This window comes from Clarias gariepinus, chromosome 4 (genome assembly GCF_024256425.1).
Source record: "Clarias gariepinus isolate MV-2021 ecotype Netherlands chromosome 4, CGAR_prim_01v2, whole genome shotgun sequence".
Classification (NCBI taxonomy): domain Eukaryota; kingdom Metazoa; phylum Chordata; class Actinopteri; order Siluriformes; family Clariidae; genus Clarias; species Clarias gariepinus.
Genome location: NC_071103.1, coordinates 17,796,161 through 17,940,339, shown reverse-complemented (window position 1 = coordinate 17,940,339; position 144,179 = coordinate 17,796,161). Strand labels below are relative to the sequence as shown.

Sequence of the window (144,179 nt, the reverse complement as noted above, 5' to 3'; positions counted from 1 at the left end):
CAGAGGTCATTTGGGATCTGACAGTGAACACATTCACAAACAATCTTGGTACGGTTGTTTTACATTTGGGCATTTGGCAGATGTTCTTATCCAGAGCAACTTACAAAAGTACTTTGAAGTTACCGTTATTGGGTAGATCCTTACATTGGTTTTGGTCCACAACTGAGTGCAATTGCTGTGTTTAGACCTGATCAAAGAACCACATGTAGTGTAAAATCTCTCAGTATTAAAGAAAGGTGACCCTATCCTACTGTTCTGAGAACAAATTAGCATATGCCTGTAGGTGGTCTTCATGGTCTTGATGTGTAAACCATAACAGGATACCAAAAAAAAATATATGGCATGAGGTAGGTGTATTTTATTAACTTAATAATGGCATCAGCCTGCTTCATATTGGCAGTAGGAGCGAATGTTGGTCATTGTCAGCAGTCATTCATACAGTATATGCTAAATCAATTTTGGACACCAACATTGAGAAATAGAGGGTGCTTGAAGAGTATCAGCAAATTAATGTAGCAACATTATGGTCAACAATTGACATTCTCTCAAGAGAGCCAACATTTAATGTGTGACATTTTTCAACTCATGCTCAACATTTATCATCATACGCACATTTGCTTTAGCTAGCTGAGTTTTTGCAATGAAACAGCTAAGCAAACTGAAAAGGCCATTTAACCTGGTTAATAGTGGATAGGCATATGAAAATGGTAGCTAGGGCTGTGTAACAATTTCGTTAATATGACACTCAAAGAACAAATGGTGCACATGAGCTTTTTATTTACCCTTATGTCTTTGGCAAAGAAGTCAGTCATTAACATAAAACTTTTTAAAGCAGGAAACTTGGCAGCTTCCCAGCTTGCTCACAGCTTTTTACTTTACTTACTCTTGGCTATAAACATACTTTCAGCTTAGTGTTCATGGGGAGAGAAATACGAATTATAGAGAGATATATACAGAAATAGAGAGAAATACGAATACTAATATAGATAACAATAGAGTGTTGAGGTGGGCCACTATAATAATCATAAACGCCCTCTGGCATGTATTTACTAGAGCTGTGTGAATCATAGTCATACTGTTGGTTCGATTCAATTCTATTTTTGGGAATTGCTATTTACGATTTTATTTGATTCAATGGTGCTAATGTTTATTGTTTAGTTTGTCTCAGCTATATTTTTTACAGGCTTTAAATTATTAAAAATTACTAAAACTGTTGAAATACTATAATACAGTAAAACTTGTGGTGGTGATTTTGTAAATATCATGTCTTATACAAAGCAATTATCTTTGTTCCTGCCATTTGAAACTTTCCCTTAATAGTTCAAAAACACACATACACACACTACGGTCAATTTGGGAACACCAGTTAGCCTAGCCTGCATATCATTGGACTGTGGGAGGAAACCAGAGAGCCCAGAGGAAACCCACCAAGCAACGGGAGACTCCATGCACACAGAGACGGGAATCGAGTGATAATTGATTTATAATACAATATAAAAGGATCCATAATTTTATTATTGTTGCCTTAAATAAAATTAATGTTATAATCCAAATTCAATGAAATAATATTTATTTACTGTGTAGCCTGAAAAGCTAGATTTACTATCCATGAGATACAATATTCTGGGTAGAATGATTTATTGCTTAGAACCTTGAGGAATACACAGCTGTTTATTGTCTTGAGTCTAGTGTGCCTCTCTTACTATCAAGCTGCAAATATCACTGCAGAGATTTCCTCAGAAACCTCACAGTAAACTTTGACAAGAATCAAAATAATATATTTGGAGGTACAACTGACCAACAGTGTGAACAAAGGCAGCACATCAGGCTCACAGTTTAGCACCTTCTTTGAATAAGAAGTGGCAACTTTACCTATAATTCCATGTACTGCTCTTATCTACACCTCTCATTTCTGCTCCAGCATCAACCAGTCAACAATATATTGATAAACCAAGTGCACAGGTGAAATCTCCATGAAGTCACCTTGCTGTGATTGCACAATGACTGCAGGGTTCTTGATCAGTGGAGCTCAAGCTAATTATTGGAATTTTAGGCAAAGCAACGCATTACTGCACCTCCTCATGGAGCGGACAGCATTACCCATACTAATGCAATCACCCTATGGCCGCTGAGCAGTGATGGTGATGAGGTTGCAGCCTGAAGATTTTGCCTGATTATGCAAAGCTTTGTGAGGTGATATGGATTAAGAATAGATGACTTATTACTGAGTTGCCAAGACGGCGGCATTAACAGGACAAGTCGCAGATCCAATTTGACTGTGAATCACAAGGCAAGGTTGTAATATTCTCTCTTTTCAAAATGAACAGAATAAAAGCAACAACAGGTCACATTGTGATGGTTTTATACAAAGAATGAATCATGGAATCAAAGTAAAGATATACGTTGAGCAAAACAGGTGTAAGCATTGTTTTGGTAATCTCTCTAAAGAAAACAGAGATGTGAGGAGCTTTATGTGCTCAAATTACCTGTTGCATTGTAATACATTTTGTCAGGTAATAAAAATAATAATAAGAATAAAAAAGAAGAATTCATTCTATTGGCTTAATGGTTTACACGGTCATCTTGGACCTCCAGGGTTGGGAGTTTGGAGGAAGCTGTGAGGTAAATAAGCTAGCTAATTCTTGGGGCTGTCCTTCAAAACCTGAAATCTATCAAGCACAAATGCGTCACTGATTATGTTCAGATTACCTTTATGTCCAAATGCAACACTGACGGGTCTAGTGAAAAAACAGAAGTATGGTTTGTGCATACAAGTAACTCTTACAGTATGTGGAGTTTGCATGTTCTTCCTGGGCTTTGCATGTTCTCCCCTCCCACAGTCCACAGACATGCAGTGTAGGCTGACTGATGTTACTAACTTGCAGTAGTGTAGATTAGGTGTGTGTTTGTGGCCTGCTATACTGTAGGTTGGAACACCATTCAGGGTGTACCCCACATTGTGCACTACAGTACTGTAAGTTGCTAAGATTGGGTCCAGGCCACCCATGACCTTAGCCCAGTCATTCCCAAACTTAACAAAGCTGCGACTCAGTTTGAATTGTGAAAAATTTCTGCGGCCAACCCAAACCTATACTTAGACATGAAAGACTACCCTGTAAATGAAAATACTCTATAAGAAATATTTTACAGGAATTTTACACTCCTACAGTAATTATAAAATTGAAAACTTTTCATTTTTGTTAAAAATGATGACTCGCAGCCTACCAGGAGCACCCTTAAAATTGCATTTTGGGAAATAATGGTCTGGATGGATAGAGAGATAATTAATTGCCCATTATTTATGTCACACGTTACTTACCGACAATTAGGATAATGCATTGATAAATTTTGATAAATTCATATTAACTAAATTTCTTTATAAATTATAAGTGAAATTAAATATAACTAAATTATATATATAACTTATATATTATATAAGTATAATACATAACACAAGTATAAGCCTAAGCCTATGAAATGTTGCCATCAATCTCTGTAAGTGTTACTTGTATGCACAAACCATACTTCTGTTTTTTCACTAGACCCGTCAGTGTTGGATTTGGACATAAAGGTAAACTGAACATAATCAGCGACGCATTTGTGGTTGGTAGACTTCATTTTTAAAGCACAGCCACAAGAATTAGCTAAACAGTGCAACTCTGAAACTGTCATCACTTGGATCTTATTTACCTCACAGCTTCCTCCAAAGGTTTGCAGACTTCTGTAAGTTAACAACCATCTGTATCTTTTGTCTTGAAAACTCTTTGGTTTCCTGTGGTGAGAGATGACAAAGCACTGCTTCTGAATTCCCTTTCTATCACGAGCTAAATATAGCAAATCCAGAAGTTAAAATGTTTTTGGACATCAGAGCAGCGAGCCTGATTTCAGAACAGCTTGTAACTTCCCCAAATAGACCGTATATGGTAAAGTATTGTCTCCAAGTCATGGTTTAAATCTATTACATTTTGTAATTAGCTGTTTTTGCTAAAGAGCAGATCTCGTTGTAGAACCCCACCCTTGGCCTTGTGCCTCCAGGATCGAAGTTTTGATTCCTACCTCTGTGTGCATGGAGTTTGCATGTTCTTCCCTTGCTTGGTGGGTTTCCTGTGTTTGATTGCATGACCTGCAATACTGTATGGCACCCCATATATTCATGCCCCGAGCCCCCTGGGATAGGCTCCAGACCTCCTGTAACCCTGTACAGGATAAGCAGTTTAGAGAATGAGTGAGAATGAAAGTGTGTATAATGATTATTTTGCTCATCTAGAACTCCATAAAAACTCCAAAATTGTCTGCTTCTATTGCAGATGTTAAAACAAGTATTTATTGGCTGGTGAGTGATTTCTTCAGCAACTGATAAAAGAAGAAATGTGATTTCACACAATGATGACCATCAGTCCTCACTTCACCGTTAACACCTTTTACAGCAGCTTTATGGCCCAGCTCTTTATCTGCCGGCTGTTATTTCCTTGCTCATTTTGCATCTTTCCCCCTTTTCTTCCCCCCTTTTCTTCCCCCTCCCCAATATCTCCCCCCCCTCTCCTTCCATCTCTTTCAAGATGGTGTGACAAGCTGCCAGGATGAAAGAGAAGTGGAATGGGAAGAGAAAAAGGCCAGAATTGAGCAGAGAGCTGAATCTCATTCACATCTCCCCAGACTCGATTGTTCATCCCAAGTTGGTGAATACCATCATCCTGCTGTGGATTTGGGATTGATTTTAGCCAACAGACAGAAGCCTAGGGGCATGAGCAAAACTCAGGGAGAGAGCAGTTCCGTGTGATGTAATAAACTGGGATACAAAGCCATTAAACTGGCAAAAGACTGTATTGCCTTCAGCACAACCTATCGATTATAGCCCCATGATGTCATTTTGGCTAAGGTGCTTCAAAATGTAGACATCACAGTAAACAACACTGAGCCTATTGCGCAAAGATTCCTAATGGGACTCTGTCACTGAAAAAGAACTAAGATTCTCCAAGGATTTCAATTTGTTTATGGCCGAAGATTTAGATCCTGATGGACTCGTTACAGATCCACATTTATTTTATGCCAACTTTCTATTTAAAAACTGGGAATTACGCACTGCCTGGCTGGGCTGTGAGCTGTAATAGAACACAAAATATGGACTGCCTGGAGTAAGGCTCAACGAGCGGACAACAACAAGGCATTTCTAAAAAATTTTCCTTTGTGTCGTCTCAGTGAGCGTCCTGAGGGTGAATGTCCCAGCTGGTTACTCAGACAGAGGTAGCAGACAGTAGCCTGTGTGCATGCATGTGTGTGTGTGTGTGTGTGGAGGGAAAGCTGCCCGGTGTGCCTGATCTAATCCACCTGCCTGTGTTGGACTGCGCTCTCCCAGCTTATCTCAGGCTTATAGGAGCTCTCACTTCTGTTATAGCATGCAAACAGCAAATGCCTAATTTTCGACTATTTGTATATACAAAATCCCTTTTAAATGGTTGATTATTTAAATGTTCATATGTCTAGGACTATATTGTGACAAGGTCCGCTAAAGCCCTAAGGCATTATTGGTTATGCTGATGGACAAACCATCTGGTAAAGCTGAATCTGCATAATTTGAAATGAGGGTTTGGGGTGGGGTTGGGGCACATCATAAAAATGCACAGTTTTTCTTTTTGTGTGTGTGTGTGTGTGTGTGTGTGTGTGTGTGTGTGTGTGTGTGTGTTTGAAAAATATTGGTTAAAAAAAACAGCTATTACAGTTGATAGACGTATATGCGACCTATTATGTATGTGTATGCTGCTTTTAATAACCCCACCTCACCCCTGCCAGACACCAAAGAAAGGTGCATAGGGCAAAATTGACTGTTTAGGCAGAATTTATCACAGGGTAGGACATGTGGAGGAATACACTGTCAACCCTCTGCCACATACTGTACATGCTCACAGACACCCATGATTGGCTAGTTCTTCAATAGATGGGAGCCAAACAAGCAAAAATTGAATTTTTCTGTTGCACCACTCAATAGCCCACAAATTTTAAAATGTAACAAAAAAAGACATTTTTTATTTGTCTGATGACTTGGTAAAATAAAGTTTACTTCATTTATTAGTTTTTGTGTAAGCACATTGATCTTGGATTTATTTATTTATCTATTTTTTTGCTTTGCAATAATAATATAGCAATAATATTTGCAATAATTTCCTCATTTAGTGTACCCTATGAGAAGAGAACATGTTCATTAACCTGTTCCCTTCGCTCTTTATGCCCTCCTTGAGAGCTCTTAGCCCAAATTGCACTGAAGTGCCAGTTCAACATCTTAATATCGAGATAGACCTACAAAGGAGAGAAGAACAAAGAGAGAGCAGAAGCCTCTTCTGCATGCTTAATGACAAAGAGGCCACCACTTCAGACACCGATTACTCAGGCATACAGGACAAACACACAAGGGGAAATTTGGAGGTGGGCAGTGGGGAGGCTATGAGATCATCTTCCTGTAGGATAAGGTGCTGTAAAATCATTGGGCATTAAGTTGAGCAATTATTGGCACCATGAAGCGAATATTTGTTGGGGGATCTAGATTTAATTTAGTCACTATATCAATCCCAAACAAACTTGCAGCCCTAGAGGCCTGACTTTCCCTGATAAGACTTGTGCTCCCAGCTAATCCTGATTACAGAACCCCCTCATGTACAAACGCATATGCACATACACAAACACACACACACAAACACATACACGCACAGTCTAGCGACCAGGATTGGCAATGAAAGATGAATTCATAAATCATGGACAGACAACAAGAAAACTTAAAAAGAGTATGGTTATGTGTTTCTATGTATGTATTATTGTTAAAGGGTAAAATAAGACCCAATTCTTACTTCTAAGGGTACCAGATGAAAGCCATTCTCTGTGTCATTGCCTGACTAGACGGTTTGTGTGTGCGTCTGCGTCTGTTGTGCTGATGGGGAAGAGTGACAGGGAAGCATCAGGCATCCAGTGCTCATTATCTGAGATTTGTGTGTGTGTGTATATGTGAGTGCCTTAATGTATTCATCCAGCCATTTGGATGACTGTGTGCGTGTGTTCACCCTGCATCCAAACGCAGGGGTGTGTGTGTGCGTGTCTGTGTGTGCTTTTTGGCCACTGATGTATTCCAGCAGCCATGTGGAAGGCTGGGCCGCTTAGCATGCGCTACAGGTCTCTTTTGTCCCCAGAGACAGTGATGAACGAGCACTTCCCTTACATAAAGACCCGAGTGTCACACACACTCATACACACACTCAAACACACATATGCACACACTACCTATCTATCCTCAAATTCAAAAGAGGCCCTAATTAAAATGGTTTTTACACATTTAGAAGAAGTGCAAGCAGAGTGCTGGTCTACCTATAGAGATACATCATGTGTGTGTGTGTGTGTGTGTGTGTGTGCCCTTATTCTATACGGTCTCTGACTATATGAAGATAAGCTATACGATTTAGTGAATACACAAACGTCTGTCAGAGATTATTATAATTATAAGTAGTTTGTTTTCAATGCAGAATGTACAGTACAGGAATGACGATACATTATTACACTTGTGTGCTTCAAAGGAAAGGTCACGGTTCCAGATCATCCAAGCCCTGAATCATCGCTTAATGTTTTTCAGGAGCCACAACTAGCATTCAAATCATCATGTGAGCTGACAACAATATGTTAAATCTTAAACAAAGCGCAATAGAACAAGTCTAGAACCTGGATTTAGGATCATGAACTCTCTACGAGAGACTGCAAGATTGTTATTAGAAACAAGGCAAAAAATTACTTACAGTCAGCTGTTTTATTTACCTTTCCCTTTTTCTGAACGCTCCCTGGTTAGAGGTCTCGGCTGAATCCAGAAAGCAGCAAAAGGCTGTGTGTGTCTGTGGCGTTTTTTTTTTTTTTCCTCTTCCCATTTTGTAATTAGTGTCTGTTGTGGGTATTATTACCAAGCTCGGGGATGTTTTAATACCTGCAGTGAAACTAACACACTTAGCTCTGCTAATAAGCTTTCCTTTGGCACAACATCTGGACTCGTCACATTTATTTTTATCTACAGCAGGAGTCTCAGTCTCCTCTCGCCATTATGATGTCTCTCTTTAGTGAAAGTGAGTGAGCACACAATGAGCTATTGTTTAGTTTTGTTTTGAATTTAATTTAAGTTTCCTGCTTCTAGGAAGTGCACTGGTATCTTAGGATGCTGCACCCTTTCTAGACTGTAATGACATTCATACAAAAAAGATACTATAACAGCATGCGCGCACACCTACACAAAGTTCCATCTGAGAACAAGAGCCTGAAGAAGATGACAGTGCAAGAAAGGGAGTGCTGCAACTCTCAGCATTTCTGCATGTTTGAAAAGGGACATCTTTTTACAATTATTCGCACCGACACGCGGGAATTGACTTAAACAACCATCTACATGTTCGATTCTAACAGTACGTCATTCGATAAACAAACCTTTACTAACCACTTTAGAATCAGGAGGACAGGCACTCCCGGTGATGTAGGCTTTCAGATATTTGATGGAAGAGTGGTCAGGATAATTGCTGGCTTCACCCAGGCCCTTATCAAATAGTTCTAGATTAAACAGAGATCATTTTTTGTTCCTGAATTGTTTAAAGCCAGCAATGAAGATCGTTATCATTAATCTCAAGTCAAATTGCCTACCATGTCGTTTGCTGTACCAGAGACAATTAAATGATGTGCGGTGGCAGCCTATCCTCCTGATTCCTCTCTCCCCAGGATATCCTGCGCTCTCGTTCTCATGGAAGATTCCGGGTAATTATTCCAATTAGTGCCAGTGTGAAGTGATTAAACATATGCAGCTATCACTGAGGGAAGATTTCACCAGGTGTTCCTCTCACGGTATTTCTCCCTCTCTTTCACTTCCAATCCAATTGTCTTGAAAAAGAAACATGATTTGGAGTGTCCAGGCTGCCTGTCTCAGCCGCTCAGGGAAAGCAGATGCTCCTTCTATAATTATTCCCTGTTCTCCGGCCGAGGACTGACAAGGCTGATATGCATCAGTATAAATTGGTGTGGAGTGACCTCTGGCCATGGCATTGTGCTGAGGGCCAACAGAGAGGAGCAGAGGAAAGGTCCAGGTCTTAGGATACTAACAAGCAGGCAGCGTGATACATGCAAAGCTGATGGTACCAGTAAAAGCAGGACAGAATTCATTCACTTTTGTTGTTTTTTCTTTGTCTTGCATTTTCTAACAGAAAGCTGGGCTGGAAGGAGCGATCAGCCAGTACGTACAGTATAGTGCTAGGCATTTCATTACATTCTCTGCGTCTCACATGGTCATGTATTAAGTGTGAGTATATTTCAGATAGTTAAACAACTCAACCATCAGGCAGTCCGCATTTGTTTACTCTTTGTCCTCTCTATCTGATTATGTTACACTTCTTTCTTCAGTTGCTCCAATTCTCTTTGTCCTGTTCAAAGTGTGGAGTTATCTATCCACACGGCAACAATTAAATTAAAACTAAAATATTGAGAAAATGACACTTCATTCTACTCATTAGGGCAATTACACAGATCGTAATTTCTATCACATCTGATGTCAGGGATACATTTATGACCGATCATCGTCAGATCTCGCCATCATTAGTATTAATGACGGACCGGGAGACAAGACTTCTGAACCATGATGAGTTTGGCCATCCGAGGGCCAATTCATTATATGGCAGTTATTAACAAGCAACGACATGTCCTCTACTGCAATGACACTTTAAATTGATTCTGAGTGGATCAAGCAGACATTTAATTTGAAGAAGCGCACTAATACTGAGAATGTCCTCCTGACAAAATAATTCCCTGCATTCCCCGAGGGATAGCGCTTCTCTCCATCCACTAAAACACTTTTAGAGGCATTCGAATTAAGTAGTTCAAGTGGCATTTAATTAGTTTAAAGAACTGGGTGATTGGTTGTTAATTAAGAGAGCATTAATGATTGGTTATTTCTCATTAAAGGTAGGACATTATTAACTAGCTAACATAAAACACTGTTAAACCTGACTTACTATTTAAATAGAGTTTCTCCAATGCACATGTATAGACATAATACAGTACATTTACTGCATGTACAGTATATAAATCATTAATTATTTAAAATTAACAAAAACAATACCAAGAGTTGAATATGTATTGTACAGTAGATGCTAGAAAACAAACAGCACAGATTTACTTTGAGATTAAACAAGATGAAAGAAAATGTGATGTAAAATGAAAGTCGATAATCCTTAGACGGTACTGTAGAGAAGGCAACTAGTTTACCTAAAACCGAGTTAAACTGTTCTCCAGGACTCGGCTTGATTTCCCATTCTTGAGAAGCAGACAATTAATTCTGTTCAGTTCCAACATATAATTTCGCCCGAACTGTGAGAGAATATTCCCCCATTCTATTCCAGGCTATGAACTGATGGGCACTATCACATGTGAGCCAAAGCAATTGAGCTCTAGATTAGACCCATATGTCCTCACACAGCCGGGTCAACTCTGCACACACACAAGCTCTGTCACACTCTCCTCCTCTGACAGAGAGGAATAAATGAGTGTAATCTCAGCAGAGATATAAAAAACGAGGGACTAAGCCTCATCTTAACATTACCTACTTATATGTAGATGTAGATCCTCATCAGCAACATGTATTGATTAGAGCATAACTAGAGCCTGTTCGTACAGTAACTAGCAATACGACCTAAAATACAAGCAATACCTTGAAGTCTACTGCCACATAAGCTACAAATGCTCAAACATATGAATTACGATAAAACAGTGTGCTGGAATGTAATGGAAGATCATTATAAGTTGCTAGTTTACTAACTTAAATGAAGCATTCATGATTGATGAAGTTGTTTTTTCTGACAGCAGCAGTGGTGCATTGATGTAATGTTGGTGAGCCGTAGGCCTATTTATGACTGAATAATTCAATGCAAAGTTTCTAGGCAGCCAGGTTGGCAAATAGGAGTGAATATGCAGCACCGTTCCTCATCACAGAAACATATGGAAGCAATAACATTAAAAACATTCACATTTTAAACACCTTGCTTTTAAGGTCTATTTTTGTCATCTTTTTTGCTTGATCAAATCGGGATCTGTGGGGCCACAGCAACTCCACTGCCCACAGCATTCAAAGGATCTGCTGCCAATGTCCCAGTGCCAGACATCACAGCACACCCCCAGATGCCCCGTGGAACCACGCCCTGAGGGGCCAGAGCTATCCTGTTGGCAAATGGAGAATACAAAACTTTGTTGTTATGGCTTCCATATGTTTCTGTGATCGGGAATATCTGGTGCGCTTATACATTTTTAGCAATTTTAACTGCATTGGCCTTTCTGTAGCAGCAGAATGGATGGGCTAGCCTTTGCCCCCTATTGGCATGAGTGAGTCTTGTTTGCCAATGACAACAAATTGGCACACAAAGTCAAAGTCAACCGGATTCCACAGAAAAGTCAATGCTGGTCATGATAGAAAAGCACCAGAACACCCAGTGCACCATAACTCACCACGCACAGATCCCAGCAGGCAAAGAAACTAAGAATACTGACCCAGTATATAACCTATATATATAGCAGTTTTAACTGCATTGGCCTTTCTGTGGCAGCATATATATATATATATATATATATATATATATATATATATATATATATATATATATATATGAAGTGGACAATATGCCTGCTCGCATATATTTATAGAAATTTGCCCAGAAAGCATATGTATATTTGTAAAACAGTAACAGAAGAACACATTCAGCCTTGCATGGACACAAAAAAAGTGCATTATCAGTGCTTTCAAATATAGTTAGTTTATTAGATCTCTGCAAGGACACAACTGAGCAAATCTTTTTGCAGCACACTGGGTACTCCATGTATTTGTTATTCCACCAGCGCTAGACATTAAACACTACTGTATCTAGCCAACACAGGTGTGCTAGTGTTTGATGTATTGGATAACAATTAATTATACTGTGTTTCTAAGAAAGACTTGATAGAAAAAATACTGATACTTGATTATTATTAATAGATGTAATTAATAATTAACAAATTGGCAGCAAGCAAAAAGCCGTAATTTAAGGGGGAAAAAGTAGTGTTCAAACTGTAAAAAAAAAAATTAAGAAACATGAGAAACTGCTTGCATCTTAAAGGTGATTTCTTTAAAATACATTTCCTTAAGAGAAAGAATCCAGTTAAATGCTTGCTCAGCACCTGGCACAGCATTGAATATGGTGCTTTCTTATAGGAAATGGCCTTGTAGGACATGTTGCAGATAAAACGTTCCTTATTGTTAAAAAAAAAAAAAAAAAAAAAAAAAAATTTATTAAGTCAAAGACCAACTCAAATGTGCTTTAAGCACAATACCAATCATTTAAGTAGACTGCAAATTAACATCTACTAAAGACACAATAAAAGTCCATTGGGACATTTACAGTACAGTATGAATTCAAGTGCCTCAGGGCTCTGAGCTGAACATAATGAAAGCTGTGCTGGATGGGGAATGCTGACTTGTCCATTACAAGACTTTTCATATTTTACTACCATGCTACTTCATGTGTAAACTCATGTGAAGTGGTGTGAGGTATTAATATAGATGGGTCCATAAGTATGTGGACAGCAACACAATTTTTTATCCACTTTAGTTGTCCTCTGTAGTCTTCCAGGCTATCTGTTTTTGCTGAGATCACCATTGCGTTCTTTTTTTTTTTTTTAACAAAATGTGCAACTCCTACATTTTCTGCTAGCTTTCTGAGGCTAATGATAGCCACAGGCTAATGATAGCCTGCTTCAATTTAAATCACAAATTTTCGCACTGCTACCGACTGCAAACTCAACAATTGGAATCAACTCTTGACCTTGTTATCTCTTCAATTTGAAACCGACAATGAATCTGTTCATCTGGCTGCCGTTCAATTACTTTTGAGCCTGTTAACATAGATGGAAAATGTAATAAATAAATGTTATTTCTAAATGCTTATTCCAATATTTTTAGTTCAATTAGGTATAGATTTGATCATATCAGATCATTATGATGATGTACAGAGGGGAAACATAGCAAAAAGAACTTTTAAACATAATTTAGATGCTTTTTATTTTTACTGGAAATGAAGAAGAAATGCACAGTACGTGGTTAATCAAGTATTTTAATGATAAATCACACAATTATATTTGCCATCATACATTATCCTAAACAATTGTGCTTAATAAACCTCATTAAGGTTTAAATGAGCCCTAATCTCCATGCTAGAGAAGTCAATATGATGCCTATAGGGAAGATCCTCTTGATTACATTAAAGGACAGTCAGACTGTCCAAAAGAAAATAGCACACACGCACACACATCATACCCTATTCCCTGTTCAATTGCTAACCTTTAGAAACTCAACATTTAGCATTAAAGGAACTTATTTGCCTGCAGAATAAACTGGAATATTCATGAATTGTTTAACTTTTCAGTCCATTGAGTTAAAACTGATGCAAATTCAGGCATTTCATGACAGCATTTTTTTGTAGCTGGAGTTTAATGTTGAGGATTTTTTTTATGTGTGCTCTAGGTCCATCTAGTGGTCTTACTGGTGTAGCCCAACTTACATTAAAAAAATAAAAATACATATATCCACTTATATGTAATACTTACATATATGAAAGTTACACTTATAAAAAAGGTTTTTTTATATAATTAATATTACATTATGGCTACTATTATTTTATCAGGTGACAACACAATATGTTTCATGCATACTCGGGCTTTGCATTATACACTCATCTGCATGTTCCCCACGATAAATTAACTCTACAGAAAATTTGCAAAAATATTTTTAATTCTAAAATGATCTTCAGTGTCATTATGTAAAACAGGGGAAGTGAGAAAATTTTTAAAATAAAGCATGTATGCAACTCAAAGACACAGATAAACTATCCTCAAGGTGCTAGGACTTAAAATGTTTGCTAAGATGTATGCTTTATCTTTGGCAGTTGAACAGTTCAGCTGAACATTTATCTGATCTAAACAGCGCCAAAGTTTGAGGCTTGGGCATATCAATAAATGCTCTCCAATTTACAAAGTTAGGTGATACTACCTTGGCCATGAATTCCCGTCTTAACTACAAGGTCAATTCAATAATAACTGGACAATAAACCCATAAAAGGTTAAGGTAGCACCAATAAATATGATATCCAGATATCACTAGCTAAAAGGCAATTATCAGAGTTTCTTAGGAACTAAGCAATGCATCAAAATCCAAGGGGAAAAAGCCATGACATTTGCAGTACTAGGGGGTTCCTTGTGTTTAGGGGTGCTTGCTGGACAGTTAGGTCAGCGTCCTCAGTTCTAGATTCAATAAAAGAGGCCCACTGTGGTTCTCCTTGCAGAAAAGATCCATCTGCTCCTTGCCAAACCTTTCCCAGATGTGCCTTAGCATTTCAGAGTACACGCCCCTGATGTCTTGCAGCCTTCACTGCACCATCATACAGGCCCACCAGATGAGCTGCTGTCAGTGATTTATGGATAGGGCCATGGAAAAGTCAGTGCAAGATGGAGAGTGCTGCTTAACCTTATGCTTCTCTGATGATTGATACACCTGATGGTCACATCTTTGTGCAAATCACCCATAAAAAAACACTCCCAGTGAAAAGAACTTGGGAGCCTGGGGATTGCTTTCAATTTAGACATTCGATTAACATGCTCACCCTCTTCCAGGCCCCTATGGCAGTGCTCCCAAACCCTAAAGGCACCCATGCAGCAACAGCAGCCATAAGGCCTAGCTTGCTAATCATCCACACTGCCCAGGCCGATGCACAATGTGATGGTCAATTCATGTGTGAAAGTGATTCCTCATGCTTTCCAAACCACTATTTCACTATTTAAGTCCTGAAATATACCCATGACATCAAGGAAGAAAAAAAAAAAAATCATGGGATAATCTGGTTAATCAATACATTCATTTATTGCCACACAACATTGCTGAGCCTAGAATTCAGGCATCTCCAGACCACCCAGTACCCAATAGGGTAATCCTGAACTTATTAGATAGATGACTTTTCCATAGCTCCAAAGTCCAATATTAATGCACCCTAGAAAACTGAACCTTTTTATCTGATTTGCCTAACTAATAAGTGATTTTTTTTTATGGCCACACAGCTGTTTAGTCCCAATCCTGTGAGTTCTCATTGTATGGTGTGTGTAAATGCACCCCTCTAATAATAAATATAGCTGTAATTTCTACTGTCAATTTTTGTTACACTGAAAATTCAAGTGTTTAAGTGATTCCCGATTACAGGTTAGAATGAAAATTTCCTGCTTTCTTGCTTGATGCTGGACAACAATTTGACTCTCGCCTTTTAGGCAGAGAGTACTGTATATTAGCCACAACAAACCAAGGACTATTTAAAATTCTCCATTAACGCAATCAATACAATTTTGTAGCATCACATACTGATATCTGGTACTGCAAAAAAAATTGTGCATTCAGTGCTGTGGGCTGCATATCACCATTTAACACTATTCGCACCACCACTATCATTTCCAAATGTTAGATGGGGACATTTGTGACTAGCAAAAAAAAAACAAGACATGTTTCATAGCAAATCATGGCCACTGATTTGTGCTATGCTGGCATTGCTGTGCAGTTAATGATTGTTAAAGATTAACTGAGTTAAAGATTTTTTGCTGTGTGAAAAGAAAAGTGTCACAGACAACAAAGTTCCATATTAATAGAAATCCTGCTAATTTCACAGATTTGACAATAATAGGTCCACAGTATGTTGAAAGAAAACACTCAGTCTTCCTAGAAGCATACGAGTTACAGGCCTGTGAAATATGGATGTGGAATATTTAGAGTGAACACCAGAGGAAGAAAATGACCCAACAGAGAGAAATGAAAAACTAGTGCTGCTCACTGAATAGAAGGTCAATAACTACAAAGTAAACTTGTGAAGACAGCAAACACAGTGAATGATGGGTAATTACGTAAGGCTAGGGATGCTAAAAAGGGAATACTGATCAGTAGCTAGCAGAGAATCCAGAGCTCTGTACTGTTTAAAAAAATGCAAACTAGGGTCCAAATTGACCTAGAGTGACTACACTGCAAAAAAAATAAAAATAATAATTATATATATATATATATATATATATATATATATATACACACACACACTGTATTCTTTTCTCTTTTTTTCCAGTTTAAGGTTTGTGGCTTAAATGTAAGCTGATTTTAGGTAGATAAGCATTTTAAGAATGTTAAATATACATATTGATAAATATGTAATGAAAAATATAATGTCCAGGAAATAAAATATTATCTAAGAATGAATACATCAGTATTTGGTGTGCTTTAACAACTTTAATAAATCAGCCCACATTCCATGATCATCCATAAAAAAGGTTTTTGAAAAAAAAAAAAAGGGACGAATGTCACAATCACCAAAGCAACAATTACCAAATCTAGAATCAGGTCGACACGATTGTATTGTCTGTGAGCGGCAGTCTAAGTTTAAAGTTCTTTGCTAGATGGCGTGAATTTTATAATAAACTACATATCTTTCCATTTTAATCAGTTTTAACAAGACCCTGGATCAATAAGGACCACATATCTAAAAAAGAATCATAATGATTCTAACATTCACACAGAAATCACAAAACCTGCTTCACTGCACAAGATTGTATTAATTAAGCATCTCATTGTCCAGTATGAAAATACCACTGAGCTTTAATCAGCATCAGCTAAACTGCATTTTTAAAAATGGATATGAAAAGTTTGCTGTTGCCTCAGTTCATAACACTGTATGTTACAAAGTCATAGGATTTTGGCACCGTTATGGCATGACTTTGTCAAATGTAAGTTTGTCTACATGTTCTGCCTAGGGTCTAAAGGAAGCACAACATGAGTATGTTTATTTCAGTACATAAAAGTCTAGCGTCTTGCTACCTCAATTGCTTTATTAGGAGTCGTGTGCAAGCTCACACTACTCCTACTGTAACTGCCACTGTGAAGAAGGGCAGTCTGCCAGACAATTTCTATAACTTATTGCTGTGTTTTAGTGAGCACACATCATCAGCCTAACAAAATAATCATTTACCTTACCAAAAAAGGAATTAAAAACAATGGGTGTTCCGCTAGCTCAGTCAACATCAATTGTACATCAATCGCAACGTCGATGATATTCAAAATTTAATCCTTAGAGGTCCAATATTTAAAGGGATTCTGGGAGCTTTACAGTATTTGCTGGCAACTATACAACACAAATTATTACAGATGAATATGGACACAATTTAGAATTACTGTTATTTCTGTCAAAATTCTCTAGGACTTATTTATCTTTACTTTCTACAAGTAGTGCACAGTCTTTGGTCACTAAAATAAAGAATTCAAGTACAACATATAGGCTTTCCAACCAACAACGATGGGCGAAAGTTCAGGTGAGTAATTTAAAAAAAATAATAAATTAGTGAAAGTGCCCCATGGCTTCTGCTGCCTTTGCACGAACTAGAGGATCTGGATCCTGTAGCAGCGTGACTAGAGCTAGGAGAGAAAAGTGAATAAAGTTATTTTAAAAGCCTCAATGATCAAAAGATTAACATACAGCATATATCAATGTTTTTGCTCCAGAAAATGAATTAAGACTTTAAAAGAAACTTAAATGCCTTCACACTATTACTGCATGTGCATTTGTTTTATACCATAGTTTGTCATCATTAGGTACTTTTTTTTTTTTATAAAATTTGGACATTTCTGATGGTATGGTCATAAATGGTGATAAATGGTGATACATATCACTAATAAGCAACTAATGTGTGTCAAACCAGGATTGTGAATCGGGGAAAATTGATTTAAAAAAAAGGTTTGACTTGAACGTAAAAGAAATTCTGATTTTCTTAAAAACAAGTCTTAAGTGTGCTATAGTAAGCTAATAATTATGAGGGACATCATAGTGAACAAAACTAGAGCATGCCGCAGAGGTGATGTAGTTCATAACTTATTAGTTACCCTTAGTCACAGCTCCCATGTTCATGTGGTAGAAGTGCTCCTCAGGTAAATTTCCCAGTAGAAATCCTAAGATTAAGGAACGCGCGTGTGCACACAGACATACACAGACTTTCACTTTAAACAGTAAAACGCTAATATATGTACAAACCTTGACAAGCATGCACAAGAGCATGTTTCATTCTGCTACATTAAACATCAATTTGACATTAAAACAGGGATGATATTACCTATGAACATGGCAGCACTTGCTCGAATCTCTGCCCAGTTGCTCTTGAAGAACTGAATGACTGTGACATGGTAGAAATTAAGCATTCCTGGGAAGTCTTGAATCTTCAGGGGGCGGGGGAACAGTGCATTTTAAATAAGACTTTGATAAATAGTATAGGAAAATGAGAGACAAACACAAACTGCAAGTTCATTGGGTCAGACTGATTAAAGTAGGAATATTCATTATTTCTATAATCTGGCATCTTTCCTGAGATCCTGCTATGACATGAAAACAGCACAGGCAATCAATTTAAAACTACATTAAATTATAATCAGTTTCTGCAAACACCCATTTACATTTTACGAATTACGTTTAAAATCATAATTTACCAATATATAGAGTTAAGAAAAAAGTGAACTTGTCTCCTGAACAAAGTGTTCTCTGACGTTTTTGGTTAGAGTGACTTCTCTGAGTTGGTAACACATTCTTATAGGCATCTCTTATACAATTTCTGTTATCCATTATCACCCAAATGAGAATGGGTTCACAGTTGAGTGGTTTCTCTTAAGGTTTCTTCCTATTGCCACCGTCGTCCTTGGCTTGCTCATCAGGGACAATCTCACAATCTCCTTATTATCAAAACACTTTTTTTTTTCTTACTCATACACACTTTTTTCTTTGAGACAATGACTATTGTTAATTAAATTAAAAAGTTAATTAAATTGAATATGTGTCTGACAAAACAGCTTACTAGATATTTGACAAGGTCGTTGATGAATTCGCCATAGTGAAGACTCTTCTCTTCATGGAGATGGTTCTGAAACATGTTGCTGATATGTTCGGACCCCAAGACAGGAGCACACACACGCATGGCGTATTTACATGCCTGAAAGATAGAAAGACTGTTGAGAAAATGAAGTCCAAAATGCAGAGCTGTAGACTTAGGCCTGTCCTTAAGCATGAACTCTGAGACAAACTGACCTTGACAACCTGTGCACTTGGGTCACTGAGGTGCATGAGAAGACTGACTAGCACATTATGAATCTGGTCCTTAAAGACAGGTTCCCCCAAGCCAAATTTTGACAGGTTCCCCAACAGCATGATGGAAGCAGAGCGAATCTCATCATTTTCCTGCAAGATATATGACTGCATATTAAGGAAACTGTGAATGACTAATACATTTTATTGTTTGTAATATCAGAATAAATTAATTTTAAGATGCCAAACCATAAAAAAAGACCATAAAATAACCCACAATGCTGAGTCATCGTCAAAAAATTATCACGTAACCATGGAACCCAGTTACCTTCAGCTTTACAAAGCTGCCAATTATAAACAGATTTGTAAACTGTTTGTAAAATTAATATGGAAATAAATGGCAGTGTTTTAAATACAAGCTGCTCAAATTGAGAATTCTGCATTCTTCTTAAATACTGTTATTGTCCAAAATCTGATTCTGTGCAGTGATTGTCCAAAGTATTAAAACAATATAATGTCATCCATTTAAGTCCTTCCTGTGCACACATCAGCTGATGTAACTAATTAGCTTTAGCTTATCCAGCTGAAGAATTGTGCTAATTAGAATCAGCTGGTTTAGTTAATGGATGGAACAAATATGTGGCAGGACTTTAACTTTCTGATGCCAGTGTGCACAAAAATGACTAAAACTAGTAAATTCTCAGACACACCAAAAAGGGTCTACTTACTGAAGAAGTCTTTTTGTCTCTTAGCCCAGCCGGATCCAGCAGAGTTTTGAAGAATAAAGAACTCTATACTAAATACTGTTTGTTCTATAGCAATTTTAGTGCATAAAATAACAAATTACTCTTATTAGCTTGATTGTCATTAATTTAAAGATTTGAAAATGTCATTTAAACATTGATTATTTTTTTTGTCTCAATACTTTTAGCCACCAATTTATTATTTTAAATAATCTTATAAACAAATACTCTTAAGTTGCAAGGCGGACAAAATGAGCTTAACTACCTACTACTGTAATATACTTGAATATCCTGTTAAAAAGAAGCTAACAGAACTTTAAATCCCAATAAAGCAGTTGTGTTATTTACTCACATTCTCCAGGAAGGGTTTAATCTTCATGAAGATGTAAACTACCAGCATGTGGACATTCCTCTCGTCTAGGTAGAGCAACACCTTGGACATGCCAGACATGGCCTCGAGAGTGATGAGTTTCCCTGGGTCATCCTTCTCCTCCATTCCTGAACTCATGGCTGCCAACAGCTCTTTAGCGTATTTATTCACCTAGACAAGGTAAAATTAATATATGGTGAATTCTCAGGAATTCTCTTATCTATTTTACACTTGCAATACATTAATAAAAATGCTGGTACAAATAAAATCCTGACTCTTAGAATACCTGTTAAAGAATGTAACCAACTGGCTACATGTTTACATACTGTAAGCATATGTCTCCTAGGGGAGCTGTTACACAATTCAATAGTTAGCAGTTTTTAACATGAATATTTGCAGGGTTTATCCGCAGAGACGTAGACCAGAGCCCAATACCTTCTCTGGTGAGCCACTGGCGATGTTCCCCAGGCCTCTGATGGCCAGCATACGGACAGTACAACATGGGTCTGAAATCCTCTCCATCATGTTATTCATCAGCACATCAATCATCATCAACTCCGTCACAACATGGTGGTTAAGCAGCTTGAAAGAAAGGTTATAGAGAGTCATTCAGCTTTGAAGCCAAAATTAGTTCTAAGAAATTTTCACGCAGAAATATTGGTTTATTTTTAAACCCTTTAAAACAGCTTTCTCATCAGTTAGGCTTAACCTGGGCCCAAGTTCAGATAGAACAAATAGTGCCTAGTCTGATTATTTAAAACGGTTTCGAATTTCTTCCTCACTCACATTCTTATTTAACCTGAAGAGAATGTTTCAGAGTAATAACTAATGAGCATTATTGTAGAGGCAGTTTGGACTATTAAAATCACAATCAAAAGTCCCAGTTTGACCTGAATACCCCTTGTAGATGAATTCAATGGTGCATAAAAACAATATCATGATTAACAAATCTGACATAAAATTAAAAAAGAATTTTTTAATCAGCAGCCTATTTTTTTTTTTATAATTGCAGTTAAATGTGATTTTTTTTTCATTTTCAAATTCAAATTTTATTTGTCACATACACAGTCATACACAGTACGAAATGTAGTGAAATGCTTACACGACCGCCAGTGACCTTAAAAAGAGAATTAAAACTTTTTCTGCATTATATTTTCTGCATTATATTCCTTATTAGTTATTGTGTATGGAAATTATTATAAAAATAGTATGATTTAAAAAGGCCCTTTCTGATATACATCATATACATGAAACATACATTTTGACCTCACAAACAATACATCAATTGACCTCAGTAAAATATATACATTATATAATATGCCAAATTTTAATCTAAAACAAAAATACCTTTTAGATTTCACTTGGGCCTATTTTTAATTCATATTCGTTATAAATTACTGTACATATGCTCAGAACGTTGAGCCAAAAATCACTAAAAATCGTAGGAAGTATTAAGCTACAATCTTTGCAAACACAAAAGGCTCTTACCTCGGAGAAGAATGCTGTGACTGTAATTCTCTGGCACTCATAGATGTTGCTAAGAGATGGGCACAGGCTCTCCACTATAGCCGGGATTCGTGGACCTGCATGCTTACCCATTGCTCTGAAAGAGGAAAAAAAATATTCAGGGAACGTGTCATTACTGTACTTTCTACCACCACCAGCTGGCATTTAAAATTCTTATTATAACTATTTGTTGTTTGTTTACCATAATATTTGGTCTGTTCAAATGAATTTAAATTCATTGATAAAGGCTTTAGGTTGCATACCTGGAGAGAAGAGTGACTCCTGTTGTATGCTGTTGAGGGTCCTTCATTTTGTCCCATATTGCATCCTGGTCTAGCACCTTTACTACAGCATCCAGATGTGCTCGAGCCAGCAGAATTCGCAAGGCGTCAACTGCTGTACTGTAGGGGACACACAAAACATGTCTTTACTTTACTGTTCTTACTTTTTACACTGTCTCACTTACATTTTTTTCATTTCAGGGAAAAGAATTAAAGGCAAAATATGCATGCTTAAGCTAATAATTCTGATGTCCAATACAGCTAATACAAATTTCCTCGTCAGCATACATTAGCTGACAATCGCCCACGTTTGTCTAGTGTTGCTATGAATGACAGGGGAGGACGGATCATTCCATTCCTGCTTCTCAAGGCAAGGCAGCATGGCTAATATTGCTCACCTGGTCTGGTCAACCAAAAGATTCAAACTTACAATTTCCAGGTAATATTATTAATGGCAATGGATGTTTTTCTATCCCTCCTGCTGTTGGCTGGCTGAACATATGAAATCATTGTCAAGTGTTAATTATTTAGTATAATTACTACATTACTTAAGCATCTTTACAAATTAGTGAACTAATCTGAACAAGCTACAGAAACTAAAAGATGTGAACTCATTATTCGTCTACAAGACTGGATAAAAATGGGAGGTTTGTATCAGAAGGAGCACATAGTATAAACCTTGTGCCAAGTCAAATGAGCAGAACAGATAGTCTAGTGTAGCAACATCTTAACAGGAGCAGCTGAAATGACAACAACAACAACACTGGTTTGACTCACCCACAGACATCAAAGTTGGTGTTGGTGCTTTTGCTCTGGCTTTTGCTTTCTGTTCTGATACTGTTGCTGTTTATGTCTTTGGGCAGCTGAACTCCTACACTAGAGCCCATGCGCACCAGCAGGGCACTGAACAGCTGTGGGAACAGACTGACCACAGCCTCCTCAGTGTGTCCATTCAGCATCATCTCACGCAGAGCACATGTCATCTACACACACACACAATTATACATGTCATCTACAGTACACACACAATGAAATAGATGCAGTCATGCAACCAAATATAAGTAGCCGCAATAAGAAAAGTACACATTTGCATACAAGTATGAGTAAGACAGAAATATGACTACTTCTGTATACTTATAGCATGAAGCAATGTTTTAGACATTTTTTGGCATTATTATTTTATACTACATTTAGCACTACTTTATTAAACTAACTACTTTATTATTTAGCTTAACACAAATGGAAATATAAATATAAATTAAATAAATTATTTGCAGAAAAACAACACTTTGATCTAAAACAATCACTTGTTAAAGTAATGTGCAATACAGAGCATAATTATTCTTTTTTTTTTTTGGACACAGGCTATTTTCATTTAGTATTGTTCAACGGAAGAAGGTATGGACTGTCCAGTAATAATAACTTTGCTACTTTTTTATTATCTTGGGCTGGAAAAATGTTTTGGGGTCAGGGGGGTTTGTCAGGGCGAGTTGGCAAGAGAGAGGTTGAGCGAGTGAAAATATAATTTATGCGTGCACACAAAAACAGTTTTGCACGCAGGATTGAAGCCAAAATATATATCACCATACAGCTGCAGTAAAACTGTATTTCACACTATGATGGTCAAAATTGTTGTTATAGTTTCATACAGGTCAACTACGGTGCATTACGTGACTACTCTTCTGTGTGAAATTTTCTGAAATACTTAAACCAGCCCATCTCTTATCAACAACTTGCTGCAGTTAAAGTAAAATTAAACCCTTATTAACAAATATTTTTTTACCATTCAATTATTATATCTGAAAATGATTTTATGGCCCCCCGAGACGTGCAGTGGTAAAGCGCTCGCCCAATCACCGAGATATTCCTGGCATGATTCCCGGGTGATGCTGATTGGCCGAGCTCTCTCAGCAAGGTGGGTTGGAAGGCACAAAGTGCTCTCACATTATTCACGGCTCTACAACGAGCTCACGCAAGCAAAAGAAGCGGATAGCACTGTCCTCCGAGTGTGTTACGCTGCTTCCAACGGTGTGTGAGCAAGCGGTTCGAAAAGATTAGGTCGGCTGGTGTCACATGGTCCAGGGGAAGCACGTGATAGTCTTCAGCCTTCCCTGAATGACTTTTAGTAGAAGCCCTAAGGTGGGAGCCCCCTAGTAGCGGGGAGGAATTGGATACGACTAAATTCGGGAGAAAATCTGTAAAAAAAAGGTTTTAAAGAACAAAAAGATAATGATTTCATGCATTGTGCTGTCGCCTCAAAGTTCCATTTGTATTTTGTAAATGTTTTGTTAATTCTGTCCTAATTACTAAAACTCCACTACAGCTGATTCTAAATTATTTCAGTAGACAAGCTGAGTTAATCCCCAATGGATGCAAAGACAAAAAAAAAAAGAGTCACTCACCGCTAGCGGTTGATTAGTAGCAACCTTGGTCATGCCTGATTTCAGTATGGACTCTTTCTTGTCTACGTAGGGCACAATGACATTCAACTTCTCCATGATTATTTCCATGATCTGCCGGGCTATTGTGCTGTCTGCTCCCAAAGCAAGCCACATCTCACTGCTCCAACTGAGGAAAGAAACACACACATACACGCAGACTCAGAACATTCTTGCCTTGCATGTCTACACACCCAATGGGAAAACAGACTAAATATTCTGTACCTGTCAAAAGGAAGAGGATATGAAATGAGTGTGTTGATGACAGTCTGCAGGTGCTGTGTGGCGAGGATTAGGATGGATTGTGCAACTGCAACCTTCACCTGGTCTTCAGAGATGACCTGCAGCCGAATGTGCAACACATCCAAGATCTCTGGCACCTGAAACATGTACAAAAATGTGGAGTGAACAGAAGAGTAGTACTAAAATACTATACTTGTTCTGCATGTGACTTTTGACCTTTTTGACTAACACGACCTACAGAGCGAAAACATTTAAGACTTTTAATTATTTATTTATTTATGTAAAGGCAAAATGTCAATCGTGTAGGTATCATTACCAGATCTTGCAGCATTGCCCCTCTGTTCTTAAGCAGTGTGTTTAAAATGACACTTGAGGCTCTGGAGCAATTGGACTGGCAGTCCACCAAACCTTCAAACAGCATGAAGAGCAGCGTGTTTAGCTGCTGCTGAGGCAGACGTTTACTGATGATCTGCCACAAGATAGAGAGACAGACACTATCATGATAAATAAGCTATGAGTCATGTAATCTTAACAAGTCTGAAAAGTGATAACATTGGCATAATTGGACACACATTATTGCTGCTCCAAGACTACTGCCCCATTCGTCATGATTATAAGACAGCGTCAGTGAATTTAACAGTAGTACTGAGTTTCACACATTTCGTAATGTGTTATTTTATTAAAAGCAGAGATTAGCTTCTTGTTTTTTACTAGCACTGTTTATCTTAAAGTGGCAAAACAAATTATTAAATAAATAAATAAAAATTGTCACAGAGACCAAACAACCTTTTATCATCATTATTATTTATATATTATTATGTTTGTTCGTTTGTTACCTTAGTGAGTTCAGAGCAGGTTTTATAGAGGACTGAAGGGTCAGGGTCATTTAGTTTCTCCTGCAATGTTAATAAACCTTCAACCGAGTCATCTTTATAGTCCAGTGAGAAGCCTAAAGAGCACAGTATAAAGAAAGGAGAGGCGGTTAAACCCAGTCTCTGACCATGCTATATTTAAGCAACTTGGAGCTTGAAAAGTTTAGTCAATATCCAATGGCACAATGGGTCATATAATTGCATTTTAAATAACATAATGCATTCTTCAGATTAATATTAAGTCCTCTAATTCACGTAACCGTTACACTATGTGCCAAGTAAATGTCAAAAACAAGGCTAATAAATGTACTGATGATGAAATAAGCAAACAGTGAGAAATAAAACCAGAAAGAAGTTGGAAAGATTGTTAAGTTAATTATCAATAAATACAGTCAGTCAATCAGTTTGAAGCATGAATAATACAGAGAGTATTATTAGAAAACAGGGTGTTACCTTCATAGCGTAGCTGAATGTGTAATAGTGAATAAATGCAGTCTATGGCAGCCCTACGCACCGCGGCATTGGGGTCTGTACAGCGAGGGGCCAAACGCCCCAACAAAGCTCCAAGGTTATGGAATGTCACTAAAGTCTGCACAAAAATTCACATGATGTTTGGACACTGGTATGTTTGTCTAATGACTTAATACAGTGTCACAAAGTATGAAGCGACAAAAATACATGCTATGAAGTCATGAATAAATAACAAAACCTGGCTTCTCAAATATTCAACTTCATAATTCATTAGAATTAAATTAATTTCAAAGAAAATCACTACCAGAAGAGTCTGCCGCACCACTCTTAATGCTGTACTTTTGAAGAATGTATTCATAGGATTTTTATCAAAGACATATCACTAATTACTTTTTTGGAAATGGTGACATTAACATCCATATATAAGTTTATTTCTCATGAGCATTTTATTTATGCACTTTTAATTACAACATATTAGTTTCCCCTTTCATCTCTAGCAGTTTAGAGATTAACCAAGCGTGAACTATAAGAAAAAGTCTCCTGGAAAACTCGTTCTTACAAAGCTGATTAGAAAGATGCCAATTGTGTGCACGGCTTTATCAGAAATACAGTTAAAAATCAAAATAAAAAATGCAAACTGTTTTCATTTAACATTTCTCATGGTCACTCCATAATGTGTGATTTCTCATTTTAATCTCTTAATTATTATACTAACATAGTAGACAATATTAAAATTAATTTAAAAAAGATTAAAAAGTAAAACTGTCAACTGGTGTGGATGTACGTCACACCTTAACACTGAGATTGTTCAGGTAAAACTGCAGCATCTCAGCTGTAGTCCTCACTGCTCTCTCACGCTCATGGTCCTGTTTGGAGTTCAACCAGCTCTCTATATGCTGGGGGGAGAACAAATGCACTCAAAAAAGAGGGTTTAATAAATTTAATACTTTATAAGATAATGCTTTTGGAATTCTGCTGACCCTGAATATGGTCTGAATACCATCTGGAGATAAATTTCTGGCCAGAACACTGCTCAGCAGTTCATGAAGGGCACTGAAGGTGGATGCATACAAGGCCTAAGAAACAGAAGAGGTTGTTAGCTCCTGAAACACATCTGTATTCCACTGTATGACCCATCTCTTATAGTAGGAAACCACTGTAACAAAATGAACACTACTGCGGTGCACTGGTGTCAGATGTGTTAAAGTGATGCATGTTGAACTACATAATTAGATTTGGACTTATATGATAGTTTAAGGAAACCAGATCCAGGTTTGTTACTATTATTCTGCTCCAATTGGACAGATTTGCAGATGTCTAAGCCAAATGGTCATTTCTAAACACTTTCTTAAAGTTTTTTTATTGGCCTAGCAGTAGGCATAAAAAAATATATATATTTGTAGGTATAATCATTTTTTGCCTCCCTCCAAAAGAAATAAATAAATCACTCAGCAATGACTCTGTTCTGAAGTTAAACTTTATGAATGAGATGAAAAAACAATCACTGTGGTTCGTCAGACTACTTTGCTTCTGCCCCTCACTCATATTTTACAACTTCGTACTTTTTATTTTATAAAAACAAGAGGGTGGGGGTGGGGGTTCAAAAATGTGCATGTGGCTGTCTGCCAGTTTACATTTTTACCTCTCGTTCCTGGGGGTCAAGAATCTCTTCATCTTTGGCTTTGTCGACCATTTCTAATGTTGGAAGTCCAAATACTCCATTTATACACGTTTTCAGCATTTCAAAATGTTCATTTTCTCCCAGTGGTGGATCCAATGTACTGAAATATTGAGTAAAGTTTTTTTTCCTACTTTTTTGGTTAAATGTTTGATGAAAAATAAAAAAAAAAGTTTTCTCTCCAACCTCAATTTGGTTTTAATGAGGTTCTATTTGACAGCAAATCACAATGCGGGGTGAACAATGGTCATAGTCAATCATAGGTGTTCTACACCGTATTGCCAAAAACTGGACACCTAAGCATTGCACCCATGTTTTCTGAAAAGGCTTTCCACCAGATTTGTAAATTATAGCCATGAAGATTTGCCCATTCAGACAACGTGGACACTGTGTTCAGACACTGATGACAGGTAATAAAGCCTGGGGATCAGTTCATACCAAAAATGCTCAGTAAGGTTGATGGAGGTCACTTACAGTAAGCGCCTATACACCAACCTTGCTATAAAACATTCCCCCATGGAGCTTGCTTTGTGGCCCGGAAAGTTGTAGTGGAATAGGTATGCACTAATTCCCTTAAGGTCCAACAATGGCAAATCAATTTTATAATCATACAAATACTGTAAATTCTATACAACTGTGCGCTTCCAACTATGTGGCAACAGTTTAAAAACACATATAGGTGTAATTGTCAGGTGTCCACAAACTTTTGGCCAAAGATATATTTATACTCTGACAAAAAACAGCATACTTAAACCCTTTGCATGTTCTTTGTATGTGCTGTGTTATCTATAGTTGCTGACACACTGTATATTCTATTTTGCTAAATACAATGGAGATGCAGTACATGCCATAGAGTATTTAGTGTTACAGAATAGTATGTCATTATCTTTGTTAAGAACAACAGCTCGAATTGCCTCAAGTATAGCCTATGTTGATCTGTAAAGAACTTAAGTTAGCTGAATGTCTTTAAAAAATTTCTAAACATTATTTAAGCAGATTACTAAAATTACTGTGGAATGTATCAACAAAACTATTGAATAACCCTGGCTTTGCTGTCCTAAAGGATACATGAGGTTGGCACATGTGGTCATAACAAGGTGGCGCACTGAAGTACGCATGGCATCGACTGGTTCCCCCTTGATGAAATCCTATTAAAACAGAAAACAATATTTTTCTGAGACTCCAAGATCACACTTGAACATTTCACAAACTCATGGACAAAAGACAACTTTAAAAATACTAATAAGAATTAAATAAATAAATAAATAAATAAAAATGATTCATAATTTAGTTTGCCTTGTTACATTAGAGCATTACTTTATTGTGAATAAACTAACTTTCATCTTCTTAAAAGCTCCAGTGTACATGCACGAAATTTGCCACATGATTATACCCAGCTGACACATCTGGGTTTTAAAAGTATGGGAAAGATTCTGTTTATAGATTTTGTCTTCACATTATTATGCCACGTTTACACAATGCTAGCAGAGAGATGGCCATCAGAATGCTTAAACTTAGTGCAATGCAACCAGACATCGCTAGACAGTTTGGAGTTGCCACAAATACCATTTCCAGGCTGGGGAACAGATTCCGAAAAACTGGTTCCACTGCTGATCGCCCTAAGTCTGGTGGGCCAAAAGTGACAATGCCAAGACAAGACAGACTAATTCAATGGAGTCATTTGAGAAATTATACAAAAAATGCTGCCACTACTGCTGTTGGTATTCCAGGATTACACACAATTGTATGGTGGGCAAATGTTGACACAATGTCATTGTCAACATTGTATAAATTTTACATTTCTGTTGCTAATAAGACACAAATTAAAACTTTTTTATAATAGACTTATAGCAATTTTGTAAAAAATGTATACAGTATGTGCAACATTTGTTTTGTTAATGAGTATAGTTTAATGGCTTAATTTTACAGCACAACCACAGTAATTTACTTCCTAAATCTCTAATATATAGCAAGGCATCAGGTTATTAGATAACCATTCACTTTCACCCGGATAATTGTTAAAACATAGCATGCATCATGTGATTGCACTGTGTGGTACAAATCATTTAAATAAGTATTTCTAGCATCAATTACCATTTAACTAAAAGATGAAATGAACATTTACTGTAGGACTAACTGTAAATGTTCTCACATCCTTCTTGCATTGGCTTTTCACTCACAACTGTTTCTAAAGTTTATCAAGTACAGAATGAGAACCTGGAATGCAACCAGTAGGGTAGATGAGAAGGTAATTTTAAGAAGTCAAAGGGAATTTCAGAAGCTTTCCCAGACCTGGACTTCAACCCTATCAGACTTGGGAATGAGATGGAAACAGCTGCGTCCAAGTTGCAGCAACTACGCAACACAATTATTTCCATATGGTGGACAAGTGACTAGCATTCAGCACTTTCACTGTTCTGGCCCTGGTTCGCTTGCTGGTCAGAGAATCAACCCCAGCCTCTGGGGTTTGCACAAACCAGTGAACTCTTAGTTCTGGTTTAAGCTCAGATAAATTGATGAGGGTGGCGTCAGGAAGGACATCCGATGTAAAACCTGTGCCATATCAAATATGTGACCCTGGTAATCTGCCATGGCATCCCTAAATTTCTTATAGTTAAACTATTTTTTTATTTCTTGCTCCTTTTTCTATTTCTTTTCTATTTCTTGTCAATTGTTTTAAAAATGTTAAAGTCACATAATAAATTACATTTCTACACACTGTATTTAAAATCCTATTTTTTATTTTACGAAATGTAAACCCAAATTCAATTAACTTAATAAGGTGGCAAACAAACCTCCAATAACTTAAAGTGTCCTGGATATTAACCCATCTATGGAAAAGCAATTGATAAGTCTATAAAATAATTTCCTATTTCCTGACACAAAACAATGGATCAATTCAATGACTATCAACGGAAATAAATGGCTTCATGTCAAAATGTTTAAACTGATGCCATAGAAGTAACAAACCATCATTATTCCCATGAGTTCCTGCTTGCGGGTGAAAACGTATCCCTGTTTGTGAGCGCAGGTATTAATGGCTTTTGCAATCAGGCCAATACTTTGAATTAGACTCAGCTTCATGGTCAGGTCCTGTAACGATTTCAAACAAAGAGAAAGACAAACAGAGATGATGACTATTATATGACAACCCATACTAAGTATAGGAATTATGAACATATTAGGGTAGCATGCGAGAAAAATTACATTTTCATTCAATAAGTTGCTTTATTGGGTGAAGAAAAGTTTGGAAATAGATATTTTGGATACAAATTGACTTGAGAGCATTTCCATATTTGAGCAAAGCAATTTTTGCCATTTAGTATGAATCTGAAGTACTCATATAATTACCTAAAGATAGAAGCGGAACCCTCAACCTCAATTATGTTAGTGGAAAGACAGATTAAGGAAGTTTTTGTAGGAAAAGTTCGAGCAATGAGAGAAGTCCATAGAAGTCCACAGAACCATCAGTGTGAGGATTCAGTAACAGAAAGTATTCAGTGGGTTAGTTGACATTCTTAAACTTTCTGAACTTCTCAAATCATTATTCTCCATAGAACTTTGTTTACTAGGCACTAAGAGGACATTTACAAATAATTGATTACTCTATCTCTTCAAAATAAACATCTATAGATCTTGAGGTTTAAAAATTCTTCTCTAAAGAGATTCATTGACAAGCAGACAATCAAAATGTTTTTTTGTTTTTCACTTTTTTGAGAAGTTCAGAAGTTCATGTTCCTAGATTTTTATTTTAAGGCCTTAAGAAAAAAGATAAAAAGATTTTAGTTAATTGTGTACAGGTCAGAGAAAGAAAAAGGCTCCTTATGGTACCTTGGTCTCTACTTTAATTCCAAGAACCTGTGCAACATAAAAGTAATGCTGGAGTTTATTTTAAAGCACAGTATATCAAGATAACACATTACATTTCTTTAAGGATATAAGGTATTATATGGGACACATAATTAAAAACTGTTTAGAAATGTCATAAATTGTTAAAATGTGATGATTATCATATTTAATGTGAATTTAATACTACACATAAAAGGACAAATACAAAAATAGTTTATTTTTTTTGTTTATTATTTATTGTTTGAGGCTTGTATTCACTACTCTAAGTTTGGCTAAATCTAAATATGTAAATACTGGCCAAGTTCATACATATATCATTTATTCCAGATAAAACTGATCGGCACAGGCATGAAAAAGAAAATCACTTTCATCATGCACACATCTAAATTTCCACTATATTTAAGTAATATTTAGGCAACAATCTTCACATACAAATGCTAGTATGCACACCATTGGTCTTTGTAACATTCTGAAATGAGCATTTAGAGGACTCTACCTCAGTCAGGATGTCACTGACATTAGGTCATTCAGGGTGAGTGCCAAGCTAAGCATGGCTGCTTCTCCACCAGACACTGGTTTTCAACTACAATATGAAACCACACAATTTTTTTTGTTCCATTTAGGAAAGAATTACGACTCTGAGGTGTACAGTGGTCTGACTAACTTTTTTTAACCTATCGTGTTTTCTTTTAACTGTCTGCTTACAAAATGGAAGTTTTAAATCAAATAAAATGTTGAAATAAAAATATACAGGAAATCATACTGTAATTTTATACCTTGTTTAAGCCATTTCACTAACATAATAAACCTTATTATATAGAGCTTAACTTATAAATAAGGTTTATTTCGCATTCCTTTACCTTATAAAGTGTTGAATTGGGTATGTTTGAGTAAGGGAAGTGCCTGTGATTGCTAAAGGACCGTTTTAACAGAACGTGCACCTCCTGTTAATTCTACCTTGGTGTTAAAGAGCTTGCTGATGTTGCGAAGTATGTCGTTGTCAAGGCGAATGAGAAGCTGGTCCTGTGGAGCATTCAGGGCCACGTAGCCATAACACAAAATCAAAGTGCTCTTCATCTTCTCAATATCCACATCATTCTTATCCTGCTTGACATGACATCCATGAAATACAACATTAGCAGTAATGACAACACTAATAATAATAATAATAATAATAATATTAATAATAATAATAATAATAATAATAATAACCACATATGTCTATGAATGGTTTATTGGTTTGTTCGACACATTTTGGTTTCCTTTCACCAGAGAAGGCAGCAGAACCTACTTTGAGCAAGCTGAATATCCCAGAGGCTTTCTTGAAGGCATCGGATTTCCCAAACTCGTCAAGCTTGGCCAGAGTGCCATCCAAATGACTGCTGGCACAAAGCCCCACAGCCATCGCTACTCCCTGTGAAACCAATCACTCCCAGTTATTCTCATTATTACATATTAGTAGATTTTAAACGGTTGTTTAAGTATCCAATTTCCAAGCACTGGTTGAGCGCAATCATCAGTATGTACCATTCTACAATTAGAAACCGCTGGGCTGCATGGCTCTAATCAAATTTCTGTAATAAAACCAAATTTCTGACCAGCCCTGAGCCTAACCATGACCTCCTTTTGCAAATTAACAACTAGCTTCAAATACATTCTTGTCACAAGACCACATTTCTCAGCACAGTCCTGATAGACTGAAACAAACAATGAAACCATGTGCCTTTAATTGGACAGGAAACTGTACTAAAGGTCACGTCAAACAAGTGAGCAGATGGGCCTTTGACTGAGATTACAGCATCTGGAGTTCTTAAGACAATGAATGAGAGGCCGGACAGATGCTGGCAGATAAAAGAGGTGAAAGCAAACAGAGCAGTGAGTGTAATGTGTTTTCTTTGCTGTACCGCTCTCTCTGTGGCGTCGTTATGGCGGGTGCTGATCAAAATCTCCTGGAGCTGTTTTCTCACCAGCTCCTTATTGGAAGACTGCTGCAGAGCCACACCAATGCACTTATACAGAAAGCTCTAGGGAGAGTATCGAGCATATTAGTTTTAATAAGCCAAGAAACTGCTGGAAATTATTTGTAAATATTTTTCATTGTGACGTTTTTACAATCCATTCATAACACATAATCGTTGAGGTATACAATGATTTTTTAATGCGTTTTACATTACCAATACTGACCTTCTCTTCCAAAGAATGGTTGTACGTTGGGAGATATCGGGTTGCCTCCACCACCAGCTGACAGCTCCACTGGCCATCATCAATGGCTACCAGAGTTTTAGACAGGAACTTTCCCAGGAGAGCAACATGATCATAATATACTACAGATAGGCATTTCAACATGAAGAAAACTATGGCAAACTGACATAATTTATAAACACACTGAGCTACGGCTACTTACCCGAAGGAGGCTGTCTTCCCAGTTTTTTTTGTCAAATGATTCTGGTGTAGATTCTGATCAAGAAAGTACAAATTGTTTTGTGAAAGAGAGCAGTCAGAGATGGAGGAGCAAAAATGTGGTCATTTAGCATTAAAAAAAGAATGATATTAAAATCATAATTTTATGAGAATGTTAGGAAATGTAACATTTTCCTCATTAAAATGACACAGGCTCTCTTGTTGACATGTCTGGCTGTTATATAAGATCACATAAGAATTTGTTTTTGGAAAAGTTTGTGCTTTTAGTTAACCCTTTACTTTCACTGACATTTTGAGAATACCTTTTAAACGTACAAGTTCACAGTCTGGATAAACAACTGTAGCAACAAAAAAAAAGTATGTAAAGCAATATTGAGTGGGTGTTTAACATTAAATTAACCTAAATCGTATAGAATTTCTCATAAATAAAATCTATTATACCGACGGCAGTTCAACTCAAGCTCAAATGTGAAAAGATTTAAATAATTTAATTGTCTCTTACTGACACTCTCAGGCAAAACTTGAACACTGACCTTCCAGATCATTAAGGAGTCTTGGGATCTCACTCTCCCATAGTGCTTCTACTTTATGGTGAATGTTGGGACTGATGGCATTCAGAAGACTCAGAGAGGGAGCACCATGCCCTCGATATGAGAATGGGAAAGCGGCATTCACCTAGGATGTTATATTCACACAATCATATAAAAATTCAATAAAACTATGAGTATAAACTTTTTTTTAATAACCTTCATTAAGACACATTCATGTTTTACATACTGAAATTTTATACAATGCATATAAATATTGCTGAAAAAACTATTATCTTAAAACACTGTAAATAAATGTTTGCTGCCTTTATCTGCTGAATTCAACAAGTCATAATTTAAATACTGACAAAGATTTATTCATCCACAGAAACCGGTCTACAGAGTTTTTGACAAGCTTGATCAGAATCCATAAAAAGGTTATGAAAAGTTGTCTTTGTGGTTAATGAACTCATACAAAAAAATCTTTAATTGAAGCAAGTTAATTTTATGGAAATTCTATCAAGGCATTGGGGTGGCCAGGAGAAAAGCATGAATCTCTGGTAAGAAAACCATTTCTGCACAGAAATTGTATGTTTTGGATTACTGTCCTGCTGAAAGATCCAACAACAACTCAGTAGGAGTCTCTTGGCTGAAGCAGCCAAGTTTTCATGGCTACTTAATGGTACTTCACAAAGTCCATAATATAATTTATCCTAAAACATTCAGTGCCTTTGGAAAAAAGAAGCAGGTTTAAGGTTGACTTTTTGTCTCATTTGTGTATTCTCTAAGGTTCTCCATGCTGATAAATAAATGAAGGGAATTCGGTATGGACCCAGCTTATACAGTATTTATGTTCCAGTCAAATGCAAAGACATGTATGGCCACCACTTAAGAGCTTCTAAACACTCATGTATATATAATTTTTTTTTAAGGTGAGCTTTTTTTAGTAATTAGGGCTTCATGACAGTTACTGAGCATTAACTTTATAAATATTAGTTAGCTCTAATCCCTTTTCTCTCAAAAACAACTGCAATTCTTTATGATACAGATTCCACAAGATGTTGGACCCATTGCTTTGAGTTTGGTCCATATTGACATGATTGCATCACACAATTCCTGTAGATTTTGCAGGTGCACTTTCATGCTGTGAATCTTCTGTTTTACCATATCCCATAGGTATTCTATTGGATTCAGATCCTGTGACTGGGAGTTCAACTGAAGAACAAATCATCATGTTCATGTTCGGGAACATGATAAGTTGTTCATGTTCATGTTTATGTTCATGAAAGACAAATCATGCTTTGTAACATGGTGCATTATCATGCTGGAAGGAACCATTAGAAGAGGGTAAATTGTGGCCAGGAACGATGCACATGGTCAGCAACAATATTTTAATCATACAATTGATGATTGATTGGTATTAACAGGACTGATGTGGGCCAGAAAACATTCCCCACACTATTACAAAACCCTCATCAGCCTGGACTGTGACAAAACACAGACTGGGTCCATAGTGCAATGCTGAAGACTGTTGAAAATCAGCTCTAGAAAGCTTTAAAAATACTCACACCAGTCCATCTGGCACAAACAATTCTTCCGCAGTCAAAATCCCTAAGATCAATGAGATTTTTTCTCCATCCTGATAGTTGATATGAGCATTATGCTAAGTTGCTGGCTCATCTCTGCATGACTTTATGTATTGCACTGTTGCCACATGATGAGCTGATTAAAAAATTGCACAAATGAGTAGGTGTATAGGTGTTCCTAATAAAGCACACACTGGAACAGTGTATAAATGAACAGAAACTTGCTTCAGGTTGTTTGTTCAAAATACTTTTTAATTGTGAAATAGTTTTGTTCGCAATAATTCTTTTGATAAGGGTAAAAGAAAAAGTGCATAAATTTACTTCAATTAAAGACGTTATGTTCACAGATTTTCAGTCTGAGTGTAAGTTTTTTTAATCACAAGGACATTGTTTATAACCGTTATTATAATAGATGCCAATAATTCGATACATTCACTTACCAAAAGCCGTGTTGTTAGTATGTATGGAGAGGGAAGATTAGACCCTATGGGGACAAAATAGAAAGACAAGAATATACAATGAATTGGAAAAATGGCAGATAAGGGTAAGACATGCAGTCACTGAATTTAAAATAATTCCAATAAACAAGTAAATAATCAATAAGATAAGAGCTCAGTTTATCCTTTGCTGCTGTGAGAAACAATTATCCTCCATTCTAAAACCTCAGACCTATATTCGAATGATAAATATGGCTTTTGGTTCAACTAATTAGAACCAGACAGTACTGGCCAGCCAAACAACTGTTAATAAAAACAAAATGTCTGTAAGCTAAATGTTGCTGCCAAAAAGAAGTGGAAAAAAGGCTGCAAAAAAAAGGCACCTGGCCAGGACTATGAGTGTCTGTAGAGTCAGAGTGTGTATTTATGCAATGGCCTGGTTTAACCGGCGCAGGGTAGCTTAGCCAGTGGAAAAGCCCTCTTCTCTTCTGGCACAGTATTCATCGCTGACATCTAAATTGGGTTTATATGTATGTATCTAATGCTGGTTGTGTGTGTGTAAAACATGTAGTGCTTAGTCCCTACTTTGATACATATTACTCACCTGGTGCATTGAAGTTGATAATGAAATTGGGTTCCTGGGCTGATCGCTTCTTACTGGCCAGCAGGATAAGACTTTTGCAGAGAGGTGTAGTGGCATTGAAGTACTGACTCGGGGTCAGGTAGCACAGCAACATCGGCCACAGCACCTACAGCACACAAACTGGCTTGTTCACAAGGGTTAAACACTGCATATGACCTTCTGCAAAAGTAAATTTGGTTTTCTTTAACTTATTAGAAGCTTACGTGTAAACATCGTATATAAATAATGAGTCAAATTACTGCTCAAGACCAAATTCTTAGCAGCTATATGTAGCAAATGTAGTCATAAATTAAGATCCTGAACACAAAGTGACTAAAAATAGCCTCTCTGTCTACACACTTAATAAAACTCTCTGCGTGCCAGCATGATGACATAGCTCTGTCATCACCACCTCTGTTAACGTTGGGAGCTACACAGGAAAAGAGCTGTCATCTTCCAGAACAAATATACACACACACACATACACACACACACACCAGACACTGATATTAGAGGGCTGGTGCTGCTGATTCCGACTGAAAGTACAATTTATGGTTAAACATTCATGAAGTTCCTTCCTGGTGGTGTCATGCAGACAATTTATTTCACCAGGCTAAAACACTGCTCAGTGCTTACTAACCTTTCTCCTATGCTAGTCTGACTTTATAAAAAACTGCAGGTTCACTGTAATCATATGGGCATGTTACTGAACAATAAAACAATAAAAAGTTCCTCTCCGCATTTTAACATTCACCAATGATAATTACAATCGTATTAAGATCCATTCCTAACCTTCTGGCCATATGTCAGTATGTGTATTTTTTGTCTACAACTCTCACATCAGTCAGACGGCCCACAGTCGTGGTGAAGAGATGGAGTGTGTTATCACACATGCTTCTCAGTGCCTCGTTAGTCACCTCCTCCGGATCTAATGGACGTTGTCCCCGCTGCAATCCAATCCCAAAAAAATCATTAGCATTTCTGCTCAAAAGCAACTGATATCAAGCATGTTAGCATTTAAAATGTAGCCTATCTAATAGTTTTATATAGAACAGATGAACCAATTATATTTTATTTTTATTAAATTATCCTTTAATAAATTATCCTCAGCTGGCAGAGATAAACAAAAATAAATCTTAAAATCTAAAAATAACTAAAGAGAATACAAGGACATACAAACATAAAGGCTACATATAAAAGAACTGAAACTGTTCTCTACTATATATAGAACCAAGACATGGAAATTCTTATTATATCTATACTTTGTAAGTTAATAGTACACATAAAAACACATTATTTTTTAACAAGCCTGGTGCTATGCAGGAAAAAAAAATGCTTATGGGATTGTAATAACTTCTTAAATAATTCAGTAATCAGTGTTTTGTTAGATGTCAAAAGACATCCATTTTCTAATTTGTATCATTTACCTAACCCCTCCCATTTACCATAAAGCAACAAGATGAGCATCCCCTTCGAAAGTTAACCTATAGGAGCTACATACATAGTAAGTGTCTGACAGGGCACAGTGCTGAACGATAAAGCGCACAAGCATGTCTCCTCCCTCCAGCTCCAGGTAGCCATGGTGAGCCATTGCACTGATGACTTGCACAACTCTCTTCTTTACCTGCACAGATAACAACCAAGTCAAATCCAAAAACATCCAAGATACATGCTGTATCTACTGTACATGATATAAATTGTGCAGTTTGATTTTATTTTTTGTCCCAAACTTTCATTTTCACATTAGGTTAAGCTTTAATTCATACTCGTAATTACACTTACTCGTAATTACACTTATTGAGAATTTGTAACACCTACACATTTATGTAGCTATCTTATAAGCCAATCATGTGGCAGCAGTGCAGATGCAGGCCAACAGCTACACGTATTGTTAAAAAAAAATCATCAGTACAGGGGAAAATGTGATCTCTGTAATTTCGACCATGACTTGAATGCTAGTGCCAGACAGACAGCTGGTGTGCATACTGAAATGCTGACTTCCTGGAATTATATGGCACAAGAGTCTCTGGGGATTACTCATAATGATGCAATGAATGAAAAAACATGCAGTGTTTTTAATGATAGAGGACAAACCTTTTAAGATGACAAGTAGCTTAGAGAACCACTCTGTACAATTGTGATGAACTAAAAAACATTCCAGACCGCACAACATGTCAAATCTTGGGCTACAACAGCAGGAGGTTCCATGTACATAATTCTACAAAAAAAAGCTAACATTCCAGTGGAGACAGTTGAGATCCACATAACTAGGAACAACCTAGCCTGGCCTGAAGATGGTTGGGTCAGAATTTGGCCCTGTGTCAACAGTGCAGACTGGTGGAGGTGGTGTAATAGTGTGGGGAATGATTTCTTGGTACACTTTTTTTTTTAATATCGATCAATCATTGCTTGAAGCATAATATTTGAGCTTTGTTGCTGATCATGTGCATCCTCTTCATGGAAACAACTTATCATTATCTAATGGCTACTTCCAGCATTGTAATGCATCAAAAGTCTTCTCATACCAGTTTCTTAAACATGAAAATATGTTTAATGTTCATCAGTAGAATTCCCAGTATCTGGACGTAAGAATATGTAGGAATTGTGTGATGCAATCATGTCATCAAATAAATGTTTCCAACATCTTGTGGAATCCGTACGAGGAAGAATTTAGGCTGTTTCGAGAGCAAAAGAAGGCACTTCCCAGGATTAGTATAGTGTTCCTAAAAAGAGGGTTTAGTGGGAAAAAGCCTGAAAAAGTGTCCAATTAATAAAACGCTTACCTTGTTGCTATGGTCTGCTAGAGGCTGTCTTATACTAGTAAGTATAAGATGTTTCTTGTTTTCCATTATAGAAGCTACAAGGAATAGACCAATATAATACAGTACGTCTTAGTAAAACCCATCATAGCATGTTAAAGAAATAATTGTGTTTATGTAACATACATGGTTAAATTTTTTAGATAATTTAAATAATGATAAAATAAGTGTTTTAATTCACTTAAATACACATGATACATCAGACAGCACTGACTTGTTAAATCAGGAGCCCCCTTAAATCTCTTAAAGTTTAATCTGTGATGATGACAGACTCACTTGTTGAGTTGATGAGGTGTCTGAGTACAGCCAGGGAGCCCATTCTGTTTCTCTCATTATTGTTCTCCAGCCTCTGCAGGACAAACGCCATCAGTCGGTCTGGGAATGCATTGGCTGTGTCAAAGAAAGGGAAAGCAGAAAATATTACGCTAGGACTAGGACATATAGTTTTGTATTTTCATTGACTAAACAACAACAAATGCAGATATTTATTAAATATTATTTAATAAATATTATAGATATTAAATTGATTTATCATCTATTTATGTTTGGCTTCTGTGGGAAAACATCTTCGAAAATGAAAGATGTCCGCTGGGTTTAAGATCACATCCATCTTTCAAGGATCACTTTAATGCACAAACTTATTTAGAAATTATAAAACAATGACCAGCAAATGTGTTGCTTGTGCATTCAGAATTCATTTGGCTTACTTAGTATGCATCAAATACAAGTAAAACACCAGGAATTACAGTCACAGAAACATCTACTATAAAAGTTCTAGGAAATACTCGTCAATACAGTAAAATCTACTTGTGAAATGTCATTACAGATGTCAAAGGAGACAAGAGTAACTAAAGAATAACTCAACTCGACCTAATCCTCTCTCCCCAAGCAGTGCATTACAGCAGCAGTCACCTGACTGTGTGTACACACTGCACACTCATTATTCCAAAGCATTAACATTAGGTAAACATGTAAGAAGTTTGAAATTACTCTCTTACAGGGACTAAATGCTGCAGAAGTCAATGCTGCACTTAAATCCACTGAGTGGGAATCAAATTGAAACCAATCATTTAAATCGTAAATATCAACTGATAACCTACCAAGGATGGTAAAGCATCGTAGTACTTCATTGTGGTTTTTCACAGTTGGAGGATTATTATAGTCGACAGGTGAACACACCTGAAAAAGTAGACCAAGATGCAAACTTGATCAAATGTTTGTTGCCTAAAAAAACTAAGATTACAATAACTCTTTCTTTATGTGTTAAATGAGGCCAAATGTCATATACAGTTCAAAGTGCTTGAACCTAAAATGATGTGACCAATATATAACACATTAATAAATACTGATGCACTTTGCTATTAGATGTTAAAAAAGTGTTACAGACAAAGCTCTAATCTTTGTTTGCATTCTCACAGGTTTGCACATGATATGGGAGAGTTTTTAAACATGCCAAACCTGTTTAAAACTTGCTCTGTTGCAGTAAGAAAAATACTTGCACAAGAGTTATAGATGGACACAGCCCATGTGTGTCTTACACAAGAAAGGGAAAAGGAGAGAGAAAAAGAGAGAGAGAAGTGTAGAAAGATATTTTGCAACCTGTAGGTGCAGGACAACTAAAAGGTTATCCATTTGAGTCTCAAGCACCCTGCTGCCCATGTTCACAGATGCCTCCAGGACCTGGCAAAGGCTCTATACCACACACACACACACACACACACACACACACACACACACACACACACACACAGAGTACATATTTAAAATCCCACATACTTGAATAAAAATGATTTTAATATCTGATTATTCACCACTTAGCAGGTGAAAATATCTGAAATGTGGTCTACGATTTCTTTATATAAGATTACAACAAACATGAATATAAAATTATTGAGCTCATTTTTAGACAAACTGTACTCAGTTTCTTGTTTTATTGTAAGATAATTTGCCAGTTTTAAGCATTTATTTTATGAAAGAAATTATTTATGGGTAACACTTAACTTGGTAAAATGTGTATAAAAATAGTCTAAGTTATCTTATACTGTATTATATTATGGTATAGCTTTGTTTTAAGCTTAAATTAAAATATGTAGATAAATTTAAGTAGATTTAAGATATTTTCACTTAGTAAGATATCACTTTTTGTAGTGCATTAAAAGTATAACTTGCTAGGCCTGTAAATAAAGTGCTGAATCAGTGTTAGCAATGGGTTGGATTTAGTAAGTCTGTTGTGAAGAGCTGCACCTTGCTGATGATGTAGTGCTCAGTGTTTTTCTTGTACAAGCCAAGTATTGCGGGGAGAAGTTTAGGGAGCTGCTCTTCCAACTTGTCATGGGCCATCAGGTGAGTCATCAACCCCAAAGCCTCAGCTACAGTCAAGCGCAACTGCAACACACACATCACATCACATCACACATTCTTATGTGAGGACCATCCATTAAGCTAATTAATGCTATGCATGCAACCAATGCCTAGTTTGTATACATGAAAATAAACTTTGTCCACATGAACATGAAAAAAAATCAAGGCATGCCAAACCAACAGGTGGAGATATCACCTTAACTATAAGCCATGTGGGCCAATCAGAAATACGTCACACTCTGATGGCAAACACAAGAGATACAGAGCATGTGGCGCACGCTTTTTTAACATCATTTTAAAACACGAGTTGTTGTTTTTTATACATTTACCCAAGAAGGTGTTTTCTAAAAGGTCTGTTTTTCAGGGACCTTCTGGGTAGAGGCAGAAACAGTTCTTCATGGCAATGAGGCCTAAATGTTGAAAACATTCTTTTGGGATTCTGGTCCATGTTGACATTATTCATGCATTTCCTGCATATTTTTTTCAGAAGGTTGTCATTTGTGGCCATGAATGATTGGACATGGTCAGCAACTTTAATAAAATAGACGATGGCATTCAGGTGATGACTGACTGGTATTATCTTGGGCAAATATGCCAAAATAGTCCTCACACCATTATACCATTTCCACCAGTCTAAACTGTTGACACAAATTCTGACCCTTACCATTCATGTACCTCAACAGAAACTGAATACACATACGGTACAAATACAGTCAGTACAGGAAAAACACATGGTGCTGGGAAAAATTTAGTTTTTTTTTTTTTTTTTTAAGAATCCAACCTAAATGGGAAACGAAAAAATGTAAAAGCTTAAATACTGGCACACTTTCCAGCCTTTCCCTTAAGTCAATAACTTCTTCTCAAACAGTCTCCCTTTGACTGGCTAATTGAGTTAGCACTAATTGGTTTCTCATTCTGTCTAATTTACTGTACCTTGGCATCTCTGCTTTGTAGCCAGCTGTTGAACAAGATGTCATAAGCAGTATACAATTCACTGGAGAATGTGTCCTTGCGTACTGTGGGGTCTGGCGCTTTGTCCAAGTTGGCCAGGTACTCCAGAATGCTCTCGCTGAAGCGTGAAAGAGCTGAGGACAATAAGGACACTCCATAACGTTAAAAGCACAGTAAAGCCTTTAACAGCTAAAAAACACCCAAAATAAATCATATTAAAAACATATAGATTTCTTGCAGGAGATATACACTGATTAGCCACAATAGATAGGTAAAAGAACACCTAATGCATTACAGCCTGTCATGGATGGGGCCAAGCGGACAAAGATTTCAAGGTTGTTGACCCGACCTCCAAATTCCCTAGATTCCAATCCGATGGAGCAACCATGAGATACGCTGGACAAGTATGTCTGATCTATGGATGCTCCAAAAAGAATCCAGTGCTAACGTCCTGGTGCCAGACAGCAAAGCTCAGAGGTCCAATGGAGCCATGCCCTTTTTACGGTATATTCCTGCCTCGCACTTCTTTTTTTTTTCCTGTGTTTACTGAAAAGCCATCACAGCCACCATGATCCAGACCAAGATAAAGCATTTATATAACGGAAGATTAATAAATCAATATTTTATCAACAAAATTACCTCATGCTATCTTGTTTGCATCTATCTACTCTTTATCTTAATGCTGGTGTTGGCCTAATTTTCCTTCATCAAATCAGAATGATATCAAATATAAAATGAATCTACTCTCAGTCAACTTAGGCTTACCAGAAGAGAAGACCCACTTCATGTTGTCTTGCTTGGCGAGTCCTAACATAGGCAACATGGTACCCAGGATAGCGCTGAGAAACGGCACCATGCCATAAACTGCAAGTAGAAACACAATGTTCAGAAAATAGTGAGACTTTGACAGTGAAATAAAAAAAAAAGCAAGTGAATTGAGCCAAGCAAAAGCAAACATACTATTTAATTTTAAACATGATATTAAGATAGAAACTTAAACAATGCCATCAGCTAAGAAGAGATGGTAAACTCTACATTTAACATTCAAGGCCTCCTGGAAAGAATGTGAAAATCTGTCAAATAATCAACTCCATCACAGCAGATGTGTTTGAGTGCTTTGTAGGGAGTTAAAATGCGAACAGATGTGTAGTTTAAACAGGTGCAAACAACCTTGATACTCTTAATGTGTTTAAATATGTACCATTGGAGTCTGAGAGACTGGCTAATGTTTGGACCACAAAGTAATGTGGTAGAACCCCCGGCTGGAACTTGACAAGGATGTCTTCCATGATTTCATTGATATACTTGTTCCCTACTGCAACCAAAATATTACTAGCCGTCTGCTGCCAGTCAGGGACGACTTCCTGCACAGAAGGAAAAAAATGGCCAAAATCATTTCAAAGACTACAGTGGTGTTCAATCCTTGTTTTTTATTTTTATTTTAAAAGATAAACTATTACCTTAGATCTGGTCATTTCGTCTGAGGCCAGTGTAATGGTGGTCTTTATTTTAGGGTAACTGATTTCATCAATCTTGCTTTTTACCACAAGCTCTATGGTCTGCAGAACCAACACCCTGTGCCCAGACACCAGCTAAACAAGAGAGACACAGTTCATGTTAACTAATCTAGAGAAATTAAATACAAAAGGATAAAGATAAATAAAGATATAAATAAAGAAAGAATAAGATAAATAATGTACTTTTTATACCCCTCAATTGTTTGCATAAAACCTTTAGTTGTGAACATGTTTATGGCACAGATCACAACAGAATAAGAGTTGCCCACATAATGCGGCACTAATTACTAATTAATGCATACCATCTGATTTCTGGGTCAGCATTTACCAGAAAATTGCATCTTAAAATCCCTTATCTCCAAGACACTTTGTACGATAGCAAGCATGCATTAAGAATTCTGCTAAATCTCTTTTAAAGAGACAACATGTGGTGGAAAGAAGCCAGTGGAGGCTGCTCTAAAACTACAAGGGAAGCTCCGCTTCCTCTACTATGTCAGAAAATAAATACTCATATATGCACTGTCGTATTTATATTGGTTTTAATAAAAGTGCGCTAGAACGCGTTCAACTTCATGACTAGCTCGTTCAAAATCAGGTATTTATGTAGATTGTTTGACGCGATTTTCTTGTCATACATTTCCGTGCAGCATGTAAAACCCTCCTGCTACACTGGAGCTCTATGGGCAGCACAGAGAAGCTATCTTCACTGCAGAAAAGTTGAAATTGGATAAATGCACAAAAAATCGTCACTTCCAGGAAGGAGCAGCTTCTCTGGGAATGAATGGAGCAGTGGGCGGGCCAGGACGCTGGGCTGCTGCATGATGATTGGAGGAGCTGTTAAAAGGCGGAACCCCTTTTTTGATTGACAGCATGTCTTAAGTATACATCAGCGCTACAGAGATTCGAGTTCAGTCCCTTGCGGATTTGCAGGTGAAAGGGTACAACGAACTGCTGCACTCTGTATTGTTTGCTGGTGATATAAACCATTTTTGTTTGTACAAATCATTCTTTAAATAATAAAAAAAACCATATAGCGTTCTTGACTTTGCTCCTTGTTTCAGCATTGTAAAGTTTGTTCATTCATATAATTTAAGTAGCTTGTGGAAGTGAAAACTAGCCAGCTGTGCATAATGGCAGCATAGAAGGTGCTAATATTGTTGATCTGCTTTTGGCAAAACCATTTAGTAGTCTTTCTTACGACGAGAGACTCAGAATTAAATGGCAGGGCAGATCAATGCCCAAGATTGATCTGGTGCAAAAATCAGGAAAAAAATAACAGATCCTTTCAGCTCTTGGCCATGCCTCTTACTGTTGGCCATGCCTCCTGACGAAACCTTCTCAGGGAATGGGATGTGTTCGGTCAAACGTGGGTTTTGGGGATCCAGGGAAACTTTGACAGGGCATACAAAAGGCATGAAAAGAGCAAAGAACATAATGAGTTTTATAATGAAGCCCCCCACACACACACAAAATTGCATGGAATATTGTAGAATAATGTGACACAGATAATCAGAAAGTTCACATGCTGAGTCACATTACTGTAAGAAGTAAATGACAGATTTAATGTAAAGCCTCACTGCAGGATTGTCAACCTTCAGTAGGAATGTTTTCAACAGTCCTCTCGGACATTTAATCGTTGCACATTTCTTATATCCCATTGCCAGAAATTTCTGAGTAAAAGATTTCTTAATCACAGATCAACTGTGTTTATAAAGTGTTTATTTAAGACTTAAATATCACTGTCTGTTTCCTTTTTAAGGAAATTTCAAAGACTGGAAAGCACATATTACATTAAAATATATCTGCTAGTGCCACTGAAAGATGTTTGAATTTAAGGCCTATTAAACTGTCCTTTTTAAGTATTCTTAGCAAACATACAAAGTTAACATCAGCAGCATTGCCTGACCTTGGAGTGTTTAAGCAGGTAGTCCTGGCACATGGACAACACTTTATCCGGCTTCTGGTTCCCCAGTGTAAGGATGGACTTCCGAACCTGTTCTTGTACACCCACATCCTTATCATTAGCTGCATCCAGCAGAGCCAGGGTCACCTCTGAGCGTGCACACACACACACACACACACACACGTTCTTAAATATCCCAAAATAAAAAAAATAATAGAAAACACTAATAGGATAACCCTTTTTAGGGCCCTCATTGCAATAATATACCAGAAAACAAATACGTGTTTATTATTGCGGTACTGATACTGATGTTTGTCTTTATCTGATTAAATTTAGCCATTGTATTAAAAATTTTCTTAAAATCCCCAAATACTCTAGTCCAGTCACCCTCATGCCCCTATAGCACATGTGCATACACCTTGACTACCACACACATTCTATTTTATTATTATTATTTATTTTTTTTTTTGGCGCTAACATAAAATTTGATTTAAAAAAAAATCTTAAGCAAGCATTCATAAATACATATTCTGTTGCAACATGCATAATGATGCAACATGTCATAAAGACATGCATCTGACTAGGTTTTTAAGGGGAAAAAGATTTGCTGTGTCTTGTCTTGGATCACATTGTTATTGGATAGTTCCTGTTCAAGTTTCACGATGACATGGCATGTAACATCAGACAGTCAGTAACAGGTTTTAGTATTGCAAATACAACGCAACAAGCAATTAGTGCTTCTTCAAAAGCTCTATGTAAAAAAAATAATAATAATAAAATAAAACATTTTCTCTTACTCCTTCTACCAAAAGACAGTGATAATGTGTTAACGCTAGGTAGTCTAAAGTGATTATAGCACAGGCCAAAATGCTCCTAAGAGAAAATGCTCTTTGAATAATGTGGAGGCGTACCACACTAGATCATTTCTAAGATGCAATTAAAATGCATTTAATCTATAATAGTTTACAATATTAATTCCAAACCACAATGAATTCTGATGCAAAATCATAAGACCACTGGACTAATGACAGTTTATTTATGAGATACTTCCAAAATCAATTTACTAAAAAAACTGAGAAGTGGGATAATTTCCATTAAACATGCAGAACAAAATAATTTCTAAAGAAATGTAAAGGGAAATTCAAATCTATACTCTCTTAGACCCAGTGCAAATCTTGTCTGAGCCCAAAGTAGACATAGTCATCAATGGTGAACCAAAACTGGTACAGTAATAGTCCAAAACTACACTTAATTGAACTTGATGGGAAACATCACATTTCTAACCATCAATGTATTTATTTTATATGTAGTAAATAGTAAAAATTTTCTCTTGAAAGATTACAACCACTTTAACAATAGGGTTTTTGTTTGTTTTTTGCTTAAAATGTAAATCTAGACATGAAACTTCTCCTTTGGTGGCTATATTATACAATAGATGGAAATGACCAGGTTGCTTTCATACACACTTTCAGGGTGGCGAAAAGAGCAATTACTTATTCCTCAACTAAATGGGATAAGCTGTAGCATGATCAGATAAGCCTAATTGTATGATGTCTGTTATATACATTAACCTATGTGAGATATATTTTTTTTTTAATGAGCATAAATGTAAGCAAATCTATCAATTATTCCAAAACCCTGAAGTGGACAGATGCAATACTACACAACAGAGTATTTCACAGAATGACAAACAAACCATTAAACACAAGATTTCATGTCAGAATGCTGCATTAATCTGTAAACTGTCATATTGTGATGGTATGCTTATAAAAGATCATACCTATAAAATAACAGGTGTGGCCAATGGGTAAGTTCGATGTTACCCAACTTTGTACCAGCTGCGCTAACGTATGGGTCAATAGAGCCCAGTGTCACTTTAGGTAAATCTTTCGGCTGATCATGGTTTGTCTATATATTTCCAAGTACTGCCTCGCCAACAAAAATCTCAGAATGTTTCAGAATGGTCAAATTATTGGCCTGAATCAGGAAAAGAAAAATAAACAAAAAGATCTGAAATTACTGGAGTTGGATGACCTTGTCCTATACGTTATTAGAACCTGGAACTTAATGGAAAAATTTGGTCAGAAAAAAAAAAATTCATGACCTGAGATCACTTGAATGATTGGTGAAGATGCATATAAAAAAAATGAGAACGCTATCTTTAATAATGAAGGTAAGTGTGATGAAAACTCTCAGGATTTGGACCAAAAAGCTGTGGTCATAAGAAAGCCACTTATTAGTAAAACTAATCAGGAAAAAAAGTCTTTAGTTTGCTAACGAGCATAAAAACTTGACTTTGGATGATTAGTTCTCTGATGAGTTCAGATATTGACCCTACTCCAAAGTGATGGGTGCATCAGTGTAAGAACGGAAGTGCATGAAGAGATGCACAAATCATGCATAATGTGGTATGGCCTGGAGTTGTTTCAGTTGGTCCAGTCTAGACTCAGCAACGTTATGTGGCAATAAAATAAAAATCAGCCAATGACCTGACTGTACTGAAAAGGTTATCATGGTTATCTGTACAGTTTTTCTTACCTGGTGGCACAGGAATAATTTCCAGGACTCAGTTTGAGAAAGAATGGATGTGGGAGCACATAATCGAAATTAAAGGAGTCAAACTAAATCTTAAGAGTGTACATTATTGAGATGAATGTTCACTGGCAGAACAGATTAAAAGGAAGAGCAAATAAATGAGATATGATGGAGTGAAATGAGCTCAGTGTACTTACGCTCCACATCGCTCTCCTCGATGACCCCCATGGCGATGCAGTGGAGATCATCTAGCTGTACATCTGTGATTCCTGCTGGCCTTTAAACCCACAGCACTAATGAAGAAACACACACACACCCATAACATATGCATATGGGGGAGAAATTTAGTCATTAAAAAAAAAAAAAATCATAGACACAACCAGATATGAATGACAACTACACTGTGATACACTTCTCCTCCAGTCTTCTCTCTTTCACCAAAATCTAACATATTGACAGAAATATAAAAGACAACTGAGCAGAGATATACAAAGTCACGGGCTGCTTTGTCGGTTAGCCCGCTAGCTAACCGTTCACTTCCTCCTCAGTCAGATGCAAGTTAACGGCAGCTAGCAAGCGAGCTAACCCACTATAGCTTCTGACAAACTGCAAATTACACCTAACAGCTGTCATGCGGTAGACTTAACTCTACGCTTGCTTTATTTTTCGATACAACTGCCTCTTTCACCTGGAGAAAGCACAGCCAGGCAGATCCTCAGTCCAAAGCAGAAAAAGCAGAGCTGGCTAAATCCTTAAAACCCTGACGCAGGTCCTGTGACTCACAAATACAACGAACCAAACCGTCAAAGTTAAAAACCAGCTGATATTTTGTTAGTCTACATGACACGGCGCTGCTTGTAAACACCTATGATCATGTGATTCATGACTGCAGCGTACTACCGTACTAGTTAGTATGAGTGGCGCTCTGGTGGCCTGCTGCTGTATACTAATCTGCGGAGTGCGCAAGTGTACAGTCTAGCTCCGCCCTGGGCAGGTGGGCGAGTCCGAGCGCGCGGAACAGCAAATCATCACAGAGTACGAAAAAATAAAATCTTTTACCAAAGCATTTTATATATAAATATATTCAAATATAAATATGACTATCAAAAAAAGAAATACTATTATAATATAATAATACTTCATACGATCATCTTCAGCTATGACGTGCACAATGTGAATGTGCAGGCCAGGTCATGTGCTGAAATGATTCCTCATCCTCCCAGAACCACTCTTTCGCAATCTGATTGCTGGAATATGCCTGTGAATTTTTTTCCATTGTTTCAAAGTAAAATTTTTATGCACCATAGCAAATTTGGTTTTTTTAATTTTTTTTTTTAAGAAAAAATTCCAATAGAAACAGTTGTTTCATTTCTCGACACACTGGGCTCTTACTAGTAGTATTATACACAACTTGTCATTTTAGTTTTTATTTAATTTTCTTTTTTCAAGTTTTAGTGATGTTCATTCATAATTTTTCCCCAACCACATTACATTCATGAAGTTGACAGTTCTGCACTATACCTCCAGGTTTTTATAATGTGTTGTACAATTCTTACGCCAAATCTACCCGGTCGTTAGTTACTGTTATATATACTCAGCAAAAAAAGAAACGTCCTCTGACTTTCAACTGTTTTTACTTTCAGTAAACTTAATGTGTAAATAATCGTATGAACACTAAAAGAGTCAAAACCACAAGACATAAACTAAAAATGTTTCACAATGTGTCCCTGAATGAAGGGAGGCTCAAAATCAAAAGTACCAGTCAGTATCCGGTGTGGCCACCAGCTGCTTGAAGTACTGCAGTGCATCTTCTCTCCATGGACTGCCTATTGCGGACAGTCTGAGCACTGATGGAGGGATTGTGTGTTCCTGGTGTGACTCGGGCAGTTGTTGTGGCCATCCTGTACCTGTCACGCAGGTGTGATATTCGGATGTACCGATCCTGTGCAGGTGTTGTTACACGTGGTCTTCCACTGCGAGGATGATCAGCTGTCCTTCCTGTCTTCCTGTAGCGCTGTCTTAGGCGTCTCACAGTGCGGACATGGCAATTTATTGTCCTAGCCACATCAGCAGTCCTCATGCCTCCCTGCAGCATGCCTAATGCAAGTTCACGCAGATGAGCAGGGACCCTGGGCATCTTTCTTTGGGTGTTTTTCACAGTCGGTAGACAAGTCTCTTTAGTGTCCTGCGTTTTTAGAACTCTTAATGCTGCTGTAAGCTGTTAAGGTCTTAACGACCATTCCACAGGCGCATGTTAATTAATTGATTATGGTTAGTTGAACAGGCATGGAAACCATTGTTTAAACCCTTTACAATGAAGATCTGTAAAGTTATTTGGATTTTTACAACATTATTGTTGGAATACACAGTCCTGAAAAAGGGACGTTTCTTTTTTTGTTGAGTATGTATACTGCCATATACTAGTCCTGAACTCGGCCTGACGTACCTGTTTTCGTAGATGACGCTGTTATCCATAGATGACGCTGCCTAGCCTAAAAAGGCGTTGCCTACTGTTTACCTAAGGTGAGAACGCCTGTGACACACTCATAGTATGACATAAAGTTAATGATAAATAAAGTTGATGATACATATACAAGGGGGTATCCAAAAGTTTTAAGATTAGTGCTGTTTACAAGCTCTGTTTTTGCACTGCACGTCTTCCCACAGATGCCTTAAAACCTGGCAGTAGAATTTGCTATTGACGGTCTGGGGATGGTCCAATGCCGTGAATGTCGAAAAAGACAATTAGCATGCATCTCGTTGAGCTGCCTCCCCTAGCAGGAAGAGCCCTGGAGATTATGTGCTCTTCCACTGTGAAGACTACTGCTTCATCTCAGGGTTGTACGCATACACCCCAGTTTTGTCACCGGTAATGATCCTTGACATGAAGGACGGGTCATAAACAGCATGCTGACAGAGTTTTTAGCAGACTTCGATCCATTCAATGTTCCTTCTGCTCCTGGGTCAAAAGCCAGGATGAACCTGGCAGCAACATGGCGCATGTTCAAATCACACACAAGGATTGCCTGGACTGTTCCGTATAACACACTGACAATGGCAGCAGTGTTATGGATTGTTCTTTGATGATTATCATGCACAAGTTCTCTAATGGCTTCAACATTTTCAGGCATTGATCTTGTTGAAGGTCTTTCTCTCTCATCATATTCCAGTGCATGCCGCTCAAAACACCTCGAAAGATTAATTGCAGCATCGCTGAAAAACCTGCCGAATTACATCCCTGTGGCAGAATTGTTCCAGTGTTATGCAGAATTTCACATTCGCTCTTTGTTCTACTCTGGTGTCCATGATTAAATACCATTTTTAAATGGTCAGAATAGCACCACTTGCACAGATCCCAATGAACCCAGATGTCTTTTGGCACACTGACTTATGAGAGTTCGTGGTCCCTGTGATCTTGCATGCAGCTTGGTGCTGCCATCTGTTGCCATCGGTTACAAAACTAGTCTTGAATCTTTTTCATTAAAGCTTTTAATATCAAAAGTTTGGACACAATTTTGGATTTATTTTTTAAATTCTTGAACAATACTGACAATACAATAAAAATCAGGAAGTTTTCAGGCAAGTTAGTTTTTATCATAATCTGCATTTTACCAGCAATGTACAGTTTTTCAACCCGTCCCTTGTTTTTTCTCTCTTGAAGTTAATAAGACACACTAAACACTGCATGTTACGTAGAAAGGGCAAGCTCTCCTGTCCTGGATATTTGTTTTGTTTTTGACTGTAATTGCTGACAAATTGTTGTGGTATAAGAATATATTGCTGACATACAAGCTCAAAAATTGAGCTGAATCATGCTGCTTTCACAGGAGAGAGAGTATACCATTCCTCCCTTCCAGAAAGCATAGCCAAGCTTGTCTCCTTTGCTCCTAGACACAGATGGGTGTCAATCCCATGATCGTCTGATAAAAGGGTAAATCCTACTCAGGAGCAGTAGGAGAAACCCTCTTTAGATAGAAGATTATCAGTTTTGTTTGTTTAGTGATTGTATTTTCTACATTCTAGAACAATACTGGAGTTTTCAAAACTAGGAAATAACATTTACAGCATTAGGTAATTAAGTAACATTAACAACAGTCGGTTGTTATTTTAAGTAGTTTAATGTTTTTTCAAAAACCATATTGCCAAATGCTTTTGCAAAACCCATCAAGCACCACGATGAAACTGGCTCTCATAAAGACCATCCCAGGAAAGCAAGACCAAAACTTGCTTCTGCTGCAGAGAAGTTTTTTTTAGAGTTACCAGCCATAAAAATATCAGATTCACAGCATCTTAGATTAGATCCTAGATGTATGTTTTACAGAGTATGAGTTAAATTCAATAAAATCTTTATAGTGCTTTTACATTTTTTCCTGTAGAGCAAGCTGGGGTGATGGTGGCAAGTAAAAACTTTCTGATGACAGTAGCAAGAAACCATGAGTGGAATGAGAATCAACGAGGAACTCATCCTCATTTAGGTGATACAGATAGTAGGGATTGATTTGTGGTTATACTTTGTGGTTAGGATGCTTGAAGCTAGATGTTTAATTTATACAAATTTCAGGGGTTCAAGAGGCTCAGGTATAATACTGTTTATGGAAATTTCAGTCCTAAACTTTTGAGTGACTGCAGTCACAAGCCATCAGGAAAAAACTGCCTACATCCGTCAAGTCCAAGACCATCTTCATGGTCAAGCAGAATTATCTCTAGTTATCACATGCATCCCAAGCAGACAACTAACGGCAATACTCAGGATCGAGCCAGAGAGAAGCAAGAAACCAAGATGTATCAGGTAGGTCCCGAGGGCAGAAGGGGGTGGGGATCACTGGCAAATCAGAAGTGCCAAGTGTAGCGAGAGAGAGAAAGAGAGAGAGAGAAAGAGAGAGGAAGAGAGAGACGGAAAACAGATAGGTATACTTACAGTCTCATAAGAAAGTAAATGTATATTTAATGCAGAGTGCAAGCAGGACTAACTACTGTATGGCAGCATAACTAAAAGGGAGAGCCAGAAGAAAACACAGACATGAAGGCTCCCTGGGAAGTAAAGAAACCAGTCACTTTACCAACAACAAACCTGAATGATCGATGAAAGTGGGGAAGACAATATCCAGACATAACAGTTCACCATAATACTATATGTACTGTACATGAGTCCCTTAGATCTGCTCTTTTACCTAAGACAATTCTATTCACAATAGGCTTTGCTAAATAAATATATTTTTAGAATTTACTTAAAGTAACTTAAAGTTTTACTTACTTAACTGAGTCCTGGGCCCGGTTTCTCGATAACGCACACTATTCGCGAGCTAAGAAGACTCTTAAGATATATCTTACGTAAAGTGACAACTTTTCTAAGTGTACAGTATTTCTCGAAGTGTCCCTTAGAAGTCTTCTTAAGTCACTGCCTCTTACGTCAGACGTTACAAGGCGGTGTCTACAGTGAAGGTCCTGAAATAGCTGACATCGATTGCTCAGGAATCGATTTTTGACTCGTTTTGCATGACAGCGTTAAGAAAGACGGCACTTTCTGTGCAAATTAAACATGGCACTAAATTCTTTTGGGTTAACTTATCAATAGCATGCCATAATAGACAAATATACAAATAAAATCACCAAACTGTCGCTAATATTTTATGTAACCTATAGTGACAGTGAAACGAACCGGGTATACAATCATAGTTGTAAAGCATGTCAGTGGTTGGGGTTGTATAGCGCACTTATGGAATGAATATGATGAGATGACAGAATAGAAGTTTAATACCCCTACAGTATCTCATCTACACGGTTTCACGCGGTGGCCGTAAGTCCGGTTCCTCCAGATTCAGCGCGAGTTTTGGGGCATTGGTTAAGTTTCCATTTTACCACGCAAAATCTTAAACATGTTTAACATGCGGAAGCTCGCGGACCTGCCATATCTTCGTGAAACGTCGGGTGGGCACTCGAGGCGGCTCACGGTGCCTAATACCCCGATCTCAGCTACAGTATGCGCTTTGACTCACGATGAGTTAGGCACAGTGAGCTGCCGCGATTTCCTGCCGACGTTCCGCTAACGTTCCGCGAAATTCTGCAAGGTCTGCAAGCTTGGACCGCCAAAAAATTTTACGTTAAATTTTTCACGCAGAAGGATGGAAACGTAATCACAGCGCAAAAACTTGCGGTGAATCATGATGAACCCTACTTACGGCCACTGCGTATAATAACTCTATCTCACCTACGCGGTTTCGCGCGGTGGCCATAAGTATGGTTCATCATGATTCACCGCGAGTTTTTGCCGCTGTGAGTACGTTTCCATCTTTCCGTGCGAAAAAATTAAACATGTTAATTGTTTCGCCAGCGAAACATCGGCGGGCAATCGCAGCGACTCACGGTGCCTACAGTAACTCTGTATCTCACCATGAGTCAGTTCATTTTCTCATTTAACTAAATAGAATTTCATAAAATAAAATGTGTCAAAAGAAAAGCCCATCCAGTTATGGATCAAGCGCAGAGTGTTTTCTACACATGGGAGTCAATGAGAGTGTTCACACGGACTTTGGTGACGTGCGTTTGTCCGGCTGCACGTTTATACGGCATTAAAAAAACGTTGCATGCAGCTTTTTCTTGGCGTTCAAAACCCAACAAACGCAAGAAAACCGCTTCTAGTTCGTTTTCTGCGCGTTCATTTTACACTTCGGAGGACCGGATATATCCCATGATCCTCCATGCTATACATAGGGAAAGTGCAGTGCAGCCGGACAAACGCACGTCACCAAAACCCGTGTGAACACTCTCATTGACTCCCATGTGTAGAAAACACTCTGTGCTTGATCCGCGCTTACCGGACGCTACAAACGCAAGAAAAACGTTCGATTTTAACGCCTGTGTGAACAAGGCCTTAAGGTTGGTCCAGACCAACTTTACGAACACGTGACTTACCTAAGAGATACTTAGTGTAAGAACGTTTCAGGAAATGCGCCATAGAGAGCCGCTTCTAAAAATTATTAATTCTCCATTATATTTAGGTCACGTCCCTAAATCTTTTAGGTTAGCAGTTATTAAGCCTCTTCTTAAAAAAATCTAATTTAGACCCGAATAAAATAATAAAATTACACACCTCTACTGTTTATACTGTATATAAATAAAATTGAATACATTTAATTAATATATGGGTAATGTGCTCATATCTTTGGGTCTAGTAAGGGCTCTGGCTGCTGCATTCTGGACTAACTGGAGCTTGTTTATGCACCTAGTGCATCCAGACAGTAAAGCATTACAATAATCCAACCTAGAAGTGAAAAAGGCATGAACTAGCATTATTTACTGAAAATATATTCCTACATGGGCTTCACATAAAAGACTAGATTCTATAATCACATTAAGGTCTTTAACTGCTGCACATGATGAAACAGAAAGGCCATCCAGAGATACTGTGATCAGAAAGCTTACATCTAGTTGCCTGTGGTCCTAGTACTAGTACTTGTAACCCTGTGCCATCAGTATAACAGTGAATGGTAGGTTAGTGTCATTTATCACTTTAACCATTGCAGGTCCTGTGGTATGTTGAGGCCTGTTACTTATGTGTAGGTATGAGCATAGCTTCTTCTCTACTACAACCTTTTCTAGATTTATGGAGATAAAAAAAAAGGATTGACATTGGCTTGATCAGCAGACACATCTCAACATCAACTGTTCAAATAAAATTATTTCAATTATTTTGAATGCCTTCAGCATGAAAGTCGATTGAAAGGCCAATGTGTATCCAGACTTTTGAATGGCATTGTACATTGAATGCCAAATTTGACCTGAAAAATATTGCTATATTTTTCCTATAGGTCCTTTTTTACTGTTTGAGCAGGGTAGCAATCAGAATCTGGCCCTGATCTGCAGGCCAGCACAAAGGAACAAATAAGGAAAAGGTGTAACTCCTTTCCACAAAAAGGACTGAAACACAAATGCAACTTATTGCCAGATATTTAAAGATTCCTCTGGCAGTTTTATTTGCCAATAATTTGTATTTATTTATTATTTTGGAATTTAGTTAGCATTTTTTGTGTTGTTTATTGACTAAGCCAGTTAACCCTCAACCTATGTCCTGAATCCTACCACAGACATTCTGAATTTCTGGCTTTGCTCACAAGTTTCCGCCCCAATAAAGGAACAATTGAAGTTAATTGCACTAGAGGGAGCTAAACTGCTCAAAGCATTTTTTGTCTAAGGAGTAAAACTTTGATAGTACAGCAGTATGGAGTAGACATAGACATGTAACATAATGCATCCTGCCACATTATTTTTTTAGTTTTGTTTTTTTGAAAAAGAAAATTCAGACTGTGCCATTGTGTCAACTAGTTTTTTATGGTTGAGGGCTTAGCAAGGCAACAGGAGTGTTATACTGTGGACATCACAATCCACCAATATTGAATTTGTTATATTTAAGTATTGAGTGCTTATAGTCTTTAGCCTATGAATTAAATATGTTGAAGCCAAACTCAAGTAACTCAAAAACAAGTAGGTCTATAAATAAGTAGGAGCTAATTTGTTCTGCTGCTGGAAAGTTCAGTAATAAAATGCATTATGGCTCCAATAAAGAACCAATACAGTAGTGTACATATGTAAATAATACTCTCGAAATAAATCTGTACTGTTGCGCGTTCGTGGAATTTATTTTATAGTTGCAATTCCTGCCTAAAAATTTAAAGAATTTAAGACCTCTTTGTTTATATGGCTTGAGTTTATTAACATAATCCACAATTATTGACATTTTAAAAGCTCTGACAGAGTAGAGAATAAACAAATATGGAAAGTTTGAAAGCAAGTGGTGTGAGATTTGTGCTGTGCAGATGGTTGTTTGGAATGGAGATTTTGTAAGACTGCATGAAATAACTCTGTAATAACAAGGTGAAGTGAGACAGGGGAGATGTGTGTGTTTTAGCATAATATAGCATTATGCGGTAGAGTAAAAGCAGAAATACTGAGACAAATGAAAACAGGAAACTTTGCTTCAGGGCAAGTTTTTTTTTCTTACTCTGCCACTATCTGTGGACAAGGTGCTTTCTATTCATATTTTCAGACCATATAAAATCTGTTTTTAATTTCTTACTCCATAACTTTGTTAGTTAAAGCTGTATTAAGCAATTTGTTTTATATTAAATGTAAATAGTAGAATTATCTGTACTCTGTTACGATTTATTATTGAACGCCTCAAACATTGTCAGTTTAGTCACTATATTACTCAAGTAGAAACATGTGCTGTGCTGAACTACTGTATATACACTATATACACTGACCAGCCGTAATATTAAAACCACCAGCCTAATATTTTGTGTGCATCCCTCTTGTGCCAGGCCAACAAAAATATCTGACCCATCAAAAATTGATCAGATGAAGGGATCACAGAAAACAGCAATTGTCTGTGTTTCATGCAGACAGACACTCGTTGCTGTCTTAGCCTCTCAGTGCAACGTTTCTGGTTTTGCATTGTCCAGAGACAATGATGAAGAATGGCTCTTAAATTCCAATGCCAATGGCCTCAAAGTCAAAAAAGCAAACCAGAAAGAAATTGTAGAATAAAAATAAAAATCCACCTTTTTTCTTCTCCAGAAGACCTCTGAAGGTATGCTGTTGTGTCTGCCACCACAATATTAGCAACAGATCTTTTAAGTCCTGTATGTTGGGAGGTGGGGCCTCCATGGATCTCACTTGTTTGTCCAGAACATTCCAGATTGAGATCTGGTAAATTTTAAGGTCAAGTTAACATATTGAGCGCTTTGTCATGTTCCTTAAAATATTTTGGAACAATTTTTGCAATGTGGCAGGGCACATTATTTAACTGAAATAGGTCACTGAATACTATTTCCATCAATGGATGTACTTGTTCCAGTATTTCCTAGCAGAGCATTGGCCAAAGCCAAATTGGCCCTGACCCAGCTTGGCATCTTCCCATAATGCATGCTGGTACAATGTCTTTCTCAGGTACATGATGAACACACATCTAGCCATCCATATAATGCAATTCTGTTATTCGCCAGACGAGGTGATGAGTTCTGATTTTGACATTTTAGTGGTGGACAGGCGTCAGCATGGGCGCTTAGATGGTCTGCAGCTAAGCATGCACATCAAGCTGCAATCCATTATGTGTTCTGGTGTCTTTTTATTATAGCCAGCATTAACATTTTCAGCAATTTGATATTCAGTACCTCTCTTCTGTTCATTGATTTTCTTTCCTTTGATTGATGTGCCTGTCGTCTCACCATTACAACTTGACCCTTGTCATAGCCCCTCAGTTCCTTATGCTTGCTCATTTTTCCTATATCCAACACATATATTTGAGAACGGACTGTTCACTTGCTGGTTAATACAGTAGACCCCAAATTTTCCCATTGTAATGACTTGGATGGTAAGATAATGTACCAGATTACACGATGTGTAACATGACAAAGAATGTATACTGTAAATTCAGTCATCAAAAATGTGTCAGATGAAGGGATCACATCATCTTCAGAATATTAAAACCACCAACCTAATATTTTGTGTATGCCTTCCTTGTGCCAACAAAAAAGTTCTGACACATTAAAAATGGATCAGATGACGTGATCACAGAAAGCAGCAATTTTCTGAAAATGTTTGATGCAGACAGATACTAGTTGCTGTCTAAGTGCAAAGTTTCTGGTTTTGCATTGTTCAGAACCTGATGAAGAATAGCTCTGAAATTCCAATGCCACTGACTATAAAGTCATAAAATCTAAAAATATCTGTGACTATTCTGCTGGTGTATGTAAGTTTTGTTTTAATAACAAAGTGATGTAATAATAACACCTGCAGATGATTTCATCCAAAGCCACGAATAACTAAAAAACATTTAGCAAAAAAGTTGTATTGCATGAGATCATTCAGAACCAAAAAACAGCAAGCAGAAAAGATATTTCTAAATATTTCTAAATAATGTTTATATGTAACACAAAATATAAATACAAACTCGATTCCAAAAAAGTTGGGACACTGTACAAATTGTGAATAAAAACAGAATGCAATGAAGTGGAAGTTTCAAATGTTTATATTTTATTCAGAATAGAATATAGATAACATATCAAATGTTGAAAGTGAGACATTTTGAAATGTCATGCCAAATATTGGCTCATTTTGGATTTCATGAGAGCTGCACATTCCAAAAAAGTTGGGACAGCTAGCAATAAGAGGCCGGAAAAGTTAAATGTACATATAAGAATCAACTGGAGGACCAATTTGCAACTTATTAGGTCAATTGGCAACATGATTGGGTATAAAAAGAGCCTTTCAGACTGGCAGTGTCACTCAGAAGTCAAGATGGGCAGGGGATCACCAATTCCCCCAAAGCTGCGGTATCAGAAAGGAGTTTCTCAGAGAAAAATTGCAAAGAGAGAAGTTATCATCATCTACAGTGCACAATATCATCCAAAGATTCAGAGAATCTGGAACAATCTGTGTGCATAAGTGTCAAGGCTGGAAGACCATACTGGAGCTCTTAGACGGCACTGCATCGCCTACAGAAATGCTACTGTAATGGAAATCACAACATGGGCTCAGGAATACTTCCAGAAAACATCGCCGGTGAACACAATGCACCGTGCCATTCGCCGTTGCCGGCTAAAACTCTATAGGTCAAAAAAGAAGCCATATCTAAACATAATCCAAAAGTGCAGGCGTTTTCTCTGGGCCAGTGGAAAACTGTTCTGTGGTCAGACAAATCAAAATTTCATGTAATGTCATCTGGACTAAAGAGGACAAGGACAACCCAATTTGTTATCAGCGCTCGGTTCAGAAGCCTGCATTTCTAAAGGTATAGGTACTGTATATATGGTACTGTATATCCAAGTATAGGTACTGTATAAATGGTACTGTATATCCAAGACCTTGCATATTCCAACATAATGGGACAACATTCCTATTCCTAAACTTGAGCAACTTGTCTTCTCAGTCCCCAGACGTTTGCAGACTGTTATAAAAAGAAGACAGGATTCCACACAGTGGTAAACATGGCCTTGTCCTAAATTTTTTGAGATGTGTTGATGCCGAGAAATTTAAAATCAACTTATTTTTCCCTTAAAATTATACATTTTCTCAGTTTAAACATTTGATATGTAATCTATGTTGTGTTCTGAATAAAATATTGAAATTTGAAACTTCCACACCATTGCATTCTGTTTGTATTCACAATTTGTACAGCGTCCCAACTTTTTTGGAATCGGGTTTGCATATATATATTAGTCCCGGTTTGACTTGAACCATGCATACACATATGAGAGGTGGGACACTGGGACAAAGTGTTCCCTTACTTTTTTTGAGCAATATATATATATATATATATATATACTGTTTGAACAACGGTAGACATAACATAACTGCAAGACAGTAGAAGCTCCACCTTCTATATTGCGTATTTAGTACATCCTGTCATAGAATTAAAGCATAATTGCAAGGGGTGAGACAAATGACATTCCAGCTTAATTAAACAAAGATGAAGTCAGCAGCCTGTGCAGCACATTTAACTTATTATTTTATTACAAAAAATCAACAAAGCTAATATTGTGTCCTGGCTGTATTTTTACATGTTCAAATGTAAAAGATTGTCAACCATAAAAGGCATTCAGTTAGCAATGCTTTCAGCATGAATTTTTTAACTGGAAACTAATTTTTAAAATAGACAGGTCAAACTGAAACTAAATAATTATCCTCCATAAAATATAGTGACTCAGACAGTGAGTCAGTGGAAGCTTCCACTCACTTGTGTCTTTTAAATGGCATGACAAATGGTTCGCTCCAGCACAAACCTTAACCACATTTAACAAAACATGTTTTGAGATGGAGCAATAAAAAGCTACTGCCGAGCTGATGGGAACAAGAAAAAAACAAGCCATGTACAAAATTCATGGTTCTACAGATGGCTTGATTTCAGTCATCGTCACAAAGATTAACACACATGGAGGAAGTATCTAAGTCCAGATCAGGGTCTGACCTGCAAGTAGAGTCTTGTGTCTGTTTGTACAGCTGAATGAGCTGAGACATTCCTCACACTGAGACCCTGTCCCTGTGGACCAGCACACTGTCTGAGGTAGTTCAAGTTCAAGTTCAAGTAGGCTTTATTGTCATTACAACCATATACAGTTAGTACACAGTGAAACGAAACAACGTTCCTCCAGGACCAAGGTACCACTGGTATCTAAGGGGAATTGATCCGTTTATTTTTGTTACAGGCTTCAGTGGGATCTATAAAAGTATCAGGTCACAATAGTTGATTACATTCCTAATGTTTGAAAATAAAGCATGGAGATAGGTATTGATCACTTGAGACAGAGGATTATTTACTACTGTCGCTGGAAACTAGATTACTACTTGTTAATGTTTGAATGGTCACTTTCTCAGTGAGATTAAAATGTCTGGCTTAAAGATTTGATTCTGGCTGACGTATACCCAAGCCATAAAAATAATGGATTTGCCTAAAATGTGTGTGTAGGAGGGTATACAGTACTTAGGCCACAAACAAAGGAAATAGAAATAATAAATAATGAAGGCAGTTATTGTTGTTATTTCATTATTTTGTCAAACAGCTGAAAGTTTATGGTAGTAAAACTTATAACAAGATCTCAGTCCAAGAAATGATAACCTATAACGGCATCCTGAAAAAAATATTACTTAGAGCTGTAGAGCTGCCTGTTATGTCCAGTTGTAAAAGAAACCAGAATGTGATGTTATTCTGAGCAACACATAAGCCCCTATTATTCTCTCTCTTTCTCTCTCTCTCTCTCTCTTCCAATGTGGAAAACAGTGCTTAACCTAGATAGTCAAATAAAAAATAAAAAAGAGTATCACCTAGTATTATAAATCCAAATCATATATAAAGTTTTATATGTTTAATGATGATCTTTAAATTATGTGTCTGGCAGGTGCAAGTAATAAACAGTGTCTGTTATATTTGTTCTTGATTAAGGCACTATTAAGCATTTTTTTAAATATATTTTATTAAAATCAATAAATTGTATCATTTACGGTTAATATTTGAACCAAGTACAGAAATTCCATTCGCATTTCAAAAGGAAAAATGCATGATGAGAAGTACTGTTATAAGACAGTAATCAACAATTATTGTTTTTATTCCTCTTCACATTGTTAACCCGGTGATTTTAGAAAAGACTCATACATTTTATTTATTTGTTTTAGCTACTTTTTGTCTCACATTAGAACAGTTATAAACAGTTGTTTCCTCATCAGCTTCTTTTTCCTCTTCCTTCTGAAAGAAATAAATACATCATGTTACAAAGAAATTGATCACATGTCATTAGGCAGACACCCTTACACAGAGTGACTTACTGTACATGACATTTTTATTTCATTATGCATCTGAGCAATTGAGGGTTAAGGGCCTTGCTTAAGGGTTCACCATTGGTAATTTGGAGGTGCTGGGTTTTGCACCTGGGACCTTCTGCTCAGCAGCCCAACACCTTACTACCCCCCTTTCCTCATCCTTCCAAAAAATGCTAAATAAACAATAAATAAAAGCTCCAGGGTCACGGTTCTGTAAATTCTCTGTGCATTTGTTTACCTATTAAAAAGATTCCAGTTGGTGGATTGACTATGCTAGGTTTGAAAGTGTGTGTGAATATTGGAGTAAAAAAAATCTTTGTATAATTCTGTAATTTTAAGGTATTTAGTCATATAGTTTTACTTAGTGAAGTAAAAACACATAGCCTACATAACTTTTGTAAAGGTTGGTATATGTATATATAAATATATATTTATATAACTATTATTATTTCTTTATTTAAATATATTTTTGTATTTTGGTGGAAAACATTTCATATATACTTATATACACTAATATAAACTAACAGTAACTGATTTTTGCTGCATAAAAGCAGATAGAACATCATCTTTATTTTTTTATCCCATTTTAACTTTAATAGAATTATGACATTTAGAAATCTTACCAGATGTCATAAAAAAGTCCATAGCTGACTTCCACATCCGACATGTGGAAGTGCGTTTGACTGGGCACATTGATTGATTATGTGACAATAGGAAACATGGTTAGAGCTCAAATAAACATTTGTGGAGTTTTTCACCACATTCCTATAAACAAGCCCATTGTACAGTCATTTTTCCTCTTTAGTTTGACAGGAATCATTTCGAATGTAAAGGTATATGCTGGACAAATCACATGATATACAATATGCTACTGTTGTGCAATGGAATATGTAATCACGGATGGATTACAGCTGCTATGGGGAGCCCTGGGGGCTTTTTGGTGCCTGGTGTGTGTCTGCATTTACTAACTGGAGCTATAGTTACCATGTAGCAACCAGAGATGAATACATATAGTCAGTATAGTAAAATAATACTAACTCTATCTGCATCCATTTAGTGCTCCAAACACTCACATCTACACATCTGTATTCTTTAAACTGTATTCAAATTTAAACCAGAGTGAGCATGACCTAATCTGGAAAGTGTGTTTTTAATTTTTGTATTAAAAGGGAAACCCTAGTGAAAAAAACAAAACTGTTAGCATGGTTTGTGAATTGTGCCTCTGACAGTTCAGCCCCAGCTATTTTAATTGAGTTCATAATTTGGCTTAACTAGGGATGTCCATAAATACGCAGTTATTATTTTTATTTGTACCTGGCTGTGATTTTTCTTTTCAATAATTCAAACAAAAATCTTTTCTAATGTAACCCCCCACTACCCAGACCAGACAGTTACTAATGCACACCTTTTTTCTGTCTTGAGCTTCATGCAGTATTTGACCTTTTTAAAAAATAAAAATAAAAATTTTGTTACTCACATGTACTGCATAGTCCAAGACCAGAACTTCACAAGTCCAGGACTCATTGAACAACTTTTGTGTCAACTAGATAAGAAAGTGAAGAAAACAAATTAAGTGAGATCAAACATGATTTAGTAAAATATCTTGTAACTCAGAAATAAATGCTAAATTAAATAAATTCAGGGAGTAACCAAAGTTCAAGATCCTAAGGCTGTAAGGCAGCAGTGCTTTCTACTGTATCACCATGCTGTCCTAAGAAAATCTATATTTCCAATAGTTTTTTGGCTTATCTACATCTCATGCATGGATCTACATGGATGACGTTTGAGCATCAGAATGTTTTCTTGCTCTTTTAAGTATTTGTATAATAATAAAAAGAAATATCTTGCATTTTTAACATATGTTAACCAAATATCATTTTGCTGCACGCACTTACAAATTTATTTTTTTTATTATAAAATGTTTTATGACCATTGTGAGCCTATTCTTATTAACCACGCTAAAATGGTTTATATTTGAACAGCTGTTCCCTACTACTATTAGACCTCTCATGAGGACACTTAGCACTTGCAAAATATGAGCCCACCCCTTCTTACTCAGCTTTTAGCCAAATTTCTCAGTTAGTAAATTTTAAATATATATAATTGTTACAAAATCTAGTCCTGGGCGATCATCCACCTTTTGGACATGTCTGATTTCACACCATTATGAAATTATTTGCATTTTCATAGTTTTTTGTATCAACTTGCATGATATGTATGGGTTCCACATATCAGATTCATCCTTTACTGTGTTCTTAAGTACACAGGTGTACGTATATAAATATCAACACTAATGCACTGCTATAAATTCCTTAAAAGTTTATACAATTCTCACTTTCCCATATAGTAATGAATATGGGAATTGTAACCCAAGTGAACTGTCTGGAATGTGTGGCTTTGGTTCATTGTTTTCTGTAAGATAAATGTTTCCCTCCTGGATTCATAATAATGTGTGCATAGTACAGGAAAAGCAGGAGGGGGATTGACTTCTCTCTGTCATGAAATGGTGTTCACTGATATGTCATTCACAGGATGAGGTAAAAGCTAGTGTAAAGCTACATGTGTTATTGCGAAGTAATCATAAAATATGTGGGTTTACAAAAAAAGATCAAACCAGTAAAGATATTGGGAAACCTTTTCACATGGTCTCCTCTCACATGAAACAAAACACAGGAAAGGGGAGTTGTTTAATGGTCTACACCATGAAAAGCAGTTTACAAGGTCTCCTCCATCATGTGTTTGATGAGCTGTTTTATTGCTTTTGAGAGTGCATTGTTGGTTTATAAAACTGCCATAATTTACAGTGCCACAGAGTTTACAAGAATAAAAGGTTAACAATTGAGAGGGCTTTATGGAAACACTGTATAAGATAAGACTGTGATGACTGTGTACACCATATGATCCATATGACAGCTTTGGAATATTTCATATTTCTTCTTACTTTACTCCAAAACCCAATGTATTGTTCACAATAACCTGGAGCAGTAAACCTTAGGCTTTGGGTTTTGAGGCAATGAACATTTTTTTTTGCTGTCCATGCCTCTAAAAAAGAAATCCATGCATTGTATTCAAAGACCTATTACATATTAATTATTTACGTAGCAGCCGCTGCAGAATAGCTGTAAATATCTCACAAAAATTCAAGTGACAAATGGTCAGCATAATAGGAAGCTTTATTGCCTAATTTTCGGTAGCTTTATGTCCTAATTAGCAAGCGGCAAGCATTAATTTAGTTGTTAAATTGGTAGAATATACATATGTATTTAATGTACTTAAAGATAATTATTGGCTTTAAAAATTGAACATTTAGGGGTAGTAATAAAAGTAAATTAAATATCTTTTTATAAATCACTTGAACCATATGTGGAGTCAGTTACAGTACATTATCACTGGGGAAAGGGGTAGCTCAGTGGTTAAGGCATTGGACTATGGTTCGGAAGATCCCAGGTTCAAACCCCACAACCACCAAGTTACCACTGTTGGGCCCTTGAGCAAGGCCCTTAACCCTCAACTGCTCAGATGTGTAATGAGATAAAAATTTAAGTTGCTCTGGATAAGAGCGTCTGCCAAATGCCTAAATGTAAATACATTAGTTTAAGAGAGGACACTGCATGTAAAATAATCTTAGTTCATGTGAGCAGGGCTCACAGATTTCATGATTTTATTATATTGGCTTTTTTTAAGCTTTGTTCATACATGAGCTACTAAAGTGGATCTCATATTCCATTTACAGTTTTGGCAGGGAGGACAGACTGTATTTTATTTCATTGTTATAGGGCTCTGCTAAACAATGAAGGTCATGGATGACTTGTACAAAAGTCTTTTGGAATCCATGTAAAATATTTTTGAAATGTAGTACTCCATCTGTATAGCCTAAGAACCCTCAAATAATACTTTATCTTTAAAAATCTTTTCTATGAAGACAAATCCTTCCTTGCATGCAAATTTAATAACTCGTAAACAATAGGCAGTAATCCTTTAGATAAGAAGGCATATGGCAGTATACTAGCAGTCAGGAAAAGGACAATAGACAAAGGACAAAGTTTAATAGAATTTTTATATGATGGTGCATTAATAAGAAGTGATTTAAATGTTTTGTGTGCTCATAAATGTGAGTTGTTTCATCTCTCAGTGTCACATTAGTAAGTGAAGCAAAGTAGTTTTTTGTATATTGTATATACTATGTATATGTTCTGTATATAATGTGTATTACACTGTATCCACATAACCAGGCCCATACATTTTGGAACAAAGGTAAGTGTTTATGCAGCAGCTGATGGTCCAAAGTATACCACACCATCCGTCAAACATGGTGGGGGCAAGAGCATGGTGGAGGCATGAAAGCTAGTTCATACAATGAAAGCTAATGCAAAGAAAAGGGATATTCCTCACTGTCAGTCAAGTCAGTCACCCGATCTCAACCCAAGAGAACATGTTTTTGACTTACTGAAGACTGAAGGCAGAAGGCGCCACAAACAAGCAGCAGCTAAAGGCAGCTGCAGTAAAGGCCTGGCAAAACATCTCGCGGGAGAGAACGCAGCACTTGGTCATGTCCATGAGTTCGAGACTTTAGGCAGTAATTGAATGAAGGTTTTTCATCAAAATATCAAAAGAAAAATAAGATTGTAATTTTGTTAGTTTGTCCCATAACTTGTGAAAAATGTGATGTTGGTATGAAAATGGCTGCAACTCATGAATGGTTAATTCCACACTTGCCAAACCCCTTGAAGCCGAAAGTCTTGAGTTCACTCACATTTGAGTGTTTCATTTCAATGTGGTGGTGTACAGGGGCCAAATGCCAAAAAAATGTTAAAAAATTTATGGGGCTGACTGTAATTCTGACAGCAGTGTGAAAAAAACATCCAAGTTAGGTTTGTGATTCTGTGCTGCCAAAAATGACACAATTGTCCACAAAAAACACACACGCACACACACACACACACACACACACACACACACACACAAAAAACAAAAAACATTGTAAGAACAAACAATATGAGATTAAAATGGCAGGTTAGAAAATAATAGCCAGGGTACTCTGCATCAACAATTTAAAATGTCAGTATTTCTGCTTCCTTTTTACTTTATGTATAGCAAATCCTTTGTTTTTTTTTCATATTTAAATGTATTTAAAAAATATTTTTAATTGAAATGTAATCTAGTACATTGCCTAACATGAATAGAATGGAGCATCAGATTATTTTTTTCTAATGTCACATTGCATTTCAAAACAAGACTACAGCTCAGTATCTGTCAGGTAACTACTATTCCAGTTTGCACCACCACACTCGCCAATCCATTTATTAGAAAGATCTCTACCCCTACTCATTCATGCAGATGTCTATTCAGCTAATCATACGGTAATTGATAAAATCATGCAGATACAGGCAAGCAGCTTCTGGGAATTTTGAATGTGGAAAATTGTGATCTCGCCATTTTGACCATGTGATGATTTTTTGTGCCAGACCACAGAGCTTACTTGGAATGGTGCAATAAAAGAATATTTTAAAAAATAAATGAATATACTGTAAAACATATCCAGTGATCTGGAGTTCTATGGACAAAAAGACCTTGTTAATGGGAAAGGTCACAAGAGAATGGCCGGACTGGTTCAAGCTGACAGAAATGCTACATTAAATCTGAAGATGACTCTGTACAATTGTGAAGGGCAAAAAAAATCCAAATACACTTCATGTCAAACCTTGAGGCTGATGGAGACAACAGCAGAAGACCATTTTGGGTTCAACCAAGAACAGAAAGCTAACACTGTACAAAACTTTACAGTTAATGATTAGAAAAAAAAAACTTAGTCTAGTTTGAGGCATCTTGACTTCTGTTGGGGAAAGCAGATGATGGAGATTAGAATTTATCAACAACACAAGTCCATGGACCCAACCTGCCTTGTGCCAACAGTCCAGGCTGGTGGGTATTTTTCTGACCTTCTTTGTGCCTGTTAATACAAATGAATATTCTATTGAATACCACTGTTTCTCTGTGTATTGTTGCTGAGCATGTGCTTCTTTTTATGGACACATGGACCATCTTCTCATGCACCATGACACCAAGCAAAAGTCATCTCAAACTGGTTTCATAAACATGACAATGAGCTCATTGTTCTTTAGTGGCCTTCATAGTCACTGAATAGGGGATGTGGTAGATCTGGAGGAATTATTTGATGCAATCATATCAACAGGTAAAGAAAAAGTTCTCACCATTTAGTAGTAGCCATGCCATGAGCCGTTTGAGAGCAAAAGGATGCCGTACCCAGTATTAGTATAGTGTTCCTAATAAAGTGAGAAAAAAATACTCAAACCTTAGCTGTACCCATCCACAGACAGAATACAATAAGTTACTGAGTATTTAGTATTGTTGCATTAATGTGTTCCATTCTTCACTGCAGAGATGATGTTCTTAAGAATGATGAGCAGTGTTGGCTGTCCAACAGATATTGCACTTTGGGGCAAATTTTTAAAAAAATTTCCACGTTTGCTGTGAATCAAACATGTCTTTGGCAAAGTTCAAACACAATTTTATATGATGGCACTTTTTCATAAAAACTTTTTGTTTTCTTTCTAACCCCAGAAATGATCCCACCCTTAATTGGTCGCTGTCTTTTATATGGATGGCCTCCTCTCAGTAGAGTCACTGGTGTATTCAAAGGTATTAGTATGTTTGTTATAACCAAACTCTAATATTTTTCCACAATGTTATCCATGATTTGTTTTGATACAAATTGATGTCTTGATAGTGCTGTTTATTTCAATATGTTCTTTAACACACTCTTTATTCAGGAACATGTTGTGATCACATGGACTCTTTGATGGACTTTTTAACTAATCATGTGACCTCTGATGGCAACTGGTTGCACCAGAAATAATTTAACTTGCACTACTTGTAAATATTTTTTCAATTACAATTATTTAGTTGTTTTACTTTACTTTTTAGTTTTTCCTCTCTCAAATCAGTATTATAATCTATTTTGCATATATTCATGATAAAACGTCTCAATTATATCCATTTAAGTTCCAGCTTGTGACAGTATAAAATATGGAAACATTAAAGGAGTGAATACTTATGAAAGCCAATGTAGGTTTTGTAACCGGTAAGTAAATAAGATAGTTATTGATGATCCTAAAACCATGCCTATGAGGTTTGCCAGACAAGCACCATATCAAGTTGGTCGAAAAAGACCATATCGGGTTTTGAGACAGGAGAAAAGGTTAAACAAATTTCCAAAACCTCAAAGCATTATCATATGCCATAATACATTGTTGACACAACCCATGTAGAACTCAGTAAATGATGGATTTGCCATGAAAGGAAGAATGGCTTCCAGACTCACTCATGGTTTTCTGTCTACTTGTGTTTTCATTGGCAAGACTCTGTATGAACATCTTACTTTTCACAAGGAGCCTCATTGTCCATGCATGTGTGGTTGTACTTTATGAGCACTGTAGACAAAAGAGGCAGTAGCACATTTCATGGAGTGGCCCCCATCTCCTCCTACAGTGTACAAAACTAGGCATCTCTACACTCACATACTAAATGCACTGATGCTTGGAGACCGCTTAGTTCATGACTCCTTAATAACACCGACTGAAGGAAATGAACAATCAGTCAATCATTGTTTTGCTCTTTTCACTTGAATGGGCATTAATTTTCTCTCTTTATAGTGGTTTAATAACTAAGTGGTTCAGTAGCTAAAGATCTGGACCTGTGTTTCCAGCAATACAAACGCACTGAATGTGCCTACAAGAATAGCAAATTTGATATATCCAAGTGAGCATAACTTGTAGAATTAATACACTGCCCGGCCAAAAAAAAAAGAATCGCACATTCTTATATTACATTAAACAGCCTTTTGCTTTGATTACAGCCCTGGCATTATTTCAATATGCTTATGCAATGTCATAACATTTATTTCAGTTGAGAATCACATTCATTTCTTTCCAAAATCTTGTATTGATGAAAGGAGAGTCGAACTGCTTTGTTATGCACATCCCAACGATTCTCAATGGGGTTAAAGTCAGGAAAATGATGTCTCAATGCTCCCTGAACCAATCTTTTACAATTTGAGCATGATGAATCCTGCCATTATCATCTTGGGGGAAAAAGTCCATTGATGGAAAAAACTGGTCATTAAGTATATTCAGTCAGTTACCTGACCCCATTTTTTGGAACATAATGTTGCTGAACCTAGACCTGACCAACAGAAGCAACCCCGGGTCATAACTTAAGCTTTGTTAGGCATCAAGCTTAATCTGATGCAAACATTACTCTGGAATAAGGTAAATCTGGACTCATCTCACAACATCATCTTTTTCAATGCTCCACAGTCCATTCTTTATGTTCCCTAGCAAATTAAAGCCTTTTTGTCTGGTTAGCCTCATTGAGAAGTGGTTTTCTTAAGGCTACACAGCTGTTTAGTCCCAATCCCTTGAGTTCTTTTCACATTGTGCATGTAAGAATATTCTTACGTTCACTATTAAACATAGCTTTGGGTTCTACTGTTTCTTGTTTTCTGATTTGATATCACTAAGCACTCCCAGCCCATTCATTCAACATGTTTTTCCGAATATATTTTTTCCTTGAACAAGATGATTCACCACTACCCTTTCAGGTTTAATAACACAATGTTAGCAGTTTCAACAATCTCCTTATTTTTTTTTCTTGATGCAGAATAATAATTCGACACTGCTATAATAATTCGGGCCAGGGGTAGCTCAGTGAATAAGGCATTGGACTACGGTTCAGAAGATCCTAGGTTCAAACCCCACAACCACCAAGTTACCACTGTTGGGCCCCTGAGCAAGGCCCTTAACCCTCAACTGCTCAGATGTATAATGAGATAAAAATGTAAGTCACTCTAGATAAGAGTTTCTGCTAAATGTAAATGCTGAAACAGGGTAATATATTTTCCACAACCACAGGATACGTCTTCTGACATGATTGTTTAAAAAATGAGAAGCTCCCCACTGCACCAGTTAGGGTTACATCAGGAGTAGCTCAGTAGTTAAGGCATTGGATTACCATTTGGAAGGTCCCTGGTTAAAAAATACTCAACGACCACGAGGTTGCCACTGCTGGGTCTTTGAGAAACGCTTTTAACCTGCAACTGCTCAGATGTATAATGAGATAGAAATGTAAGTTGTTCTGGATAAGGGAGTCTCCTAAATGTTAATGTAATGTCCAAACCACCCCACTAGTAACATGGTTAAACAGCTTGTTGTCAGCTGAGCCATTTTAATCATTGCCGTAAATATTCAATGGGAGTCTCTTACCTATTTGCTTAGAAATATACAGGTGGTACTTTTTTGGCCAGGCAGTGTAGTTTCCTTTGGAAAGAAATACAGATGTATAGGGTAAGCTGGGCATTGTGCCATCTCTTCAATCTAAAATCATAACTAGAATATAGCATTGTAGTAGAAGTTACCTAACAAAGAAAGCAAAACTAAAATATGGAACATTTCTTATTCTGCCAAGTGATCATTCCTTTGGGCAACATTTAAAAACTTGGATCTGTGTGAATATATCAATGCAAATACAGATGGGAGAGAAATCATAGTATCATGCCACATATACAGTAAGATCATGAACTACATACAGTATCCATAGGCTTTGTGAGATTCTTTTTATTGTGCAGTTTCATAGAGTTCATATGGTCACTCTATGTTAGCCTTAAAGCTGTATCCCACTCCACTTAGAACTTGACAGCCACATAGCAGTACAATATAAATCTCCAGTCTCACCTCTGGAAAGAATAAAAATATTTCCTAAGTTCCATCGAAGAAGAAAAAAATTCCAGGTTTTTGGGGAGTAATTTATTGCATTTCATCAAGCGTGCAAAAGATTTGAGCTGTAAACTGTTCGTTCTGTGTGTTTATTTTCAGTTTTACAGCCATTACAAGCAGAATTGTATGATTTGTGGTGTCTGCAAGTTAACGTGAGGACAATCCAGCCAGGCCCCTTCTTAAAGCACTTGGACGACAGAATTAGAGTCAAGGTCAAAACATGATGTCACTGCATATGTCATTTTGTATTAAGAAATAATTGAAAAAAAAACACACACTGCTGATTAGGTAAAACTTTCTTGGTGAAAGTTAGATAAGACTGTAAAAACATATTGTCGAGATCAATTAAATAGGTGTTCTGAAATGGATTGATAGGCTTTCGAAGTTAAATTTAACATTTTAGAGAGACCTTGTGTATTCAGGACATCCTCAATACACAAGGTCTCTCTGCATCAAAAACCCAGTAAGGTGAGGTAATCTGGAATCTGTTCAGCAAATAAAGTTTACCAAATGACTTCAGGGGACTATACTCAACCAATAGCAATAACTGATTCAGCTAACGATTTATATAGGCTCTGCCTGTTGGATTTCCTCAGCGCCCATGCAAACATTTTGCTCTGCATTTAATGACAATCATATGTACGCAGTCTGCTACCTCAGTGAAACACCCTCTCTATACCCACCCACATATATATGCACACACACACATACACCATACCACCACAACCCATGCACATGTGCAATCAAAAGTGCCTTAACAATGACAATTTGAGAATTTACTGTTGAAAATTCATTGTAATTGTAATTCCAAAATTCAAAATCACTGCAAACCCTTTTGTAAACCATTTCAACATTTTATAGCTTGCATTAAGGATTTTTATATTACTTCTTGGCCTGGCAAATGCTGCCAAACCCGTTTGCCAAAAGTCATAAAGAAAATTAAGTATGAAGCCAAAGCTTGAGCGGGACAGTCACAAATGCACATTATATGACTGAATAAAGGGAAAGTGCCAATGAATATTTGTTCTAAAACTACATGCGCATGCACAACCTCCACACACAAAATGGATGACTGATTTTTGGGTCTTAATCTCTACTAACAGCCTCACAGCCAAAACCATGAGCTCATAGGTTTTGCTGTGGGGATGATATAAGCCACCAGTTAGCTACTGCTTACATTACAAATGACCACAAGCAGCAAACAGCAGAGCTTTAGTAGATGAATCAGCACTACTAGGAGGGAGGGACGCAAGTCTTCATTTATAAATATATTCGCAACCTTCGATGCTTTGAAAGCTAATGCAATTTGTGTGTTTGACTTTGTGATAATGCTTTTATTAGTGCTCTTTTTAAGATAAAATACACTGTGAGCTTTCTGCAAGGTTTTTCTGAAGGATTAATATTGCACTTTATTCTTCATATAAAGCTTTAAAAGACTTGCTAAGGGATAGGTACATACAGGAAACAGTTTTATTTTATTAAACTCACTCATAGCCATGTTCCTCCCAGAGCAATGAATTAATCACAATGCATCACTCATCACAAAGCAGGATTTTTACTACACTCAGCTAATATATTCCAAACCATGAGGCTGAATGTAATAAGGAAAACGTATGTGACCCATGCCCTCTGCCTTTCAGCCTAAAACGAAAACCGGCCCAAGCCTGCTAATATCCATTAATAAAAACAATCACTACAAATTTGAAGTTTCCTGTCGTCTAGCGATACCACTGACAAGGAAATCTGACACTAAATATGTTTTTTCTTCTAAACATTTATTGAATTTAATGCCCCATACAAAAGCCCCACACTTGGAGCATTGTAACCTAAAGAGCTAAAACAAGTCGTTAGAAACAAAGCAAACTGTTTTATACTGAGAATGACAAAAAAAAAAAGAAATGATGTCATATGAAAATATGTATCAGATGTTTTAAAGATATTTAAATCAAGTGAAAAAAATTTCATTTTATTTATAAACTCTCTTGATGCTTCGAGTAGCTTAATGTTTCTGTAATCTACAAAGCTCTAGTTGATTTTAGTGATTCTACCTGCCCCCAGTGTAGGAGAGCTTTGTCTTGATTGGGTGTGATTATGCAGTGTGGCACCTGGAGCAGGAATACATAAAGGAGAGTGGATAGAGGGGAGAATGCTTTGAATTTAAAGATCTGTTAAATTAGGAGAGAGGCATTGTTAGCGGAGCAGCAGGCTGGTCCCAAGGCTCTACTTAAGAAGGCTTGAAATGGACTTTACAAGCCCAGGCTGAAAGGCCCTATTGGTTTTGCCCTCACCAGCTGCCTCCTTTATAAGGCACACTTCAAAGATTAGGTCCTGACTCAGACCACACCTAGCATGGGTTATGAAGTTACAGCAAAGCAAAAAGGGGTCACGGGTCAGTAGTGATGACTTATTTTGTATGGTATGAGAACCTTTAGCATTTGTGTAAGAAAAGAGAAGTTCAACAGTATTCAGATGTAGGCTTTTCAACATAAAATCACTCAGTGTTTCTAACCCCTAAGCATAGTTTTTAGCCTTAATGATCTCGAAACCACTTAGATTTTAGTTTTACAACTTCTAAGTTGTAGGTCTAATGTAGTAAGAAGAAATTTCTCTTTTAAACCATTCAATGTCTAAAATGAATCCATTATTTCAAAAACTAAAAAAATACTTTGGGGTGTTACGGGTGCTTTTTTTTAAGTAACATCTTATGAGTTCTTATCCACACAGAAATGTTAGAGTTTTAATACTCTGTTTTGTGGGTCTCGGGGTTTTACTTTAAGGGATCTTGACTTTTTTTTACTAAGAGAATACTGTTGTAGGTTGTATAGATAAAAAAAGGACCTTAGAATTTAAGGGGTACAATTTCTCTTAACTCCTAACTCACTTGCTGTCTATAGGTAGCATATTTCTAAACTGGTATGTTAGGTTCAGAGTTATGAGATTTCCATAATGCTAAGAACCAGAAAAAGTGAAGAACTGAGAATCTACGTATAGAACATTCTGGTCTGGTTGTTTTCTTTTTTTTTAATGTAATAAAGTCAGTATCAAAAGTGTTTGTTTAAACTAAAGTGTAATATAAAGCTATGAGGACTGTCAGAGTGACTTTGATGGGCACTGGATTCCACAAGGTTCTGAGCAGTTCACTTTTTCCATCTCTCAGGCCCACTGACCTGCTTACTGTCTGAATTCTTTGGCTTCTGAGTAACGCGACAATTACAGCATGGAATTTCAGGAAGGACTGACTTCATTTGTGCTCCTGAAATAGAGGGACTGGTGGGCAAAAAAAAAGCAAGGCCACAGATAGCCAATTACCAGAAATCATCAAAGCAGTGAGGTTTGGATTGCCAATTATTTCTACTAAAAAAACCTGACCTTATAAGTACTTATTTCCGCTCCATTGCTCTATTCGAGCTGCTTTGGTCTATCCATATATCTAATGGGATATAACATTTTACAACTATTTATGCCACTTTTGTGACATGTGAAATCATCTTCCTCTCAGTCCCACTCCTTTGGTTTTAAATGTGCCAGATGCAGGGACTGTGTCCCATTAGCATTGGGTGCTCATGAGCTTGGCATGTCTCCAGCACAGCCTAGACAATCCTGTCCCTCAGCATCCTGGCCGTCCACCCGTCCGTTCGGCTGACTCCGTAATGAGCCGGTCGGTCTGTCTGCGGTGCTGTGCAAAGGATTAGTTCCGAGTTTTGACAGTTCCCTAACCTGTGCCAAAAGTAAGAGGGGAGGAGGGGGGGGGGTAGTTCTTGGTGAATATTTTTTTAGATTTTAACAGTGGAAGGAAGGGAGGAGGCAGAGGGAGTAATAGCAATCAGATGCTGACAGCACAGCTCTGCTACTGAACTCATTCAGATATATTAAATATCACTTGTGACACTGAGAAACGGATAATGAAGAAAATTGGGTTTAGAGTGACAAAATCCTGAGGACAGGTGATGGCAGTTAAGCAGTACGTTTAAAGAATTAAGTAAGTCTCAGAGCACTGCAGTAAAATGGAGACATGTGAAACAAATTCAGCAGTGACCTTAAGTTATTTTTGATGCTGCCAACACATTGTCTTAAAGTCATCACTGACTGTCTGTTCACCAACCAGTAGCACTATTTTCGCTAAGCTTCTCATCTCTATGTCCAGTTTAAAAATCATTGGATTTTTTTTTTTTTTCTTTAACCTTTCAAGACCTCTCTGTGGCCTGAAGCACTCCCTGACATTCAATAACATCCTATCCTAGTCAGGGTCAGGAATACACCCTGGTTGGGATGCAAGTCCCGTCCACCCACATTCACACCTTTACTAGCAAAGTCCATCCTATCCAGTCCACCATGTTTTTAGGAGGTGAACAGGAACCAGAAGACCTGGGAACCCAAATGGGCAGAGGGACAACATCTACAGTACACAGGCAGTAACTTAAGATCCGGACTGAACCACGGACCGTCGAGCCGTGAGGCAGCAAAGCTAGCCACTAGACCACAACACACTATCCTGAAGCATTTCCTTTTTAATCAGAGCTCAGCAGTCTGCACATTTATGAGCCAATGTTATTAATAAACAATAAGAATAATATAGGATGTCCTGTAGCATTCACACTCAGAAACCAACTGTTTGTTTGACCCCTTAAACTTTCTGTGTGCTATTCACTGAAGATTATAATACTCAGTGATTACTATGAATTATTTAGTGATTACAGTGAGAGAAACAGGAGTACAATTAATATTTGTAATAATCATTGACTCTCATGAGGGTTTGGGTGTTAACCAGAACTGTAATCATTTCTGATTATTAGAAATGCATGTCTTTAGGTGAGAAAGACAAAAGTATTCAGCACTCACAGTTTGTAGGGTAAAAACTATTATATTTATCATTTATATCTTATACAGCGACACAGAAATCTTTGTTCCATGTCAATAAAGGAGAGACTTTTAAATCAGTATGTGTGTGTGAGCTCCATCTCATTTTCACCCTGGATTCTGAATTTACAGTGAAAGAGGGGGAGCACTCCCCAGCCACTCCCCCACCACTACTATACTCTCTCTCACACACACTCACCCACACACACACACACACACGCACGCACTCACACACCCTATAAAGCCAAGGCATAAGGAAACACTCAGCCATAATAACATGTGGAACTGTTGAGGGATGAACGCTAGTGCAACACACTATATACTTTTCCACTTATTCACCCACTCAGGCTGGTGCTTGACACACTGGTTCTGTAAGAGCAAACTGAGGAAGGAATATGAACTCATATTGACTGCATCATCATGAAGCGACTGAGTCTGTCAACACAGGATTGCTTTAAGACATCATTGGATTTCCACAGACAGAGTGCTGCTGTACACTAAGTGAAGGACTACAGTTTTTCTTGTGCTGGTTTATTGGTGGATAGGCTTAAGGAGCACCAAGTTGTGTTAAGATTTATCCCTGTGGACGTGTGAGGACTGGGTGGAAGAGATAGCCCACGGTCCCCTTTGGTGGAATACTGCAAGGTTGAGACACTGCAGGTGACGATGTCCTTTGCCATGGTTCACCCGTCTCCTGCCCGTTTCCTTTACTCTGAGATTGGCACGCTCTCAGAGGATGACGAGAACGGCAGCGAAAGCTCAGGATCTGATGACAAATCCTTTCGTCTTTCCACTCCTGGATACAACGCCCTCCAAGCAGACTCTCGCAAAAGGAAATACGACTGCAGGCCATCAGTTGGAGCCACAGATCTTCACCTGCCAATCACTGAGCCTCGGCAGCGTAATGCAGCGAATGCTCGAGAGCGAGACCGCACAAATAGCGTGAACATGGCTTTCACGGCTCTAAGAACACTCATACCCACTGAACCAGCTGACAGGAAGCTGTCCAAGATCGAGACGCTACGGCTAGCCTCCAGCTACATCTCTCACCTGGAAAACGTCTTGTTGGTGGGAGAAGCATGTGGAGATGGACAGCCCTGCCACAAAAACACAGCGGCTCTACACAACCATCTGCATAAGACCATAGATGCGAGCCCAGACTCAGAGAACTCCCAACCCAGACAGATCTGCACCTTCTGCCTCAGCAACCAGAGAAGACTGGTGAGTTTCTCACAGAACACCTGAGAAATTTGCTCATAATATAAGAAGCAGTTTACGGCAGATCAGCTTGGTTTTTTTTTATGCAATGTTCATGTGCTTATATTGTATTTTATCATTTTACTTATAGTAGTGTCATTTTAATCTGTGAAATGTTATTTTGGTAGATTTAGTAGATTTAAGATGGATAATGATATAGACATTTTTAAATAATATTTTAATAATATTATTTAATGTATTTATTTTATATATATTTTATAATATTATTTATTTTATAAAATAATAAAACCTTTTATAAATTGTTGACGCAAACCATTTTTTTGCATATATACAAAATATGCTCATCATATGACCTACATATATAATACAAATTGAAAAAAGGTTTTAAGAGTTCTTTAACTGTTCTGGTAATTGTCTAGGCTGAAAACTTTCCATGTCATTTATAGCCATTTATCAACTTTTAGCTTACCAAAGTTTGTGATCATGAAAGATTTAGGTCCTAAACCTTGGCATAGGTAAGCTTGAACATAACATAAGAGCTTTGTTTACTTGTGTGAAGCAGTAGAGACTGATCTGTCATCAAAGATGTTGCAACTATGTCACGTTTCCTGTGTCCAAAAAAAATTAACATGACAGTCAATAAATGTCAGTAATATGGAAGTGATTGTTTAAAATGACGGTAGCGCACCCAGAAGGCTATAGACATATTTCTGTGAATTACAGATGCCTCTGTACTGCTCTGGAAACATCTGGCTCACAAAATTCCTAAAATTCCTTATACTGGTCACTAAGATCAATGAATGCCCCTCAGATCCTAATAAATCTTTAGTCATCATTTAGCTGAGAAAAATTAACCATATGTCCAAAGACTAGTTAATGTTTTACAACTCTAAAAGAAGGGATTGCTCAATATACAGTATAAGCCATAAATTGAATTCTCTGATGTCTTTTATTAGAAAAACACATTATTGCCTGAATGCTTAAATACAAAATGTAGTTATGCTTAATTGGGTTACTAGACAAGTAATAATTTAAGCTAAATTAATAACACTATAACCTTAATACCTATAATTGATTTTATGTTTCCAGGTGCTAACAGATGCAGGCACACACACACACACACGCACAGACTTACACTCACACTTACACACACAATAACCATACTGTTCCTTTTGTCTGCAGCTTTAGGAAGGTGGGCAATACAGTCAGCTTTTGCTCAAGCACATAGCTGTAATAATGCAGTATAACTTACATCACTGTTACTCACCTTTAATCTTCAGGAGCAGTTACTCTGACAATAGTTGCTCACAGTTATACATCATCGCCATAAAATACACATAAGAATTCAGATGCAAACACAAACATAGTTTGAGTATGCCGAAGGCACTGACCTCAGGTTACCCAGCAGTGTGAACAAGATTAATTCTTGCCAGCTGGCTCTCACAGCACACAAGTGTGATTGGAAAAAGTGAGGTATGCTGCCCCCTCAGCTGACGTTATGGCCAGACACCCTGTACCTCAAGAAGATCAGATTCCCTAAAAGCACCCACTTTCAGATAAACCTCAAATTACTTCTCACAGCACTAAACAAAAAAACCTGGTGACTTATTTATAGTTTGTTTCCCCTTTCAGAGTTTAAAAGCATAGTCACTGTATTTGATATGTTTATATTAAGATCTACTCTAATAAATTCAGTTGCCTGACTGAAATCTTTTGAAGAAAAAAAAATGATCATTTACTTGTGCTATGAAATTGACTTACTGTTATTGCTTTGGTGTTTCAGAACAAAGACAGAGAAAGGAAAACAGCTATAAGGAGTTAATGATGAACAACATACAACATACTGTGCATCACCTGAACTCTAACTGTATGTTTTTCCTTATGTATAGTAAGTATGCTACTGCAGTGTCATACATGAACCTTTTATTTATCATGTAATTGTACATTTATTAACGGACTGCATCACTGTGGACTTATCCAGGCGCTTTGTTACGGTGTCTTCATCTGTCAGAGCTTTAAGGACTTTACTTGTAATCATCAGCATACAATGCTTGTGCTGAAGAGGACACATTAGACCACATCCTACATAAATTTGTGCATCGAGATGACTACAAATAATTATCATGACATCAAAAGAAGAAACCAGCACTGATTTACTAAATGCTATGATGTAATGGAGATGAATCGATTCACTTTTGACCTGCTCCAGCTTTAACAGCAAGAGTGGAATAAAGTTTTTTTATTCCTAAGCATAAGGGCTTACCTGTGTCCGCTTTGTTCACTATGTGAAAGGTGCAAATGGCAGTTATTTATATAACATTATATAACATCAGTTATAGCTATGCTTTATTTGTATATATATATATATATATATATATATATATATATATATATATATATATATATATATATGTGCTTCAGCTCTTTTCCTTTACATATTATATTAAGCTGAGAAAGAGAGAGAGATTGCAGATTGAGTTCTGGCAGATTGTCAGTCGCAAACTGTCCTTTACTTTACCACTAGAAACCCTAACCAGAATTAAGCATGCAGTGAAGCTAAATAAATGTATATTTCATAATCATCAAAAATATCTTACTGTTTTTCACTTCAGAGGGTCATCACACAGGTCCAGCTTCAGGTTAGAGCTGATTTGAAGCCTCTAAACTCGATGACTCGTGTATTGGGTGCAGATAATTCACTGCACTTGCTTTCCCACACTGTGTGACTGAGATGCTCTATGTCAAATGTCAAATCAAGGCAATATTCTGTAAGCAACTTTCATCAAATAGTTTATTTAATTATATCCTATCTAGTAAAGTTTGTGTTGACTACATCAGCCACCAGAATGAGAATCTGTCTGATTTCATACTTTTGTATGCTAGTATAAGATGTTTCAGTAACTTGTCTTTTTTCATACAGAAAGTAAACTATGCACACAATATTTTCCAGGACTTAGCAGCACTAAAATAATATGCTCATATAATATGCTGACATTTGTATGACAAGCATTCAAGTCAAACCGGGACTTTCTCAATGTATGAAGGTGTAAGACTGATTAACATTTACAAAAGACTTCAAGCACAAAACGGTGATGAGAGTCTTAGCCACAGTAAAACATTTGAATGGAGCAAATGCTTTAATGAAGTCCGTGTAACTATCCTGCCAAGGGGGCTCAAAGACCGCTGCAGTCTTTTCCATGAACATTCAGCAAATGGAACATCTGATCCTTGAAAATCAACAGATAATTTGTTACTTGTACACTGTCTGTGGAAACTGTACACATGATCATTCCTGAACACCACTTGCACATTACAAGAACTCAGGTGGATGTTATTGCCACATCGCCATACGAACCTGACATCCATCAAACCATTTCCACATGTTTTGGCCATTTTAAACATCCCTGGACCAAACACTAGTGAAACACTTTGATAAGTGCATTAGTGTAGTAGGGAGTTATATGGAGAATTAAAGGGAGTTTATAGTATAATAACTGTGTTCTGTTACGATGCACAATCAGAAGTCTCAGTTTAAATTGAATGTTTTTCGTACATCATCTGTCCTTTTTTGTGTGTAGGGGGTTAGGGAGGTTGCCTTTAAGTAAGGTAACAGCACTTCACAAAGAACATTAGCATTAAAATTAACTTCTTATTCCAAAAAATATTTTAAACATATTTTCATTTATTTATAAATACGTAGTCAGATAATGGCTGTACAACGTGTTATAGTGTGAATTTATCAAATTATAGATTGAATTATGTATCTTGAACGTGGGTAATTCCTATAGTATAAATGGAAGCAACTACACTAGGAAATTTAATGGGCATTTTGGCACTTGACAAGAGCTATGAATATGGTATAACACCATGATTAAAATGTGTGGTTACATGAATATTCCAGTATGCCAGGCTGTGTTTAATCCGCAGTTCCAGTAAGAGTGCAGAGTTTGCTTTTATTCTGGGCTTTGAAATATGGTCAAATTATGCTGGATATAGAAAACCAAATTGTATTAATCACATGGAACACATTGTATAAGTCTTTGAGCTTTTTAAATTTAAGAGTAAAACTTTATATCTGCATCACTGCAACAATATAAATTAAAAAGTAAGTATATTGTAGTCTTTATATGAAGTGAAGTATATAGAAGTCTTTCATGTATAGGTAGTTCTCCTCAAGAAATATTGCACCCTGTTAGGAACACTATACAACTTCTGGGTGGGGCCTCCGTTGTGCCAACTCTTAGTGACATGCATTCCACGAACTGGACTGTTACCACAAGGCAGGTTGGGTCCATAGATTCATGCTGTTGCCACCAAATTGTGACTTTATCATCTGTGTGTCTCATCAGAAATTGAAATTCAACAGACCAGGCTACATGAACCAATCTGGCCATTCTCCGTTGACCTCTTTTATCAAAAAATTGCACTGTACTGAGCAAACTCTAGAGACTTTTGTGTGCCAAAATCTCAAGAGATTAGCAGTTATATAAATACTTAAAGCATTCAGTCTGGCACAATCAATCATACCTCAGTTAATATCACTGAGATCACATTTTGACCATTCCGATGGTTGATCTCCCATATCAGCATGACTTTTGCCCTGCACTGCTGCCAGACGATTGACTGATTATAAAACTGGGTAAATGTGAAAGTGTACAGGTCTTCATAGTAAGATGTTCAGTGAGTGTAAAGGAATAACAAAGGAATTTCAGGTGACAGGTTCACCTTCTCCATCACTCCATCTCTCTCTCACTCTCTCTCACTCTCTCTTTCTCTCTCACACACACACTTGCACACACACATTCAAATCTCTGCGGTTGCATGATCTTCGTCTGGACCTTGATTTCTTGCCAACTAACCCTGTCATCATCCCAGCAGTCAGAAAACAACTCTCCTCCATCTTTACTGGGCTTATGGACTATTGGGCTAATTGTTTCCTGCTGGTACAGCTGCAGTTCAGCTAAAACCTTTCTCAGTAGATAATCTGTCCATTTTACACACTAAGTTCAACAAACTACAGACTACAGAATTTCCAATATAATGCAACTATATAGTGTAAAATAATTAGCATAATATCTCGCAACAGTTAAACGTGCAACACTAATATTGTGTGTAAACCTAAACCTCCACTTGGGTTTAGTATTGCAGTTATGGACATTTTATGTCGAAAGAAATTGAACAAAAGAATTAACACATGTCCTGAGAGGCATTATAATTCTTTTAAAGTAAAAATCAGAAGAAGTTAAATGTGCCGGGGGAATACTCCCACATCTTTTTAAGACTCTTCCAGACGTCAGGCTATGTCAGCAAACTGCTCTTTTAATTTATTCCTATTGAGTCCAGTCCTGGTCGGTTTCTAACCGTCCCTATCACTGCTTTTAAAGGTTTTAACTCTTACTGTGGACAGATCTATGTTTGTTTGTTCATATGTTGGTTTTATGTTAAATGAAACATGGTTTTACTATTGTCACATTTCTGGAGTATTTTGTATGGCAATGCAAATGGGTTTACAGAAGCCAGTCAGGCAAAACCATACAGTCTGAGAGTTCTTATAGCTATCAATGCATCTGGCTAAAGACAAAGGCTAGTATACAGGTGTTATTGCATAAATTCAAGTCATGCAATCTTTACAGTTGCCTAAAGGCACGCAGATTAGACTTTTGATGATAAAATAATTCTCTGAGTGCTTTGGGGCAGACTGTCAGTGTCTTACTGCAGCCACGGAGACAGAGAGAGACAGAGAGACAGAGTGAGAGTGAGAGAGTGAGAGAGTGAAAGACAGAGACTCTCTCGCTCTCCCAGGAACAGCAGCTGAGAGCCAGATCCCAATGCACTCTGTTCCATCCAATTGAGCCTGGGTTTTAATACTGGAAAAATCTTCCTTAGCTGTCAATCACTTGCTTTAATAAAAACATAGTATAACATTGCGGTCTCGCTCACTCTCCCTCTGCCTCTCGGAGAGCCTGAAAACAAGGGGTATCTGCAGAAATCCAGGCTTTTATTAGCCACAGCTTGCACTGGAAAATTGGGATTGTGGCAGCACTCATCTGGTGAACATTAACTAAGCACCTGGAGCTTTAGTCAATCATGAAATTAAACTTCGGGTATTACAGACAAATGAAAAAGCTCCACTCCCAGACAAATGTGGTCGCCATCTCTTTGACACATTTAATCAAATTTCCTACCCACGGCACAGACTTAACACACAGGGTGTCAACCAACATCTCCACATCTCCCAGGCAGGATGTGTTTGTTTTCTTTTGTGATGGAGCACATGACTGATGGTTTATTCATTTTACTGCCATTTTACTCTTTGTTTGTTTTTTCTTAGAAAAGAAGGAGTTTTTAAAAAAAGGCTAAGACAATGTTGCATTGCTAATCAAAAACACAGTGCCGCACTTGGCAACTAACATAATCCTGCCAGAAAATATATGAGATACTTGATAAATAACCAATAATAGGATTTTTTTGTTACATTGTAAACAAGTATTATTATTATTATTATTATTATCTAATATAAATGGGACACTTCCTGTCTGTGCTATTTAATATTATAACATATACCATTCTGATGAACTCTCTATTTTCATTGGCGAAGGTGTTCATATAGCTAATACAAATATTAATTAAAAATCATTAAAAAATAATTTATCAACTTGTTCATTGCATGACAGGCATGTTTTATTCCTTACATACTTTAAGCTTCGGCAACTCTTCAGGTTCATAGCAATCATAACAAAGCAAACTGTAAAGGGCCCATAAAATCACACCATCCTAAGCAGTGGCTTATAGTTATTAGGAAATTTGTCAGCCCTGGCCATGAGTGACAAAATGTAGCTGCCATTGCATCATGGCATAAAAAACACTGGCTGGAAGAATTGTGTTGGAATGAGCAATAAAATTGTCAAGCTATGTTTGAAAAATATCAGCTGCACTTAGCTGAGAGGAAAAAAAGTGAGAAAAAGTGGAACAGAGAGATTCTGGCTTTGGGTCTCACACATGAGAGCTGTCTGCTAGCTGTCAAGAGGACTGCACATTGACTAATCTCACATCACTCCATTTCATGGGTCTTATTTAAACGCAGGCCAAGATGAAGTTGGTCACTAGTCAAACTCATGAAATTGGCAAGTAATTCAGTACATTTAGAAATTAATCATATACATATCCACACACTCAGCAGCTCCTGTTTTTTAGGAGTGAAACTGACGTATGTGATGGCATAATGATGCAGACTTCCATCAGTGTCGAATGCTCACATGCACAAGCAACTTTTCCTCCTGAATGAAGTTCTTATAAATAGAGGGTGGGGGCCTGTTCTTATTGAGGAAGCTGGTCTTTAACAGAAACCAAAGGCACTTTGCCCCTCCTTCTCTCCATTCGATTTAACCCCACACATGGAAAAGCTATCGGGGAGTGAAACTCTCTTCCACAATGAGTCAACATGGACAGAGAATGGTCACACATACATTTTCAGTACACAGAGCTGGAAAAAGCCATTCAATATAAGACACAAAAAGAAATGCAGGTTGGTTTAGAGAACTTTAGGGTGTCCACATTCTGAACTAAAGTATAGAAAGATGCGCTCATGGGGTTCAGTGGAATTGTATGGTTTAGTTCTCAAATCTCTCTGTGAATTTGCTTTTAAATACTAACTGATTTTACTGATCTTAGGTTAGGACTATTGAATAAAACTAAACTATACAATGCATTAGGAAAAATATGTGTTAAAATGTATACTTCTTTAAACATCATATATCTGGTATTAAGTATCATATATAAGTATAATATTAATATGTGATACTTGTTACTTCTACTTTTAGTAAAGTTTGGGGTTGGGTTTTTTCTTTATCTAGCAGGCTGTATGAAAATACTTACTATTTGGGAGGAAAAAAAGAAGAGAGAAAAAAGTACTTTACCTAGTATCTTACAGAGAAAGTGGGAGTTCCTTGAGTTCTGGTAGACTGTGAAATTGCTTAAGATATCCCCAAGCTATGAGAGAAAATGAACTGTGCCTGATGCTGGTCACGCTGCACCGAAGCATAAAAGCAATATTTTTATACACATTGTTAAGCAACTAACTCAGAGTCTCCAGTGTTATATCACTTCCCATAAAAATACTTCTCAAGGATGAATTCTGCCTGTAAAACTTGAAATAGTATTATATATGCTTTTTTAAATTGTATATTACATTGATTGTTTATCTTTATTAGACTGTTCTTGCCAATAGCACAGTTACACATACACTGCTTGGCTAAAAAGAGCAACATTGAATAATTACTCCAGTGATTATTTTGGTTCAGCTGGCAACAAGTTATTTAACTTTACCTGATGCAGCGAGTAGCTTCACATTTCAAACAACCATGTCAGCAGACACATCCTGTGGCCATGTTATAGATGTTACTCTGTTGCAGAAAAGTCAAATTATTGTCCTGAATCAAGCAAAGACCACAACAGATTCAGATTGCTGAAACTACTAAAAAATTGGGTTTAAAAACTGTCCACTGCATTATTAAAACCTGGAAGGATGAACAGTAAACCATATATATATATAAACAGTAGAACTCCCAGCATTTCGACTTGCACAATACAAAGGGAACTCAAGGGATTGGGACTAAACAGCTGTGTAACATTAAGAAAACAATTTATCAGTGAGGCCCTGCAGTAGATTGGCACCCTGTTCCAGGTGTACACCGCCTCGTGCCTGAGGTTTTCTGAGATAGACTCCAGGCTTCCTGCAGCCCTGCATTGGATAAGAATTGGAATGAATGAATTAATGAATTAATGAATTAATGAATATGTGGGATCCTTTATAAAGTAGATCCACTGGGGACTATTAAAAAATATATACTGTAAGCTCCAACAGTATTCAGCCTACTGATAATAGATTTACAAATACACAAGACTTCTATGAAATCATTGCTTTCATATAAAGCATGACTGGTGGCATGGTGGTAAACTTCAGGCAGATATCTAAGTACTGCAAAAGTTTCATTAAAGTCTTATGTGATGCTGTAATAAAATCTAGCTGGACAGACATACATACAGACTGAACATTTTCTGAGACTGGTTCTGGGTCCCCCAATGTATGAAACGTACCATTAATACTATTGAAAGATAAGAAGTATGACTACTGACAGACTGTATATTAATCACAAGTATTCCACTTAGAGGCAACTGGTCACTAAGTGTTTAAATTTAATTATTTATTGAGATAATTAGCACTTGTAAAGGCAGTGAAAGGGATTTTTATTAACTACTAAATTAATTATTTTCTTATCAAATTCTGTAAAAATCTTCTCAAGGGGCTGCCTGTTGTGTGTGTGGGCTAGAAAAAAAATTGTTTGGCAACAGCCTGGGTTCCTTAAATGGGAAACAAACAAAGTAGTTAGGACCGAGCCACATAACACTATTTCACCCAATCCAAACAGGGGTCGTGTTTGTGGTTGGCACAGGACAGGAGGAAGCAGAGCGGATAGCATTCATAAATCTGGCACAGACTCCACACATTGTCAAGAAGATGAGAAACAGCCAAAGAGGAGAAGGACTCAAGAGCAAAAATGTGAAAAAAGAGACTAGGCAAGGGCAAAGAGCCACATAAACATCAGCGAGGCATTTCAACTTTGGAAAGACCTCTGAGAGCTGAAAAACAGTGGTTGCTCTGTTTGTGCTTAACAGATAGTTTGGATGTTTCACACAACCAATGTTTATTTTTATGTTAGCCAATCCCAAATGGTTAGGATTGGTTGGTGTTGTGAAGTTATCACCAGTAGCAGAAGAGTTCACTGAGCATCACTGTCAGGAGTTAAGATGCTGGCTCTGGAAATCCATCTTGTTCTCGCATGTTAGCAACGCTGCCGCACCTTAAGCAACACTTTGCTAACCTGCACCCAACCTAACGTTAGCTCCATTACTTGTTGTGATTTTGTTTGCATCAGGGCATTTGTTTCCACAATCTTTGAGGGTTTTATAGCTAGACCTAAAAGCAGAGGTTTGCGAGCACACTCGATTATTTGAACAGAGACAGTTCAAAGTACTTTGCTGGGTAACATTATTGTTTTTGCTTGTTTAACTACAAATCTCAAACACTGACCTTTTCTTTTGGCAGGGCAATGTACAGTATCAGATTGATAACCTAACCAACAACTTGATCAAAGCATGGGAATCTCATAATATTTGCTAGCAAATAAGCAGTTAAAATATCTTTAGGAAGGCCGGTCACTTTTACAACAGTTGCTCTGGTTTCGTATGAATGAAACAAGATCTCTGCAGAAAGCTAGGGTTATTTATCTGTGCTTTATTAAAAGTAATGAAAATGTTACAGACATAAAACAACCGTGGCTATATATCAGAATTCTGCCACAGGGGTTTTTAGTGTATTTCTGGAAGTAACTACACCCTATTTTGGACAGATCACATTTTTACTTTTCTACTGATTAAAAAACTAGGTATCTTAACATTTAAAAATTAGATTATCTTTTAGTCAGATATTTGGGGTGCCAAAGAAATGCTTACAGGCTTAATAACAGTTGCATTGATAATGTTTCTGATATATTTTAAGAATGACTGTAACTGTTTCCCCATACACTGCCTCTTCAATAAGAAACCATCAATAATGCAGCATCTAATAGTAAATCCTTAACACCACCTGACTTCTAAATTGCTTCTTTATCATAAAACAGACTTGCATGGAAATAGCAAGCTTTGCTTATATATATATATTTATTTATTTATTGGTTGATTTTTCATAAGATGTTACACGCTATATAGTTTTGTTCTCCAATGTGGCATTTTGATGATGTCATGTATTCCAGCCTCTTTATATGAGAGTGTAGCATTACTGTGTTAGGAATGCTAACCATGCAGTGCAGCTGCATGTAGAAAGCACATTTTGCAATCTCTAGGAGTGAGAATCTGCTGTAAATCTTTTCTAACACGCTGACATCTCTGTCATGATTCTGAGATAGAGAAAGACTCTCTGAGGGCCATTAGAGCAGATGAAGCCTGCAGCAGACGAGGCAAGCTACATAATTTATGGCCCCAAGCAGACATGGACGAGCCAGCTGTACCTGGAAGGTCTGCATGATGCCACTTTTCTGTTGGATGACCCACAGACAACATCTAATGATCAGAAAGTCACAGCTACCATGAAGGTTATGACTAACGAGTTAGCAGGGGATCTGGCTAAGCATTCAGACACGCACCTTATTATATTTGTAGAGAGAGTTCTCAGACGTAGATGAAAGTAAAAGACACATTCATAGAAACAAATATTCGCACACTTTTAAACAGTTTCAATTGACAGCAGATGATTCATAACACATTTTGGAACCTAACAATGCTTATACAAAGGAAATCTTTAGATGAATCGAGCTGGAATCTTCTCACTGCTGTTATCTCTGTCTACAGGCTCACTATTCACAGTTTCTTCACTATCTTTGTCCAGCTGCTCTTTCTGAACTCTTGGGGTCCCCAGTCTCTTTTTAGCAACACACAGTTTCCTAGGCCGGCGCTCATAATTTGTGATTCCCTCTTCACTCTGTGGATCTACACCTGCACCACCTTCACTATTGTTTTCCACATCTGGATATCCCGTCATCCAGCTGGATACCTCCACACACTCCTGACTCTGATCAATAAAATTCTGCCCATCACTCAATTGAACCGAGTCACTGCTATCTCTCACTATGTCTGTCTTATGTTTTCTCTTGCTCTCTTTATCCTGGGGTTGATCAGGTAAGTAAGTGTCCATTTTAACTTCTTTAGTCTTGGTGATTTGATTCACACTGTATTTCTTTTTTGCTTTCTCAGTGTCCATCCTCCTCTTCCTCTCTTGGTCTGTCATGGTATTCCAAGGTCTGTATATCTCCTGGCTGCTCGTGTTCTCTGTGCCTGGACCATACAATAAAAAAAAATTAAAAGAAAGATTCATAAAGACATGTAATGATGCAATTATATTAAGAAAAGTAGTAAAAGGTCTCATGAAAGTTTTTTGTTTATAGTTATCTAACAGATCTTACAATTTGTAGTTTTTGAAGCACTCTAAAATCAATAATACAAGTGCCGGTTATGTTATATTATCTCTTTCAGATTATACCTTGTGTTTTGCTGGCTTGGTTTTCAGTCTCAGTCTTAACAGTTTTGTCCACGTGCGTCCCTTCTTCACTTTTACTCTCTGCAGCAAGAGGGAGCCACAAACATAATATTTTTTATGCAAAATATTTTTGGTTTATTTGTAATTTTGTACCATTAATTAATACTTTTGTGTGCTGTACTGTTTCAACATGCCTTACCAGCAGAATCGATGTCTAATCCTAAAGTTTCTGTGACTTAAAGCAAAAAATGAAAGTTTTATATTGATTGCCTTCCAAGTATAAACTCAGGTCAAAGGTCATTTGATCAATCAGCACGGATTAAGATGTCTAAAGACATGACATGTTTAAAGTAACAAAAGCACATGCATCCACAGTACTTAGTGTTAGTCCAGACATTTACTCACTCACTCACTCACTCATTGTCTATACCACTTATCCTGTATACAGGGTTGGGGGCACAAGGCAGGGTACACCTTGGTCAGGGTGAAAGAAAGAAAGAAACCCATCTAGCGCAGTTTGCACCTAGTACATGCATCATTGCATGAGACAGGAATTTAACCCAAAACTTGGAGGTGAAAGGCAACAATGCTAACCACTGAGCCACCTTGTAGGTATTTAATATTGCATTTAAATACAATTGAATTCACCTGTTTGTTCAGCAGAGTTGCTGTTCTCTTTAGATTTTCCATCAGCAGCGTCTAAGGGGACAGGTACATGGAAAGGATGGTGTATTTCTAATATATTACATAAATTATTTTCTTTTCTTTTTTTTATTACAATCATCGTTAGCTGACCTGAATGTTCCACTGAATCAGACTCTGGAGTGAAAAAAAAAATGCTATATCAATTGCAAGTAAACTAAGAACCAAAACTTAGTCTAGAAACAGTGATACAAGCTTACCAGCAGGGTTATCCACTGGAGAGGAAGTTGTGCACACTGTTAAAGAGAGAGAGAGAGCGAGAGAGCATTAAAAAACTGAACACTGTGCACAGAGCTCTTTTAAACATCAAAAGTAATTAAATTTAACATCTCTGAGTTTGGCCTGTACATTATTTTCCTCTGCATTGAATCAAGACAGCGCTGCCTTGACACTCACCTGCTATTGGGTCTGAAAAACCAACAGCATTTAAGGGATCTGAGACAGAAGCAGAACAACTCAGTGTCAAACATTACAAAATGTGTGAGCTGTAAACATTTCAGATATACACTATGTGACAAAGAGAATCAGGATGAGTGATTGTCTAAACCTGAGGTGTCAAACATACAGCTTGAGGGTCTGGAGCAGACCCATAAAGGTTGTAATCTGGCCGACCAAATGAATTTAGCATCAGTGTTCTGACTTCTGACAATCATTTTATGGACTGTAATTGAAATGTCTCTGTTATTCCTCTAGGGGTGAAGTAACTTAATAAACTCAGGGCCATAACCTTGTCGTTTTTACAGAAGAATGTAGGAGTTTCATAGCAGGGAGGGTGAATACTTCTGCAATCACAACGCTGGCATTTCTCCTTTGCAAATATTTTTTATTCACTTTTCCCACTTAAATAGTATTAGTTATTGTGTTATCGCACTACAAAGTGTGTAAAAGATTGAAAGAGTATAAAACAGTGGGTTTCATGGATTAGCATAAGATTACCATGTAATTAGCATAGGTTACACCTCCTGAACACCATATATGGGCAGGTGCATGTTGTGCCAAAGTGCAAATCAGGCACATGAATTGGACAGATTCCACAGAAGAGAAGTAAGAAAAAAATGAAAAAGAAAAATACAGCACAAGAGAAATCTAAACACTTTAAATGTAAACCTATACAAAGTAAACATGTGATCTTCAAGAGCGTGAGCACGGAGGCAAATTAAATCTCTGTCACTTATGTTAGATTTTTATAAAGTTGATGTCTTTTTTTTTTATATATAACAGCTGAACTAGATAGGGCTCAGCATCCAAAGCACCTAATCAGAGAAAGTTGGTTTCTATACTGCTTCTTGCATGGGTTCCAATGTGTATTTTTTGATAATCTTTTTTAACTATGGATTTTTCAATTTAATTTCTGTATGTTCATTTGTATTGTAGGTGATACGGTGTCACAGAAAGCACATTTGAGAAAGATGAGACTAATATATAGACTAAATATAAACTAGTTTTGATCTGAACATTTTCCTAGATCTACGTACCAGACAGAACTGCTGGCTCAGGGCTGTTCCTATTAAAGGCCTCTGGAAAGAGAGAACAGAACTATTCATATGAAAGTGAAATGAGATATATATTTTCCAAAAGTCTTAACCACTTTATGTTGTTAATACAAACTCGACTTGAGTTAGTACAAAATACAAAAATATCAGTATTCCACCACAAAATTAAAAGTTACAGGAAAAGAAGGCAGCACATTATACAAACAACCACCTTCTTTTTTAGACATAAAAGGATGGGTTCACATGCGAAAAAGAAGCGAGTGCAACAAAGTCCTCAGAAGAACTGTGAGTGGTTCTGCAGGATGCTCAGTAAAACTTAGTAGCTAATTTCCTTCTTAAACTACACAAATTGTAGCTGAGACTAAGGGTACTCAGAGTGTCATTACACCAAATACTGAGTGGTTTTAATAATTACTGTGCTTGATGGTTTCTTTTTTATAGTTTTTTTTTAAGGCATCCCTGCTCTATGGCATTTATTTGCATATTAATTTCTATGTGTATGTGTGTATATAAAAGAAGTAACCTACCATTCAAAAAATTTTCAAAGTCAAAGTCTTTATTTTGGCCTGAACATAGTAAGTGATAAGCATTAGAATGAGTACATTTTTATCAACAACACCAGGTGAGAGGTAGTTGAGACTAGGTATTGTTACCTCATGGACTGATAAATGCAGCAGTAATGCAGAAAGTGTACTTTAGACTAAGGAAGACCATACGATTTACCTCTCATAGCTGCCGAGTAGACAAATGTTATAAACAGGAGCATCAACAGAACAGGCCTGACACAAGACCCAGAGCTAAACCAGAGAGAGAGAGAGAGAGAGAGAATGATATATTAGGAAATATACTGCAATAAGAAGAAGAAAATGTGGTCTTATTACTCACAGTGTCATCTTGACTATTAGGGTCCACAAATGTAGCTAATGATCAAAACTCAGACTTCTCATGTGCTTTTATACCTGCACAGATCATTGAGGATGAACATAGGAATGAATGGGACAATGTGGTCACAGTTGACCCGCCGTGCAGTGGAGCATTCATTCACTGGCCAAGACGTTCGATCAAGGAGCTAGTGTTAGTTCACCAGGAAAAAGGCCACATTTGTGGCTACACAAGAGAATAATACAAGCTTTAACCTTATAAATTATAATTAAACTAATGAAATATGCTAGTGTGTGTGTGGTATCTGAAAAAATCTTGTAATAATTATTATACTATTTGAATGGCATATAATTTGGGGCCAAATTCTAATAATCATAATATGTTTGTTGAAAAGATTTAGCATATTTGTGTTAAACACACAGCACCTGGTGTAATCAAATACCACAGGAAAGGTTTGGACCATTTGATCTCTGGCCAGGTTCCACCAACAGGAGATCTCTTGGGACAAAAGCCTGCATTCAGTCTGGTTTAAATGGTATTGTATTAGCTGTGAGGACTGATGCATGGGAACATTCGCCCAGTAGCACTTCCTGCCTGTGTGGAAAATGTTATGCCTTTTTGTTGCAGGACTCAGAAACAAAGAGAGCACACAAATAGGCACCAAGTAGGTGTGCAGATTAGTGCATTAGTAGGTATTTTATTACTGCCTAGTGAATATGCATCCAAAAAAAATCACAAGCATATAAACCGAAAATCATTAATGGTCTTTACGCGACGTTCTAATTACTAAACGATATTAAAGGTATAGGGACACTGTGCACTGTGAGAGATGACATAACTTCTAAATGTATCATTATGAATTATAAAATTATAGCTTCATTGTGTGGCCGGTAATGTATTTATTTACTTACTTATTTATTTAATCTACACTCATTAGGCATTAGTTAGCAGTACTTTATAGCAACTATTTAGTTTTTATACTTCAAGATATCATACACTGTTTTCTTCTGAGAAACTATCAGTATAGACGTCATAAAAGATTCCTGTTGCGTTTATTCTAGTTTATTCTGCAGGATCAAGTTTATGACCTTTTTTTATTATTATTTAAAATTCTCTTTTGGTTAAGGCCAATTTCATTTTTATTTTTTTGCCTAGGAAGAAAACCCTCTACTCTGGTGCCTTATGCAAATCACACACTAACGTTCACCTCCCACTTACTCATTGAGTGGGAACATGGGAATAAATGAGACAGTCAGATCTAATCTATTCTGGAGAGGTTAGTGACAGCAATGATTATGACACATATTGTTGTGGAGTGACATGTGACAGCATACAATTATGTGTTTATAAGCCGTCTTCATCCCCATTCTCTACTCTGTTGCGTTTGTGCTGGGCCTGATGGGTAATGATGCGGTGCTGGTTGTACTGTGCCAGAATAATTAATAATCAGGTAAAACTAATTATATAGCTCTGCATAGGCTGCAGACAGCAGCAATGTTTTAACCATAATGCATATACATACATTTGCAAGAATCATAACTCAGAAAAGAAACGTTTTGTATGAGAAGCCATGCCAGTAAACCCTAGACCGGGAATGTTACCCCTTTAAACTCCTAGACTCACTGATGCAGAAGGACATTTCACTTTAAATACATAGAAAGCAAACCAAGGACTGGCTTGATTTATGCCATTTTTAAATATTCTATGCAACAACAACAGTACAGTACACATCTTTACACATCTACGAATATAGTAGTGTATCCATTTAACCACTAGGTGGCAGCCGAGGACAATGCAGACAGTTTTCCTTTTTTAATAGAAACAAATTTGTATTGTATGTTTTTATACAAAGAGGCATTTCAGTAACCTTCTCTCCACCGCTTAAACCTGTATGGTAAACGTACCGCAACTCTAATGAATGTCTGCGGCCAAATAAACTCACAAGTAATAAGTCTTATAATGAACAGGACAAGTTGCATGTGGTCAGTTGATGCAGTTCCCAGGAGTGAGAGTGAAACAGACCTTTTTTTTACAGTTTGCAGTCATACTAAATTTCCCATCTGCTGTACCATAATGAGTTTATATCTAATGAGCAGGAGCCTCACTGATTAAATCAAGTTAATTTACAGCTGCTGTCTACAAAACCAGAGACAACAGACATGCTAAAGGCTCACCTTAGCAACAGAAATCAGGTCATGATACCAACAATCTGGCCTTCTCAATCAAACACATCCAGCTCGAGCTTTACTTCCTGAACTGCTTGGTAATACCTGTTACTACAACTAATACAAAGAAAGAAGGGAAAAATAACCCTTTGAAGTGATGAAATACAAGTCTAATTATGACTACAATGTTTTTCCAACCTATTATGTCATTCCTATTCATTCATCCTAGACAGAGCCTTATAATACTAAGGTCATGAAATTACAGGGGGGGATTTGCTGTCAAGATTTGGTCTCTTTGCCTGTTGGGGCCCCATGTGTAGTGGGCTGTGGTGCCAGCATTGTCTTTTCTGTGGTACTGGACTGGACAGCCTTTGGCCCCCAGCAGGGCCCATGATTTTGTCACCAGCTTGCTGATGTATAGTTAGTGATCAATGTTTTTCAGTTCACCTAAAAGTGGTATTGATGTTATGACTGATCAGTGTATAATGCAGTATTTTTCAATAAATACTACTGTATTTCTCTTTGTACCAGCAGGTTTGAAGAGGCTATGGGAATAAAATATATATCATGAGTTTCAGAGTCATGAATTAGGATGGCTATGCAGCACCGCATCCTGGCCCCACATTCTAAAACCAATATACGAGAATGAGACAAGTAGGGCTTATATGTTTGGGCATCCCCACTCACCCTGTGCGTCGTAAACACCATGGTTCAAGGCAAAGAGTTCTGATCTATTTTCTTTCTTGCTCTGATGTTGATTGCAAGTTTCCATCCAGTTCTAGATTTGAGAGAGATTCATCAGGCTTTTGCTTAATACCAGCTGAAGGACTAAATGGGTCCAGTGGAGTAGCAGTGTGTCATCTGGAGAGTCCATGGACACCTTATTCACTGCCTTTGGACAGTGTGACCCCTCATTATGAGAACAGCACACAACAACCAGCTAAAAAGATGTAGGCAGCTCCATATGCCCCTAAAGTTATTTTTGACCAGTTCAGAGGTTTCATCATGTCTGCTGAGGTGACATTGAGACAACTTGATTATATAAATAAACAGAACAACATTAATTTTCGAGGTTTTGTTCCCCTGGGCAGGCCAACCAATAATTAGATGCACACCCACACCACACTTTACCCAGAAATTCCAAGTCCAAGACATTAATATGTGGACGACATCTTGCAAATAATGGGTAGTGAAGCTAAACAGCCAACTTCCAATGGATGGATTAGCTCCCATATTTACAATGTCTTTTCACATTACACAAAATTTAGATACAGGGCCTGCATTCACTTGGGGTCAGATTGCCATGGCAGTTTCACAACGCAAGCAGGTCTGCTATCATGAAAGGTCAGACCAGTTTAGCAACCACAGCCAAATCCACCATATCAGTAGTTTCATCCCCTCAGGGTGAAGCACATAATGATGACTGACCTTACAGTCCAGAAAACAATCCTGAACACAAGAGCACATATTTACAGATCAAGTCTGTTTTACACCAAGAGTCAATTCAATTGGGTGGGCCTCATAAACACATTACTTTCTGAAAGGGGTAAGGTGGATTTCGCAATACATCGCTTACCCTAGGCCCGCCATCCTTTGCGTTTTTTTGCTATCATATCAAACAGCCAAATTTGCCCAGTGTATGCCCGACAGACCAAATCTTTGTGTGTAATGGAGGAAAGACACATGAGCCTCCCTTGTTTAAACAGCACTGACATTCAGACCAAGTGCTGGTGAGAAAGATCCAGGAAAAGGTAATTATGGGACAGCAGTATTTGCTAATAACTTGCATGTCTGTTGAATGGAGAATAACAAGCTACCCATGTGACGCACATCCCGCTGTGGCCCACAGAACTACATTGATCTATTTACCCATTAAAAAAACTATGCATTTAAAACTTAAAATAAAGATAAAATGGAGCACTATCCACAGTACGCTTGGGAACGTTTTCCTCATTTAAAGTTAATACTAACTATTTAAATGTTATTCAAATTTTTTTTAAGTCTTCAACAAATTTTATAATCTGACATATGTTGGGCAAAAAGGTTCATGGTCACAACAAGGAGCATGGCATAAGGGTTTAAAAATAAATAAATAACATATAAACACTCCATTTAAAGATCACAGTTTTTTCTGCACTTTACACTTACCCCATCTAGTGGTTCAAAACTACTTGCATACAAGTGCCAGCTTATAAACCATACCAACTGCTGGGTTGGTTACCTGGTGACTTTTCTGTTCATGATTAATGCATTTTGTTAAAAGTTACATGCAACCACTAATGGTGACCATCAGGGTATTAGTAACATCCGTCAGTATGTTATCTCTTTGCTCTATATCATATTGCATCTTTTAATGAGCATACATGGCAAAACAGCACTTTCTATTACATTCTGAAGTGTTTATCTACAAACCTGTACTTGCACTTCACCAAAGAACATTAACATGTTTGGTATTTAAACTGGTATAAATAGGCTTAAGAATTGTCCAAGAATTTACCAGGTTCTGCTATGCTTCAACATTTATAATTTTTTTTTAAATCACGTTTGTTATAATAAAACTTCTGCTTATCATAATGGCTTGGTGAAATTCCTGGTTCCCCAGCTGCACATATTTTTTTTTTAACAATGCATCTCACAGAAATGAGCTTAAAAATAGCACAAAGCTTTGAGATTTTAATTTACAATACACAATGCTACTTTAATAGATTTGAACTATCCACACTTAATACAGACAGTGGATCTTTTCAGTCTCTTCACACCTTTAACATAACAAGCACTTCACTAAGAAACAATATCTGTCTATCGAAGCAAACATTTTGGGGAAAAAAATTAAACAAAACTTAAACTTTATTTGTCCTTTTCATTCTTTTTAGTTAGCCACATCAGAGTAAAAACAACATGCATTGCTAAAGAGATCTTTAGCCTCTTTTAATTGTTTTAATCATGGAGTTGAGAGACATTTCACTGGATAATTAATCTAGGAAAAAAAATTACAAAATTCTTCATGGTATTAAACAAAACGTGTCAGAAGCTTCACTTAAAATAATAATAATAATAATAATAATAATAATAATAAAGACAATTTCAGTTCTGTGAGTAACACACATTGGCATACTATTGAATCCACGGTACTCAGTGTTGGCCACTTCTCCTAAAAGTAACTACTGAGTATCTATCAAGTCCATGGCCAAATCCAATCAACCTGCTACCAAATCCCCAAGTAATTAATAAAGTAACATGTAACAACAGCATCTACATAATGATCAGTAAAATCTGTATACACACATTGACTGAACACACACTTCCAGTCATGTTTGTTTTTGCAGATTTGATTGAATTTGGCTCCTGGTCCAAGAATGTAAAAGTCCACATGAACAGCACAACTGAAGCTCCAGCACGTTACAGCAGAACGGGTGCAACCATGAACCCAGCGAACACGAGTCTGCATTCCGCTCAAGTTTGTAATCAAGTTTCACAGTGTAATTACACCCAAAGGTGATGAAATAAAATGCTGTGTTGTCCCCACCCCACAAAAGCACAACCAAATGGGAACACGGTCAAAGAACTGGTATTCAAAAACAAGAATACTTGAGGGACATATAAAATAAATTTTATTTTCCTTCTTCAGTTCTACATGTGTATTTGTTTTGAGACAGCCACGGTGAGAAGAGAAGAAGAAGAAAAAAAGAAAAAAAAAGGGCACCTGCATGCCTTAGTTTTCCCAGGCAGGTGCTAAAACAATGTGAGTCCATATCCCTACAGAACGGAACTGAAGAGGAGAGGAAAAAAGGGTAATTCTGTATTAGTTCTGTGTTACTTTTCAACATATTAACAACGAAAAGTCGATGGCTGTCACTGTCCACACTGCCAATAGAACAAATAGAGGAGAGAGGGTAGAGGGAATGAGGAATAGAGCGAGGAAAGAGATAGGAAAGAGAGAGGAAAGAAAAAGGGGTTTAGGGTTGGGTTCCCGTGGCGGCAGGGACTTGTGTAGCCAGCGTGTTGGGGGCAGAGATGACCGGGGAGCCAGCTGCAATGCTGCCTATAGGCTGTGTGCTGGCTGCCATTGAGGTGATGCCTGCAGAAAAAAATAAATTTACAGAGCATTTATCACTGCTAATCATGCCTCACATTGGACTTGGGTCATTTTGCTAGTTCACAACAGTATATGTTGAAGCCCATCTGCCACCTTCATCAACAAAATTTGCACAGACTGCTTGCACCTCTTATAATAAATATTTACTTCAATAATAAAAAGTAAATAAATGACATCTTGAAAAGGGCATAACATTGTTTTACTGCAACATTGCATGAATTAATCATAAAAGCTAGTTTACCTGCCATCATGCTAGAGGAGCTGACCGGAGTGGAGCTAGCAGTCATTCCAGTAGCAGTAGCTCCTCTACCCTGGTCCTTCACAATGGGGTCTGGGGGAACAGGCAGGTGTGAGACCCATAATTATAATGATGAGAAGAACTGAATAATATTCTATAACAGGCTGCATGATTTGATCAAACAAAAAGTCACGTTGTGATTATTTGACATCAGTCAATAGTTTAAACACACCTTTTAATTCCATGGTCTTTCCTGATTGTTATTTCTTTCTAAATTATGAAACAATCTAAAATATTCAATAATCTTCTTTAAACAGTTCAAATTGGAGACTGATTGTGTCTGCTACATATGCCTTCATAAAAGCTCTAATCTAAGGGTGCTGTTAATTGGTCATCTCCGAGGCTGGTAACTTTAAATGAACTCTGCAGCAGAGGTAAGGTTTGGTCTTGCTTTTCTGGGATAGCCCTCATGACATCAAGTTCCATCATGGTGCTTGAAGCGTTTTGCAAATGCAATTGACAATACTGCTCTTGCAAGAACTGTTCCTGAACAGCTGACCTTCATCTCTTAAATAAACAACTGACTGTTTTAGTTAGTTGTTAACGTAAGTCCACGTGTTTTTTCATAGTATTGAAATCTCCAGCATTTTTTTTGAATGTAGAAATTAAATCATAAAACAAAACACAGAATTAGAAGATCTGTTAAAACTTAAAACTGATACTGTATTGTAATTTAAATTACAATATTTAACTATTAAATGTACCATTTTGTATTTAAATGCATTCACCTGGGCAAACACCAAATAATGACATATATGACTTCATTAAGAACATGTTTGCCAATATTTATCACCTAAGAAATTATTTAAAAAACAAATCCTTAGATCATTAAAAAATTCTATATAAAGTCCTGATTAAACATGTACTACCTTTAATCAATTGCAGCCTTTGCAATTAAATAATTGCAAAGGTCCATACTGCGATTAAAATTTTTTGGGGATTAACTAGCACTAGTATATACCAAAAAAATGCAAGAATGTTAAAATACTCATTACCCCATGCATGCATTTTTTACTATTTATTTCAATCAAAATGCATGACACTTACACACCCACCTTCATCCATTTTTAAATTTTAATGTTTGACTAAGTGTACTGTTACACAACATGCACCAGCCAATAGAAAACTTGGATGAGGCCTCAGTCATCCATGTCAATTTTATGCAACTCGTGGGAGAAACAGCTCACCTCCAGAGCTGTTCATTTCAGCAGTAAAAACACAAGTGAGCCTGGTCTTAGTACAGTCATTGAGCAAATATAAATATACCTGGAGGAAGAAGAAGACCTTAATCCTAACTTGATATAAAAAGGCCAACATATTTTTTTTGCTAAAATTTGTACCAATAAAGTACATACACATCCCTATTGATTTCTCCAGCCTTTTGTTCGTCACACGTTTGAGAATTTAAACAGACCAACCATTCAGGAGCACTACAATAATCACAACAACATGGTTGCAGATTTTGCAGTGACACTAAATTGGAATTACCCTAACAATGACAAACACAAGGCAGACAGACTAGCGAGCCAGGTATGTTTTATTTTTTTACTAAACACTGGCTGGTTAAGACTTTTCCTGTATTAGTGGCTGTAAAGTAAACGAGGCAGGGTCATAAAACCCATTATCAATAAAATGTGTTGTATTTGGAAAAAGCTTTACAAGTTAGAGGAAATCTCAGAGAGGTTAGGGAAAAAAAAAACATAGGAGAATATGGAAAAAAAAAAAGAAAAAGTTACTGATCAGAAGAGATCTGATACTGTGAGCTTACAGAAGTAGGGGTGATCCATGGCCTCGCGTGCAGTCAGGCGAGCCTGGTGGTCATAACGCAGCAGCTTGTCCAGGAAGTCCAGAGCCTCAGTGCTCACAAGGTGCTGGTTCTCACTATGCACAAAGCGCTCCCATCGCTTACGCGAATGCCTGCTCACAAATAAACAGCACTCATTAACTGACCAAACAAATTCTACAAACTCTATTAAAAAAAAAAAAAAAAAACTCCCAACATTTTATGGTCTCACTTACCTTCCCAAAATGTCATTAAAGCGTGGGTCCAGTTCAATGTTGTATTTGTCAATGTAATCATACAGGTCTTCTGTGCCTAGGACTTTTGCAATCCGTACAAGCTGTTTAATAAAAATTGTGAAAAATAACAATGAGCAGTACTTGAGCAATAAAATATATGAACATATAAACAAATGAACAGTTTTCCCCAATACAAGTAATTATTAAAATTGATCTAGCACAACAATAGACCTATGCAGCGTTTCCAACTCATTAAATTCTTTATGGCGGCGCTCCACAATACACTGTCTGCCATCTATTGATTAAAAAAAAGTTATTTTACAAACATGTAAAATCCTAATTCATCGTAAAGCGCCTTGATTCATTTGGCCTGTATTTGTCTGATCACAATCGGACACGCCGGCCAGCTGACCCATCTTTGAACAAAACAACATTAAATTAGTCTAAAAACTCATGTGCATTACCTGCGCAATCTTTACTATAAAAACTTCTAGCAAGAGTGCACAGAACAATATCAGCAACCATAAAATCATACCCACTAATAAGGTTACACCCCAACATTGCACTTATTATGAAGTTGACTTTGGAGCCAAGAACAGGGCTGACGTCAATGGGCCCATTTCGCTCCTCCCCAGCTGCCATGGCCACAAATAGAATCTAATTCTTTGGCGAAGATTTGGGCACGTGTCTCATGTAAGCAAATATGTTAGTCTAATAGAACAAAATATCTTTTTTTTTTTTTTCAATGCTAATTTCTTGGTCTTCATTCCAAAAAATAAAACACATGCTGCATAAAATACCCTGTCCAGTGGTTCACATGTTAATACAGCAACGAAAAAAAAATCTTACAACAAACATTAATTGGTTAGCATCACAATCAAATAGCAACAACTCAAAACAACTGCCAGGGTAATATGCACAATACATGTTCATATATTATACAATATGCATAATATATGAACATGCTCATCAGACAACTGAATTAAACCGTGCTGCCCAGTGCCAGGCTTTACTTAGCTAATGTAATATAAGGCAGGCTACAGGAGTAAGCTAGTTAAGTGCTTTCATACATATTAAGTGAAACAAGGAAGTACATGACTTCCTTGAGAGGCGACTCTGTATGCATAATCCTCCTTCATCTAAAGAATTTTCTGAAGTGCATCGCACTAAACAAATAGAAAAAACTTTTAAAAAAAGAAGGCACTAGCCAAAGGTTATTAGGGATGGGAATCAGTCACTTTCCAATAGGATATTATCACAACACCTAGATGCCTATTCAATTAAAATTACGATTCAATCATATTCTAATTATCACAATTTGATAAATATCCCAATTCAACATTACATTTTTACCCATTTTGAACCTTTAACAAGTCGAATGACTAATTAAAGTTGCCTATTTCTTATACCATTAGTTTCTCACTGAAAAAACATATAACAGCATTTAAACAATACAAATCATTTAACATCAAATTAAGAAAAAAGGCTACATTTTTACTGAGCTACACGCATCTCCGCCATAATTAGTTTTAAACAAACTTTGTTTTAAATGCGTTTCTGTTGCACCGCTTGGAAGATTCTGCGCTTGTTACAAATTAGTTTATATCTGAGGCTGATCAGCCGATTACCGATCATGGTCAATCAAACTCAAAACTAGCCAATTCTGGTCACTAGCCAATCGACTGGTTCATCTCTATTATAAATGATAAAATAGTTGAAAAAGGAAAAAAAAAAAAAAAAAGATTTTTAAATCAGTTTGGGAATATGTGAATACACTTTTTCACAATTTAAGCCCAATGAATCCTGAGATCGCAATCTTGCAATATGCCCGTGCCATCGCAAAGGGGGAAAAAATATTAAGGGAAAAACCTGGTCATTCAGTATATTCAGGTTGTCAGTTGACCTTATTTTTTTGGGCGCATAAAGTTGCTGAAGCAACAAAAGCGACCCCAGATCATAATTCTGTCCCTATAGACTTGCCCATTAGTCAATCTGGACTCATTTGACCACATAACCTTTATCCAATCCTCCACAGTCCATTCTTTATGCTCCCTGGCAATCTGAAGTCTTTTTTCAGATTAGCAACTCTTCTAGGGTTACACAGTTGTTTAGGTTCAATCCCTTGAGTTCTCTTCATAGTGTGTATTTCTTCCAACATGGTGTTTTAAGAAAGGAGAAGCTACTAACTGCACCAGTTAATCCAGGGTTAAATAACTTGACCAGTTGAACCATATTTATGACTGCAGTAATCATCCAATGCAAGACTTAACTGTTTGCTTAGTTAAAGGCCAGGTGGTGACTATTTCTGGCAGTGTAATTTAAGTATAGAAGCATTACCTGGTCATAGTTGTCATGTCCATGGAAGAATGGTTCCTTCCTGAAGATCATACTGGCCAGCATGCAGCCCAAACTCCACATATCCAAACTATAGTCATACATCTAATAATCCAAAAAACAAAATAACTTGCTTAAAATACTGATCAGTAAATGAATCCATTATTATACAAGACATTTAAGAATGACATTGAAGCACAGGTACAAAAGTCTTCACCTGGTAGTCAACGAGCAGCTCAGGACCTTTGAAATACCTGGAAGCGACTCGCACGTTGTACTCCTGATTTGGGTGGTAAAACTCAGCCAGGCCCCAGTCTATTAGACGAAGCTTCAAATAAAAAAAAATGCTATGCTATTTATTACAGCACCAAGAACAATTAATTAACCAGCAATTAAATTATGCAACATAATTATGCAACATAAAAAATTAATGCTTTGAATAAAAGGAATTTATACAGAGGCACTTTGTGTATAGTAAAAGTCAATTGAAAATGACAACGACTTACTTTTCTGTGCTCATGGTCAATCATGACATTGTGTGGTTTGACATCCCTGTGCATTATTCCCATGCTGTGGCAGTAGTCTAGAGCCTAATGAAATTAAACACAAACATTTCAGATAAGATAAAACCCAGTACAGTCATTAAAGCAGGTTTTTTTTTAAAATCAGTAAAATTTTAAATTATTCTTTTGGTTTAAAAATTGTCAAAAATCTGTAAAATCTCAACATGCTGTCAATACTTAAATATTTTTTTAAATATCCAGGTATAAACATTCAGAAATATCTTACCCTCAGAATTTCATACATGTAGAAGCGAATGTCGTAGTCTGATAACGTCTGATACAATTGCTGCATAAGACAGAAACAAACGCTATATTAATAATGAACTGATTATGGAGTGAGATTTAATTCCTTTAAGAAACTGAGGATGTCTCAGACAATTGGAATTAACGTGCACACATTATAAAGTTAGTCTTTAAATGATGGAAGTTGCAAATATTTACTTAAAAAATCAAAGCTATTTGCCAAGGACCACCAACAGCCAAAAACATATTTTTAAAAGGCTTAAATTAACTCAGGTTTTAGATTCCATTCAGGCCTATTTTACTCATTCTTGCTTGTCAGCATATAAGTAATTAATGGAGCAACACATTGGATTTAACCAGCACAACTACAGTTCGCTTAAATACTCAACATACTTGAATATTTACTCCAACATACATCATACGATAATCATTTGCTTTAGGTGCCATTTTCTCACCTTGAAATCTGTGTTGTTTACATGCTCAAATACCAGCGCTGGTGTCCGAGACTATAGAAGTACAAATTGGATAGATATTGTGTGAATGTATGCATTTAGCAATAACACACTCCTACAATGTAAATATTAAAACAATCCAAACTCAAGTGTCAGATTTCAATGACGGTAAGCTAAATTTAAATTCTGAAGTAGAAGTAGTACACTCATTTCAGTAAACACTGATAATAATTGATCTGGCAGCAAAATAAATTCCTGATAGAATATTAAACATAAATCATCAGCACAGAAAAGGAAGGAGAAAAAAAAAAAAAAAAAAAAACCTTACCACTGGATCCTTGACGATGTCTAAAAGAGTGATGATATTGGGGCCTCCTCTCAGGTTCTCAAGAATCTTAATTTCTCGCTTGATTTTCTTCTTTTTTACAGGCTGTTTTAACACCACACAAGACAAATGAAATGTGATAAAGCTGCCATCACGTAACATGAGAGATTTCGCAACTTTCTTCTTAACATACTAAAATAAACTCAGCCTGTAATCACAGAAAACGTACCTTCAGTATTTTCACCACGACCTTCTCATTGTTTGTAATATTTATGGCTTCAAATACTTCACTGTATTTTCCTCGACCCAGCTTTCGCACAAGCTGGTAGTCATCCTGATTTCTTTAGTACAGAAAACACACAAAAAAAACGTATTTAACAGTAGTTAATTGTAAGATCATGTCCTAATATCTTTTTAAGTTGAAATGTGATTATTATATTAGGCATACAAGTATAATTAAACAATAACCATGAGTTGAACGCAAATTAAGGTTGCAGGAAAAATGTGTGGCTGTCTGCATGTTGTGAACATTACTCTTGCTACTTCATTACATGCTCACAGTCGGTTCGATAAACTATGTTTTTCTGCAGGCGATATGCATAGATAGTTTCGTAGAGTGGTGTTGATTCATCTGTATGCAGCCAACCATGTGGCATTGTGGTAAAAACTTGGCTAACTTTGCTGAACAAACATGTTGCAAGTTAACTCACTATCTTGCTAGGATGGTATGATATAGACTTGTGCAATACTGCATTTCACTGCACATCATTTAAAACAAAATTATGATAAACTATCTAAATGGTCCAACTGCAAGAGTCAGATAAAAGGCATGAAAATGCCCTTATGTTCTATTGGGTTCAAGGAAAGTAGGGTTGGCATAAGAACATCAGTTGGAAGCAGAGTGCCTACAGCAGCAATATGAAATCTAGTGTTATATTTGTATGTAATACTGCAGTATAAAATTTGTATAACCGAACATTTGGATTTAATCCTTTTATAAAATCAGTTGTTTGAAGCCAATGATTTTCCAATATCAGCTTAATGGAATACTGCATAGACTAACGTTCTCAATTTACCCTGACAGGAAGCAAGAATGCAACAAAAAATGCGAGATGCAGAAGGGGGCGAGACTTTATCCATTAATATGAGGGTTTAAAACTTATTTGTAAGTGTCAGTCACCTGATGCCCTTCCCTGATATAGACAATGAACATATTTCCTGCATACAATACAGTTAAAAAAAGTTAAAGAAAAGTAAAAAGTTAAAAGTTAAAAAAAATCCTTTTATCATAATTAAACTATCACATGCACAAAATGCTAGTTTAACATTCTAGCTATAGGACATTTAAATATAAATGATGCTTACTGAACGGAGACATGTACTTACCCCCACTCTACCACATGGGATTCATAATCCCAGTACTCTCTGGGTCTCTGTGTGTTTACATCAGGGTAAACTCGAGAGCGGCTTGGGACAGGACCGGACATATTCTTCTCTGGATATTCCCAGAAGCACCTGGGGGAAAGAAATGAAAGGAAGCAGATGCAGGACAGCTGCTGTACAACGTAAAAGAAAACACCCAAAAAAAAGCAGTGGAAGCTGAATTAAGGTGAATAGGTATAGAGAATTAGTACTGAAAAAATTAACAGATTCTGAAATTAGCAAGACAAAGAGTCTTGTGATAATATAACCTGGGGAGCTTTTAAGTAGTGAATTCTACAGAATATAATGTAAATTCTAACATGGTTTAGGGCACGCTTAATGAGAAACACAATACAAAAGGTTCTTGTTTGCATTTTGCTTGTCTGTTCAGAAGAAATTAATTTCCTAAACACAGGAATCTAAATCACACATCACAAAACTCTACTGCACTTTGTTTAAATATTACCTTGGAGGCTTCCTCCAAGCAGTAGATGAGAGGTGGAGCTGATGAAATCAGATGCGATTGCTTTATGGAGGAGCATAAGCTGCAAGGAAAACAAGTCACATTAAGAAAAACAAGCATTGGTTTAACACACACATGCACGTATTTATGTATATGAACAGCTTGCCAATTGCAAATTGTTTGCTCTTTAAACTAGGATTTTTATAACAGCATTGAAACTCCCCTAACCCTTCAAATACATCATAAGCTGATTATATAAGGTTGACTACAACCTTTTTGAAATAGACTGATAAAAAAAAATAAATGCAGCCAAATGCACATTTATCAAATTTTAAGGAAAAAGATTTTCAAACCAAAAATGTACACTGTGCTCCTGTGTCATGTAAAAAAGCATGTAACAATAGTAACTATTGATAAATGCTTCTTTACTGATATTTATGCGCGTTTAAATATTCACTACTTAATTCACCTTTTATAGCGCCTGTACAGGGTCGCAGGAAACTGGCACCTATCCCAGGAAATTTAGTGCACCAACCAATCCACACAGACACACACACTACACGGGCAATTTGGGAACACCAGTTAACCTAATCTATGTGTCTTTGGACTGTGGAAGGAATTTGTAGTACCTGGAGGAAACCCACCAAGCACAGTGAGAACATTCAACAACCCCACCACCACCACATACACACACCCACCCACACACCCATGGCAGGAATCAAACCATCGATCCTGGAGCTGTGATGACCACGGTGATGACCACTACATCGTGTTTAAATATGAACATTTTTATTATTGTGTTACCTTAATGACTGCATCATTTGTCTAGTGCACTAAGACACCCCCCCCAATCCTCATATGAGGACTCTGCATTTTCTCCCAACTACACTCCTGGCGTGAGCCACATCTCGGGACCCCAGGGTATTACTGCTTTTACCAATCTTGTTCAAACAGAAAAAAGATTGGCAAAAGGAGTGATACCTGCACTTTTTCCTCTGACGTCGTGCTACTTTTAGTGCAGATCTCTGCGGGTAGATTGAATGCTCTTAACAGCTGGACAGACTCACCTGGTTGGAACTGTTACGAGAGGACATCCAGCATTTTACTCAGGAGGCACAGCACTCCAAAATATCATTCCTCAAGACTTTCTGAATACTGAAATGTAACACAAATCTGTGTTAAGTAACGCATTGGTGGATAACTCTGGCTACTAAGTCAGAGACTTTACTTAGTAGAACATTTACTGTGTCTCGCTGAGTAACCTGGTGACTGACAGAACACTGCTAGCCACCTCCAAAAAGCCCTGGATCAGATTTCACTAACATTCCAGCGGGTGGAATAGAGACTTTTATTTTGGGTATAGGTTCTATTTATTTTATAGCTTGGTATTATTTGGTCTAATGGTTATAAGATTTTGCGAACATTCCCCCGCTGCACACACACAGGCCTTGCTGTGGAAATCTGCTAACCAGCAATGCTAGCTCTCAGCTTCAGACTTGGTTGTCGAATTGCGTTTTTAAAAAAAACTAATTCCTACATGTTTCTTTAAAAGCTCCAGAAACCTATTTGACTGAAGGAAATTTTATATATATATATATATATATATATATATATATATATAGACAGCTGGTTATAGATAACCACTTAAGGGTTGTAGCTCAGTAGATAGACCGTGTAGAGGTTATATAGCTAACGTTAGCTTGCTAACACCAGCACTATGTTGGCGTTCACATTTGCCACGCCTAAAAATATATAGCCTGCTCCGGTTCCGTCCCAGTGCCTTTGGCTTTACAACACGGGTTATCGATTTAACCCCAAAGCAGCGCGGTGTATTAACAGCTCGTTAAACGAGGCAATATCCCGGTTGGAGCTAACAAACAAAATGGCTAGCGTTAGGTTAGTTATCCCTGGCTATCTAGCGAGGCACGCCACATCAAAGCCGGGTGGGTGATGGAGGAAAGCTAGCAAAGCAAGCGGCCAACATTATGTCAAAAAACACACTGGGTTATTAATATAATATTAGAATAAATATACAAAAACACGTTTTATCCCGGTCAGACGAAGAAACCTGGCCGCTGAAGCCATTATAAGAACAGCAATAAACAAGACTAAAGCTACTAAAAAAGGATCAGCTAGTAAGCTAAGCTAGGTAACTTTACCAGCGGAGGATTTTATGCTCTAGATAAGTGCAGATGTTAGATTTTCAAAATGGGATAGATTACAAAGATGTATATATTTTAAGATTTGAGAAGTTTGAGAGTTTACGAGCAATTACGTTTTAACAACAAAAAACTAAATATTACCTCTCGGGGTCTCCTAGTGGAAAATATGGCGGATCCAGCAAATCTAGAAATCGACGCTAGTAGTAGCAGCAGCTGCGCTAGCTATAGCTAGAGACAGAGAGAAGCGCCTCGGGGGGGACACTTCCGGTGTGGAGCACAGCGCCGGGTACAGTCCGGGATTCCACACCACCAACACACACTTACACTCACTCACATTCATCCGTTTGTAGATATTACATGAAGTGAAGTGCGTTTTAAAATAAACTCAATGTGCATGTTTACTCGGGTAAAGTTTGCGAGGAGAAAGTAAGTCACACACTTCTCATGAAAAAACTTAATGTTCCAAACTATATTTTGGTGTCAGCCCATCCGACCTGTGTGAAAGCTGACCTCCATGCGTTTAAACCTGCTTTTATTAGACCCTTCTATTTCTAATACTGATAAGATTTACATTTATTCACCATCGATGTCCACTTTATCCTGGTGAGGGTGGCTGTGCATCTTGAAGCGAATAAACTCTAGGCAAAACGCAGGAAAACTTACTTCTGGATCACTCAATAAGCACCAGTATGTTTTAGGGTGCTTATTCACACACTCACTCAACTCGCCTAGTTTCATGCTTTAAGTCATTGGATAAAACCAGAGAACCCTGAGAAAACTCCTGCAAACACGCAAAAAAGTACAGACTGTAACCCAAACTCAGCATCCAACAGTATCAACTCCACCACACCAATTACACAGTATAAGCCTCCTGCCCATGGGTTCTGTACTGTAGGTAGTTTTTACACTCTTTACATTCATGTTTATAGATGGCACGGTGGTTAGCACTATGGGTTTGCACCTTCAGGACAGAGGGTTTGATTTTAACCTCAGGTCTGTGTGTGTAATGTTTGCATGTTTCCATGTTTCTCAGTTTCTTCCCATAGCCCAAAGACATGCAAATTAATATTCATTAATTGGCATTCCAATCCTAAAGTCTCCTGGTACATTCTCAACACACCCACAACCATGTAAAGATAAAGCGGTATAAAGGATGGATAAATTAACAATCATCTTTGGTAAACTTATTATCCTGGTTAGGGTTGCAACGGGTCTGGGGAACACACTCAAGATGGGATGCCAGTCCAGTGCAGGGCACTATGCACACACTCACATCGGGTTCATTTTAGAGTAGCCAGTCCACCTATCTACATGTTTTTGCACAGTAAAAGAAACACCAAACAGACAGTAACTTAAGCTCAGAATCAACTCTGGGACCCCAGAGCTCTATATTGCAGAGCCAGAAATGCTGCACCACCCTACTTTTCATCACAAATTTAATAAAATACACTAAATTGTTTTTTATTCCCATATCAAAAAGTTTTTTGTTGCCTTGTTTTCTGTCATGAAACAGTCTTTCATGATTATCAAAACAAATATTAACGTCTCCTGCAATAGCTTTGTCTAAACATTGGGATTTAAGATGAAATCCACAAATTCAGAATATGACCCTTGGGTTGGTGAAAAAGACTTAGTATAATTGACTCTGTAGACGAAGATTTTTTGTGTGAACTTTTTGTGTGATGCCTAGATTATTATTAGAAATAACGGTATACACGTTCAGATCAAAGGCGCTGGCTATGTGTTCAGTGCGATCTAATTTATCCAAATAGAACCAGTCCAGCAAAAAAGCAGAATAAATCACATTAAAAAAATGCTTTAATATTCAAATTCATGGATGTGAACAAAGTCAGATGTGCTTCTGATTTAGAAGAGAGAAAAACATATCCATTTAAATTTTTTAAAAGTCTTATATTCCAGAACCTGAAGCACGTTTCGGTACCTGGATCATTCAGCCCCTATAGGGGCTTTTTCCAATAAACATTTCTGAATTTATTTGCCTCCTATTTCCATGGTAGCACAAATCATAGAGCAGTAAGTTGAAAAGACACTTGCAGTACATCATAGCTGTTACATAAAAAAAAAACAAAAAAAAAAACATGCGAAGCCACAAGCAGGTTTGAAACGGAGCTTAACTGTTTGCCAACCAGTTTGTTATAAATATCTTCTATACTAACTTTAACAAAAATGTGCTAATGAAAACTACCCAAAAATTAGGCAGCTATCCAGCTCATTCTCACACACAGTACTAGTGGTGCAGTGCTGTAATCCCAGAGTAGTTCATATCACAATGTCAAATATATATAAGAAATAATTCTCTGCCAAACCCATTTTTAATGTTTGGAAAAGTAGGACTAGAAAGCCAAGTCTTATATAATAAAATTACATAAAACTGAGGGAAAGAAATAAGTTGTGCTGTACACTGTTAATAAGATACAAAGATAAAAAGCAATTTTGAGAGCAATCTTCCATCATTCATGTTTACCCTGCCAAAGGGAGCAGAAGATTATCTTTGGATTTTGTGCTGCAGATCTTGCTGGTTGCAGGTTTATACTGCTTGTGTGTGGACATACATGTAACACCATTTTTTGCGACACTTAGGGCTGTGAAAGACAAGCCTTTTGATATTTTTCTTGATCCTGAGTTCACGAAGCCCTTACACTTGGGGGTCTCACATAGATTAAGGAAGGAAGTCCTTTCAAAATGCAAAAGCAATCGTGTTTGTGGCATTAGTCCTGTTTGATCCACAAATTTTTTATTAATTCCTTCAGTGGCAGTTAGGCTAAGACTCGCTCACATGAGGCAGCACTTGATTTTGTGGTTGTGTGGGTCTTTAAAGCGCAGTCTCTGCTTAGGCCTGTACTTCTCTAGATAGGTCAGCTGCTTGCTGTTTATGGCACCCCGACGTTTTCTAAGAAAAAAAAAAAAAAATCCAAACACAATCAATATGCATTAATTTAATACTTTTTAAAATCTATAATATAACTGCAACTGTATTTTAGACTTACTTAATTTTTAATTGCTTCTAAATCAAATTTTAAGTAGTTTTAAAAGCATTTTAATTTTAATTTTAAATCAAATTTTAATAATTTTAAAAGTTTTACTGCTATAATTTTCTATATTTTTATAATTATTTTCTTCTCTTTAATGTAAAGCTCTTTGAATTACCACTGTGTTTGAATTGTGCTTTACAAATAAACTTGCCTTGCAATTGCATTTTAGATTATAACATATGATATCTGGTTTATAATTGTACAATACACTCCTAATATTTTTATCAGAAATGGGTCATGCCATGTCGAATGTGCACTCACTGTCTGATGAATTGAATGGCATCTTCATACTTCATTCCACTCTCTATTAGTGCCAGGGCCACCAGAACTGGAGCTCTACAAAAAAAAATATTTAAAAAAAATCACAAAAAGCCTGATGTCCTACTAAAGAGACACAATTTATAGCAAAAAACAACACCTCTTTCACCTAGCTATTTACATCATAGCTGAGTATGAGAATATCACCTGAATATGAGAACAGGTTTTCATTCTGACACAGTTGCCAGCAATCAAGCAAGAGAATAGGATTTATTATTAAAAAAAAAAAAAAAAATTTACTCTTACAAAGAAACAAAACCTGCTTGCAAAAAAGTAAAAAAAATTATTTATGTTTTTTTTTTAATAGGCCTAAAATCTTTCTTTTTTTTTTGGACAGGGAAGATGTCATCTTACCTTTGATAGTTGTCACTATGCTAAGAAATAGAGATCCAAGGTTTCTTAGAAAATATAAAATCATTCTAGTGTGAGAAATTTTACCACTTGGCACAATCCACTGACTATCTAGTGAATACCAACCCAACCAGGCCTCCTATAGATCAACAGCATAACAAACATGCCGGGGTAAAGCAAACATTGGCTCTCTGTCAAATTGTGCAGAGAGCTCCCACAGGACCACCAAACTACGTCATAAAGCCTGTTGCCTCAAAGAGTCAGAGAGTCTAACAGTTGCAGAGAGAGAAAGAGATGTACAGGTGCCAAGAACTCTGATTATCTGATGTCCAAAGTACATCAACAGCTTCCTGTTTCATGGTCAGGCGTCAACCTCTGTGCCTCCAATAATAAACTAGAATTAAAATTAGTTGAGTAAATTTTAGTGATCAGTTGATTTTGGAATGGTTTAAGGAAGCTCACTAAATGAACTTGACCTTATCCCGTGCAGGGTGGGCCCCTTGACAGGGCCTTGGACTGAGTTCCTTCTACATAAAATTATACTTAGAGTATTGTTGGTACTTATACCCTAGGTTCTTATACTTTCATAAAAGTAGCTCAGTGGGTTAAGACTCTGAGTTACTGATCAGAAGGTTGGCGGTTCAAGCCCCAGCTCAAGCAATCTGCTACTGTTGCATCCTTGCCTTATGGCCTTCAACCCTGTCTGCTCCAGGGGTTCTGTGTCATGGCTGACCCTGCGCTCTGACCCCAAATTCCTAAGCTGTAATATATGGTAAGGTATATTGTTATAAATAAAGGCTTAACTAACTAAAAAGGCTTTGTATTTTGTCTACTAACCGGCCAAGTCCCGCCACACAGTGCACAGCCACACAGCTGCCAGGGTCCTCACAAAACTTATTCTTTAGTAATGAAAGCCAGTCCTCAACAATCTTTGTAGGAGGAGGAGCTCCATCATCAAATGGCCAGTCCTGCAGAGAGGGAAAAAAAATATGGCACTGTTAAACCATCATTACTAGTACTGTATATACAACTCTACAACTGACAAGCTTTTGTGTTATGTAAATACAGTGTGTTTATATATGCACTTTTTTAGAAATCAGCAGGACAAACAGCTGAATATGGGGGAGAGGAAACATAACTAGACAGTATAGAAAAGAGCATAATGGCCAATAACAAAGTCTGTGCTGTATGAGCATGTTATCTGTAGAAGGAAGCCCATTTCAGGACTTTGACTGAACAGACCCTCAATCCTCAAATGTCTAAATCACACCAACCAGTGAAAAGACTTTAATTGCTCCAGTGTGATTCTCACAAGCTGTGCCACGGCAAACATGGCATGTACAGTACTGTACCACACACTCATGCTGCATTCTCCCACTTCAGTCAGCACCAGCAGGAACAAGGACACCACAGTGTTTAGTAGCAATTCTGAAAACTAAATCAGATAATGCTGTGCAAGGATGCTAAGCAAAACTATCTTACTAAAGAATATGTGTGCTACAACATCACATAAATAACATATTTGTATGGTATTGAAGCTCATTGTATTGGTTTATGGAATTATAACATACACATTTGCATCTTAATAAGGGAGAGCTGGCTGTGTAATGTGAAAAGGACAGCACAACAGGACATCAGAATTACTTTGCATTTCTATGACACTGTCTTCAAAAGAATGCCAAGCTGACCTGCACCCCTACATAAGACGATTGCTACAAGCAGAAAATACTAATACCAGCAGGAAACTAACATTGATTTTTCTGATCCGATTTTAAAATGGTGCATCACTATTTTTTTAAAATAATTAACACGTTTAATGAGCCTGAGGAGGAAATAACATGTTTACTCTGATGTTCTTGAGCTGCTGTGAGTCATTCTGACAATTCTGTAACAGTAAATCACTCTGTGCTGTGAAAGTGTCGGCTCAAAACAGGCAAGCCAGTCAGTTAAGATATGCCAAAAGTCATCACGCACCAACTTAAGACAGAAGTTTGAGTGCACAGCGATTGGCATGAGCCACAGTTAATCACGAGTGATGGTACAAACAAAGCAAACTGGAATGGGACAGTCAATCTATTTTCAAATATGTCCTCCTTTCCATAAATCTGATGGCTATTTAACCTTACGGCTTGTCTAAATTCACTCATTCTGTAAAAGACTTGCTGGAAATCTTACTAGGTCAGATCTATTAACATTTACATGTCACAGAACAAACAGGTCTGAACACTGTGCCATAACATTTACGAATAGGTATTTGTAAAATGTTATGACATATTGCCACCGAATCTGGTGGGCCAACCAATCACGGCGGACATAAAAAAAAAAGCTCAGAGTCATGTTGCCAGATTGGTTTGTTTTGTACTCCAAAATCATGGGGTCAGCGGAGGATGTAAAACAGTTGGCCCCTTAGTATCTACAGGACTGTTCCAGATATTAAAATAGGTCATGATCATGTCTGTCACATAAAATGCATATAAAAGTGCTTATAATAGCAAATACAATATAAATGCTATGAAAAATGTTATATTGTATTATTTTGGGAATAGTAACAAAAAGGAGGCTATATTGATAGAACTGCTGCGTTTATGTGTGAACATGGTACTAGTAGACAGAATTTGATCTGAGCTCTGAGATTAGTTTTTTTGTTTGTTTGTTTTTTTAACTCTGTGATTTTCAGCACACTTGAGTTTTAAAAAATCAACGAAACTAAAACAAGTCAACAGAAACAGGACCATCCGAGACTCAAAGCTAGCACACCCATAAATTCCAGTTCATTCTTTGTGGCAGGTGCGTGTTCATCTGTCAAGCACTGTATGCTACATAACACACCCTGCTTCTTTCTCTCACTTAATCCTGCTAAAGCACAAAGACACATTAACAGCATATTTAAGTTTTGTTTTTTGTTGGTGTTTGCCCTTAAATGTGTGGATGCAGAACCTGCAGATACTTGGGATGGTATTTGCCAAAGTAGGCAAAGATTCAGTGTTGCCTAGGTTGGCTTTTGCTAGTATGATCTGGCAACCCAGAGTTATGCGTCACTTAATATACTGTAGAATCCTGTGAGAATGGCAAATATTGAGCATGTAACATGGCTGTCCCTCCCTCATAGGGGAAACGATCAAGCTGAATAACATTTAGGAAGGAACATTTATGGCACATGAATGAAGGACAGAAAGATGTTGCTTAACTCATGTCTCAAGCGAAAAACTAAATCAACACAAATTAACTTTTTACTTCTTATAAGTAAAAAGGATCGAAGAAGGAGAGGAGGAAGGCGTGTTCGTAAGCAGAGAGAGAAGAGGAAAGGCAAGAGTTTAGGAGTGATAGTAGGGACTTTGAATGTTGGGACTATGACAGGGAAGGGAAGAGAGTTAGTTGATATGATGCAGAGAAGAAAGGTGGATATACTGTGTGTACAGGAGACCAGGTGGAAAGGTAGCAAGGCTAGAAGCTTAGGATCAGGGTTCAAATTGTTTTACCATGGTGTGGATAGGAAAAGAAATGGAGTAGGAGTTATCCTAAAAGAGGAGTTTGTAAGGAATGTTCTAGAGGTGAAGAGAGTATCAGATAGGGTGATGAGTCTGAAGCTGGAAATTGAAGGGGTGATGTTAAATGTTGTTAGTGGTTATGCCCCACAGGTAGGATGTGAGTTAAAAGAGAAGGAGAAATTCTGGAGTGAGTTAGATGAAGTGATGCAGAGCATCCCCAGAGGTGAAAGAGTGGTGATTGGTGCAGACTTCAATGGACATGTTGGGGAAGGGAACAGAGGTGATGAAAATGTGATGGGCAGGTTTGGTCTTCGGGACAGGAATGTAGAAGGACAGATGGTGGTGGACTTTGCAAAGAGGATGGAAATGGCAGTAGTAAATACTTTCTTCCAGAAGAGGCAGGAACATAGGGTGACATATAAGAGTGGAGGCAGAAGCACTCAGGTCGACTACATCTTGTGTCGACGTTGTAACCTGAAAGAGATCAGTGACTGCAAAGTGTTGGTAGGGGAGAGTGTAGCCAGACAACACAGAATGGTGGTGTGTAAAATAACCCTGGTGGTGAGGAAGGCGAAGAGGACAAAGGCAGAGCAGAGGACAAAGTGGTGGAAGCTGAGAAAGGAAGAATGTTGTGAAGTCTTTAGGGCGGAGTTGAGACAGGCTATGGGTGGTCAGGAGGTGCTTTCAGTTGACTGGACAACTACAGCTAATGTGATCAGGGAGACAGGTAGGAGGGTACTTGGTGTATCATCAGGTAAGGGGAAAGTGGACAAGGAGACTTGGTGGTGGAATGAGGAAGTCCAGGAGTGTATACAGGGAAAGAGGCTAGCTAAGAAGAAGTGGGACACTGAGAGGACTGAAGAGAGTAGACAGGAGTACAGGGAGATGCAGAGTAAGGTGAAGGTAGAGGTGGCAAAGGCCAAACAAAGAGCATATGAGGACTTGTATGCTAGGCTAGACAGTAAGGAGGGAGAGGGGGATCTGTACAGGTTGGCAAGGCAGAGAGATAGAGATGGGAAGGATGTGCAGCAGGTTAGAGTGATTAAAGATAGAGATGGAAATGTACTGACAGATGCCAGAAGGGTGATGGGAAGATGGAAGGAGTACTTTAAGGAGTTGATGAATGAGGAAAACGAAAGAGAACAAAGAGTAGAAGAGGTGACTGTTGTGGAACAGGAAGTAGCAAATGTTGGTAGAAGTGAGGTGAGAAGGGCGTTGAAGAGGATGAAGAGTGGAAAGGCTGTTGGTCCTGATGACATACCTGTGGAGGTATGGAAGTGCTTAGGAGAGGTGGCAGTAGAGTTTTTGACAAGTTTGTTTAACAAGATCTTGGAGAGTGAGAGGATTCCAGAGGAATGGAAGAGAAGTGTATTGGTGCCAATTTTTAAGAACAAGGGAGATGTGCAAAGCTGTGGCAATTATAGAGCTATAAAGCTAATGAGCCAGACAATGAAGCTGTGGGAAAGAGTAGTGGAAGCTAGGTTAAGGGCAGAGGTGAGCATTTGTGAGCAGCAATATGGTTTTATGCCTAGAAAGAGTACATCAGATGCAGTATTTGCTTTGAGGATGCTGGCGGAGAAGTACAGAGAAGGTAACAGGGAGTTGCATTGTGTCTTTTTAGATTTAGAGAAAGCGTATGACAGGGTGCCAAGAGAGGAGCTGTGGTATTGTATGAGAAGGTCTGGAGTGGCAGAGAAGTATGTTAGAGTGGTGCAGGACATGTATGAGAGCTGTAAGACAGTGGTAAGATGTGCTGTAGGTGTGACAGAAGAGTTTAAGGTGGAGGTGGGTCTGCATCAAGGATCGGCTCTAAGCCCCTTTTTGTTTGCTCTGGTGATGGACAGGATGACAGATGAGGTAAGACAGGAGTCCCCATGGACTATGATGTTTGCAGATGACATTGTGCTCTGTAGCGAGAGCAGGCAACAGGTGGAGGAAAATTTGGAGAGGTGGAGGTATGCTCTGGAAAGCAGAGGAATAAAGGTTAGCCGCAGCAAGATGGAATATATGTGTGTGAATGAGAGGGACCCAGGAGGATCGGTGAGGCTACAGGGAGCAGAGGTAAAGAAGGTGCAGGATTTTAAGTACTTGGGGTCAACGGTCCAGAGCAACGGAGAGTGTGGAAAGGAGGTGAAGAGGCGGGTACAGGCAGGTTGGAATGGGTGGAGAAAAGTGTCAGGTGTGTTGTGCGATAAAAGAGTATCAGTGAAAATAAAAGGAAAGGTGTATAGGACAGTGGTGAGACCAGCGATGCTCTACGGCTTAGAGACAGTGGCGCTGAAGAAAAGACAGGAGGCAGAGTTGGAGGTAGCAGAGCTGAAGATGTTGAGGTTCTCTTTGGGAGTGACAAGGATGGATAGGATTAAGAATGAGTTTATCAGAGGGACAACCCACGTTAGATGTTTTGGGGATAAAGTCAGAGAGGCCAGATTGAGGTGGTTTGGACATGTTCAGAGGAGAGATGGTGAATATATCGGTAGAAGGATGGTGAGGTTGGAACTGCCAGGCAGGAGGTCTAGAGGACGACCAAAGAGGAGATTTATGGATGCAGTGAGAGAGGACATGAAGTTAGTTGGTGTGAGAGAAGAGGATGCAGAGGATAGGGTTAGATGGAGGCAGATGATTCGCTGTGGCGACCCCTGAAAGGGAACAGCCGAAAGACAAAGAAGATAAGTAAAAAGGATTCAGGATTCAGAGTTTTGTATGTTTATTTGCTCACTAATTTGGTGGGAAATTAATGCATGATTGTTTGCAGTCTTTTGTGGAACTTGTATGGTTATCCAGTGAAGAAGTAGTTCTGCTAGACAACTCATGATTGCTGGCTAATGACGGGGACAACATTGGCTGCTTGTGTTTATCAGTTTTTTTTTATTTTAAATTCAGTTAGCATCGGCAGGGGTGTGTGATTAAATCCATCTGGGTACCTGATTAGTTTCTTTCTAAACTGCTAAAACCCATTTTATGCCAAATATCCTTGACCAACTCAGATACGAAATATACAGATGTCATTTCTAGGGACAACAACCACCCAGTGATTACTGATGCAGTGAAAGAAAATTATTAAATATAAAAAAATAAAGATTATGTTATGTGATCAGAACACTATAAAGTGCCTGGGACAAAACTGAATTCTTAATGTACACAATTTTCAGTCATGAGAATAATAAAAGTGGTTCTTCCACATGAAGTTTCCAAATTTATTTTTTCTGAAAATGTGAATTACAAAATGTTTTGTGCTGTAACTTTAAACAAAGTAGGATTGCAGACTTGTGGGAGAAAGCTTCCTAATCAGATAAATATAAACAGCTACCAGTAACTACCCACTCCACTCCACTCCTGAGTTAAAAATAACAGTTAATTCCTGTAAGCGGTTAATAGCCCCCCCCCCCACTTGTCTGGTTTGTTCACAGTAAGCTATTAATTACTTAAGGCCATGTCGTGCTTGCTATATGCTTAGAGAAAGCAGGTCGGTCTCCAGTCCCAATCCTAATTGCAGCAAATGCTTTGGCGTTTTCCTTGAATCACATACCTGCTATTTCTCCAGCACTGGACTCTCCTGTTACAAGAAAGGGAGAAGCCTTATGCACCTGTTTCCCATCAGCAAACGTTTTCATTTTCCAATACTCCAAGGCTCAATGTTACACCTCCCTTTAAAAAGTTTTTTACCCCCTAGACTGGAACTCAAAGAAATGCTGACTGAATGATCTTAGACAGTCCTTAGATGCTAACGCTACTGTCTACTGCAGCCATAGTCCTTAACTATAATCTAGCTTACTGAGAGTGGGAAAGGTGACATGCAGTAACATGCTCCCAAGAAACTTATACCAAACACTAAGAATTGAGTATTCTTTTTACTTTTACACTACGGGATTAATTCCAGTGTATTTTTAAGGGTTCCTCTATTTACAAAGGCTTGCTGTGGTGTTTTCCAGTCTCTAGTACCTTGTCTGTAAATAGCAGCTGGCAGCCTGTCAGACACAAATCCACAGATCACAGGGCTATTCAGAGAACACTATGCCCCTTGTTAAACAAAAAACAGTCAGTATGCAGACATGTTTGACCCAGATAACCTCAGTTCAGTCACAACTACCAAAACAAACACTGATGCACTCGACAATATTTTAAGAACAAAATGATGCATCAAACAGTGAAAATGTCAAAGCAAAGTTGTCAGTTCTGGAGAAATGTGGAAAGATTCTCGGCATTTGCAAGTAATAAAGGAGAAAATATAAAGTATGAAAAGATGTCAGTTTAACTGCCACACTCATTCTCAATACTGCCTATCCTGTACAGTGACACGGGAGGCCAGGAGCCTATCTCAGGGCACTTAGGGCAAGAGGGGGGTACATCCTGGTGCCAATAGGTGCCAATCCATTGCCAGGCACACACACACACACACACACACACACACACACACACACACACACTACAAGCTATTTGGAAAATTACTGTAAGTTAGCCTACTCTGTATGTCTTTGGATTGTTTGAGGAAACCAGAATACCAAAAGAAAACCCACCACACAAACACACACAGAGCCAGAGCTGGAAATGAACACATAAAAAATTATTACCTGGATATTGGCGTAAAAAAAAAATGTCAAAACAAAAAAATATCACAATATGTTCCGATCGTTGTTGAGTCATTTAATTTGCTTACAAAAGGTTATTATTATTATTTTTTGGACATTTTACAGAACATGTCAAATATGTATACAATATACCAGTTCTAAAAGCACAAAATATATAAAATTATATTTGTGACTCATTAGCCATGAGCCAAAAAAAGCACTCTCTTACCAAAGCAGCCCTGAAGGAAGTTTATTCTAATTGGTTGTTTCACATCATGCAGCTATACGTACACATGCACGCACTCCCAATGAACGCTAGGCATTCTTTCCTCACTGATTGAGTCCAGGCTAGGATTGTTCATATTCAGTAGGAGAACATGCAAGATTTTGAAACACATCTAAAGCTACAGAGAGATACACTGCCACTACATAAAATGCATAGCATAATTTAAAAAAAACATTTCTTGCACTTTGCTACATAGAATATCGTTACATACTTTGTCAAACCAGTAACAGAAAAGGGAAAATGGAAATCAAGCAAAGATTGTCACTGAACTTTTTTTATTGCATTAAAATCCCAACATCTCTAAATATTATCACATTTATTCTCTTTAGAAAATTTAACAGGATGACAAACACTGGATCTTCTGCCTAGAACATGATCAGTTCATATTTTCTAAAGCCATAAATAGACCACGTAAGAATTTTTCTTCATTTTGTGGTCTCCAAACAGGACTGAGGAGGAGGAGGTGGTTTTATATAACTTGGCTGTGTTTCGTGTGTGCCCCACATGCACTGTTTTTGTTTCCTTTTTTATGGAGTAACAGTAAAGTCTGGAGTACAGCCAAACTGGCAAAATCCATCCAGAATCAAGTTAACTGCAGCTGTTTAATTCTCATCCAGGAATGGAAGGTACAGAAAACGAGAGATAAAGTAGATTGGGTAAGGCAGAAATAAGAAAGACAAGGGGGAGCAAGAGAATATTCTGATGTTAGCGGAAAAAACTTTGAAGAGAATCCCCTTTCAGACCAGCTGAGAGCTTTGAAGTTACTTTTCACTTGGGATGGGTTTATACTTGCTACTTTCGTCACACTGACTGAGCATGTCACACAATAGTCTGTGTCTGCACTGTGACATACCTGTTTTAATAGTGATGGAAAAAAATACCACACATGATGTGCACAATAAACTGAAGGCACTAGCGTCAAAAGTCTTAGCCATCAAATACCAAAGTTTAATTTGGGGATTATTTTTTAAATTATTTTGATTATTAACTACTGAAATGTAAGCTCATTGTTTTCTATTTAAGACCAGTAACACTTGACAACACTCAGAATGAGAATGAGGGAACTAACCAGACTCACTTGTGTGTTAAACTTTACATGCTTGCCAAAATGACTGGCAAGAAATAGTTAAACATTTTAAAGAATAACATGAAAAACCTACAGGGATGTTTGGGCTCTGCGGTGCCTTTCTAAGTCCATGTTGCATTTAATCCTTTAGACGTACATAAGGTGGGAAGGCAAGATCATGAACAACTAATAACCTAATTTTACCAAATATTTTTGGCTCATGCATGTATAATCAAGGGCATGATCGACAGGGAAAATCTGTAACTGGCAGACTTCTAATGAGGCTTATGTTACTGTTTAAACGGTTGCCAAGACCATATACATAGAACAAAGTGCTCTGAGACGAAGAAACTAAAAGACAGTAAGTAGTTATTTGTCAGAACAAATGAATAATGGAGACGATAAGGCCAAAAGTTTGTAAACACCTGAAAATCACATCAATATGTGCTTTCAAAGCCAAATAGGGGATTTTTTTCCCCTACCCTCCAATCTCCTGAGACAACTTTGCTCTAGATTTTGGAACACGAGTATAAAAAGTTATCCTGTCAGTTAGAGAGGTCAGACACGGACGTTGCATTAGGAAACAAAGTTGGAGTTCTAGTTCATCTCAAAAATGTTTAGTGGGTTTGAGGTCAGTGCAGGACACTTGAGTCTTTCCACTCCAACATGGCCAACCATGTCTTCATGGACCTCACATTTTGCATAGGGACACCATCACTCTGAACATGGTTTGGAGCTTGTAGGTCCAGTAAAGGAAAATTGTAATGCAATAGCAAACAAAGACATCCTATACAAGTGTACAACTGTATGCTACAACATTTGCATACAACATTTTGGGGAGCATATATGACTGGGATGATCAGGTTTTCAAACATTTTGGGGTGTATATAGTGTAGTTTTTTTTGTCCATGAGGTTTATAAATAGGACATTTTGTACATAGGGGTCAGTGTTATTGTACACAGGATTATCCAGCAAAGCATAGCACTTACCACCACTGTGATGCCATCTTTCTCCAGTGGTGTCTTGTCATATGTTACTTCACACACTCGCACCACTGTAGTTGCACCATATTTCTTCAGATCCTACAAAATTAAGACACAATTACCTTGCACCAGCAAAACAAAACACAGATTAAAATTCATACTAGCATATCATTCAATCTTTGTTTAATATTTATAAATTAAGGCTGGGCAATATGATCATATAATATCCATATTAAAAATTACATTGCAAAATGTGAGATATTTTGGACATTATTTTGTTACAAACAATGTTTAATTTAATAATTACAAAATTAAATTTGTTGCTTCTTGCTGACAGCAGCAAATTTTATGTTAAGAGGTTTTACAGATCTTACTACATTCTAAAAAGTACTGGCAGTTGATGTTGCCAGCTTGGTCTTGATGCAGCTGCAGGGATCTGTTTTCTGAACTGCCCCCATTTTATTTAATTAGGCCTTTAAGCTAGCTTGGTGTCTATAAAACCATAAATGCTGTAAAAGTGTGCACACATTGATGTTTCCAGCAGTGCGACAGAGAAAACACATTTCTTTGTACAGAATTTATGTTGAGCCTGACCCAGACGGTAGATCAATGTAGAAATTATTATCTTGGTCTGTTCAATAGATGTAACCTAAGGTTCTACAGTTGACATTGGTCTATCTGTTATGTTTTTTCAATGGGTTTTATCTCTTATAAGAGGTCTGTCCAGAAAAAGTCAAGCCATTGTTAATATAACGAGAACAGTTTTCATGACATCAATGTAACCTAGCAGCCAAGGAGAGTGAATTGGAGTGCGCATGTATGAACAATGACGACTTCACTGTACTAGTCAGAGGGAAGTTAGATGCCGTTGGGTGAGCATGTGTACTGTGTAGCCGTGGCATTTAAAATGACAGAGAGTAGAGCAATAATTTTAAATCCAATTTTGTGTTATGATCTGGATGATTCAGGTTTTCGGGGACGATGTCATATGTTACTTTACACATTAGCACCACTGTAGTTGCACAATATTTCTTCAGATCCTACAAAATTAAGACACAATTACCTTGCACCAGCAGAACAAAAACACAAATGCAACAAGTGCAGCGGAAATAAAATGTGCCACAGACGCTTCAAAGATGGTCGAGAATCTGTTGAGAAGTTGGGCAACTGACAGCGCGAGAACTAGAAGCGTAATTAGGAGTTTATTACATGTAATCCAGTCGTCATGTGGCTAGAAACTTTCCGGACAGACCACATATTTTTAATCCTCTCAAAGGTAATACAGTAGAATGCAAATTATCACTTTCCCTTAAGTGTCTTGTACATGGAAGTAATCTGTCGGCCTGCTATGAAGTTAAGTTCACTACCAATCACAATTATTTCAATCAGATCACTATTAAAATTATAGTAAGGCTGGGGATAATAACTTCAATACTGCCTTCAGTGGTGAATCCTGAAGGCTAGAGACATAGCTGGTCCACCTGGTCAGTGGTCAAATAGGAACATTCTGTCACATGAACACACTATTCTGCTCAGACTGTATTTGTGGATTGGTGGAAAGCCTATACATACCATAATATACAATGTAGATTATGGAAATGGTTGACAGTTTTTTGTTTTTTTTCTTAATATTGCTCAGCTATATATTTAACCATCTCTCACCTCTATGAAGGAGCTCAGGGTGGCATTGGTTGGGTTGTGTGTGATCAGAAAGCGCATTTTTTTGTAGGAGACTTCAACGGGAGCCGGTCGGTTCATCCTGGCCATATCCGTGGGCCAGCCACAATGTGGGCTGAGCCAGCGTCCTGTGGGTAAAACACCCACTAGCAGCCTTTCGCAACCTGTCTGCTTGACAGTGCTACTCTCAGGAACACCTCAGGAAGCTCCTGCTATCTCTCAGTATGAATAAAAACAGTGGCCTGTTTCTTTGAAACGCTATTAGCATCAGACATGGGCCGGAGCAGGGTGGAGCACTGTCCAAAAGCCCTGAGTAGCTGCTCTCCTTAACCCATCTGGTGTCTGGTAAGATCAGGAGTCAGAATAGAGCCAGAGCAAGCAGGGTTGTGAAGTGAAGGTGTTTCTGTTCAGCAGGCAGAGACGAGGCAGCGTCACCTGGGTTCAAGCGTTACAATGTTGGGCGTGGCAGTAGTCACCGCTGCCCTGCAAGAACTCCATCAACATTCAAGGGGATGAGGAAAAGAACTGAAGGGGGAAAAAAGAGAGAAGACATTTTGTCAGGCATATAGATTTATTCAATATAGAATATTGTAATACAATTCTGCATATAAAGGGTGGCCCAAAAGTCTGCCTCTTTACGCAAAAACGTATTTAAAATCATAAATTAGAGCAAACGGTAATATTGACGACCTCTGATTTTGTGACAGTTGGGTATACACTGAATACAAGAAAGTTGAATATTTCTTAATGCATCAGAACCAATGACGTTACATGAAGAGATGATTTCTTCCTTCAGTGCAATGATTGTTCTGGGCCAATTCAGATAGACTACAGACTTCAAATGAGTGACGTTCAGTCTGGTTCTGTTCAATCTTCTATTGTTCTGTTGGTCTGAAAAAAAAAAAAAGAATAAATAAATAAAAGTCAGGAAAGTAAACTTGCCCATGGATCCAGACTGCTGTGCCACACTGAACACACACACACATACAGACCGCCCCCCCCCCAAAAAAAAAAGCTTATCAAAGTGTACAACATGTAGTCCAGCAACCACGACAAAAGCATAGCATTTACATTGATGTTTCCTTGATTCAACACCACCACCAAGGTCACCCAAGTTTTCAAAGGCATTTTATTTCCTCCATATAATGGTCCCCAAAAAATATTCCCACGGTAAAATGAAGTCTTAACAGTTTACAGCCAGTAGTTCACAGTGGCTTCTTCCATCCAAATCTGTTCTGTTGTATGGTTAGCATGCATGGTCCTGTTTAGTTCTGGTGTTTATTATAGATTTCTGCACTTGTCCCACACTGGTGAACATCTGTACTTTCTGTTACTGTCCTGCATTACGTGTTACACCTCAGTCCTGACAAAACATTTTGTCCCAGATATACAATATGGAACGAAATGTTCCTGATACAATGAGTAATATGATGATGATGACGATGATAAAACCCACTTGGCCTGATTTGTAGAGACAATTCTAACATTCGCCATAAAGTAGCACTGATATTACTTGCTGCTGTACAAATAAAAGACACCAAACTCTCACGTTCTAGATGTTTCGAAGAGCAGGGTGAAATGTGGACAGAAGTTGTTCACCTGTAGTCGCGTCTCGAAACAGAAACCGCTCCAAACGAGTCCCGGCTCGAGTGTCGCCAACACTTTATAAGGAATTACCGCGTCAAAGCGAAGCAGTACACCGAAATATCACGTAGGAAAAAAAATAAACTAAACAGCTCGTGTTTCCCCTACACAGTAGCGCGTTCACCTCCTTGTCAGCAGCAGAGTGCGAGGACGGACGGACGGACGCACGCACGCACGCGCGCTTCTGCCCTGAACCGGTCCGAGCTGCCCTAGTCGCGTAAATGACGCTGACAGCGCGCGCTGCGAATGTCACAACCAAATGCACTCTAATGCTCTTAGTCTGAGTGTCAGGACTTCCTCGCCTCCACTCCTCTCACTCCCCTTTCACTCTTTCTCCTGGCCTCCTGTGCAAACGGAAAACTGATCAGCACTAATTTAGCGACAGGTGTTAAATCACACGTTCCACAAACAAAACTTGCGTTTTCACAAACACGCGCGTTCTCTCCGCCCTTATCTTGCTCACACACACTCTCTCTGTATCTGGTCATCCAAAAATCTGAAGACAAGCACCCCTTTTTAACAGTAAGACTTCCTTCAGTACTGATGCTTTTTTTTTGACGCAAACTAACCAGAGTGAGTTTCATTCCTGAACTTTTTAGGCACAGAACCCACCAGTGTAATAAAGTTAGAAAAATCACAGACCCCCTAGGCTATCCTTCACAGACCCCTGGGGAACCATCAAACCCACTGTGAGAACCCCGGCTCTATATATTTAGACAAAAGGAATACACAGTCTGTCCATTAGGGCATTAAGCATGCTCAAGTTCAGACAAGCAGAAACTGGGTCTTTCCTCAGCTGCCTAAAAAAATTAATCATAAATCAAAATTATGCAATAAACAGAAGTATAGTTTCTACTAAAGGACAGAAATATGACAAAAGTAATATAGTAATCAGGTACCATTTCTCTTATTTCAACAAACACCTCCACTAAAAATCAAAACAACTTTTGTAACCCTAACCCTAGTTATGCCTATTCCCACTGTTCCGAGTTTCACAAGAATGCTGGACATGGGACAGCCTGCTAGTAAGCAGAAGGACTGATTCTGTGTGACAGCACTGCCCCATTACTTTCCTCAGTTGTACACTAAATGCTCTAAATGACTAATATTTAGAAGTCATTCTCCGTTTTCCTTGAAAGTATCCAAACATGTCCGTGCATTTCTTGATCACAAGCTACAGCTTCCATTCACAAAAGCGGAGGAGAAAAGGAACAAGCAGTTGGTACAGAGGACCCATAGGACACACCTGCAAATCATGAAAACCTTCTTTGTGAATCATTTCACATCGTTAACCTGATCCTGCTGTGAAGCTCTCCTTGCTGTAAACAAATTTATACACAAGGGTACCTGCAACGTTTTTCCCAGAAGCCATGGACGGAGTTCAAGCAACAAATTTAAGTGGAAGCTTGCATGCCAGTGGCACTATGAAGGTCAAGGGGGTCCACAAAAGCCATCAAAGAGTTAGTAACAAATCATACTTGGCACATTCAAAGCTAGGGTTATAAACAAATAATACAGAGAAATTTAGTTTTGGCACTAGTGCTAATTTCTGGTCTTAGATCAACCATCTGCCTCAGAAAAGAAACAAAATTTGGTGTTTTGCAAGTGTGAACCAACTCTAAATGAGACACATGACAAAACTTTTCACTTATATGACTGCCATGTGCTGTTATCTGGAGACAGAAGACAGAATATAATCCAAGCACACCTGTACTGTTAAAAACGCACCCAAAAAGTTGAATATATATATATATATATATATAATATCAGACATTAAATAAATATAAATATATATATATATATATATATATATATATATATATATAATATCAGACATTAAATAAATATAAATATATCAATTAATACATCAATTAATATACGCAGCATGGGTAGCCCAGTGTTAAAAGCAAACCTACAGAAGCTGTGGGAGAAACAGGGTAAAAAGGCTTTAAGACAGGAGCTACCAGACAGGAGGACAAGAGAAGGGAAAAGGTCTTAAGCAGGAACCTGAGCAGATATTTCCACAGCCTGGCATGCTTAGAAAAAAAATGCAACATGTTCCAAGGACTTACAGTGTATAAAATATAGGCTGTGTCAACAAGCGGTCAAGTATAAAAATGATACTCAGGTCAATAGGTGACATTTTTAAGCACAGACAGTTCACACAATCAACACCTATAAAGCAGGACTTATTTAGTATTAAAAGACTTTCCTCATAACTTGAATCACATGACACCTATTCAAGTGTGCACACCTGCCCTTTTAATATCATGGGCAGCAAATGCCATCAAATCACCTAATAAATAGAACATAAATGCATGCCAGCTCTTTCAAAATACCAAAACCACACAATTAATTCCACTCAGTATTAGAATACAGTTCAATGTTCTAAGGCACACACTAAAGAAAAAAACAAAAAAAAAACAACTAATGACTACTTAAAGACACTCAAAGAAAAAAGAGCGTGAGCTGCTGGACTGTTAATCAGGCCTGCAGGTGTGAACCTGTGTCTGACAGGATGAGAGCTGAGGCCTGGGTCTGCATTGTTCTTTCACATTTCTCCAGGCTACTCGATTGTGGAGCTGATCTACAGGCCACTACGGCTTTCATGGCCACCTGTGTCCTAAATTTAACCCCACCAGCTGCCTTCTAATAAATTTAGCCAGGGCTGAAATGAAGAAAGCCATGTTTTAGATAACCAAGGGAACATGGGGACGACTTGTTTTGAAATATGAGCATCCTTTAAGATGTAGAAGCTGCCCTGGATGACTGCCATTTTCATGACAAGATTAAATAATTGCCTGTGTGAAAATGTAGATGTAGTCTATGTCAGTGTAACTCAGTATGGTTTGGCATTTGAAAATGGATTCTTACAAAGTTCCCGCAGAGATTTCGTCCCCGAAAAGTATGTTCTCAGTCCGGAAAGGACACTCTATGCTTGGAGGCATTTCAATTAACTTGCAAAGGTGTAAATTTAAATAAGAGTTGTACTAATATAAAAACTCCTTCAAGCATATGCCATTGAAATGTTCATGTTTCATGTGTGGGGCATGGAAGCTCAGCAATCAGTTCTGTCACGTCGCACCTCCAGAATTTAGGGTTTTGAATTTCACCTCCAGTCTGTGTACATGGAGTTCGGATGTTCTCCCTTTGCTTTGTGAGTTTCCTATAGATACTCTGGTTTCTCCCACAGTCCAAATACTGCACCGAGTGGATAAAATGCGCAAGCACGTGCATGTGTACTCCGTCATCCAGGGGGTCCTCGACCTTGTGCCCTGCATCACTTGTGTAGGCTTCAGACACCCCATGACATGAATGAATCTTCTAAGTGATTACTGATGGAAGTAAAAAAAAAATAAAAAATGTAATTATGAATGCGTCAGACGAGGATAACTTAAATAAAATATGCATATTCCACAAGCATATGGTTGCATAAAATAATAATTCTAGAGCAGAAACAGTGAGATCATGATGACTTAAAAGGCAAACCCACACACAGAAAAAATACTATGAACAATTTAAAGCTCACCACTGATGGGAACCCCTGGGTTGATTTAGTGGAGATTTAAATACATTTTGCAAACACCAAAACTGGTGTTGAATGACTTCACGCTTCTTATCTGTCAAGTGTTGGCAAGCTCATGTAGAATACCAACAAACTAATTTAATTATTTTCGTGAATAAATACTTAATTGTCTTTCCAACTGCTTGCTTGCCATGCTGAAAGAGACCAGAACTACCCAGGGTTATCCTTATCTCTCTTGACCTGCTGTATCTGATGGAGCACAAAGAATGGAAGTATGATTAATGTAATCCATGTGGAAACAGTGAGATCACCCGGTCAGTCCTGTTAGATTAGCTTAGGTGTTTAATTTTTAACAGCATGTTCAGCATCGGGTGCTATATTCATGGCAGAAACAAGGTCATTAATTATAAATGAATAAATAATAACAACTAATACATGGATAGAGATCCATGCAAAAATAAAAAAGCAATCAAATAAATAAAAACAATTCATTAGAATTTTAAATTTAAATGTTCAATATTTTACACTTAACTTGGGATAAAAGTTTTACAGCTATTTCTTGTAATACCTTGGCAAAAGTCTCTTAAATCATCTCACTGAGTAATAATTTCAATGACATTAAAAGCAGAACAGGTCATTAAAATGTGCTTTAGATCCAGAGGAGTTCTAAGGTGTCTATTCATTTATTAATAAAAACGTATCAGTTTTGATTAACCTAGACATCAATTTGCTTATACAGCCTGACCCCAGTAAGGAGTCAGTCTTCCATCAATAAAAAAAATAATAATAAAAAGTTGGGCACTTGCTGACTCACATTTCAAGAGCCATTTTAGCAGCCAAAACTGCTTCACGGAACTCTTTCCTTGGTAAATAACTTTTTCCTTGGAAAAACCCTTTCACAACATCTACTGTAGGTAAGTCAAGAACACCCCTGCAGAGGTAGGCGTATTAATGTCCCAATCTACAATCAAGAGATTCCTTTATGATTCTATGACCCAATCCACTGGTGACACTCAAGAACAGAATGGCCAGATCAGACTTTGATTAGAATTTTTTTTTTTTTTTTTTAAAGATTATTTGGACAGATGAAGCCAAGATTAACTTGTACCAGAGAAATGGGAAGGGAAGAGTGTAAAGAATTAAAAGATGGGCTCATAATACAAACAGGGTAGGGCAGTGGTAATGCATGGGTGTTTTGGAACTGGGTCATTAGTGTTTACTTATTATGTGATTTCTTCTTTTTTGGAGGGAATTTTTCCCCCCATTTTCTCCCTAATTTAGTTGCGTCCAATTCCTTCCCTTCACTAGGGGGCTCCCACATTAAGGCTACTACTACCACTCAGTTGGGAGAACTGAAGACTATTGCGTGTTTTCTTCGAACCATGTGACACCAGCCAACCGCATCTTTTCGAACTGCTCGCTCAAGCACCGTTGGGACGGCGTAACACACTTGGGGGACAGTGCTATCCGCTCCTTCCGCTTGAGTGAGCTCACAGCCACCCCTGATTGGATGAGAGCCGTAATATGGGAGCACCAAGTACCTCTCATCGCTCCCCTCTGAAAGAGCTCGGCCAATCAGCTCTCTCTAGAGCTCCGCCAATCAGCTCTGTCTAGATCTCCGGCTGCGAGAGGTTACAGCATTACCTGGGGATAATGCGAACTCGCGATCTCCGGACGATAGGGCAACTCGGAGGCCCGATTATGTGACTTCTGATAAAATTAGTGGAATTAACTTTAAAGCTGTATTTCCTCCTCGAATAGGTTGGGTCTACAAAGTGCAGAAAGATTATGCCCATAAAATAAACTACAAAAGCATCTCAAAGATCTTCTCAAGGCAAAGAAATTGACATCAACTGACCTCAACCCAATGGAGCTTGCTTTCGCTTACTCAGGACAAAAGTGAAGGAAAAAAAGACCCTCAAATACACCAAAGGTGACTGAAGTAAAGGCCCGGAAAAGTGTTTCAAGCAAGCAATTGTGTAATTTGTTAGTCGTTCAGTAACTTTTAAGCCTGTGGAAATGAAGGGACTTTTTTTAATGGCTGCAATTCCCATTTTTTCCTAAAGGCATTAAACTAAAATCAAAAGTTACCAATTATTTTATATATCAAAATATTCCAATTATTCTTATATCTTGATGGCTTTATTTTAAATCATCTGTAGTGTTGTACAGAGGTAAAACTATGTAAATTATGTCACAGTCGAAATACTTGTGGACACGACTATACAATAGGTTGCCATAAAAGGCACAAAGATGTTTTACCACACCCATGCTGATCATCATCACTCAATTAACAATTTTTGTTATTTTGCAGTAATTAATCTAAACAGGAACTCAGTCTACAGTCCTGAGAACCATGCGATTTTACAGATGAGCTCACTGTAAAGGTGAATGTCACAAACAGTCAGTTCACCAGAGCAAAAAGGGCAACTACGACAGGTCTAAAAAATTTTGCCTTGTAAAACAACATGAGGCAGATAGGAAAGAAGCAGAGTCTGATTTGCATGTTTCATTTTGAGCCAGTGAGGAAGTAAAGGGACTTCCATATGCAAGTCAGAAGAGATATGTGATGTTCTAAACAAAATCTCCCAGCTGAGCTTGAATTTAGATGGTATGGTACGTAGCTCATTTGAAGTGTTACCATGATGTAACTTGGCCTTCAGGCAGTCATAAAATAAGCTGAAAGTCTTCTGTTGTCACTAGTGCTGTGTTTGAATGCAAAGTTGCATGTTGTAATTCTTGCTCAAAATATCAACATTATTGATTGCACACTGTGCAGTCCTCCTTCTCTACTTTCAGTGTTGATCACAGGGTTGGTTTTACAGTAGATCACATTTATACAAAAACATTTTATACTTGACCAAATTTACTACTAATTACAGTTTTCTTCAACGCCATCATCAACATTACAATCATAACGTTAGTTGGCCATTCTGTGGCTAATGCTACACGCTGTTTCCAGCTGTTATTGCTGTGTTGCAATTTCAGTCTAAAATGTTACATGGCTGTTTAAAAGTGGCTACAGTAGAACAGCTACTGGCTTTGGCTCTGGAACTGTGAAAGTGCAGTAGCTTTTTTATGAGCTTCATATTCGCTGACAAAGGAAACAAAAGATATTCTTTTATGGAGGCGTCCATGGTTTTGTTCGGGACACAACGAACATGTTACCTTGCAAATTACCTCGTACAAAGCACTAAAACACATCAAAAGCTTGAGCAAAATCCTTTAACAGCTTGATCAAAAGTGAAAACAATATCGACATAATAGTTGTAATTCAGTTGAAGAAGACTATGGTGTATGTTTGATTATCACAGTTATTAATTGTGTAAAAAGGCAAGGACACAAATAAACACAAAAAATATCCTTACAAAGCTTACTTGTGATGACGTCGACCTGGATGTATCACTAGTCCATACCATACACACAATAACACCTAGGAGTATTTGAGCTTAGCCAGTCTACTAATCTGCATGTTCCTGAACTGTTGGAGGAAACTAGAGAACCAGAAGGGAATCCACACAAACACAGCATGAAACTTTGAACAAGAGACTAAGCTTGAGGCTTTGAGGCAGCGACGCTACCTGTTGCACCACTGTAGTGCCCATTAATTTGCCAGTCAAAGAAATTTGTAAATCAAGCTGTAGAAATAACCACTTATAAAGAGAGTGTAAACCCACAAGTACTTCAGATAGCACAAAACCACAGGAAGGAATGAAACTGCTACAGATATAGTGGATAGTGGATTTCCTTAAATAGAAAGAACTCTTATCAACAATTAATTATTCAAATCAAAGCATCCTAATATACACAATATTGAGATTGAATGTCCATATTTAATTAGAAACTATTTCTTATCCCATCCGAGCAAACGGATTAGTATGGTAAGCAGAATAATATGTAATGTTTTTGGCTATAAAATAAAAGAATAAAGTATATTAAAGCAACAATCAACACTTCATTTGCCAGAATAAAATACTGATCTGTAAGCCTAGAATTCACATAACTAACCTACTTTATTTTTTATCACTGATAAGACCTAATATTTTAGTTTAAAATTATCAACATCGTCATGCTACTGGTCACCTGTATATGAGGACTACTATATTCATGACTATGACATCATACTCCCCGGTAGCAAACGAAGAATGAGATGCATCCCAGAGTCATCCACGAAAGAGGTGTACGTGCATCTGGACACACTAGCTGCATAAAAATAAACAGCCTTTTTCAGGCGTCCCCCAGTGTGTCCTTTTCGGACCCTGCATTTGCCGCACAATTAACGTGATTTGTTTTGACTTTAAACTGATTCATAAACTGTCCGGACATAAAGGAAGGCATGAAAGAAAAAAACTGTAGGCATTTTATTAATATTAATCCAAAATCATATTTTCTTTGGAGAAATCTTATATGGTTGTCCTTATCCTGTCCCAATATGACCCAATATGAAAAAAACAAGGGAAAAAAACCCAACACACACCTAATAAGATATTTCAGCAGCTCCCTTTATTTTGTGAGAGATCTAATGTGAACTGGGGCTCTGGGGTTTTTCAATGCCCCTGTGAATCCCTGTGTTTATCTTTAGGACAGAGCTTGGCGTTCTGCTCTAAGATAAATGCAAATGATGCTTGGAGAAAGCAATTCCCACAATAAGACTAGCCCGCTGGTGGCGGAACTTGGCAGAATCCCCACAGGAAGCATTTCCTTTCATTGTGTGTCTGTGTGCTGGCCAGAGAGATCGCAGAGGAGCGTGTTGACACCATAATCACTCCACTTTCTCTCATTCTTTCTATCGCTCTCTGGCATGTTGAAACTACACACAACTATTTTCCAGTTCTGTAACCTAGCTGTCTAATAAGCATAAATACTCACTTGTATGTGGAATTGCGCATCCTTAATTTCTTCATTGTAATGTGGTGGGTTAAGACTTCATCAGATGCATATACCCAATGCAATTAAATGCAAGGGCGGCTTTTACTGTTGCAATAACATAACCTCAGTTACCCGAATTAACATAAGATTAGTTTTTAAATGACTGAAAATAATTGTTCAAATAAAATGTTCTCTATGTTATCAAGCATTTATCTTGTCATTAGAGGTTTTCATTGATCTTCACGCTCTGTATGTTTTGTCACATGTTGTATGAGGTACAATAGAGTTCTTATGCATATAAAAAAACATACAACACTGTGAAAAGGCATGCCATGTAAACTGCAAAGAAACTGCAAGCTCCAAGTAAGCTTGCAAGTACATAAGTGATTCATCACGACATTCACATATGATTATGATTAGTCTAGTCTTCATTAAGTGTAGGAGACAAACTTTTAACTAAGGCAATTAATTGATAACATAATGCTAACAGAAAGAAAGAAAGACACAGAGGGAAAGTCCACCCCTGTGTATACACAGTACAATCTATATTATATTAAGCTCAAATACTTAATTGTAGCCTTACCCTGCATACGATCCATAAAAAAGATGCTTTTGTGTTTATTCTTGTAAAACATCTGAAGCTTTGGAAAGCAGACAATACAGAATGCAGCAGATACAGAAAAACTGATCAACTAGCCTAACTCTTAATACACTCCCAGTCAAAACAATATGCTTCCTGCCGCTTGAGAATGTGTGAGTGGTTGTGTGTGTGTGCGGATAGGGCATGTACTTATACTGCAGTTCGTATGCTGTCATAGAAAATTTTACACTTTCCAACAAGGGGGTGCAAGAGGCAGAACACAGGGAGTTGGTGTATCCTGGGCAGTAAATATAAAGACTGCAAAAGTACTGTCAGCAAATCATTCTACAGACAATCTCATTAAGATTATCGATTTTATTGCAATAAAATAATAAAGCATGTAAAATTTAAGAGCACTGTAATGTAGAATGATTTTAATGTTTACCACACAGTTAAAAAAATCCCAATAAAAAGCCTGCTTTTTCCTTTGAAATGGTAAACCACCAGGGAGCATACAATACAATAATCCACTCAATCTCAAGAAAGAAAAAAAAAATACAGGAAAACATAAACACACCTCTAAACAGATTTGACTTTATCACGGAAACAGGTTGTTGCATGCCTCAGTCATTAACTTACATGGAGCCAGTTTTCCTGGCCTTTTCAGCCAAGCGCCGGGATATGTGGAGCACAAAGTTGTTCAAAAAGGCCAAATTAACCTCCAGCGACACCCTTGAAACATTTAGCAAATCCTATAACAGTGAAAGACAGAAAGCTGTATATTTAGCCCAAGTTTCTCAATGCCAGCTTAGGGGAGCAGTGAAAATGTCTTAAGGTAGGGGTGTTGACATACAAAAAAGTGTCAGGAATGTTAATTCCTGAATAAGGTACAGCGCTTGTGCACTCTTGTGACACTTGTCCACCTCGTTCAGATGCATGTTGACCATCCCAATTCAATTTTTTTTTCTATCAATCTTCACCCTCCTTGGAGGACTTTCCTCTAGATTTGGCTGTTTGTTCAATCAGCCACAAGAGCATTAATGAAGCCAGGCACTGATGTCCCATGAGGAAGCACTGGGTGCAGTCGGTTTTCCAGTACACATATTCCCGTACACACCTCCTCTACATTGTGGTGAGGCATGAGTTGTTTTGTACATGGGAAACAAACATGACCTGCCTGGCAAGGTGAAGTCAAATGAGTTAGCATGTGACTGACAGATACAATTATAGGTTCTAACTCTTGCTTCTGGTATGAAGCTCATTTTATTATGTGGTACACAGCAGCACATTTACACCCTCCAGAAAAACTCTGCTTTGTTGTCATGAGCCAGAACTGCTTACAATATTCAATAATGTTCAATTATACACTCACTGAAGATTTTATTTAGAGACAATATATTGATATAGGGCAAGCCCTGCTTTTGTCCTTAATTCTTTCTATTATGGATTCCACAAGATGTCAGAAACCTTCCCTTGAGATTCTGCCATCTTTGCATCCTCATATTTCTGTTCTTGGCTAACAGAAGTGGAATCTGCTGTGGTCTTGTGCCTCAAGACTTGACAAGGTGTACATTCTTTTCTTGTACAGTTTTCTGCTCACCACAATTGTTCGCTGTGGTCATCCGGGTTACTTTAACCTTTCTGTCATCTTAAATGAGTCTGCCCATACACGTAAATGTAAAAATCCAAAGAAATCAAAGGTCTGCCACCAATAATCATTTCATAGCCAAAATCACTGAGATCTACTCTCATGGTTAAACATTACCAGAAACTGCTTGCCTCTGTTTCTGTATGATTGTATGCATTTCAATGCTGCCACAAATTTGACTGATTAGGGGTCTTAATTAATTCGCTAATGCCTAGTGAGTGTATAATCCTAAACGCATCATTAAATTAAATCAGGGACTTTTAAGGAACTGGTAGTTACAAATTAGACTGTAATATGTTGTACAAACTGCAGTGAAGGATAAGCAGGAATTTTTTAGCAAATGCCTAAAGAAGACTCCTCTTGTTTTAGTCAATCAGCATCTGTTTTTTTTCCAATGCTTTTGAATTAGATAAATTATCTAGCTCATCATACCTCAACGTCCATGTAGCTTTCAAACAAATCCACAGCAACAGGCTGCAATGAAATAACGTCCACGCTAATATTATGTGCCGGAATTGCAATACTACACCTCTTCCAATTCACATTCTACCTCTGTTTACATCCAAATTTTCCAGCAGCCCTGCTCATGTTTTCCTAATAAAGGTGAACTTTTATGCCTATCAGTTTAGGAAGCCACCCCTTGTCCCATGGTGGTAGCTAACGTCATGGGGTATGCTTTGCCGTCATGTGCCAAGAGTAAAGCTTTCCAACATTCCAACACTTGGGAAGCACAGAGCGCCAGTGGCAGGTAAGAGGAAACCTGTCCTTTCCTGCTCAGCAGTATTAAACCACACACCTTCCCGGCTCGAAGCTGAGAGATAATCAGTTGGGGTGTTGCCCTTAAAACAGAAACCAGTGTAAATATAACAACAAAGGTGACAGATGTTCCACAGAAGGAACACTCATGAGCTAAATACAGTATCGTCGTCAACAGATTAACGCGTATGTCATGACATTGGCTGGACCTGTATGGCAGGTTTTTCCTTTGGACTGGTGAACATGCCGGCATGATCTTATTACCGCTATAGGGTGACAGTGACATTGATGACATTATATGACCTTAAAAAGAAAAAAAAAATGCTTTGGTAAATTGGCACAGTTTATGTAGGAAAGGATACAAACATATTTTAGGGTCGTAGATTCCTCCAAAGCCAACGCTTGTCGAAATTATACCTGTATAGTAAGAAGAATAGTTCTCGGCTTAGAAACGATCAAATAAATGTAAAATTTAGCTGTATAAATTTAATCCTTTGGATGCTATACTGTTGTATTTTCCCAGATATTTCTGCCTGCAGAAATTAAGAATTGGCTTGTTTTTATACATAAATGAATAATTTTAAAAACTAAACACTAGTATTAATCAAAAATGTTTAAAAAAAAGGTTTTTGCTCTCCTTTGTCACTTTGGTTTAACATTCTGGAGCTCATTTTTCATTATCAGCATGTCAGTAAATGGAAATTGAGGTCTTCTTATCAGTAGGGTAATTGGTAGGAATGGGAACACCAAGGATCACCCGATACAGTATTATCATGATACTTAGGTGGTGATTCAATTTGTACTGGGATTCTGTTAGTATCACGGTTTCACAAATATCCTGATTCCTTACTTTTTCCTTAACAAACTGTAACAAATAAAATGGATGCTGTGTTATCTGGCAACGTAAGAATAGTTTAGAGTGCATGACTTGTAGGATTATGGAGAAATGGCAACATTGTACCACTTCAAATGCAAATATATAGAAACTAAAATTTTATTTTTTAAAAATGCCCCCCCTCCCGAGTAATCAAGTTATTCCATATATCTTTCATTTTTCCATATCTGCACAAGTGTGCAAACATAGCAGGATAAAAAAAAGCAATAAACAATCGACTGAATGCCCTAAAACAAAATAGTATAATGGACAATTCACTACAATCATACTCCTCAAAATACTGCTTTAAATTTTTTTTTAAATATTAACAAGCTGCAATGAACGTGCATACACTAGACCGTGTATCAAACCGGAAATTAATGGATTCATGTGTGAATAGTTCACAAAAGCATTTGTACAATAAATAAAAAAAGTAAATTTGGAAATTGTTTGTATCCTATCTGTTTTCCTGAGTGTGTGCAAATTTAAGCATAAGAAGGCTGACTAATGGGAACCTTAACTTGTTTAACTACAAATGAAGTTAAAATAGCCTGTTTTTATCCCACTTACTGTACAGCATTAAGTAAACACACGTCCTTGAAATAGTTCACAAGGACTAAGAATACCATTCAAGACTTTGTTTTTGTGTGAAAACCAGTCATTCTATTTAATTGCCATTAAATCATAATAAATAAATAAATAAACACAAAGCACAATAACAAAAACCCATTAAAGACGGAACTCATACTTAACCTTGGAAAAAATAATGCTGCCATACAATTGAAGAACAGGCCAGTCTGTGCATAGGTATAAGCTGTAAACAACCACCTGAGCTGACATGATGATTATTATTATAATAATTATTATTATTAAATAATATATTTTATATTCAAAATTAGATCAAGAGGTAGGTCAAAATAACTTACACTTTGTTTTTCAAGCTTTACTCTGAACATTTCTTTTGAAGCTCTCAGCTGTCTGGACATTTGACTAAGATTCAAATTATATGAATTATAATTTATAGAGTTTTGTGGTTGTCATTATATGCAAACAACCTGTGTTGGGAACACACTTCACACTTTGTGGATGATCAAAATACGCACACAAGTATGAAAACTAAATCTGCGTTTCTGAAACTTTTCATGCAAACATTTACACACAATGTTACTGAGCAATTGATAAATAAGGTGTATTACGCGTCAAAGGAATAAATGGATTCAGACTTCTTGTTTCTCAGGGTTTTACTATCACCAGCGTACACGGCTGTGCACAAATACTGATGAATCTGTGCATAAAACTGGTTTATGAATTTAGCAAATGTTCAAAAAAATAAATAATTTTGGCTCTGTGCTTGGACCCCTATGGATCATTTAATTTGGGTGTAAAGACTACAACATCCAAATGTGCTGCTCATAAATAAAAACAACAACAACTATCTACTGATCTTTTAGATCAGATGTGCAGTTTTACCAGGCACTGGAAGACAGTCTCTTCTTTGAACATTTGAGGAGATATATTGCAGATTTTTACACAGTGAATCTTGAATTTACAAATCAGGAGTACAAAATGCCCATTCCACGTGTGTGCCTGCGTGCATGTGTGTTGCTGTAGCACGGATTTAAAGCAGCCGCAGTCCGGACTCCCAGTCCGCCTGCTATCTTTCCCCGCGGTGGTGACTTGGCGCTAGCTGCCCCGCCTGCTTTGTTTGCAAAAGAAAAAAAAGACCGACCGCAAATCTACAGAGTACTACAAGTACAAAAACGCTGCTCTCTCTGTCTGCCCTGCGTTCATCTCCAACACTATTTACACTCACACGGTGTTTAATCCACTTTCGTATAATTATACATTTAGATTCAAGATTTCTCCAAACCGATTAGCAGTGAGAGTCAGCAGCTAACGTGAAACTCTCGTAGCAAACTCCCAGAGGCAGACTCACACTGCAGCAGCAGCACAAACGGGTTTTACATAAAGCGCGCTACAAAGAGTGCAAAGTCACCGATACAGTGTGCGATATCAGCGTCATGTGATGTAGTAAGCAAGTTAAAACACTTCTTTTCTCATACTCACATCTCAGCGTTACCCAACTTGCTGCATGTGATTCACAAGCGTTGTCATTTTTCTCCCTCCTACTGTAACCATGGCGACACAGCGTCACGCTGAGCTTCAGCGCGAACGTGCGAGTGGGCGTGACCAACGTGAGACTCAACTATGTTGGAATGATGACGTTAGACTTTTAACGTTAATGCAAATGCACTGGAATGTGTTGTAAAAAAAACAAAACGTGTTGCTCTTAATGTCTGGGATGAGTTACAACATTAACGCTGTAAAAAACAAATTCGTATAGTGTACTAATTAGGGTGGTGTTCCTCAATTGTCATGTCTGTGATACTACTTTAATTGTGCAGAGAGAGAGAGAGAGAGATGACTGTGCTGCGCCATCTAGGGTGGAAAAGTTTTTCTTTTAGTCGTAAGAGTGTGTATTTCTGTGCGCTATTCTGATTCATAATCAGTAAATTATTCTGTCAGTAAATGAAACAATTACAGTAAATGTATAGTATTATACTTTTAGATTCAAGATTCAAGAGATTTTATTTGCCATTTACACACATTCCAGCACTATGAGTGCATTGGATTTGAGTCAGTGATTAAAAAAATAAAGATAAAAATCAAATAAATAGTAGACACTATATACACAATATAACATTATCTAGTACTGTAATGTATTTGGTATATTTTAAACATGAGTCCCATTTCAAACTATTGCACTTGTTAATTTTTTATTTTATTTCACTTTTTCCCGAAGGTGAGCAGTTATTATTGCGCACATTATTTGATGATAAATATGTAAGTAATAGTACGAGGTGGTATCAAAAAGTTTCGAGATTAGCTATGTTTACAAGTTCTGTTTTTTGCTGTATGTCCTCCTTCAGGCATTTTAAAACCTGGCAGTAGAATTCGCTATTGACGGTCTGGCCTCTAGCACAATGCAGCAAATGTAGAAAAAGATGAGTCAAGTTGCACACCTGCCTTGCCTTTTTCGGTTCTGGAGATGATGGGCTCTTCCACTGTAAAGACTGCTGCTCCGTCTCAGGGTCGTACCCCTACACTCAGGTTTCGTCACCAGTAATGATTCTCAACATGAAAGACAGGTCATCTACGGTACGTTGACAAAGTTCTTGGCAGATTTCAACACAGTGTTCCTTCTGATCCTTGGTCAGCAATCTAAGGATAAACTTGGCAGCAACATGGCGCAAGTTAAAATCCCACATGAGGATTGCCTGGACTGTGCCATATGACAAAGAAAAAATGGCAGCA

At 37.5% G+C, this 144,179-nt stretch overlaps 5 protein-coding genes across 13 annotated transcripts; 1 reads left to right on the top strand and 4 right to left on the bottom strand.

Annotated features, from left to right (window-relative positions):
• Window positions 1–17,154: 17,154 nt before the first annotated feature.
• On the bottom strand, window positions 17,155–50,187 carry mroh1 (maestro heat-like repeat family member 1). 2 transcript variants are annotated; one of them, XM_053494140.1, is made up of 43 exons: window positions 49,979–50,187; window positions 49,488–49,583; window positions 46,759–46,904; window positions 44,796–44,927; window positions 44,537–44,699; window positions 44,101–44,199; window positions 43,318–43,469; window positions 42,268–42,408; window positions 41,623–41,715; window positions 41,124–41,202; window positions 40,300–40,413; window positions 39,988–40,061; window positions 38,706–38,828; window positions 38,044–38,151; window positions 37,187–37,331; window positions 36,586–36,629; window positions 34,566–34,707; window positions 34,016–34,068; window positions 33,796–33,903; window positions 33,516–33,635; window positions 32,903–33,025; window positions 32,569–32,715; window positions 31,594–31,620; window positions 30,733–30,855; window positions 28,831–28,910; window positions 27,727–27,865; window positions 27,065–27,160; window positions 26,876–26,980; window positions 26,067–26,202; window positions 25,578–25,690; window positions 25,058–25,210; window positions 24,724–24,878; window positions 24,463–24,628; window positions 22,838–23,043; window positions 22,043–22,180; window positions 21,762–21,876; window positions 20,709–20,855; window positions 20,256–20,444; window positions 19,164–19,313; window positions 18,934–19,068; window positions 18,202–18,304; window positions 17,975–18,040; window positions 17,155–17,509 (listed from the first exon to the last, which is right to left on the bottom strand). In XM_053494140.1, exons 2-43 carry the CDS (start codon window positions 49,516–49,518, stop codon window positions 17,433–17,435), a joined length of 4,956 nt encoding a protein of 1,651 aa, XP_053350115.1. In that variant the 5' UTR covers window positions 49,519–49,583; window positions 49,979–50,187; the 3' UTR covers window positions 17,155–17,432. The 2 variants fall into 2 exon arrangements, with proteins under 2 accessions (XP_053350115.1, XP_053350116.1); XM_053494141.1 differs by lacking the exon at window positions 31,594–31,620.
• A 28,362-nt stretch (window positions 50,188–78,549) lies between these two features.
• Window positions 78,550–81,681, top strand: scxb (scleraxis bHLH transcription factor b). 2 transcript variants are annotated; one of them, XR_008357954.1, is made up of 3 exons: window positions 78,550–79,469; window positions 81,250–81,354; window positions 81,448–81,681. XR_008357954.1 is itself a non-coding variant. In XM_053495125.1 (2 exons), the coding sequence occupies exons 1-2, from the start codon at window positions 78,915–78,917 to the stop codon at window positions 81,286–81,288; spliced, it is 594 nt and encodes a 197-aa protein (XP_053351100.1). In that variant the 5' UTR covers window positions 78,550–78,914; the 3' UTR covers window positions 81,289–81,681. The 2 variants fall into 2 exon arrangements, 1 of the variants encoding a protein (XP_053351100.1); XM_053495125.1 differs by having other exon boundaries at window positions 81,250–81,681.
• Window positions 81,682–90,822: 9,141 nt separating this feature from the next.
• Window positions 90,823–94,482, bottom strand: LOC128520070 (uncharacterized). Its single transcript, XM_053494091.1, has 7 exons — window positions 94,476–94,482; window positions 92,656–92,694; window positions 92,460–92,495; window positions 92,206–92,256; window positions 91,757–91,792; window positions 91,561–91,638; window positions 90,823–91,355 (listed from the first exon to the last, which is right to left on the bottom strand). Exons 1-7 carry the CDS (start codon window positions 94,480–94,482, stop codon window positions 90,823–90,825), a joined length of 780 nt encoding a protein of 259 aa, XP_053350066.1.
• Window positions 94,483–99,722: 5,240 nt separating this feature from the next.
• Window positions 99,723–111,462, bottom strand: csnk2a1 (casein kinase 2, alpha 1 polypeptide). The gene is made up of 15 exons (XM_053494620.1): window positions 111,318–111,462; window positions 110,082–110,169; window positions 109,018–109,096; window positions 108,516–108,644; window positions 107,359–107,470; window positions 107,133–107,234; window positions 106,808–106,858; window positions 106,336–106,395; window positions 106,053–106,136; window positions 105,764–105,874; window positions 105,550–105,651; window positions 103,213–103,313; window positions 102,962–103,110; window positions 101,137–101,226; window positions 99,723–100,877 (listed from the first exon to the last, which is right to left on the bottom strand). The coding sequence occupies exons 4-15, from the start codon at window positions 108,614–108,616 to the stop codon at window positions 100,756–100,758; spliced, it is 1,185 nt and encodes a 394-aa protein (XP_053350595.1). The 5' UTR covers window positions 108,617–108,644; window positions 109,018–109,096; window positions 110,082–110,169; window positions 111,318–111,462; the 3' UTR covers window positions 99,723–100,755.
• A 1,514-nt stretch (window positions 111,463–112,976) lies between these two features.
• ptp4a3b (protein tyrosine phosphatase 4A3b) lies at window positions 112,977–143,014 on the bottom strand. Of its 7 annotated transcripts, none has more exons than XM_053495234.1 (7): window positions 142,932–143,002; window positions 127,739–127,858; window positions 126,953–127,492; window positions 125,297–125,389; window positions 115,736–115,866; window positions 114,491–114,565; window positions 112,977–114,087 (listed from the first exon to the last, which is right to left on the bottom strand). In XM_053495234.1, the coding sequence occupies exons 3-7, from the start codon at window positions 127,055–127,057 to the stop codon at window positions 113,970–113,972; spliced, it is 522 nt and encodes a 173-aa protein (XP_053351209.1). In that variant the 5' UTR covers window positions 127,058–127,492; window positions 127,739–127,858; window positions 142,932–143,002; the 3' UTR covers window positions 112,977–113,969. The 7 variants fall into 7 exon arrangements, with proteins under 7 accessions (XP_053351209.1, XP_053351210.1, XP_053351208.1 ...); XM_053495235.1 differs by lacking the exon at window positions 142,932–143,002 and adding an exon at window positions 137,590–137,732; XM_053495233.1 differs by lacking the exon at window positions 142,932–143,002 and adding an exon at window positions 128,567–128,862 and having other exon boundaries at window positions 127,658–127,858.
• Between the last annotated feature and the right edge of the window lie 1,165 nt (window positions 143,015–144,179).

What these genes read in the sequence shown, in the direction of transcription:
- csnk2a1 (XM_053494620.1), bottom strand. Translation starts at nt 108,616, where the DNA reads ATGTCCGGTCCTGTCCCAAGCCGCTCTCGAGTTTACCCTGATGTAAAC. An exon ending in ACATCGTCAAGGATCCAGTG is followed by an intron (nt 106,859 to 107,132) that starts GTAAGGTTTTTT and finishes GTACTTCTATAG; the next exon opens with TCTCGGACACCAGCGCTGGT. An exon ending in TTTAATGACATTTTGGGAAG is followed by an intron (nt 103,111 to 103,212) that starts GTAAGTGAGACC and finishes ATTTGTGAGCAG; the next exon opens with GCATTCGCGTAAGCGATGGG.
- mroh1 (XM_053494140.1), bottom strand. Translation starts at nt 49,518, where the DNA reads ATGGGGGTCATCGAGGAGAGCGATGTGGAGC. An exon ending in GAATTAAAGTAGAGACCAAG is followed by an intron (nt 30,856 to 31,593) that starts GTACCATAAGGA and finishes AAATCGTTACAG; the next exon opens with GACCTGACCATGAAGCTGAG. An exon ending in TTAAACCCTTCCTGGAGAAT is followed by an intron (nt 19,314 to 20,255) that starts GTGAGTAAATAA and finishes TATATCTTGCAG; the next exon opens with GAAAATGATGAGATTCGCTC.
- LOC128520070 (XM_053494091.1), bottom strand. An exon ending in TTTTTCAGACCCAATAGCAG is followed by an intron (nt 92,496 to 92,655) that starts GTGAGTGTCAAG and finishes TCTCTTTAACAG; the next exon opens with TGTGCACAACTTCCTCTCCA. An exon ending in CCAAGCCAGCAAAACACAAG is followed by an intron (nt 91,356 to 91,560) that starts GTATAATCTGAA and finishes TGTATGGTCCAG; the next exon opens with GCACAGAGAACACGAGCAGC.
- ptp4a3b (XM_053495238.1), bottom strand. Translation starts at nt 127,057, where the DNA reads ATGGCCAGGATGAACCGACCGGCTCCCGTTGAAGTCTCCTACAAAAAA. An exon ending in AAGATGGCATCACAGTGGTG is followed by an intron (nt 115,867 to 125,296) that starts GTAAGTGCTATG and finishes CCCTCTCTGCAG; the next exon opens with GACTGGCCATTTGATGATGG. An exon ending in GCCATTCAATTCATCAGACA is followed by an intron (nt 114,088 to 114,490) that starts GTGAGTGCACAT and finishes TTTTTTTCTTAG; the next exon opens with AAAACGTCGGGGTGCCATAA.
- scxb (XM_053495125.1), top strand. Translation starts at nt 78,915, where the DNA reads ATGTCCTTTGCCATGGTTCACCCGTCTCCTGCCCGTTTCCTTTACTCT. An exon ending in TCAGCAACCAGAGAAGACTG is followed by an intron (nt 79,470 to 81,249) that starts GTGAGTTTCTCA and finishes TTGGTGTTTCAG; the next exon opens with AACAAAGACAGAGAAAGGAA.